Consider the following 116,898-nt stretch of genomic DNA (forward strand, 5'->3'; position numbering starts at 1 on the left):
GGTTATGTTAACCGGGAATTCCCAGTAATATACTGTTTTTTCTACACAATGACTGAAAATCTGAAGGCAGTCAGTCATCTTTTAATGTAATTAAGTAATTTTTAATGTAGAAACTGATTATAACAACATTTTCTATGACTGTCAAAATGACCGATTACAAAAAAAGTCTAGTGCAACCTCTGGTTTAGACACCTTTTTTTAAGGTGAAAGAAATTGACCATCCCCCTGAATTTTTTTTACAACTCGATTACTGAGTATCACGTTTAAACCACTAAACTTTATCTTTATGTCACACTGACAGATCTGTAATTTAAACATTTACTTACCACATATCAGCCAGTATAATACTGTAAATCCCCTTTGTAGTAAATTACTGTGATTTTCACTGCATCATGGGAAGTTTTAGTTTTAACATCCACTGTACTGTACCTACTGTATGTATTGTACTACATTTTTCAAAAAGGATGTATGATACTGTATTTATATTTAGATGTCGCTTTTGGCGCCTTTTACCAGACCCAGTCAGACTTTGGGCTGATGGTGTTGTGGAACCAGCAGGTTTTACAGAGAGGGAGGATTTCAGTGACGGACACTGTTTGTTTAACCTTTTTCCCGTTTGTTTAACGTTACAAGTTTTTTTCTCTTTATCACTTTGACGGATTAACTCTAGCTGACAGGATTTAATCCATTAGGGACCAACATCGGTTTAAACATCACCACCCCATGGATTTCTGAAGAAGAGATTTTGTTGTCATAGAGACCACCAAGAAGACAAGCAAGGTAAGAAGGAGAAGCACAAAAGGGAGAAAAGGTTAGCGTTATCATGTGATATTTAATTATAAGTATTTGCATTAGCTGAGAAAATAATAGCCTCAGTCATCAGCAGTAGATAGTGGTTGTTGCTATCGTTGAAACTAACACTAACAACATTAGCTAACTTAAATTTAACGTTACTACTGCTGTGATTAATACTCAGTTAACGGTATTGTTAATATTTCCAAGCAGTAGTTCACTTAAGTTGTGAATTTAAATAACACATTTTTGGCTGTAACGTTAGTTATCATTGCCCGTTAAAAGTCAGTTCACATTAATAAACGTTAGCACAGTTATTTTTCCTGAGGTCCTACAGACACACATACAATCATATGACATATGGTGGAAAAACGTGGTGACCTCAAATGCAACATTAAGTGTTGTGATTATGTGGCTGATAATTTTTCCTTGCCGTGTGTTCATTTAAGATACAGAACATAAAGCCTGCTTGTGCAATAAGTTCCATCACTGAAAAAATTAAAGAAGGAGGGTTGTTCAATTTACAAATTTGCATTTTGTATATGCTACATAATTGATTTGTATTTCTCTCCAAAACATGTTACAATCTTAAAAAAGCATTTCAATATTGAGGAATTTAAAACCTACATGTCTCCATCATTTGAAGAAGAAAGGAAAAAGTTATGTTTTATCAGGCGGAAGTTGAAAAGGACAGAAAACGGTTGCTGAAGACCTTCAATCTCCACCATTTTCTCCCTCGCTACGATATATGGTTTTGGGCTGCTCAGGACACATAAAGGTAATAAAAACTTGTGTTTAAGCGTTTATAATCAAGATTTGACAAGGTTTGGCTTTTTATTTGCTGGTAATATCGACTAAATCCAAGTCAGTCTTCATGCTAACGTTTTCATTCATTCACCGCTGGTTGCTAATGCTAGCAGCCATACCTGCCGTCCCTAAATATCTTTGCATTAGTTTTTATGTCTGGTAACTTAATGTCTGCACGGCAAAGTTTGTTTGGGGAAATTCGTAGATCATAGGCCTAGGTATATTCTCTTTAAAAATTGTCGTGAAAAAACTTTTCTGTGACTTTTCACGAACCATACTTTTCATAAATGTATGTCTTTGATTTGGGAAGCCTACAACTTAGTTAAACGAAACACACTCGATTTTTGAGTATTTATTCTTTTATTTTGGTAGGACATGCATGTTCTTTCGGACCTGCATCTCTCGCAGCAACATGCTACCCGACTCTCACTCTTCTTTCCGATTTTGGGACGTTGCCTCCGAGATGCAGAATGTGTATTATAGATGAGAAACAAGACATTTTAGGATCACTGACTTGCATCAGAGCAGAGTTGGCTTGTGATTTTTTTTTTTTTTTTACAAGGAAGGCAATACCAATAATACTCTCAGCTGTCGTTGTTGCTAGGCTTTCAGTGTTTTCCCATTAATTAACTCGTATGGGTCCACCATAGTCTGTAACAAAAAAATATATTATTGCGTGTGTTTTTATTTCTTTTTATTGCGCACAGACACACCCACCGCACTTACGCACAAACATGGGCATGTGGACAGGTAACGCTGTAATGGTGATAAATGTAAAATACATCGGGGGCCAGTATTTGATATAACATATATCTCTGGGTGCTGTGTTAAAGGCTCTGTAGTAGTGGTGAGTATTACTATTCAGTTGCTTTTGTTGGTTTACTGGATGTGTTTAAACAAGAATGAATAAATGGATTTCTCAGCATGATGATGTTATTATTTTCAAAAATATTGTGATGATAATTGCTACAAATCCTACTGTCTTTAAGGTTTTAATGATCAAATTTTGTTGAAACTATTTTGTGTTTCTAATCAGTCTCTCAGGATAACACAAAATAATTTAATGGCACCACAAACTACACCTTCTTAAATGGCTGTGATTATAATTTTTTGTATTTTTTTCAAAAATAAGTTAAGGTAATAAGGTAAGTATTACTTAGGTTTAGTATGTTGAGATGTTATCTTTCATATTTTGTATAAGCTTTAAAACATCTACCCATTGTCATTACTTTACAGTCAGATAACTTGTAAGATAATATGGTAGTGATCTTAATAAATTACTCAATACAGATATGCAGTATTCCCTATATGGACGTTGCATGTAGTGTAATCACACTTTGACTCTTTTCGTGCATTGTACAGGCAGCAGATGAATCCCTCCTCCAGGAATCCATTGAAGATACCACTATGGGTATATATGTCTGGACACACAGAGATGCCAATGAAAAACCAGAGGACATTGGCATTGTCATCGAGTCCCACATTGTGATGCAGGATTTGGACAGTGTTCCCCAACCTGCTGCCATGTTGTTTGGCCTGATATATTCTTTGAACTTAAACTACCCTGCTGAACTGAAGTATACCTTTGAAGTGCTGCAGAAGGTGGTCATGGAACTTGAAGACAATGCACTGTCCAAAAAAGCCCAAGTCCTGAAGAACAGACTTTATGAATGAATTGGCTATCCAGGCTCTCGAGCTTCATTTCCTGTTAATTCCAGTTGTTGGACTTTTCTTTTGAACGGGTGGGAGCCTTTTTTTGTGTGCTGTGAACCTCTTTAATCACTTGCATTGTAAATTGAAGCAGTACACCAAAAAGTGTCACATAGAAGCTTAAAGAGATGCCTCACATTTAGTTTTTTTCTGTTTAATATTATGGACAGATTTTTCATTTCCTCAGACACAAACACTCTGGATGTGTGTGTGGATGTGTCTGTGCAAAACATAAGTTAGGGATAAAGTGCTGTAGATTGTTTTTTCCCCAGTTCCTTTGGTGGTTTTGGCGCTTTAGATGTATTCCTTAGTTTTTCTTACCACTGCAGCACATGTTACTCCTGAAATCCCTACAATGTTCCTCTGTTGCAGTAGTTACGCACGTCCTTCTATTATTTACTGTGGGACATCATTTCAAGAGTAGTAGCTGTGTTCAGCTTCAGATTAAAAACATTTACGTTTTTTTTTTTTTTTTTTAATGGCATTATAACCACCCCCCACAGCCCATTTTTGAGTTTGGGGTGATTTTTCTTTACTATAAACACTGTGCATACTCACACCCACAAACAATATTTTCTACACTGCAATTTTTTTGAACTGCCATACCTCCTTGAAGCTTGAAACCATGTTCTAATAAATATGAATGGAAATCTTCAATTAAATAGTGTTTACTTTGTTTTTCCACTTAATTGTCAATATAATGTGTTTTACAGATTAGATGACCCAGGTAGTACACAGCAAGTTGTATTTTTAGTCATAACGGATGTTTATTATGCACTGTCTGGAGTTAATAATTGAATTTATGTCGGTCTATTGCCACATGGCTTTTTTTATTTTCTGTAAAAAGATTTGGCTCGATTAAGTGAGGGTGTAAAATTGAATTGATTAAATTAACAATCATCTTAAAAAAGTAATTTAAATATTTAAAATAAACCAAACTTAATAGTGTCTAATTTAAAAAAATAAAAAATTATGTTGGTCCAACTGATGATAATTATATATCATACACATTAAAGAATAGCGTTCATTTAACATAAAAAAAATCAGTCAGATAATCAGTCAGAAGATAATCTAATATACTTAACATCAAAGAAATATTTTAAATTTATGTAATAAAGTCATGTTGGTTTAACAAATAATAATTTAATGTACAGAACATGAAAATATCAATTTGAGTAAGCATAACTTTAATATGTGCAACCGATGTCCATGTAAATCCAAAAGACTTTTTTTTCAGTGATTATACCATTGTCTGAATGAATTACTGATGTGTGGGATCAATAAAGTTATTGTACTAAACTAAGAAGTTTTAATACATTGTTTTTGGTACCCGTTTGCCATTAACTTTAGTGTGTGTGTGCGAATTAAATAAGATGAGAGATTAACGTAAAATTCACCGTTAAAATGTGCTTTAAATGGTATTTGTATGACTTCAACGCGCAGCTTTGACTCCTCCAATATGGCGGACACGCAGTCACGTCACATCAGCGGCCAACCCAGTCAAAGAGGCGTCTATGTATTAATGTCTACGAGGTAGACTACTGGTAGGTAGTTAGCCTGTTAGCCACAGAGCTAGCATTAGCATGGATGACGACGGTGAGTGCTAACACTTTTTTTTCAGATAATCAACTCGTCTTACCGACTCGTCAACCTTTGTTTAATCACTCGGCTCCGGACTTCCAGTGGGTAAGTTTAAGTTTTTTGTTGTCGTTCGTCTTCTTTTTTCCACAGGTTTATTCGTATTGCTCTCTTTTTCTTTCTCTATCTGCTAAACTGATAACTGCCCTCACTCAGTGGCTGAGACTAAAGAAAGACCGGGAAAACGATGCACGTCACAGCACGAGCTGGACGGGCCCTGCGTTACGCCTGATTGGCTGGGCAGAAGGGCTCCCCCACGTGGGGTTCAAAAGCGGTGCATTCAATTGCAATTAGAATTTTTTAAATTTTGGCTTGACTTATGGTGTTTTACACCTGGGTTACATATGCGTTTCCATTAAGGATCATGTAACAACACATTTGATTTGTTTGATTGAAAAAACGACTCACAACGTTTAGCTCCGCGGCTGAGAATCAACTAACCCATTTAATATGCAGTAACGGAAACGGCATTATAAAGATGGAAATAGTAATTAGTTAGATTACCCCATTACTGAAAAAAGTAACGCCGTTTATTTTAACGCCGTTATTCCCATCACCGGGTACTTTAAGGTACTCAGTTGTAATGGAAACAGACCCGAACCGTACCGTGCCGTAATGCGCCATAACACTTCCTGGCTTTGACAACACATCAACTTTGACAGCTACACTGCTACTACTCTCGATGACATTTTGCAGCTGTTTCACGCCTCTGTCCAGTCGACCAAGGACGGAGGAGAAAACAGCGTTGCCAGGTTTACGAGTCTGAGAGCCGCCATTAATCGCCACTTACGAGGCGTAAACATCACTGGCAACGGCTGCCGATGGGAGATGTTAAATAGTCCGCTCAGCCGCTTCTTGTGAAAAACGTATGATTTAAACGGTAAAAAACAACATTAAGGTATTAATAATTAACCTAATATATTTATTTCGTAAGTGACCATGGTGTTAGCGGGATAATGCCCTTCGAGGTGTCCATTATCAGAAATGAATGGACGACGCGGAGGCGTGAACCGCCTAACGCGCAGCGGAGGACGATTGCTTCCGCGAAGATAATGGACACCTCGTCGGGCATTGTCCCTTACTCATACAATTTTCATTAATACACAGGACGAGATGTTATAATCCCAAATGCCCTTATCTAAGGCAAAACTCCTTTACAAGCCAGGTCCAACTGGACAACCAACCAGCAGACCAGTGGTCAGCTACTAACTAACCTGGCCAGCAGCGGTAGGTAGCAATAGTAAGTGCTGTTTCTCTTTTTTGCCACGTTGCTGTTAATTCAAAGTTGATCTTTCACCTTCTCTGTTGGTGTCAAATCATTGGATTTTCAAAAAAAGAGTGGTTATTTGATTTTCATTTTAAAATTCGAAATTTCTTGAAATTCAATTCAAATTGAATTTCAAGAAATTCTTTTTTCTTTATCAGGGTCGAGAATGGATAAACTTGAAAAGCCGCTCAATTTTAATTTTCTTTTTCTAAAAACAAAAAATCGCTAGAAGACAGAAATATATTTTTTAATGTCCTATTCTGAACAGAAAATACAATGATCAAAACATATACGTACGGATGAAGAACACCAAGGTCTTTGAAATGACAAATTATCAAATTATTATCTTCCTTAATCTTCTCATGAAGCACACTGTCACTAATATCAAATTTAACTATTAATCATTTCAGCTAACAGGCAATCCTACCCAAGTCACAAGTCTCATTTTTTGTCGGTTAAACCACACTAAAAAATATAGTTGGCATCAAATGTGTTCACTTTTTGCATTTTTTGACATTTTTGAAATAATCCATTAGATAACGTGAAACATCAAGGAAAGATGCTGCTTCAGTTTATTATTCAACTAAATTACACCCATTCCATACTGGGACCAACACAAAATGGAAAAACAAAAAGTTCATTTGAATCAGCTCATCATATGATTCTCATCAATTGTATTTTTGCCAGAGAGGATATTTGTATTAAAATGCCCAAAGCAGAGCTGGAAAACACGATTTTTAAAATGTTTTTTTTTTTTTTTTTAATCAAATCTGAACAGCACAGTACACTTTTTATTTGCTGTGTCCAAGTGACCTCTGTAAAAAAACATTACAGTAAAACACCTTCTTCGCCAGCTGGTGTCTAGCTCATATCCATGCTCTCCATGGGTCCTACACCCCCCCCATCCCCTCCTTGGACGCTCTGGTAGATGGAGGCCATGTCAGCGTTGGATCTGATCTGGTTGGCGAAGTCGGCCATGCTGGGGCTCCTCTCCACCTCGGGCACCGCCAACAGGGCGGCAACAGCGCGCATGGCCGAGCGCCGCAGCTCTTCCTGCTTCTCGAACTCCTGCTTCACGGAGCCCGCCTTCACCTACAGGTGGTGATGAAGAGTTTGGAACACAACTGACTGTCATAATAAAATTATATATACTGTAGTCCCAACACAGAGATAGAAAGAAAAACCTGGAAATTTTAAACAATTCAAGAGTTTTAAGATGAAGAAAGAGGTGAATAAGAATCTGGTGTACAAATCATTATTTTCTTTCCCTCAGAAGCAAACAAAGGGAAATCCAGTTTTTCGATAAGTGATTATGGTGAAGAATTTTTGAAACAAGCTGTGGTTAGAGCAAAGTTACATCTGTGCTGGAAGTCACTCTGTAGCTGCCTTCTATTAAATTAAATTCTGTGTACTGTTTCTAGGAGCAAGCTTGTAAAACTTTCCTGTAATGTGGCTTCTCTGAACATCCTGCTCCTCAGCCTGAACGAATGTGGTTGTCAGTGTTGAGTCAGATGATGTTGTGTTTTCGTACCTTGGTTGTGCAGGTAGCTTTAAGCGGCTCCACCAGTCTGTCCAGCCTCTGGAGGACAGCAGCAGGACACAGAGAGGCCAGTCTGGCCAGCATCAGGAAGGTCAACATCTATAGCACACAAAGAAAACAAGAAACCTGAGACAAGAGTTGATTCATAAAACACCAACTATAGAAATTATTGTTGTAATATTTTCTGCTCACTCTTATATCATAGTGGTCTTTGAGTCCTTCCTCTACGTGATCCAGGAACTGCAGGACGTCCAGTCCCTCCAAACAGCTGTCCAGCAGCGTGTACATACACTCAAATGCTGCCTTACGCACATCCAAACCATCATCCACTGTGTGTTTGAAAGGCCCCATCTCCACCTGCAGGACACATACAGAAACGCTCATCAGACCATAAACAATCACCTGCAGCTTCTCAACCAGCGAACCCACCTCTCTGATGAGGTCCTTCCTGATCTGGGTCTCCTTGTAGAGGTGAGGCAGCACAGCTCCCAGGAGACCACGGATCAGAGATGGTTTGTTATGAGCTGCTGAGTTGAACATCACCAAGGCAACGCGGCGCACATTGATGTCCTTGTCCTGGAGAGTCTTCAGGAAGTCACCTGTCAAGCAGAGATGACATCACGTAGAGAAGACGTCAAAATGTAGAGGTTTACTGCCAGTTCAGAGAGGTGGACTAGTTTGGATTAGATTTTAAGTGTTTTTAACAAGGGTGGTCCGATCGACATCTTCAGATAAGATAAGACGAGATAAGATAAGATAGTACTTTATTGATCCCCATTGGGTATGGCAGGTTGAGGGATGGGATTTCAGCCAATAACAATGACAGTACAGAATGTAGTTCCAATAAGAAGTAAATAAAGGTTACTCAGTAATACTGAGCCTGGATAGGTAATAGAAATAGAAAGACACATAAAGACATAAAAGCAGAACAAATACAACTCTTCTTTACTGTGGAATAAAATAAATAATTTTTACAAATTAAAATCTAAGTTGTGCAGAAGTGAACAGAAAACAGAAAATTAAATCAAATAATACTGAAGCTATAAAAATAAGTTCCAGTAACTGATAGGATAAATTTAAACCAGTCTTCCTGTCGTGTCCAATCAGAGCTGCAGAACTGAAAAGTCTATCTCCACTTGGTGCTCAGACACAGACTCATGCTGCTTCTGATCAAAAACAACAACAACCTCTGATGGGTAGATGTTCATCTGAGATGATGCTTGGCTGCTGATGCCAGCTTACACATCATTCAAGGAGCCAATTGTTGGGGCTTGCACTTGGAAATGCAGCAGAAAACTCTGGCTTTGAACCTGCCCTCTGTGGTGACGGTTATTGCTTCGGTTTATCCACAGAACGCAACTTTTAACCAAAACGGGCACTCCTCAACTCCTTTGAAATTTAGTAGATCACACACACAGCTTCATTAGTGAGACATATCTTTTAGAATTGGGAACAGGTTCAGGTTAGTCCTATTTTTGGTTCTTACCTATACAGTCTTTCAGCAGTGAGTCTATGGGAGCAGGATGATCGACGATAGTGAACTTAATAGCTGTCACCACTGTGCTGCGAGCCAGAGGAGAACCTGTACGAGTGGCAGAAGAAGGATTTTGGAAAATTGTGAATAATTTCAAAATGCATAGAATGGTCCATCCTCACACATCGTACCAGCTTTAAGTTGCTGCTTAAGTCTGGGCAGAAGCTGTGCAGGGTTGACCAAGGTCAGTTTTCCCAAACATTCAGCCACTAGATTCCTGGTTCCCTCCTCCTGACATTCGCAGTTCTGAAACAGTAAGGCCCAGATAGACTCCACGTGGGGCGAGAGACTAGAGGCCGGACAGGCACTGAACAGGGAGAGAGAGAAGATAAACAACAAAAAGAAAAGGAAAGAAAAATGGGTTAAACTGCACCTGACAAAGGTTTAATTTACCAAATACATTTTTTTTTATTAGCATACATATTAAAATGCAGCTGAAATAAACTGAATCATATATTCACTAAATAAGATGTAGTTAATTCACTCATTTTGCTTCTTGATTCATCAATAAAACAACTCTTCTTCGCTCTTTCCTCTCTACACACCTGATGACTTCTTTTAGCGAGTGTAGGAGCAGGTACTGTCTCCGTGGCTGAGCTGAGATCTCTTTCAGTAGGAAGGGCAGGTAGTCGCTCAGGCTGCCCACCGCCATGCTGCCTAACGCACAGGAGGCTGCTGTCTTCACCTGAAACCACAACCGAGATACAAAACCAACTTCCTCACTTTCCGTCAAAATCATTTTGTTCTAAAACTCAAAAAGCAAGTATTATAAAAAATCAATCATCTGAATGAGTTTAAGTTTAGATTACTTACCTCAAATCAACATGAATCAACATGAAATTATCAGATTTTCTCTTATAAAACAACAGATGAGACGAAATTTAACAGCGTCTTACCTCCTCACTGGTGGAGGAGAAGGCCTCCAAGATGACTCCCTGCACCTCTTTGCTTCCTCCCAGACTGCCGCTCCTCCCCACCTCCCCCAGACACAACAGAGCCAGGACACGAGCCGACTCTGAAGACCCGGGATTCTTTACCTGAGGACAGGAGAGGAGAGGAGATGAGAGGAGAGAGGCAGAAATAAACTGTTCTTGCAAATAAAGTAGTGTTCAGACCTGGTTATGTGATAGCAGTAGTATTATTAAATATAGTTGAGTTATCAAATGTCAAGTGGAAGAGGAGTTTAACTCATTCATTATTATAAATGATCACCTGAAAAGTAAAATGATGTTTGTTTGTTTGCCATGAAAAACCTTTAAAAACAATCTGCCCTTGTAGCTGTGAACTAACTAAAGAATAAATCAATCTAAACAAGACTTAACTACTGAAATAATTTAATATGAGTACACTGTGTGTAGTTCTGCCATGAAAAAAGTATTGTCATGTGGTTATTTGTTAATGTGGTGACAGCTCAGCTGTTTGAGTATAGATACTTTCAGGATTCAGTTATAATCTGAGCTTTTGCAGATCAAAAAATAGAGGACATGTGCTTCGCAGCTTGTTCCAAGATAAATCGCGTGTGTAATTCCCCGTGTTTATAGCACAGAGCAAACAGCTGTTCATGGGTCCTGATCCAGTGATACATAGAGATCTATCAGCAGCAGCTGTTATAATATTCTACTGAAATTTATTTTCATACAGAGTGTGAAGCTACGATGGGATCTGAAGAAAATGTCAGGTCATATCAGTCAACCAGTTCATGATAAATCCGACAGGATCCAAGTTGCTTCTTTAGTTTTAAAAGAATGGTGGAGTTGGGGTGTTAATAAGAACGTCTGTGGGTGTTGCCCATCAGAAACTCGCATGACTAGGGTTAAGTATTTAGTTGGAGAATAATGCATTGGAGAACACATTGAAATAATAATGAATGAATGGCCCATCAGTGGAATAGTCTGGTTTTTATACCGCGCTTTTCTATCTATTAGTACCCAAAGGACTTTACAGTGACAGACATATCTCATATCTACCCATTCGCTCACACAAGCACACATCAGAGCTGTGCACGTGGGACAACGGGGGGTTCAGTGTCATGCTCAAGGACACTTTGGTATGTGGCATGTCCCCAGTAATCAGCCCACTAAGGACAAACCGCTCTATCTACTGAGCCACATCCACCGTATATGGGTTCACATTTTCACATGCTCTGCCCCTACACACCTCCTGTATGAGGCTGGCCACGGTGCCCGGTGTCTCTTTGGGAGAAGCGGATGACAGAGCAGCCACACAGCGAGCGACAGAGTGGTAGGACTGTCTATGGACGATGCTGCTGTCTGCAGACGGCCCAGAGCTGTGAAACGGCTCTGTGAGCGACTTCAGCAACTGACTGGAGAGGAGAGGAGGATATTACATCATGTTACATTAAAGAAATGCAGTTAAAGACAGGGCTTGAAAATGTGTTCATCACTTTTGAGGAAATCACATCAAAATATGTAATGAAAAAGAGCAAAATAAATCTGTAAAATGATCTTCTTCCTGACAACAGTAAGATGGATTTCACAATCACTCATAGATAAATTTGAATCTGTTTAATCGTCTTGATCATTCAAGTTTTTGGTTTTTCAGATAGACCTGGTTCACTGCCTTGTAGACACTGAAATCACACTTTTGTTTGCACACAACACATTTATGGTATCATAAATCTACTACTGTGTTTTAAACTGTTCTCACCAGCTTTACGTCACTGAAAACGTTCTGTGAATTATTTCTTGAACAGGTCGGCTTCACCGTCACCATATAAGGCCAAGAATGTTTGGTTTAAATATATGATAAGCTCAGGTTGTGTCATCAAGCTGGTTGGATTTGGTTTAGTTCCCCATAAGTCATGATAAAACAGTCTGAGTCAGGGTTATTTTCTGAGACTTGACAAAGCTTTTCCAGAACCACAGCAGACATTACACGGTTCTGCCAGACTGAGTATTACTCCTTGCGATTAGCGCTACTTATCTGTGGAGTTCCCCTGAGTTCTGACTCAGAACAACGTCCACACTCAGACGTGACTTAATCTCAATTTGAGGGGATCTCTGCTTAAGTTTGTGTACAGTGTGTACTGTATAATTGCACTTGTAATACGATATAATGGCTTTAATCGCCTCAAGGAATTTTAACAGTGTGGGTTTTGGAAGGTTTTCAAGTCACTTGTTAAGATAACAGCTGTTTACAAGCCTGAGGGAAACACAGAATTTTTGCACTCCTGTTTTTTTTAATGTTGGTTCTTTACGACGTCGATTGAAAACTACTTGATTAATATCAGCAATTAAAAGAAAATGGGTCAACAAACGCGTCACAAACAAGTCACTAGCAATCATCCTCATCCCTAAACAGCTTTCCCACCACAAATCTGTGCACCGCTTCACTTTTATATTGTAGTGGGGACACAAACTCACCATGACACTCCATCCTACCTGTAGCCCAGGTTACTGGTTTTGGACATCATCAGAGCCTGCAGGAAGTCCACTATGGCTGCCAGCACACCGCCCTGCAGCAGTGGGGAATGGACTAGCCTGAAGACGCCTGGTAGAACAGAGGAGCTGATCTTAGCCAGAGACGAGGGGCAGGCTTTGGCCATGCAGGTCAGCAAGGCCACGGACACCTAAACACAGATGTACAGTCCACCAGAACAGGCATTAAGTAACGATTTCTACATTCACCACTTAGGTTATGAGGAAAAACATAACATCCTATATAATGCCTTCTTTTAGAGGGGTTTGTTTCTATTTTCCTCATAAAAGATAACAATCCTGCTAAAGACCAAATACTTTTGGTTATCAGGTGAATAATTAACCAAACACCAGTTACACTGAAATTAACCAGTAATCAATTTCAACTGGTTTCTGGGATAAAGTTGTTTTTAACATGAAATACTAGTTACATGAAGATACATTCATCACATTTTAATTATTCTGTGCTCTGGATATCTTATTTTATATATCATTTTCTTATAGATTAGCAGATTTTGCCATTTAATAGGTTGTTTAACAGGTTGTTGTGGACCTCAAATCTTTTTTCTTGTCATTGCCTGCTACCTGCATTATACACAGTGCGATTCAACTGCCTCTAACTTCGCCTGCAGGATACAGAGGTCTGGTCAGTTCACTTTTTTTCCAAACTCAGTCTTCTTTTACGCAAGCAAAAGTCATTCAAGTGACATCTATCAGACTTACACAGATCACACAGATCTAGCAGGAGACTATAATAACCTGTCATTGCATAAGCAGTACTATTCCTTTTATGCTTGTAGATTAAATTAAACTTTTAGTTTATTGAGCTACATATGAATCTACACAGCTTCTCACTCCTTAAAGACATTCCAGGAAGGAAGACAGCACAAAAACATAATTCCTGGAAGTGTTACATTAAAAAAAAGAAAAGAAAAAAAGAAAAATTAATCACAGGACCTGGCCTCTTGTGCCTGAACTGTTTGTTCACTATTTTCACCACATTTTCTACATGGCTACTGTGTTTGGATAAGCCCTGAAGTGTATTTTCCTGACCTGTTTAGTGTTAGGATAGAATGAACTATTTGGCATAAACTTTGTATATTTGAAAAACAATTGAGGCAAGATCAACATTTTTGACCCCATAGATATTTCATCACTAGTCAGTCAAGGTTTATAGTTTTTACTCCCTGTTAAAACACAATTCTTTTTATCTGTTTATTTATCTGCCCTGTTTATCTGTTTATTCTGCAAAAATCACCATAGTCGTACAATATCTTCTACAAGACATTGAGACAACTGTCTGACATATGAGAAGTTCATCAGGAACGTGACTAATGACTGTCTGCGAGTACCTGGGACACATGCATGTCGCTCTCATCCACCAGGGCCGGAAGTTCACTCAGGACGGGCTCCAGGGCTGCAGGTTTGATGCTGGCGGCGTGATGTGTGACGAGTGAGGTGAGGCATGCCAGTGTTGCGAGCTTCAGAGCCCGTTGGTTCTTCCGTAAGAAAGACCCCAACACAGACAAAGCTTCGGGCAGGATGGGTGACAGGTCAACCTGGAGAAGGAAGTCAACTTTCAAAACAAAAGTAAAATAAATGAATGTGTTCTTTCCAGAAATAAAGTGTCATAATGAACCTTTAATGGAGAAGCACAGACGAGGGTAATCGTCCTGACCGCTGTCAGTCTTGTTATCTCATTTTTTAATCTCTCCAGAAAGATCGTCAAGACTCCCTGCAGCTCTGCCGCCAGGTGGTCGCCAAGGTGACACAACATGTGACCCATACAGGAAATAGCCCGCTCTTTCACTTCCTGGTCGATGTCTGTAGCTTTGAGTCTTTTCATGGTTACTGAAAACACCTTGAGGGAAAAAATGATCGGGTGATTTAACACGTCTCAGCACAAAGAGCTGCTAGTCCAAGTAAAATGAGTTAAAGAAAAAAAAAATGAGCAGAGACTATGAAAAAAATGGAAATAAAAGAACAAGAATCCTTTAATGTTTCTATTTACATTAAAAATTGAGAACAAACTTTAGAAAATCTTGCTTGGTAATTAATTAAATAAAGTTTGACATAAGTAATACCAGGCATAGAGGCGGCTTGTTGATATTTTTTAGTCCTTTAGAAAATCCTATGTGAATTTTGACAGGGTAACAAATAAGCTTAATTATGAATGTGTTATGAAGAAATAAGGCAAATTGTAGAAGTAGAACAAATGCACCAGCAAACTTTTATCGTTCAACATTATTTCATATTAGTGCTTCTCATCCACACTCAAACATTAGTACACACTGTACGATACACTATGTTATGTTATATCAATAAACAGACAGAAAAATGTAGAGCACAATTCAATACAACACATATCCCACAAATCAGAGGAGGAACCCTCTCTAAGTCTCATCGTACCTCCTTGATGAACGGTTTGGGGTTGAATCCTCCAGCTGAGGCGGTCGCTCCCTGTGGCCTCATCACTTTGACCAGCTGCTGGGTGACCATCAGAGCCTCCGAGGTGATCTTATAGAAAGTGTCTTCAACACACGCCACCACCGGAGGCACCAGCACCTGCAGGGAACACAGCAGGAAGTCTTCACTGCATCAGCGAAAGCTGTTTGACTCACAGTTCAAATATATCTCTCAGGGCAAATCATGTGAAGTATCAGAGATACAGAGAGTAGGTGAGACTTCTGACAATGTTCTCAGTCTCTTTCTGACAAAACGTTGCTACTTGATCATTTAAATTACCCCTGTGATGAATGTCCACATGTAAAAGCAGGATTGGGATTGATCACATGTGTGCAACAGTTGTTTTTGTTTACTTCACTGAGCAGAATGATGTGTGTTCAGACGTGGATGCTGTTCTGCTGAAAGTTTATCGTTAGAAATATACTGAGAAGGATTTCCAGCAATGTTCCAGACTGGATTTGGAACCATATAGAAAATAAAATCAACTTGACCTTCAAAGGGAGATATTGTGCCCCCTTGTACAATGGTAGGGATGACAATGCATGTACATAATATATCATAATGTTCCTATTGGTCCTATTTTTATTTTTGTTTACATACTTTAAATCTGTATTTGTTTGTCATATGTGTGTATTGAAAGTTTTTTATCTTAATTAAACTATTATTGAACTGAATTTCCCCATATAGGGATCACTCTCATCTTAACTTAGCACTGGAAGGCAAAGCTTTAAAATGAGTCTGAGGAACCTGCATGTGTGGCTGAAAGGCTTTAGGAGGGTGGGAGAGGAGGAGGACGTGGAAGAAGGATAGAGCATCGATCCTCATGGTGGAGGAGGTGGACTTGTCTGTCAGGGAGAAGACGATGCCTGGAGGAGGGAGGGGTGAGAAAGAGGAAAAGAAAGGACGGATGGAGGAGGTGGGGAAAGAATATTTTCAGCTGAGAGGAACAGACAAATGGACGTTGGGAAGTTTTTAATGTGAGGGGTTGTCTATCTTTGTGAGGACAAATTTTGGACCAAGGAATTACGGACATTGTTATGAGATAAAATGCCCAAAAAAATCATTTATAAAATTAATATTTATGTTAAAGGTTGCTTCTATCTATCTAATTTTATAGACTTGGTTTTAGAGTAAAGGCTACAATTAGGCTATGGTTATGGTCAGGGTTGTTGGCTGAGATAGTTAGGATAGAGTAAGGGGCTAGGGAAGGCATTATGTCAATGGCAGGTCCTCACAAAGATAGAAAGAGAAGCCTGTATGTGTGTGTGTACCAGGTATTAGTGCAGGTATATGCTCTTCCAGAGCTCCAGGTACAGTGTGAGCCAGCTCAGTGAGGAGACAGAAGCAGCCCTGTCGAGATTTAATGCTCTTCTCCTTCAGTTGTCTGTGGAGAGCCTTCACGATCACCGGCACCTGGACACACGGACACCAGTACATTTTCAAGATTTACCATGAAAATAATGTTTCCCAACTCGCTGGAGAGACACACCATGCCACACCTTTGCTTCAGGCTTATTTTTAAGGAAACCTTACTCAGTGCTTTCAAATTATTCATATTCATAACCTGTTTCTTCAGTAAAGCAACTGCCGGCTCGTCCTCCCTGCTCGTCCCCGGGTCGGATGTGGTTGTGATGAGGCTGTGGTGACCCGATCCCACCCTAGTTTGTCTCAGCAGCGTTGAAAAAGCCGTGAATACGTCCGCCCTCACGTTCTCCTCACGCTCCTTGAACCGGGCGAGCAGCGCGGGGCAGATTGAGGAGTAGAAGGAAAGGAGGAGGTCACGTCGAGAGCTGATAAGCGCCTCCAAACACTTGATGGACGAGCGCCGCACCTTCCAGCTCATGTCGTCATCGTCGCTGTACTCTTCATCCGATTCTGGGTGGAGTTACAACATGAGATGAGAGAATATCACACTGGAAACATGCACAGCACAGACATTCGCACGGATGCAAACCTTCAAGTCCTTCCTCTATGTCCATGCTGTTCTCCTCCTCTTCCTCATTGTCGTCATAGTTGTAGTTAGGGTCGAACGTCATGAACTTAAGACAAAGCTGAGTCACTGTGGCTACGTGAGGTGACATCTCTTTTGGACACCTGTCAATCATAGGTCACGAGTGTTAAATGGGCAACAAACTGAGGACAGTGTGTGCGTGTGTACTGATATTACTCACGTAGCCCGGGCGTAAATCTGTTTACACACAGCCAGTGGTCATAATGTGAAACACTTTACTGTGAAATTCCCCGCCCACAATTTTGCTTTGCTCTGATCTCTGCACAATCCTGTTTCCTATTTTGAATGACAAATACAGTCTACTGCTCCCTACTGGTATGAAGAATTATTTCCTCTGGTACAGAACTTGTGTACCAGCTGGACATAGTCTTTGTGGTGTGTTCAAGAGCAACTTTCTGGTCCAGACACAGCTGATATGAGGAGACGTCACTTTCAGCCTTTGTGGCAGTATTCGGTAGTTGGTTTAGTGTGTGTTTAATTTACAGGAAAATAATGTATTCTGAATAGATGGAAATGGTGTGTGTGTGTGTACCTGCGTATAAAGGCTTCAAAGGCCTGAAAACAATATTCTCTGAGCTCGTCATCCTCCACACTAGTCAACTTCACCACCATGGGGATCAGCTTCTCTAAATGCTCACCTACAAAACACAAAACAACAACAAATTCAATTTAAGCTTTGGCGTAAATTGCACAAAATCTCACCAAAAAATAATACTCCCATAACAGCTCAGTGAGAATAACATCTGGCACGGAATCACCTGAATGCTAACATTATCATGCTAACATGACATTCACAGTGATAACACACTGATGTAAAAGTATAGAAGAGGATGACGGAAAATCAACATTTTTGCAGGAATTAGAGTATCAAAAGAATCCAAAACTTCTAAATGTGACAAAGACTACATTTTAGCTTGTGAATGACTTTTTTCCATTTAGCTTTGAACGCAGTGTACATTAGCTACAGATCTCACCGACTCGATGGCCGCCCTGGCGACTAATGGTTGCCAAGCACTGGATGTACGTCCTTGTCATTGATGTGGGCGGGCCCTTGGCCAGCTCCGTCAACAGGTGTTCGGTCAGCTGGGAGAAGAGGGCGGGGCTACAGCAGGGCACCAGGTGACCGAGAGCCAAGATGGAGCGCTTCCTGACCGCCATTCTGGGGCTAGTTAGCTGGCAGAGAATACGAATGAAGAATGACTGAATTCATATATAAATTAATGAATAGATGAGTGACAGTGATGCTGGCTGAGTGTTTGGTACCTGGGGCAGGAGGCTGGAGAGTAGAGAGCTGTGAAAACCGATCAGTGTGCCACTTAGCCTGCAGGAGAAACGCAAACACAACAATCACAGAAAACGTCACCATCTTATCTAAGCACAGCTAATCATCAGTAAGAAGGACCCAAACTCAAACTTAAGGTATGTGAACACAACAGCCAAGACCCAACAGTTTGGGTCTGACCTATAATTACCTTCCCAACATGTCTGACAGGATGTCCAAGGCCTCTAACTGAACTGACACGTCTTCTTGTTTCCCCATAGCACCGATCAGCTGGGAGGTGATCTTCTTACACACACTGGCTGTCAGAGTTAGCCCTGCCAACACATGGAAATACAAGAACCACCAACTTATCAAACAAGCAACTTTAAAGTTGCTCTCACTGCTCTTTGTTGTTCTGAGTTTGGAGTAGACAGTAGATTTGGATAGTTAATAGAAAATAGTGTGTACACATTTACAATGCATAATAGTAGAACAACAATAGACCTGCTTTTATGTGGAATAAAACACTATATTAAAAAACAGAACAGAAGATGAGAACACAATACATGATATGAGTGAAAGTAAATAAAACCTGCCGTTGAAAGCCGATTATCAGGTCCTCGTAAGGTCATAAGAAGACGTCTGATGAGACGACAGTGAGTCCTTACCTGATGAAGACAGCGGGAGCTCAGCAATCACAGTCTTCAGTCCCATACTGGAAATGTCTCTCAGCTGCTCCTTGTCCGACGTCATGTTTGAGCACAGCGTGTCCACCATCGTCTCCACCTGAGGCTCTTTCACTTTACTAACCAGAGGGGCCAGGCTGAAAATCAAACAATCAAACCCTAAGTAAAACTCAGCCAAACATTTTCCTTATTGATTGTTTAATTTATTAAACATTTAATTTATTTTCATTTAAGACAAAGCTTCCTACTTTTCCAACGCATTTGTGAGAAATCGAAACCAGTAACGTTTTGTCATTTTTATTTTGAAAAACAAGGAGCTATTTCATGAATAATTGACCACAGTCAGAGATACAGAGATACAGTACATACACATAAATATTTATCTCTGTGGTAGATGTGCATGAAACCCATCAGGAACATCCAAACTGTGAGTATAAGTTGTAAGTTTACCATTTGACAGCCAGGTTCTGCACCTCTCCATTCTTGTCCTCCAGTAGTTTGAGCAGCATGGTCACCACTTTCCTCTCACTGTCCTCGTCCAGCTTGATACTGTCCTTCTGCAGCTCCAGCATTAGGTCATTCGTGGCCATGAACCTAGAAGCACAAATACAAATGAGGATTCAGGGATAGGCTGACTTTGCACAAACAGGGTAATAATGCATTTTATAAATCGTCAGTTATTTAAAATCGACCCCAGCAGACGGTTTGTGATGTAGTTTCTCACTGAAAACACACGAGGCAGAGAACAAACAGAAAAAAAGACAGAAACAGAACTCGGTCATGATCACATTTGATGTTTTTGTAAGTCAAACATGGATCAGCCATAATATTATGACCGAAGTGAATAACACATGATCTGGTTATCATGGCTCCTGTCAGTGAGTCGGATACATCAGGCAGCAAATTGAACATTTGAGTAAGAACACACAGTGGATTGTTTTGTTTGGGCCTGTGTAGCTGCAGACCAGTCAGTGTATCCATGCTGACCCCTGCTAACCCATCAAAGCTCCTACAATAGACATGTTGCAACCACAATTGGACCAGTGAGACGTGGAAGAAGAAGGTCTCTGATCTGGTGGAGCAGGTAAACTTTACATCTGAAAGTAACAGTGGTTTAATGGTGGTTTTAATGTGGTGAATTGAACGTGTTTGTGGTATAAACTGCTTGTCACAGATGACCTCATTCTCTGTGGGAAACCAAAGCCCTTTTTTTCACTGTTTTACAGAATCACTGGGAAAAATAATCAATGATAATTTAAATCAAATTCACGTAATACATACTTCACACTTGCTCTTAACAAAATATACACACATTTTAACATCATAAATTAATAGAGCTACAGCAAACCGTCTTTTGATAATCACTGACATGTCATTTTGTTTCACAACTTTTTAAACTGAGGACAGATGTTTTGCTTTGCTTCATGTGACATGTAAATAAAACACAGTCATGTTGGACTCGAGGGAACGTTTTCACAGTTTTCAAGCATTTTACAGACAAAACCTATACAATATTATTCTATTCATTAACACTGAATGTAACTGCATATTTACAAAACTGATTATTGGAGCTACAGTATTTGTACAATTTTTGTATTACTTTATTTTTTTAGATTATTATTTGTTGTTTTAAACGTTTCAAATTGAGGATATTGTGTGTGTTTTTTTCTTCATGTCCTGATTACTAACTCAATATATTGGTGTTGTCTGCTGTTTTTATCTGTGGGGAACCAACATGACAAATATTTTTTTTTTTACTTTTTCTTTCAGGGAGAAAACTATGAACCAAAAATTAATGTAATGGCTGTTGTTTGACCCGCAGGTAATAGCAGACTTCCAATGTGTTTAAAATTAACTTTAAATAGTAAATAAAGATTCCTGTTGTTTAAAATGGCCCAGTCACTGCTACTGTTATCTCTGGTTCTGGACTGGTTCTTACCTGAAGTCTTTGTCAGTTGATGTCATTTTCTCCAACAAGTTGGAGATGTGGTAGGACACACTCGACATTTTGGTTCTTTAACAGGTAAATAAAGTTAACTTTACTGTAAATGCAGGACACGGGAGCAACAGATTTAACCCGACAACATGGCGAGGCAACGGGCGGAGAGGAGAGCGGACTGTCCTGTCAGGGAACCTGACACTCGGTGTGTCCAGATAAAAATAGACCAGAGGAGAACGAGTTTTAGGTTAATGGCGCCGCTGTGTGGAAACGCGTAGTCTAACACTAGAGTCTTAGTCAGAAATCTGTAATTAATCTGACATTAAAGCGTTTTTTTTTATCTTTCATTTTACCGTGTCAATGTAGCTACATTAGCCGTTAGCTCTACGTTAAAAAGGATGTAACGGTTTGAATTAACGGTCTTGAAAAAAAAAAAACTTTATTGAACAAACTTTCTTTTTTCCTAATGTGAAGCTTTATCTGTACCTTGGTGCTGTACCCAACAGACATTAATAGTAATAATAACAATAATAGCAGTTTTGGAAAAAATATTGAGAAAAACAAAAAATATATATTATTTTCACAAAAGAATACACTAAGAAATGGCGCCTTTGTAAATCAATAACGTTATAAATATTGTTTTTTGTGTGTATCTGAAAATTCTCCGATTAAATAAAAAAAATACATTTGGAAAGTACAACTAAAACATGACCAAAGTTTGGTTAAAAATATATATTTTAAAATGTACTTTCCCTCACTCAAGATACAACATACATGATTACCTACGAGTTTTACTCTGATGAATATATTCTGTAAACTTTATTAAGTATGTGTAATTAATTAAAGTATTTCTCTTAGATTAAAATATGCATGGCATTGTTTGGTTATTTTATTATTCAACCAAACGTGCTTAATCAAACGGGAAGACGCTCATTTAAGAATATGGAGGAACCTTTGTCGGTGCTTTATTGTTTCCGCCGGTAGGAAATGAGGGGGGACTCCGTGGGAAGCGGCTCCTGAAGTTGTTGCCACGTCGGAATAGTTGTTGAATGTGGCTAATTCATTCTGAAGATAACACGGAATACATTTCAGGAGGGCATCTGGTTTAACAGCAGTCATGGTGAGTCCGACCACTTTTAATTTGAACTGTAGTCGACGCTGCTCTCTGTAGTTTATTTTAGTTTTTAGCGTGTCCCGTTAGCTGCTGACGTCCCCCTGTAACTAGCTCGTTAGCAGATTGGCTAACGTCAGGAGGTTGATGGCTTAAACTGGGTGAATCTGTGTGCAAGTGTAACGATTATTTGTTTGTTTGTGTATTTCAGGTTTCTGTTATTAACACTGTGGACACCTCCCACGAGGACATGATCGTAAGTTTTCCATTTGTACCTCTATTCCCTAACTAAAGCTAACGGATGCTAACGTTAGCATCCGGTAATAAGGCTTAAATTATTTTAAATAAACTGTATTATCACACATTTTTACTACTTCTTACAAGCCAGTATGAATAATATATGTCTGTATTTCATTTTCTTGTGTTTCTACGTGTTTGCCAGTCAGTTTTCCGCATTTAAGGTGTAATTACCTTTAGACACAAGCTAGCTGGTAGCTAACGCTGGATGTCACGTCAGAGCTGATAACTGGTCGATAGGTTTAATCTCTCCACTGCTCTGAAAGCTGTGTATTGTTCTGTGGTTCTGCAATGCACGGTTTGCTACTGTCATTTCTCTGTAATTGTGATTTAGTTGGATTAAACTAGTTATGTTAATAGGAAACTGTTGTAGATTTATGATCATAGCTGTTTAAAAAAAATAGCAATGAATTCAATTCAAAATGGACAACCTTTGTTCCTTCTTAAGATCTTAATAATAATAATACTTGTGCAAGACCCTAAACTCAGATGCTGTGCAAACAGAGCCTAGTCAATGCGTTTGTGGAGGAACACAAATACACACAAGCATAGCATAATTTGTGAGGACAGGTTGTTCTATCTACAGCAGTTGCTCAAGAAGGAGTAAATGCACTTTGGTTTCAAATGCCAAAGGGACCCCAAATTAGTGTATTATGTTAACAACAACAATAAAATTGAAAACCAATCATTTGAGCTGAGCAGGCAATACTGATCCTGATTTCAGCTTCCAGCATTGATGTGAATTTGTGCTAGGTCCTTTGAGTACTACTAAGAGATAAAAGTATTACATATGTGTAGGACTCGTTACAAAGCAGGTGAGCTGATCAGTAATCATGGTCTCCTCTGTGCAACTAACATTTAACATAATGACAGGTTTTAAAATGATACTAAGCCACTTCCAGCATAAATCTTCTGGTTTTTAAATGAGATGTTTGGCGAGATGAGTCATTGAAATCAACAACAGACTTACATGTCTTCTGGACAGAAATGCAAAATTAAACCTCCCCATTGCTGACTTGTTTCAATTGTAACAGCACGATGCCCAGATGGACTACTACGGGACTCGACTGGCCACCTGTTCCTCTGATCGCACCGTCAAGATCTTTGACGTCAGGAACGGAGGGCAGATTCTGGTGGCAGACCTAAGAGGGTAAGAGAACAAACCAGAGATCAGAAAAAAGGAACACACTACTCAGATGAATAGAAAACATCTTAAGTAAAGCTGAGTTTCCTTTGTTTTGTTTTTTGGATAAACCATGATCAAAACAGACATACACTAGAAGTCATTTTATTTATATATTTGAGTGTTGGTAAATTCTGTTCCTAGGTAGTAGCACAATTAAAAATATATTTATATATCTGTGTTGTATAGCCATGAGGGCCCTGTGTGGCAGGTAGCGTGGGCTCACCCAATGTTTGGCAACATCCTGGCTTCGTGTTCCTATGACCGCAAGGTCATCATCTGGAAGGAGGAAAACGGAGCCTGGGACAAGATGTACGAGTACACCGGGCACGAGTCGTCAGGTTAGTAGCTCACTGTGCAATTATCTGATGTCTCCGTGGCTCTCTAGAGCAGGGATATCCAACTCATTCTAGTTCGGGGCCACATAGAGCCCAGTTTGGTCTCAAGTGAGCTGCACCAGTAACACAATAGCATAATGACGAGTTATTATTAATAAGTTATTACAATTTTCCGCTTGTTATTTTGCAAAGAAGTACATCATAAAATGTTTACATTTAATGAACTATTTTCTCACAAAACATTTTACAATAGCCTGAAACGTCTTGAGAAAAATAAGTTCAGTGTTGTGTCTACAATCTGACTAAAACAGTGTGAGCCCTAGTAGACAGACATTTAGGAATAGTTAACTTTTATTAAAAATTGCAGTTAAAGTCTTTTATCTAATTTTCACACTTTGCAAATTCACCCTATTGGCCGGATTGGACCTTCGAGTGGGCCAGTGTTGGTCCTTTTAGTCCTAGACCAATGATGTTTCACAGTGATGTTTCACATCATTGCTGTAGAGGAAAGTTCCATTGATGGTAGGGGTATATCAATACATGCTGCTCTTTCTCCTAAAGTCAGCATTAAACTGAGTGTGCGCTACTTTAGAAAAATAGTTTTGAACTAATAATGAATTACCTTTTCTTTTACACTGTTGTTCTTATCCCGACTGCCCTGTGTTTACAGTGAACTCTGTCTGCTGGGGTCCATATGACTTTGGTCTAATTCTGGCCTGTGGCAGCTCGGACGGAGCAATTTCCCTCCTCACATTTACTGGAGATCAGCAGTGGGATGTCAAGAAAATCAGCAATGCACACACTGTGAGTTTGATCCTCAGATCTCTTCAGTCTTAATCATGTCTTAAATGTCTGCAACACTCAATCACTGAGGAGTCAGTTAACTGGATGTGATACAGTGAGCTGTCATTTTGCTGCAGATTGGATGTAACGCGGTGAGTTGGGCTCCTGCTGTAGTTCCAGGAAGCCTGATTGATCAGCCGTCGGGACAGAAACCAAACTACGTCAAACGCTTCGTCTCCGGAGGCTGTGACAACCTGGTCAAACTCTGGAAGTGAGTTTAGTTTGACGAGGACTTCTATTGCTCTTTTTCAGTGTAATGTTTAGTGACTAAAGTTGAGTAAAAATGACATGGTTTGAAAAGCAGAGTGTGACTGAGACACAAAGGAAGACCGAAGAAGTTCAAGATGTTTACCAGCAGTTAAAATTCATCCAGGCTGTTGTACCAAAGACCACAAAATCTTCCAGTAATTAGCAGCTGACACATTGAGTTTCAACCTTGTTGTCACCTTGTTTTTAGAAACGCCAGATGTATAATAAAGCAAACTTAACCAGGTCCCCCAGCCCTTCAGAAAATACTGCCCACGAGCAACAACATTGAACCACCTCAGTTAAACTGAGCTTTGACTCAGACCCTGTTCAGACGTTTTAGGATTAAGACCAGCTTTAAGTACCCATGTTCACACCTAGTATTAAAACGTGTCCCAAGTTAGTACTTGACGTCTGATCTCAGTTTCTCTGTAATAAACAGCGTCATCTTGTGGCCAGTAGAATATTATAACAGCTGATGTTTCTAGTAGATCTCTACCTATTGAGAGATCAGAACCATGCACAGCTGTTTGCTGCGCCTTATGATTTGAGGAGATGATACTTATTTTGGAACAAGTTGTAAAGTTTCTCACTGAATGCAAATATGTTAAGTTTTTCTTTATTTATTGATCTCTGCCTTGATCTTAGTTATTTTAGTTGCTCAGCTTAGAATTGAACCCCGGAAGCTTCTGTCTTCAGAGTGAAGTCACTGCTGAGCTGTTTGAAGCAGAGAAAGAAAAGTCTCTCGTAATAAATGTAAATAAAGATGCTGGTCCCAGGTGTCTTCAAACCTCTATCTGAAGCTAGACACTATTGATTGAATTGGTCGTGACCAGATGTTAATGCAAGGTCATTAACATGTGGTCAGAAACCAACCTGAAGTTCTCAGCTGGTGCCTTGTGGCGCTGCTCTCTCTAATTGTCCCTTCCCTCCTGCAGGGAGGAAGACGGTCAGTGGAAGGAGGACCAGAAGCTGGAGGCTCACAGCGACTGGGTGAGAGACGTCGGCTGGGCTCCTTCCATTGGTCTTCCTACCAGCACCATTGCCAGCTGCTCTCAGGTAAGACTTAACAGAGCAATCACCTATATGCTCAACTGGCAAAACATTAGGTACACCAGTGAATTCCTTTTAAAATCACGTTGAAACAGGATCAAAAAGGTGGTGAATTAGATGATCAATTTTTAGGATGGAGTTTGTAATGCTGTTAAACTGGATTCAATTAAACACTAAAGTGATTTAGCTTAGCCCACTGACTAACATGTAAAAATAATATGTACATGTGTCAGTTCAATACTACAAACCACAAACCAACCTCCACAGTGAAATGTTATTCAAAGCTAATGCTCCTTCATGGAGAGCAGATTTACAGCAGGACTGTTGCATTAGAAAGTTTTCACTTGCAAGTGAGTGTATATGACATAAAAGGGACGACACTCAACCAGCAGTGTCCTAAAAGACTGTAAACAACGTCAGCAATCTCCTGTTAACCATTGACTGTATGGTGTTAACCCAAATACAGGTTCATGAAATTACTCACCAATAACACTAGATGGAGCCAGAGGCAGCGCTCACTTTCATCATCATGATTGGAGTAGCCAGACTTAAGCCTGTGTTTTTCGTTACATGCAACCTGCATTAAGATTTGGAGCATAAAGGTAACCTTGTGTTTTCCTTGCACCCTCCTCCAGGACGGTCGCGTGTTCATCTGGACGTGTGATGACCCTGCAGGAAACACCTGGACGGCCAAACTGCTCCACAAGTTCAACGACGTGGTTTGGCACGTCAGCTGGTCTATCACTGGGAATATACTGGCTGTTTCTGGAGGAGACAACAAGGTAGAAAATTTAAAATCACTCAGCCACTTTCCACCCGAGGTATTAATTAATATATATATGTAATTTGATTTAAATATTAAACAGTGACTAGTGCGTTTACTTGGAGTCGTTAACAGCGATTCTGATCAGAGATTAACTTTGTACATGGACGCTAAATAAAATGACTGGATCAGATATGTGTTTGCTTAAAAAAAGAAGATCAGGGAGAAGGAAGATAAGTAGAATAAGTTAGAGGAGGAGAAGAAGAAAGGAGAAACAAGAAGGGGAAGGAATGGCAGGAGACATAAAGATGGGAAGAAAGGAGGAGTAGGAGAAATGGAAAAGGGGGAGGATGATGAAAAAGAGTGAGGCAAAGAGAATGGGTCAATGGAGGAGGAGGAGGAACAGAACAAGGTGGAACAGAAGGAGAAGGTTTTGCTCCCTCATTGTTACTGTCCCTCCTTAGAAACTCACCACGTGGAACAAGCGTTCTCAGAAGATTTATTACAGTGGTTGGTAAAAGATTTACAGCATTACTACATCTCACCAAGGTTTATTTCTGACACTCTGCAGGTGACGCTGTGGAAGGAGTCGATGGACGGTCAGTGGGCGTGTATCAGTGACGTCAGTAAAGGCCAGGGCGCCGTCTCCACCATCACAGACACGCAGCAGAACGAGCAGTGACGCACACGGCACACTGACCCTCGACCCCACCTCGATTAATTAATGCAGCATGCTGGACATTTGGACAACAGGACACCGTCCACAGTGATGGAAGGTGGTCTGTACTCAGGCCTGTAACACACCAGGATTAATATTTCTAAATTTCATCCGAGGGCAGAGAAACTTTCCCAGTTCAAAGACGGAGGTTCAGCTTTTGCTTGTTTTTTCTCTTTTTTGTTGTTGATTGAAAAAACACGACTGATAATTAGTGTTATCAGAAGCACTCCACCATTACTGTCTTAGTTTCCTCCCAGTTCACAATATTGATGAATGCTGCTCCAGGTGAATCTGCTACGCTCACATGCCAAAACATTAAGTACACTAGTGAATCCATTTTACTGTAACAGCCCTGCACTAAATCTTAGCTTCATGACTTTTCTAATGTTCAGTTCAGGCTGAAACAGTGTCAAAATATTAGGAACATGTCAATTCAGCAGTTAAAAAAACATGCTGAATCAACAGCTCTCTCATTTATTTTAAACTAACACTGAACATCATAAACTTCGGGACTGTTGAATGCATTCACTAGTGTACCTGAAACATTCCTCCTCCACCTGGACGACCACAATGATCTCCTAAAGCCCTTCAACTTTAAACTTGTGTTTGATTAAAACTTGTGTTTTAATCAGCGAATTTCTTCACATCGGCCTATTAATGAACCGTCACGGTCCCAGACCGAAAAAATGACGGCCCGGCTTTAAATTTAAACTTAATAAATGGTTTATTCAGTGAGCTATTGACAAGTACACTCAGATCCTCCCCTAAAGGTCCTATGGCAACCAGGCGTGAATAAGTCCTCTTGTTGTCTAGACAACCATACATGCAGATGATGATTTTAAGTTTTTGATGGTCTTTGTTTCCTCCCGATGCAAAATCAAAAACCATGGATGTGTTTTTCATATTTGATGTAATAAAATAATTAATGTTAAAACAGTTCTGTGTCGTTTTTATTAACTTTAATTTTTTTATTATTATTTTTTTAATTTCATGTTAACCATCCCGGAACTAATTAGGGGCTACGGGGCTTCACCTGAGGCCTAGTCCCTACAGCAGCTCCTATTGTTGTTGTTATCCCGCGTGTTCTTTTTATTTATACGTATATACCGTATTTTCCGCACTATAAGGCGCACCTTCAATGAATGGCCTATTTTAAAACTTTGTTCATATATAAGGCGCATCGCATTATAAGGCGCACTGTCAGATTTTGAGAAAATTGGAGGTTTTTAGGTGCGCCTTATAGTGCGGAAAATACGGTAGTTTATCGGTTACGAGAGGAAGGGCAGCGGAGCGGTGTTATTTATCGCAGGAGAAAAAGCTCTTTGGCATCATCGCGGTGAAGAGATGAATGACCGTGGCCATCTCGCTTTGTTCCCTCGGAAACTCTGTTTAGTCTTCTTTACTTGGCGCAGGTCATCTTGTTGCTTCCTCCACTTCCGCACCATTAATTCGTTAATGTTAAATTCTCTCGTTGCTGCTCTATTCCCGTGTTCTACTGCGTGACTGATCGACTTGAGTTTAAACTCTGCGTCGTAAGCGTGTCTCTTAATAGGAGCCATTTTGGGGTCTTTACATAAACACACAAATGGAAATGAAACGGCCCGCCTCGCGCAGTCGTATATCCCAGCATGCACCGCGCACTTCTTCTTCTACGGGGGGAAATGAAGTCGGCGGCTGCTTACCGTAGTTGCGAGACCTGTTGTGGCTCAATATTGGTCCATATATAAGGCGCACCGTCAGCTTTTGAGAAAATTGGAGGTTTTTAGGTGCGCCTTATAGAGCGGAAAATACGGCATACATATATATATATATATATATATATATATATATTATCAAAATGTGCGGCTTGATCGGGATCGGTGTGCTATTACTTTTCTTTATGAAAAACGGAAAAATTTCCCATAGAAAATGAATGGAACGGCCGGAATAAAGACAGTTTTTCAAAGGTCTACTGCTCCGGCTTACTTTCACCTACAGACTTCATTTAACTTCAACTTGAACATGTCGACACAAGCCTTGTGTATTGGTGTAATATTTCCTCATTTTGATAAGTCTTGTCGTTGTTGCTAACCGTGAGCTAACTGTGCTAAATGTGAGTTAAGTATGCTAATTGCAGGCTAACTGTGCTAGCCATAAGCTAATTGTGCTAAATGTAGGCAAAGTGTGCTTATTCCCATGTTGATGGTAGAGAGACGGCATTAGCTCCCGTAGCCCCTTCAAAATTTCCCAGAGGGAATTTTCTAGTATTTAATCGCACAGTTTATGAAATCCTTTGTCAAAGTAAATATCCAGTTAACCTGAACGAGAGTAGATCTGCAACCAAACTGATATTTGATTTTAGATCTGGTATCAAATAAAAGTGTTGAGCCAAAAAACTTTACTTCAAAATAAAAAGTTTCTTTCGTTTTTATTGACAGAGCTCTGTAGAGCTTGTGAGAAACGCTTCGCACAGACAGGAAACTGCTGATAATAGAGGCAACTGGGCGGGCAGTTCACATGTCAGTGTCAAATGTGGGTGAATATCACTTCCTGGAGTGTTGCGGCTTTGTTGTGCATCTGTCAGTCTGCTTGCTGAAAGGTTCACAGCTGCTCCTCGTTCATTTTATATTATCCTAACCGGTGAGTTTCTCTTTTGTTTCTGTTATCGTTAGTCGTAAAGTAATTAAGTAAACTTCCTCAAGTTTCTCCTACATCATCCTACACATCAATATATGTGATAATAGAGATGTTTTAATTTGAATCTACTTCCTACTGGTTGCACCTCTCTCTGGAAAATACAAAGAACTTTTTACTCAACTACATTTATCAGAAGTCTCTGTACAGCACATTAACTGAAATTAATAAAATATAAACAGAACATGGATAGAGACCATTTGGATGTGAAACTAACACTTTACATTACATTTAACATGAGTACTCTTTCAAAACAGGACTTTGATATTTCTGTTATTTATGTTTGCCTCTCGCACAAAACCACTACTTCATTTTAAAGAATGAAAACTGAAACTAGAAAACTGCTGTTGCAGTTTTGATGAATTAGTAAGAAGTAACTGTCCTGCACACTAAACACTGTTTTCATGTAGGTTCTGATATTCAGCATTAGTTTCAGTTTTGTTTAGTTAATATTTTGCCATTGAAGTCAGATGGCTTGGCATAATTAACACTTGCAGTTTAACTGCATCACAATCTACTTACTCTAAAATGACCATCCAATTGATCAGATTAAACAGCATCTTTCTTTATTTCTTTATTTTTATTTTATTATTATTATTTATTTATTTATTTATTTTGTATTTTCCCCCATTTTTTGTAATTCTATAAATAAATTAGATTAACTGTGCATCTTCAGTGTCAGACATTTTATTTTAAAGTTTGCGTGTTCACCGAGAACCGGTTCCAAATAGGACATCCGGTTCCGGGAACCGTTAAAAAGACGTTTGAATTGCGGTTTATTTATGTTTTTTACGGTTCCTAAATGCCCGCACTAGTTTGTTTCCAGAGTTTGTATTACTCCGCCCGGCGTCCTCTCCTAGTAAGAAGAGCATCACTCCTCTGAACATGGACTGCAAAAAACACAGCTCGGGAGTCTGGCTTCCTTTTAATTTGAAAAAGGACGGATTGGGACAGTGCAACACCTGTGAAAAACGTAATACTGCCAACGGAGGATGCACAACATATATGATAAAACACCTTTGTCTGCGTGGTATAATAATCAACCGGTCCATTCTTCGGGTTATCAACAAACTGCAACTTTATCTGCAATGTACGCGATGGCGTATAAGGGAAGATAAAAAAAAAAAAAAAAAAAAAACAGGCACGTAGCTCTCACATCGGCAAAAGTCCGACCTCGGACTTTTGCCGATGTGAAAGCACGAAAGGCGAATCGAGCCGGGTCTGAAAATGCCGTGTCGACCCGCCGTGACAGCTGTTCACCTGTGCGGTTTCCATTAACCATCCTGTAACATGTGATCTGCCTTTGAGTCAGAATGTAACAGATACGTCAACATCAGAGAGAAAAAACGATAAAAATACGGTAAAATCCCGGGTCGATTGCCAAGTCGTTGACCTGGGTTTGACCGGATGGAGCGAAAAACCCGGGTCGTCACGGGTCGATGTGAAAGGGGCTGTATTCACCCACCTGGGCTGCAGCTCTTTGTTTTTTAGGCTGCTGCCAACTTGTAGTGTTATTTCAGCAAGTGTCAGTTTTACACTTACAGTTAGGGATCCTCCCTTGTAACTGAATACCCTAGTTACAGTACAGCAACCAAATGAAACTGTGTTAAGTGAACTTGTAATGTGAATAAATAAAAAAGGCCCGTGTAAAGGCTTTTTCAAATGAAAGAAATTCTCTTGTGAAATATTTGTGACCCGTTGACCTACACTTCAAAGAATCGTCCAGAACAGGAATCCAGACTGAGAATCAGAATCGTTAAAATCCAAACAATTCCCAACCCTATTCACTGATCCTCTGTGACCAACACTAACAGAGACTCCAGGAGTGAAGTCTGGGCTTCATTTCGTTCTCTGAATCTGATTGTAACGCTTTCCTGTAAAACTCTGACATTTTCATTTTCAACCTCAGTTTCTTCTTTTTTCAGCTTCTGTTCTCCATTTTCTTTTTCCTTTTTTTATTCTCCGCATATTGTTTAAGCTTGTACATATGCTCTCGTATTCCTCTAAAACACTGTGAATTATCTTCCATTTGAATTAAAGTCATAATGAAGATAGCAGCCTTCAATGTCAAGAACCTGGGACAGAAGAAAGTCAAAGACCCGACTGTCATCCAACCACTCACCAAGGTAATGATCACTTCACTAGCACTTCATTTAAACCAAGTGGAAGGTGAATAAAAGATGAATTGTGTTTGTTTACAGATCATGTCTCAGTACAGCGTGGTGGTGCTTCTGGAGGTGATGGATCAGAGCGGCAAAGCCATGAACACGTTACTTCAAAACCTCAACAGCACACAGTGAGTTCTCTGCTAAAGCATTTTAAAGAAAGAAGAAAAAGCTCTTTATTTTGCACTTGAAGAATTTATTTGAATTTAAGAAAAAATGTAGCATGATGTGGATTAGCTTCAGACTTGAAGAAATTATGTGAATGTGGTCGACATTACACTGGTTACAGTGTAATACAGAGGCCGCCACCATTAGTCTCAGCCCTGTTTTATAACCTGGAGACCCAGCCACTCCCCCAAACCTTCAGGGGAAACGTTCTTTCTCTGTCCCCGCAAGGTCTGTACCGTTGTCTCATCTCAGGACAGATACTTGACCTGTGAATGAATCTCCTAATCGCATTTATACATGAATATGTGTTAAATGAATGGGCAACTTCTGTGTGAATAGCTGTAGCACACAGGTGTCAAACATCTGTACGTGGGCCAAAAGCGGCCTGTCTGAGGGTCTAATCTGGCCTGCACCAGTGGCGTTGCTAGGATCTCTTGGGCCTCCACGCAAGTAATCCCTGGGGGCCCCCAGCCCATCCGTGCACGACGCAAAATGTGTTTTTTTTGCACACATAAATTCACAATTTCTGGAACACTTGATAAAAGTACTAAAATTAGTGGTTCTCATGGTGAAGTCCGGGGACCAACAAAGGTCAACAAAATAAAATAAATAAATAAATAAATAGTGGCATGGCAGTAGACTGAAATTCCCAGGGTACCCACAGGTCTGCTAATTCTAAATATGGTGCTTATGGGCCTTGGCTTAAGTCACTTCAAAATAAGTTCACATTATAATATAATATACTTTTCATACAAGGTGCAATTTGCTATTATCATTATTAGGCTATTATTATCATTTTTATTTCTTATTTGACTGTCAGTCTGCCTGTTGATGTAGACACTTTGTTGTTGTTTTTGCTGGTGGAGAGTGAAGGAACTCTACTGGGACTAACAGCATCAGGTTGTTGCTAGCTGGCCTGCTAATTTTGTTGTGTCCTGTTTTCATTAGCATTCATCGTGGCTTAATTGTTAGCTTGGCCACTATGGAGTCCGTGACAACACAGTCAACCAGTAGGCAACAATACACTGACCATTGACTGAATACTGCTATGTTTCACTGAAAATAACTACTGTTCCTAATTTTTCCACTGGATAAGACCATAAGATCTTACTCCGGGTGTGGGCGTTATCAGGAACCAAAAGATCTTCTGTCATTCTGTGCTAACCAGGCTTTGCTGATATCTTTCTGCAACTAACCCTAACTGCATTTTACTGAGTCTCCTTGTGGAATTCAAATCTCTCTGTTAGTTTGGACAGTGTATAATTCCTTCCACCATGTGTGTGCGTCAACAAAATGCACATCAAGATATTTTTTAGTGTTGATACTTGATACTTTTACAAGTGCGTGCGTGTGACGCGTGTATGCTGACAGGTAAGGCAAGAACAAGCCATTTCATGCAGAATCACAGGGTTGGTCAATATTATTTAACCTTCGGTTAAAAGAAAAAACGCGTGCCTGCGTCTAACAGGGAGGGAGCCGTGAGGTGCAGATATGCGTGTGTGTACACATACGTGTGACACGTGTAGGAGCGTGTGCATGTGACGGCGCCACTGGGTGCAACCCACTGACTGTATATGCTAGGTGCAACCATTCTCCAGCTTTCAAGACGGCATCCAGCACGTTAGGACTGAGCTTTACAACGTGACTGTTCCTTTTAGCTGGTCATCTTTCTTAGAATTAGTTTCTTCCTTAAAATTAGTCTGGCAGTAAAGCTGTGGTATTGACTTTGATGACTTCCGCTTCCCCTATTGCAACATATTCAGCAGTAAACAGACGTCCTCTGTCTGATCACTGCTTTGTGACAAATGCAACTATGTTCACACAGTGTCTGAAGAAGATGCTTAAAACTTCAACATCCAGGACACTGTCTCTTTCAAACAAAGTGATTCTGACAAATACGCTTGTTCAGCACATCCTCATGCAGAGGCGTAGCAGTCACATTTAGTGCTCTTTTAACTTCATCATCTTTCCCTTATTTCGTTAATGTCTGATGAAAATGGAGGAGGTGCAGAACGGGGGCTCTTGGGCTTCACTAGGAAGCAGAGTAAAGACTCTTAGAATCAAAGTAAAGAATGTAATCAGTTCCCTCCTGACCAATTTTCTTCATACACATTAGCTCAAGAAAGTTTCTGCTGCATCACTTCCTTACTATCAAAGCAAGGCAAAAAAAAAAAAAGCTCATAAATCCGAGGCCCACACAAACTTCCTCACAACGTCATCTTTTCACACCAACAGGAGGCATCCCTACTCCATGATCTCCAGTGACCAGCTGGGACGAGACACCTACAAGGAGAAGTTTGTCTATTTCTACAGGTGAGAGTCCAGGTTCACTGTGCATCAAGTTCACTCCAACAATAAAACCATTATCAGGTCGTAACTAATGATGCAAATAATGTGTTAGTCAGATGTGTCTCTACTGTGCATGGTTATCCCACTAACACAATGACATGTGTGTCTCAGAAAGAAGGAGGTAACGGTGACCAACACTTACCAGTATGAAGACAATCAGGTTGGAGATGAAGACGCTTTCGCCAGGGAGCCTTTCGTCCTGCGCCTCAGCTGCCCCTCTACAGGTCTCTGCAAGGTTTTGCATGCTAATATAGTTCATAGGAGGAACATAGAGCTGCTTAAGTGTTTTAGCACACCTGAGAATGAATTTTCACAGTCCTGAAAGTGAACAAGAGAACTCCAGCATCAGAACACCATCCGATTAGTGAGACATGGGTGTGGTAATGTTCCAGTTTGGGCCTGTTTTGCTGCAAAGAAATATAAGGAAAATAGAAAAAAATAAAAACAATATTAATGTTTTGGAACAACCAAGTCAAAGTTCTGACCTTAATCCAATAGAAATGTTTTTGGAGGAACCTAAAGCAGTTGGTTCATGTGAAGAAACCCAGCAACATCTCAGAACTGAAGTGGGTCTGTTCTGAGGAATGAGATGAAGTTCCTCCAAGCTGCCGTAGATGACTGATCAGAAATTATGGAAACATCTAATTACTGCTGTTGCTCCACTAGGGGTTCCTCACCAGATTCTCAAAACAAGGGTTTACTTACTTTTGTACCTCACAGATATGTACCAATGATTAATTTTCCTGAATAAGTAAATGCACAAGTACAACAGTTCTGTTTCATTAGTTTGATTGGGCTCTCTTCGTTTACTCTCAGGAAAATCTGCTGATGTTTTGAGTTATTTTTATATAGAAATAAAAGAAAAAAATCTGAGGAGCACAAAAAAATTTATGCATAGATGTTTCCTAAACTTAATTCCAGCCGTGAAGGACCTGGTCCTGATCCCGGTCCACACCAAACCTGAAGACGCAGAGAAGGAGCTGGACGAGCTGTACGACGTGGTGGATGCTGTTCGCAAAAGATGGAAGACTAAAGTAAGTTTGACTTTTGTAAGATGATGCTGATAAATTTGTTGACTTAACATTTTTCTGTCTGTGAATAGTCAATATGTATATAAAAAACTAAGCTAAAACTAAGACAAATGGACTCTCAAGGTTCCTCGAAGATTTTTCAAAAGTTCTAAAAGACTAGTGTTGACTTTAAGTTTCTTCATTTTCATGATGATGAAGTTGAAACCAAGTAGAAAACAGTTTCACTGAGAATATAATACTTAAGATTTTGATCCTATGTGTGATGAAGCTTTATCTGGTGCTGAATTAACCATTAAAACAGAGACAGAGCTTTTATCAGTTTGACTGTTTTTACATTTTAATTAATCCATGCTGTTAGTGTGGTCACCAGACTTTACTCACATTGTCTTTATTACATGTAACTCTGAGCTGTGAGTAAATAAAAGTAAACTTTGAATTCCATGGGTCCCAGATCTTACTCACACAGAATAGTGTCCTTCCCTTCATCTACTTTATTTAAGGAAACAATTTTCTGTGATGTTTGATGTGTAATTCTAACCTACACATTTTTGCAACTCGTCTTTTATGGAGGGTTATGGATAATTCTCCCTGAAGTCAGACCCCGTGTGACACTGTAAACAATCAAAAAGCGAGCTGATCTTTTCTTTCTATCTTGGCCTGAGAATATGTTGTGGGAGAGACAATAATCTCTCACCAAAGTCCTGTTAAGATCTTGCATTAACATCTGTCTTGGATGATCTGAGCTCAGATGATCAGGTTTAAGTACCTGTGGTCACGCCTGGTATGAAAATATGATGGCGAAGAAAAAGAGATTCACCTCCACTAATGCCTCCGCTGTCAAAACTGACGGAGCCACTTGAATGATGAACCATCTTCCAGAAGCTCTACAAGTCCAGTTGCTCTTGTGTTTTGGTTCTTTTTCAGGGTTTCATTTGACTTTTACCAGTGAAATGATGCACAGTGAAAAGTATAATTCTTCCCAGCTGTGCACACGCTCATTTTACACCTATAATAAATACGTATGTCAACTGTGCTGAAGTCTTAGTGCTGTTATCTCCGCTAACACCATCAAATGTTGCAGCTGGGTTGTTAGAGGCTCACTGTTGACAAAATTGTTGTTCTTTCTCCTGCAGAACATCATGATTTTAGGAGATTTTAACGCAGATGGACGATATCTCTCCAAGAAGAAGAGGGAAAAGATCCGTATCTACTCTGCTCCTTACCATTGGCTGATAAGCGACGACGTCGACACTACGAGTAGTAACTGTAACGACAACACCTACGACAGGTGAGGCACATCTTAGTGCTGACCATCACCACATAAAGCCCTGTCCAAACGATTTGATTGGCCCAAAAGATCCTTAACAGAGCATAATTAGCTCCCAACCTAGAGACCCCACCATCTTTCCCCCAGAAAACATTTCATGGGCGGGAGGAAGTTTGGCCTGCAGAACTTCTCCAGCATCTTGTGTGTTTTTTTTTTGTGTTGATTGGGCCTTATAATATATACCCCCTAGGGCACAGGTGTCAAACATGTGGCCCGCGGGCCAAAAGCGGCCCGCCAGAGGGTCCGATCTGGCCCTCGGGATGAATTTGCAAAGTGCAAAAATTACATTGAAGACATTAACTGCAAATTTTCCAATAAACATAACTACTTTTCCTACGTTTCACACAATTTTAGTAAGAGCTGTGGACATAACACAATATTGAGACATACAGAAATTGCACTACTTTTTTTAAGAAACATCTGGTTGTTCATAAAAGGTTTTGTAATAGTGCAGTTCATTAAATGTGAACACTTTCATAATGTACTTCTTTGTGCTAAAACAAAGGGAAACATTTGAAGTTGTCATTATTTGAAGGTCTGGCCCCTTGAGATCATATTGTTCTGTACGTGGCCCCTGAACTAACAAGAGTTTGACACCCCTGCCCTAGGGGCTCCGCAACCTCTTTGGCAAAATCTTTGGTTTATTAGGCATTTTTTTTAATATATTTTGTTAATTTCCCCCCTACAAATCTTTAAATGCACTTTAACATGAATCCAACTTATTTTAGTAAAGGATAGAGCAGAGGTCTTCAACGTTTTTCAGGTCAAGTACCCTCAAACTGATGGAGAGATTAAATAGGGACTCCCTACTGACTATATGTGTTCTACTGTATATTACACTCAGCACAGTGCTATTTATAAATAGACATTATTATTATCATTTTGTATTAAGTATTAAACTATTCAAATAATACACAGGTTCAAATTTTACTTTTTTTATTTCAAACACGTGCAACAGTACGGTAGCGAAAATAAAAGAAAAAAAACATTGAAGACCCCTGATTTAATCCGTTGAAATTTTTCTTGAATTTTTCTTGGCCAAACAGAATCGTGGTGTATGGAGACACCATGCTCAACGCTGTTGTCCCCAACTCAGCCAAGGCTTTCAACTTCCAGAGAGTGTTCGGTCTGAGTGATAAGGACGTAAGATGTTTGTGTTCATTGTGTGCAAACCTCAGAGACAACTGAACCACTGTTGTTATTCAGTGACCTTCTTTTTCTCTGCAAGGCTCTCATGATCAGTGACCATTACCCAGTGGAGGTGACGCTGAAGACCGACTCAGAGTACAAAAAACCGAAACCAAGAAAGATAGCTGTGCCCCGGACGACAAAGACACCATCCGCCAAAGGAGCAAGTCAGAAAAGAGGTACCTATTAATTTGATATTTTTATATTTATATAATCCAATGAAACTCATGTAGTCTGATGTGTCAGTTGTGTTTTATTGTGGGTCAAGTGCATGTTATGGTTTTTGTCTTCCCAGTGAAATCAACAGGACCACCGAAGAAGAGGGTGGCTGCCAAGAGGAAGCGAGGACAACTGTCCAACTAGTCCAAGTAGAAAAGACGTGTTAAATAAACAAAGCATTAAATGGAAATGTGTTTCTTTTCCATTGACTGAATGTGACGTTGAATCAATTGCTTGTTTGATTAATTAATACCGTTTTAAATGCTGTTAGGAAAGAAAGAAATTAGTTCTTATCAAAATGATAAATAAAGACACCGATGATTAAATGCTTTCAGGATTCATGATTTTGACGAGGATTAACATTTTCAGTGTTTAGTGGCTTAAGTTGGAGTAAAAAATACACGGTGTGAAAAGCGGAGTGAGTGAGACAAAAAGGAAGATTCAAGAAGTTCATGATGTTTACCAGCAGTTAAAATTCATCCAGGATAATTAGCAGCTGACACATCGAGCCACAACCTTACTGTCGGCTCGTCAAATTTAAAAAATCGTTTTGCACCGTCCTGGTTTCTGCACGTTTTTAGAAATGCCACATGTGTAATAAAGCAAACTTAACCAAATCAGACCCTGATCAGACGTTGTAGGATTAAGACCAGCTTTAAGTACCCATGTTCACACCTCGTATTAAAACGTGTCCCCAGTTAGTACTTGATGTCTGATCTCAGTTTCTCTGTAATAAATAGCGCCATCTTGTGGCCAGTATTGCAGGATCAGAACCATGTGCAGCTGTTTGTCGAGGAGATGATATTTGTTTTGGTACAAGTTGTAAAGTCTCACTGAATGCCGTCAAGTGAGCTGAGATCTCGGTTGACCAACAGCCTAAAGCCTGGTACTAAGTGGACTTGAATTAACAGATTTTTAAAGAATGATTTTAAGTAATTTTGATTCTCAGTGAAAACATATTACACACAGAATGTAAAATGAATAATGACCAAAGAAATGTAACTAATGATTGGAAAATCAGGAGCCGAATAAGAAAAAAATATATATATATATAGCTGTCAAACATCGGGGCAAAAAGGGGAACCGAAAGGTCAGCAGGCCTGGGGACAGGTCAGGACATGTCCAAACACACAGTTAGTGGAAAAGTAAATGATCTAATGTTCCAGTATTAATTAATAAGTCATGAGTGTAACACCCTCATTGGAGAAAAGTGATGGTGTGATGGTTAATCATGGTGATGTGTTGGAAATGGGATGTTTCCCAAAATTAAGAGCATAAGAGATGTAATGCAGAAGTCAGAAGACTTTGTTGACAATTATTACCCCTTTTTACTGGTGCACAAATAACCTCATGACAGTAAAACTATAGGCAGCTTGAGTGGTAGCTCTGACACCTAGCTCTTATTGGTCACACTAGTCTGGTCCACTTAAAACTCTTTTATGTTTTCAGCCTAGCCTTTAAATTATAACCTGGCACGTACTAAGTGCACAGATCCATTAGGGGTAAACCACCACAACTGATGGGACTCAACTTCAGACCCAGCTGCATGAAGCCTCCCTGACCGGCGGCTCCGGGGGACGTGAGGAAGCGGGGCAGACGTCAGGATTAAAGGTGGTTAGAAGCCAGGCGAGCTTAATTTAATTATAATTTATTTATTGATCTCTGCCTTAATCTTGAATTGAACCCTGGAAGCTTCTGTCTTCAGAGTGAAGTCACTGCTGATCTGTTTGAAGCGGCAGATCTGTGATGATAAATATAAATTAAGATGCTGGTCAGTATTGAGGACATAGGTATCACCAAATGTGTCCTGAGCTGGACACTCGTGGTCGAACTAATCATGTTTGACTGCGAAGGATTTGCAACCAAGTATTAAAAAGTGAAAGTTGGATTTATGATCGCTAATTTGTCCCATTACTTTTGGTCCCTTAGAAAGTGGGAGGCACTTACACAAACTGTTGTAATTCCTACACCGCTCACCTGATGTGGATGTAAATACACTCAAATTACAGCTGAAACTCTGCAGTTAAAGCTCATCTAGGTCATGTCGTTTCATGGTGTATTTGAAAATTAAATACATGCGTGATTAATAAATGTCTTCATCTCAGTGCATTCAATCAGACAGTGTTTGTTCCGAGTTCCAAAGAACAAGATTATTTCAAACTTGCAGGAAAATGATTAAGGGAGTTAGGGAGTATGTTATTTGGTTTAGTTTGCGACAATTTAGACGTTATGTCATAATATCATGACTTTAACTTTCACATGGCAAAAGTTATAGCGTGTTTTTTGGACTTTGGAGCATGGACAGCCACTGGTTTATTTGGTAACATGTCTACACGACTGTGCAGGCGCAAATGCGTATTGTGCTCAGTAATTACAATCCACCTCTTTAGCTGCAGAGTCGTCATCTTATAAGAACAGAGTCTAAATCGACAATGTCGCCCGATGGTCATGCTGGCAATGCACTTGATTGCAACCGAGAGGCAACAGCCATTTAGATGTAATAAAACTCATACTTCAGCACATTTTTTTCAAATATTTTCTAGTTTATTCGACACCAGAATTTATTCAGTTAACTTATCAAAGTGTCAAAAGTAAGTAAACAAGTATACAATCAAACATGAGAAACCATTTTCAAAACACCATTTGTCAAAAGCCCAGAAACTGATTTCTGTGAGCGATTATTTCTAATTTTTAGAATAACTTATCATGGGGTAACTAATTTATCTATGATTTATCTTATACCAGACAGAGATCATTGACTCAATAACAGTATTTAAAAGGCAAAATATTGATATTAACAATATTGATACTAACATTTGTAGTAACAAGCAGTAACCATTTCGTAACACTAACAAATGAAACATTAACTTCGCAGACAAACTGATTATTTTAATGTTTGCCTATTTACAATTCCACATCAGACCACAGTTGTGGCAAACGTTGATGGAGCCACCATCATGAGCCCATGCCTTGCACTGCCAGCACTGCAGTCACACCTCTCTTGGTCTGGAGTAACTTTCCAAACAAACAATGCAGAAATCCTCTTCTTTCTCAGAGTCACTGTCCTTCTCTGCACGTCTTATCTTCTCAGTTTTCTTCTTCTTTGCTTTTTGATTCGTTTCCAGCGTGATGTTTCTCCTGACTTCTGTTGGCTTTCTCGTCACTTTTGATTTCTCCGGCTTCTAAGCCTCCTTTTCAGGGGTGTCCGTCAAGATGGCCGATCTACTTGTTAAGCACTCCTAGAAGATATTGGTACAGTTCAGATGAGCATTTTCACTTAATAACATATTAATTAATGCCCCTATATCAAAAGACAGTATATTTAAACCTCCCATCATAGACGGATCCTCTGAAATCTGGACCAGGAATGGATTAGCTACTTTAAAAGACTTCTAAATTAAAATATGAAATCCCCAACACACACTTCTTCAAGTACCTGCAACTTCTCAACTTTGTTTCCTCAGAATCAGCTCAATTTCCATCTATACCGCCCAGCTCTCTCATAGATTCTCTTTTACAGCTTAGCTCCGACCGTAAAGGGCTTATCGGACAAACCTACATGTCACTCAATTCTTACAACTCAGAACCCTTGACACGTTTAAAAAAAAACAATGGGAAGAAGAGTTAGGCATAGAAATTACTGAGGATATATGGGGTTCTACATTAGATAGGATACACTCATCTTCAATTTGCTTAAGACAAAGTAATACAGTTCAAGACTGTCCATAGATTACACTGGTCTAGAGCAAAACTGGCAAAGTCGACACCAAATATTGACCCTAACTGATATTTATTTATTTTTATTTTTTTTTTAATTATGTACAACAGAATATAACATGTAGGATACACTGCAGCCTAGTTTGACTTTTTAAAAACAACTTTGCTGAAATACAAAGAGGAGACACCTGGCTATTGAAATCATCAATCCACTGAATTGCCTTTTATATCTATTTTATCTGATTTTCATTAATGCTGTCATGAGGGACAGTTGCAACAATGCTCGCGACAGCCATCATAAAACTTACTATGCTAACCTTACATATTAGTGTTAGCACGTGATACTTATTTCTGTTAAGAGCTAAGAAACTAAACATTCAGGCTACACAACTTTAAAGACCTATATTTAAACAATTTATGCAATGATGCAATGTACCTGTCAGCTTCCAGAAACAAGGAGGAGCGTACTGAGAAAGTACAGTAGGAGTGTCATGACTCCAGCTCATTCCTGATTGGACAAATCAAAAACATCGCACTTGTCCGCACTCTTCTCTACAGGGCATATTAGCGACCAGAGGTAATTCTCGTAACACACAGGTCCATTGACACGAATCCAGTGCGAATCGACTTCTGTGATTCTGGGGTGAGTTTTTACTTTAGACTTAAAGTCAGGATGTCGCTGAACTATTGACCCGTTTAGACGGGAGGAACCATTAAGTCAATTTATTCATCGCCAAAGGAGGAGCTGATTTTAATAGCGCCCCGGGATAAATACTATCAAAAATATGTTTTTTAATATCCATAATAGAAGAGGAGGCTGTGGTTTGTAATACGATTCAATTGACACGCGTTCCTAATATTTTGACATCGCAGTCAGTGGGCTTGGCGTAATGACAAAAACACATTCCTGTTTAATTCAGTCCACTTTAACCGCACCACAAACCGGAATCGCTAAAAGAATAACCACCTTTCTCTTGCTTTTTCAACCCGAAATGAACATTAGATCAGTTGTGAACATTACATTAGAATAGTTTCACTACTGTACCTGATAAAGTGACAAGGGAGTGTTATGTTACATGTTATTCTTAGACAACTTCAGAGCTGATAAAAAATGTGTTTGGCTTCTGCGTCCTCAGCTGTAACCTGCTGAACGACTTCTGGACTGGCAAAGTAGAAATAACACATTAGTAGAAACATAAAACCATATCTTCAACTAGTTATGCAACCTGAGTTCAGTTAATTCCTATTGAGGCAAGAGGTGTTTGTCATTAATAAAATCTGTTCAGTTCGAGATTAAACAGCATCTTTATTTTATTTTTTGTAAATGTATAAATACATTAGGTTAACTGTGCTTCTTCAGTGTCAGACATTTTATTTTAAAGTTTGATTGTCCATCGTTCCTCTGTGACCAAAATTAACTAACACTAACAGTGCATTCACCGGGGTACCTAATGAACTGGCAAGTCAGTGCTTGTATATTCACAGATACTTAAGTACAGATTTGAGGTATACAAAACACATCATCACAATAAAACTGTCACGTGCTTCAGTCAAAATCAAAACATGAACCTGTTAGTGCATCATTAATAACATCTGGAACATCTGCTTCATTTCGTTCTCTGAATCTGATTGTAACGCTTTCCTGTAATACTCTGACATTTTCATTTTCAACCTCAGTTTCCTTTTTTTTCAGCTTCTGTTCTCCATTTTTCTTTTCCTTTTTTATTCTCCACATATTGTTTAAGCTTGTACATATTCTCTCGTATTCCTCTAAAACACTGAATTATCTTCCATTTGAATTAAAGTCATAATGAAGATAGCAGCCTTCAATGTCAAGAACCTGGGACAGAAGAAAGTCAAAGACCCGAAAGTCATCCACTCACTCACCAAGGTAATGATCACTTCATTAGCACATTTAAACCAAGTGGAAGGTGAGTTAAAGATGAAATGTGTTTGTTCCAGATCATGTCTCAGTACAGCGTGGTGGTGCTTCTGGAGGTGATGGATCAGAGCGGCAAAGCCATGAACACATTACTTCAAAACCTCAAAGACACACAGTGAGTTCTCTGCTAAAGGATTAAGACATATTATTTGAATATTATAATATGTAGCATATGTAGCATGATGTGGATCAGCTTCAGATTTGAGGAAACTGAACGTGAACTGAACGTGGTCGACATTACACTGGTTTAGCATCAGCGCTGTCACTGTGGACGTTAATGTTTTATTTAGCTCAAAGCAGGGGATTGCAAAAAAAAAGTCCATTGTCCAGGCAAAAAAAATCACATTTGGTTTGGATTATTTCCATTGTCAGAGAGCAAACAAACAGCAATGTAATTAAAATAAACACAAATGCTAATGTATTAATTAAATTATTGTCCTTGTCTAAACTTGAACCTAAATAAAGAAAAACAACTAATAAAACTACTATTTAAACAAGATTACAAAAGAATAAAAAAGATCTCTGTCAGTTGTTTGATTGCCAGATCATTTTCTTCATCTGTTTTAGTTTGGCCAAGAGTCTAATCACAGGACATGCAATAAATTAGTGACACACACAAACTTCTCAGAACCTCACAATGTCATCTTTTCACACTAACAGGGACCATCAATACTCCATGATCTCCAGTGACCAGCTGGGACGAGACACCTACAAGGAGAAGTTTGTCTATTTCTACAGGTGAGAGTCCAGGTTCACTGTGCATCAAGTTCATTCCAACAATAAAACCATTATTAGGTCATAACTAATGATGCAAATAATGTGTTAGTCAGATGTATCTTTACTGTGCATGGTTATCCCGCTAACATAATGACATGTGTGTCTCAGAAACGACGAGGTAACGGTGACCGAAACTTACCAGTATGAAGACAATCAGGTTGGAGATGAAGACGCTTTCGCTAGGGAGCCTTTCGTCCTGCGCCTCAGCTGCCCCTCTGCAGGTCTCTGCAAGGTTTTGCATATTAATATAGTTCATAGGAGGAACATAGAGCTGCTTAAGTGTTTTAGCACAACTCAGAATGAATTTTCACAGTCCTGAAAGTGAACAAGAGAACTCCAGCATCAGAACGCCATCCGATCAGTGAGACATGGGTGTGGTAATGTTCCAGTTTGGGCCTGTTTTGCTGCAAAAAAATAGAAGAAAAATAGAAAAAAATAAAAACAACATTAATGTTTTGGAACAGCTAAGTCAAAGTTCTGACCTTAATCCAATAGAAATGTTGGGCAGGGACCTAAAACAAATGGTTCATGTGAAGAAACCCAGAAATGTAAAAAAATCCTGAGGGGCGCAAAAACTTTTAAGCCATAAGGGACAAACAACCTCCGTATTTAAACCTAATAGATGTTTTCTAACTTCTGGATAACTGTTCTATTTTGTTTATGTACATAGAAACATTTCTGCAGCACTTGAGAAATGTGCACCCTTCTTTTACTACAAATCAATGAAGTAACACAGAATAATATGTAAAAATGAATGATGATCACTGCCCCGTGTTTCCTAAACTTAATTCCAGCCGTGAAGGACCTGATCCTGATCCCGGTCCACACCAAACCTGAAGACGCAGAGAAGGAGCTGGACGAGCTGCATGACGTGGTGGATGCTGTCCGCAAAAGATGGAAGACTGAAGTAAGTTTGACTTTTAATAATGTCATGTTCCATGTTCCAGGAACCTGGACAAAAAGTGGAGAGCACACATAGCATTGAGGTTAACAAAAAAGAGTTTATTAATAAACTCAGAAAAAGATGCGATCAGTACTCATATGTAGTGCGGCATGGATGCGGGTGTGTGTTATGAGCGAGAGTGTGTGTGCAAAAACCTAAACCCAAACCAACCCAAACAACTAAACAAAGAACCAAAGACCCCAACAACCCTCACAGGTTGTGCTGGAGGTCCAGAGAGAGAGTCTCCTCCCAGAGCTGAGCCTTTCTGCTCTGACCCAGTGGCCACACCCGGCCAGGAGCCAGCCATCAACCCTAACGAGATGGCTGCAGGCCCTGGAGACTCCTCCTTTTTGCATTTCTGCATGGGCTTCATTGCTCAAAAAGTGAATCGATCTTTTCTTTCTATCCTGAGATCGTGTTGTAGAAGACCATGTTCTAACCAAGGTCCCGTTAAGATCCTGCCTCCTGCAACATCTGTCTCAGGTGATCTGAGCTCAGATGATCAGGTTAAAGTACCTGCAGTCACACCTGGTATGAAAATATGATGGCAAGTGATTGTCAGAGAAAAGAGAAAGAGATTTACCAATAGATGCCTCCACTGAGCTGTTAGAACTGAAGAAGCTACTTGGATCAAACATCTTCCTCTTAGTGCTGTTATCTCCACTAACACCAACAAATGTTGTAGCTGGGTTGTTAGAGGCTCACTGTTGACAATATTGTTGTTCTTTCTCCTGCAGAACATCATGATTTTAGGAGATTTTAACGCAGATGGACGATATCTCTCCAAGAAGAAGAAGAAAAAGATCCGTATCTATTCTGCTCCTTACCATTGGCTGATAAGCGACGACGTCGACACCACGAGTAGTAACTGTAACGACAACACCTACGACAGGTGAGGCACATCTTAGCGCTGTTATCTGAACAGAGACTTTTTGTGTTAAACTAATTTTCTCGAGTCTGGTTGTACCATCGCCTGTAGTCCTGGTTGAAGACTGTGATGCTTCTTGCCCAAACAGGATCGTGGTGTATGGAGACACCATGCTGAACGCTGTTGTCCCCGACTCAGCCAAGGCTTTCAACTTCCAGAAAGGGTTCCGTCTGAGTGATAAGAACGTAAGATGACTCATGTTTGTGTTCATTGTGTGCAAACCTCAGAGACAACTGAACCACTGTTGTTATTCAGTGACCTTCTTTTTCTCTGCAAGGCTCTCAAGGTCAGTGACCATTACCCAGTGGAGGTGACGCTGAAGACCGGCACAAAAAAAAGAGGTACCTTTTAATTTGATATTTATTTTTATATTTATGTAACCCAATGAAACTCATGTGATGTGTCAGTTGTGTTTTATTCTGGGTCAAGTGCATGTTATAGTTTTCATCTTCCTAAAAAAAAAATCAACAGGACCACCGAAGCCGGTGGCGACCGCCACGAAGAAGCGAGGACAACCGTCCAACCAGTCAACGAAGAAAAGGCGTGTTAGATAAACAAACATTCTTGATCTCATCTCAGCAAATAATTATTTTATTTTATTAGAATTACACTTAAATTTTTATCGGCCACATACATTGACTGAATGTGATGTTGAATCAATTGTTTGTTTGATTTTCAATTAATGCAGACTTTTTTTTTTAAACACTGAAAGAACTGAATATCCCTAAAATCTCAAATAATAAGCTAATTTTCTCAAAGTGATTGTGAACGTTTGTCTGTTTTAACTCTAAATGACTAAATTCCCGATGTACTGTTTATGCTTTATTCATGAAGTTTTTTTAGCATATAATTCCCAGCATGTAAAATTCTCATATTCAAAGTCTCACATGAAGCAACAAAATGTTAAGAAAAAAAAAAACTGTGTCATTTATTCACTCTCCTTAACAGTAGCTGATTGGTGACATCAGCCATTTTACACCATGGAAGAAGATCCACAAAGTTTGTTTACATCTGCTAGTTTAACAACGAACTGCAGGCCACACCACAGACTATATGAGATATGGATTTTCTTCCTTGTAGATCATTTGATTAACTTTTTTGTTTACTATGAGCCACCTGTAGCTGTGGTAGCCAGTGCTCCAGTAATAGGGAAGTGTGCACAGTGTGCCCAGTTTAACCGGTTCAGTGTATTTATTAAAGTCAGTTTGATCGTTGGCACACATAAAGAAATGGACACGTTCCTACATTGAGGACAAATGCCTCATCGTTTTGTGCAGCGAGGTGTTGGCGCTTCTAAGCACGACATTTTTCAGTATTTACCTACTGATAATGTAATCGGAAGAAAAGTTAACTGAATCCTTTTGAATTGCACTTTTTGTTTAATATATTTTGTGTTTGTGAAAAACTGAAAAAGTGATGGGCTACTGAAGAAACCTAATGATCAGGGAGAACATGCAAACTCCACACAGAGTTTCTAAATTTATCTCAGGGGATTTATTCTCATCAAAAATACAACAACACAAACTATGATGAATCTTTGTAACAATATCACCATGGGCGTTAACCTGGAACCGGCTATTTGACTAACTGTAAGTTGGAGAAACAGGTTAACTTCATATTTGTGCAATGAAAATTGTCAGGTAGGGAGGGTGTTGACGTGGGGACCCAGGTGCAGGACAATTGATGAGGCAGGGAGTTCCAAGAAAAAGTATTTAATGAAATCAAACAGGCATGGCAGGAATATCCAAAATCCAAAATTCAAAAAGAATCATGAACATGGCATGAAAACAGGGAATGTGGCATGAGGACAAAGAACGTGGACAAGGTAACATTCGGTAGGTAACACAAAACAAGACATGGAAACATGGTGTGGACCCAGATACAGAACTAATGAGGCAGGCAGGAAATCCCCAAACTTGACAAAATAAAACAGGAAGCACAAAACGTGGCACAAAATAAAAGACAGAACCATGACAAAAATCTTTCCGGAGCTGTAATATAAAATTTTTCAGTGAAGCAGGTTGTTTGTCTTAGCCATCACTTAGAGAAAAGATCCATATTTCGGAACAAACTCACAGAACATGGATGCAAATAAACACCAATGTCATGCAGAATATTGTAACAATACTGTGAGAACAGTTTGTTGTTTGTGTCATGACTTGGGGAGATGAAACACGTGTTGAAACAAGCTGTTGTTTGAAGCAGTGACAGGAAAATCAGTGGTAATAAAGGTAAATAAAGACACAGATGATTAAATCCTTTCATGACTGAGCTCTTGTTTAGAATAACAAAAAGGTGGGTTGTTGTACAGCTGGATGGAGTAGAGTATAATAGAAGCAGAGCTGAATCCGTCTGCTGGAGAATGAGCTCCTCTGTCCCTCTAGTGGTTGATGTAGTGGATGGGATGGATTGTCCATGAGTGACAGCAGTTTATTCCCGTCCCTCACTGAGACAACCTTGTCCTACTCCCCACCAGTCACATGTTGTCAAGGTTTTGGGTCTGTCTTTCATTCTGTGAATCATGTTTTGTGTTTCCTGTTTTATTTTGCCAGGTTTCCTAGTTTCCTGTCTATCGTGTTTCCTTGTGGTTTTCTCATGTCTGTCCGTGTCATGTTGTGTTTCCTGTTTTATTTTGTTAAGTTGTGGATTTCCTGTCTTGTGCCACCTTGTCTCTTGACTGTTCATTGGTTTCACCTGGGTTGGTTGTCCTCATGCGTCTCACCTGTGTCTTGTCATCCCTCAGCCCTCTTGTGTATATATAGCCCTGCCTTCCCTTTGTTCCTTGTCGGGTCGTTTTAATGTCTTCGTGCCATGTTTCCATGTTTCCATGTTTCCATGTTGCCATGTTTTCATGTTCCATGTTGATGATTTATTTTGATTTTTGTATTTCCTTGCCTCGCACAGTGCCTTATGTTAATTATTAAAAACCTTTTTGTTTGGAGTTCCTGCCTCATCTATTGTCCTGTGGTTGGGTCCTTACTTCTACAACCTCCAACAACCTTGTCATATGTCCAGCCTTTCTGATGTCTTTTTTTTTTTTCTGGTACTATGCCCACCTAACCACAGCATAGTACAGGGCACTCGCTACAACAGTGCAGTAGTTTGATATTTAACAGCTGCAAGGACAAAGTATTTGAATAGACTCTTAAAAATAATGATCAGGTGTCGCTTATTATTCATTATTCATTACTTATTTATCCTTCCATGTGATCATTTATAACAGCAGTTGTGTGTTTTTGTTTCCTGAATGAATGAGGTTAACTCCTCTTCCACAGATCACCCCTGTTGAGTAGGTAGGTGGTCTTTAATCACAACTGTGTGATCTCAGACCACATGTGTCCTGGGTGTGTACCTATAATTAAAGCTGGACACTTGTGATCAGAGTGACCAGGACGAATGTTAATGTGAAGTCTGAACGAGGCCTCGGGTTGTCGAGGCAGCTTTGTTTAACCAGTCTGAAGCCTTGAAAACACAGATAAATGAAGAGACGGTGTTTTTATTTTGGCACATGACATAGTCGACATCCAACACCGTGGCTCTCTTTAGCTCCAGGTTCTCCCCTCCTCTCCTGACTCCACCCTGTAGAGGTTTAAAAGACACCTGAGATGCCCCACCGTGTTCAGTATCATCTGCTCACCTGTTTCGCTTCTTCCCTGCTCAGCTGGTCTGTTTCTTTCAGTGCTTTATTCACTCTTGTATCTCCTTCACCTCCCCTCCTCACATTCAGACCTCCACCTTCTAAGTCTTTTCTCTTCCACCATGAGTCTGAGTCGTACCAAGCGAATCAGCTCCAGCAACTCCGTCCGGAGCAGCAGCGGCTCCAGGAGGCTGAGCGGTTACGGTCCAGGTCAGGGGGGTTTCAGCGGCATCTCCCTCAGCAGCAGCTCTCTGTACGCGGGCACCAATGGGCATCACCATGGCCTCGGGGCCCCGCTGGCGTCCCTGTCGGTCAACAAGAGCCTGCTGGCCCCCCTCAACCTGGAGATCGACCCCAGCCTGTCCATGAGCCGAGCCCACGAGAAGGAGCAGATCAAAAGCCTCAACAACCGCTTTGCGAGCTTCATAGATAAGGTAACGGACTCGAGCCAATTCATTAGGTACACTAGTGTTTTCATTGTGGAAGTGTGGTTTGTAGAACTACTGAATTGACACATGTTCCTGTTATTTCAGACAGTGGGTTAGGCCGAATAACAGAAACACTTTAGTGCTTAATTCAGTGCAGTTTAACAGCACTGACACGTGAAGACTAGTTTATTGCAGGACTGTTAGATTACAAAGGATTTGTCTTCAGTTACGTGCCCAATTTTTGGCAAGTGAGTTTATTTCTGACAATACAAGTAAGTTTCTGTTCACATTTTTAAACCCACAATAGGCAGCAGCAAACATAAATCCAAAAAGTATCCAAATATCAAAAATCAAATGATGGTGAATCCTTCTGACGCTGTTTCTCACTGAACATTAGAGCAGTAATAAGGCAGGACTGATACATTAAAATGGATTCACTAGTGTCCCTAATTATCTGGCAAAACAGTATAGGTTGTTTAACTTTCATTCTCAGGCCACTTCAGAGCTGATAAAAAATGATCCTATATGATTTTTGCATCTATAGCTGTAACGTCTTCCTGCTGAATGAAGAACTGATAAAATGTAGACTGACGTTTAGTCTTAAAGGCCCAAAACAAGCTCCTCAAACAAAGCAAAGGTCTAATTGGAAAAAAAGAAGAAAAAGAAAAAAGAAGAATTGGATTGTGACGGTCAATGTGGAAGCCATTTTTAAAGTCCCCATTTTTGACTAATTCAGAACTGTTCTTATATAGTTAAATATAAACCAAATTAAATATCAAAGTCAGCACTTTCCACACATCATCACTCCTTTATTTAATATCTGTCCCAGGAAACAGAATCAATTTAATGTGGTAAGAAAGCTGTCCTGGCTAAGGGTGGTTATCCCAGTCAACGCTGATTAACAACAACTAACAACAACTTTTATAACGCATGTTATCCTAAAATCTCACAGCTTATCTTATATTATGTTATGAAACAGTAAAAAGGGAAGTGAAAGTGAGACGTAGCAAGGCTGAGGTTCCTGAAGAGAGCATTTCCCACAGAAGGAGCGACCGGCTCCGTGATAACGCTGGACATCGATACCCTACTTAGGGACCATCTCTGCTTTCTCACGGAGTGGGTAACATTCTCACAATAGAGGCTTTGTTGGTCTTCTCACATCAGTGGAGATACACTTCAGGCGTACGGAGACAGAGAGCCGCACTGGATGGACATCCGCTTGTCTAAATGTCCAAAATTAATTTTTCTATGTTTTTGTTTGTTTGTTTTTGGGAGATTACAATGAAATACATTATAAAAATATGTATCTGAATGGTTGTTTAGAGTCTTTGGTATTACCTGTGATGACTGCAGTGGTGTCAAGAATAATAAGAGCAGAATCCACAACATTATTTTAAGATACAAATACATTACAATACCTCATTGATAAAAAAAAGAATGCTGTTATTCAAATATAAGATATGCAAATTTATGCTATGCAAATATACGCACAGTCTGAGTACAAGTTTGATGTTACACACTAATAATACTGTTCTATAAACATACACAATAGAAATGGAAGTGATTAAATGATATAAAAAATAGCACTATAAATAAATCACTATAGTGCTCGAAATAATAGAGTATAATAAATAAAAACAAGAATTTCAGTGGCTTCCAAATAAATTTTGAAGCAGCAAGAAATCCTCAGGTTTCGGCTAAACTGCTGAATTTTTAATTTAAATTACTTATTGTCTATTTAAAATGTAAGACCCTGCAGGTATTAGCTGCACAACACAAAATGCTGCGAAACCTATTCAGAACACGTATTTAGACTTCCCAGATAAATATGTGAGACACTGAAGAGTTCCTCTGTTCGTCGTTGGAGGTTTTAGATGCAGGGAGGTCAAAATGCCAACCAGACATTTGTGTTTCTTATTTGTTCACATGAACTCAAACGAGTTACTCTTGCTGCTAACGCTGCAGCCATGTGTAAAGAAAGTGAACTGATCAGCTATTACTGGTGTAAACCAATCCCACCTCGCTCCCAGCTCTTTAAATGAAACTTTAAAGAGCTGCTCCCCTCATGCAGAGAAGTAATTAGTCCGATGCAGCGGGCAGACAAAGTTTGACTTGTTGCAACATAGTGAGCCAGTTTAAATGTAAATGACATTCATTGCACTTGAAATGTAAGAAAATAGCCAAAGAAAATACCTCCTGTTAGATCTAAACTCAAATTTAAATCCCCAGATTCGTAGCACAGAGAATGCACCTGGGATTTGACCTGATTCAGTCTGACTCCGTGGTAATGGGCTGCTGGATATCTAAGCTATCTGCCCCATTTCCGTCCCTTTGACTTGGAGTGTAACCCGATAAATCAGGTCGGACACGGTGTGGCCGTGTCTCAGAGAAAGATTATTCTGCTCTGAACAGAACGCTGGCTTTGTGTTGGGAGGGATAATAGGCGCCGGATAAACCCGGCTGCTGGGCAAGAAACACGAGCTGTGCAGATACAGTCCTGGAGTACAGTTGGGTGTTGACACTGAGCTCGAGAAGGTTATCTGGTGGAACGACGGCGTTCCTTCGACCTCTGGTTATCAATGGACAACACTGTTCTACAGCTGCAACCACCAATTATTCCCATTATTTCTTAATCTGCAGTTTATGGTCCGAATGAACCAATTAAAATACTAATTTAGCTGAGCTGAAAGCTTTTAAAATTTATTTTACCACTCTGTTTTTAAGTTTGAATACCTTTGAAGAACTGTCAAGTCAACTTTGCTTATCTCTGTGATGGTTCTCAGTCATCCAGGTCATGGTAAATCCAACAAACAAGCTGAAACAAGTAGAGTAGAGTTTCCTGAAAATACTTCAACCATGTCTGCTGTTATATAAGACTGTTGGGGAGTTGGGGATTGAATAGATGTTGCTATTTGTCATTTGCCAATGCCAAATCCTCCCCTGTCTTTCAGAGCTGAACACCCAGATGAAACGTCTTACCCATCAACTCCAGTTTCTCTTGATTCAGCTTGTTTATCGGATGCAACGTTGCTGCTATTTCGCCAGCAGAACTTCATCTAAAATCTATAATGTGATCTTTCACCTGAACAGCTGAATGTAGAATCTGTTTTGTTTTGTTTTCTTCTCCTTCCCTCAGGTTCGTTTCCTGGAGCAGCAGAACAAGATGCTTGAAACAAAACTGGAACTGCTGCAGGGTCAGGGCGTGGGCCGGTCCAACGTGGAGCCTCTGTTTGAGGTCTACATGGCGGGTCTGCGGCGCCAGATGGACCTGGTCAACAACGACAAGACCAAGCTGGATGGGGAACTGAGGAACATGCAGAGCTTGGTGGAGGACTACAAACACAAGTAAATCGTAGCCGCGGTATCCCACTCTAAGTTATTTGAGTCATCAAATGCACCGCCTCGTTACACTGTCCTGCTTCTGCTACAGATACGAGGACGAGATTAACAAGAGAAACAACCTGGAGAATGACTTTGTTATCCTAAAGAAGGTGCGTTCACTCATGCTCATTCATGTAGGTGTGGCGAGTAAGATGAACCTTTCCATTATCCTTTCTCATTGTCCTGTTTGTATGGGTTGCATTCACATGTGCATCAAAATATTTGGCAGCTTACACTGTCAGTGGGACCTGGGAAGAGCAGCTGGAGGCAGTTTTACATGTATTTTATCCAAATTTGGCTCCAATTTTGGATCTAAAACTCGCTGTGACCCCAGATCCTTAAAGTATCTCCACCAAAACATGGGGAAGTTGATATATCTCAGCAACCGTACTCATCCTCTAAAGTTAGTCTTTGAATTCATATTCTCTCTTTTTAATGAATCTTCACATTGGTCATCATGATGATTCAACTCAGGGTTTCAAAAACTCTGGAAAAGTCAGTTACAACTCTGTGGGATAAAACAAAAGGATTTTACAGTGTTTACAAATCCAGATACACAAAATATTGCAAATTTTGTGGGAGTAAATTGGCCTCTCTTTCCCGCAATAAGGAACTAGAGAAATACTGTAATATCCATTTCTATCAAGTTAGCTAGCTTCTGAGTTTTGGTTTCAGCTAATCAAAGCTAGGTAGTAGTAGTAGTTTAGTATTTGACATAAACCCGACAACATCCATTTCTGTTTTATTTCTGTTTCCACTTACTTACCAACTTAAAAGTTGCACTTTCTTATTGTTCATTGTTCTATCTTTGTGTAATGACTCATCTGGGATTCGACTTCCTACATGAGCTGCCTCTGGAATGTTTTTTTTGATATCAGCCAGTGGAAACCTTTGTTGTTGTCGCAATTCTCAGGCTACTTGGAGACCTTAATTTCAAAGCATTTCAGCACCACTGAAACATGCCTGGACATGCAGGTGTTAAGACATGGTTTGTTTGGACAGTAACTGTAAAATCAATTACTAATAAGCGCTCCCTATTAGAAACTGTTGTTAACTTTGGGGAAATGTTGTGCATAGATGAATATCATAGAAAACATGCTAAAGGCAGCTAGCATAAGTTACAAGCTAACGAAACTAAAAATAAATCTCTGATGATGACCACATTTCTTTTTCACAAAACAGCAATTTTTCAAGATTCAAGACTTTTTAATTTGTTAGTCCTCACAATTAAATTACACAGCAGCTAATCAAGAAAAAATAAACAGCAAAACTGCTAAATGTAGCTACCAGACACTAAAAGACTAGCCTTAGCAAAGACAAAAAAAAATCAAGTTGCTGATTACTTTCTTCTAGTGGTTTTCTATCAGTAAAAAACATCACTTTCAGAAGCTTAAACATTCTGTTTGTTTCGGGGAAATGCTTAAATAATAATAGGGTTTTCCACATAATTAAATAAGACAGCATGGAAACACAACATCCCAAACTCCTGGTAAATGTATCTAGTCAAGTCATTAATGATTTCCTCCTGGCTGTTTCTCATAAATGTACATTTATTTAGTTCTGACATTTTTGTTTAGTGTTCTCAACCTAAACGTCATAAATAAAACAATAAAATAAATGTTTCAATAAAAATAAATAAATAAATAAAATTAAAAATAGAATTGTATACCCGAGTAAAAAGTTGCTTCCTGCAGTTTTTATTTTAGTCATGACAGCAGGTTAATAATGATCACAACACAAATGCCCAAAGTTTGCAGTGCTGTTATGGTGTTTGTTTCTCTCTGTGTCTCTTCCAGGACGTGGACTCAGCCTACTTGGTCAAGGCCGATCTTGAGGATAAGGTCGGAGCTCTGACCGATGAAATTAACTTCCTGCGGAACATCTATGAGGAGGTATGCAAGTCTCCGAGTCTCGTCAAAACACTTGAAGTATTTATGTCTTTGAAAATTCCCCCTACTGGTTTCCAGCGGTTTCCTCATTAATGCTGCACTTTCCTTTAGTTCATTGTTCTATGTTTGTGGCATGACTCTCTAATGAGTCAGCTCCACCTCTGGGATTTTTCTTGGTATCAGCCAGCCGAAATATTTCCTGTTCTTGTTGTTGTTAGACTATTTGGAGATGATCAGCGGTTAAAGTAATAAAAAATGTTGATTTTCAAACCGCCAAACATGAAACTGAAACATGCCTGACCATGAAAGTGGTGATACATTATTAATTTAATAACTAATTAGTTGGAAAATTATAGTTAATATTCCAAATATAATATGCTTTTTTTTTCATCCATCATGCAGTTGCAGGTTCATATAGTGTATTTTCTTAAAATCATCTTTAAAGGCACCATCAGTTCAGTGGTGAAAAGGTTAATGAGTCAAAAAATCACCTCAGGTGCAGACAAAATAAAAAATATATTCAAACACTTCCTGTTAAAGAAATCTTGCAATTTCATTATAAGTATGTAATTATATAAAAAGATAAAACATCACACAATACTGCAAAAACAATGATAAATGTTATGTATTAAATCATTCTTTTCAGTCTTTCTTTTCAAATCACTACAGAATATCTTCACCAACCACTGCTGTTTTATTTTGTGCACTTTAACCAGGAGCTGCGTGAACTGCAGGCCAGCATCAAAGACACCTCAGTGGTGGTGCAGATGGACAACAGCCGCAGCCTGAACATGGAGCAGATTGTAGCTGAGGTCAAAGCCCAGTACGAGGAGATTGCTGCCCGCAGCCGAGAGGAGGCAGAGGCCTGGTACAAGAGCAAGGTGAGGAGAGGGGAGAGAACCCAGAGACAAGCTGAAGGTGCTCGAGAAGAGCTCCATTATGCACTGTAATCCATTATTTACATTTTTTGTTTTAGTTTAGTCGCTCTGGCACAAAAATTGCAATCATATTTTCACACTTCCATGTATACTTGCAGTTCGACCAAATGTCAGTGCAGGCCACCCAGTTTGGAGACGAGCTCCGCATGGTGAAGGGAGAGGTGGCTGAGGTCAACCGACTGATCAGCCGGCTGCAGAGTGAGATAGAGGCCGTCAAAGCTCAGGTACAGTCAGATGTATTGAAGCATGTCTTTAGATACTTTAGATCCAGCACGGATGGCTTCTTAACCCTGTCCGTCCTCAGCGTGGCAGTCTGGAGAACCAGCTGGCTGAGGCAGAGGAGCGTGGAGAGCTGACCGTGAAGGAAGCCAAAGCCCGGACCAGAGACCTGGAGGACGCTCTGCAGAGAGCCAAGCAGGACATGGCCAGACAGCTGCGGGAGTACCAGGTAAACGAGGCAGAAAGAATGTAACACGCACAGTGAGAGAAAATCAACAGAAAACCAGCAAAAAATAAAAGTCCTGTTAAGTAAAAGCGTCTTCACATACAGGATCTGATGAACCTGAAACTGGCTCTGGACATCGAGATCGCCACCTACAGGAAGCTGCTGGAAGGAGAGGAGGACAGGTTAAAATATTTTCATCTGGATTTAAAACTAATAATTCTACTTTGCGCTCATCTGTCAACAAAATTTTTGTTTTGAATATTTTTTTTTTTGCAGAAATGTAGAGAGTGCAAATGATTTTAAACAACAGTCTATGTTTTCATTCACATATTATAGAAGTGACAAGAAACATAACTTGAATCTTGGACATGTTGAAATAGAGCGGGAATTATTCAGCTCTACTCAGCTCTTGTTTTTTCTTCTGCAGACTTGGACAACAGTCCATCCTCAACATCCAGTCCATCTCCAACTACAGTAAGAAACAGACCAGACTTGTCCTCTCTCCACCTTCTGACTCACTGATCTAGAGGTCATACTTTAAGAAATGAAACTTATATCTAACCGCTTGAATCCCTGTGTTTCTGTCCAGGTACTAAAAGTACTAATGGCTACCACAGTAACAGCAGCTCTCCTGCTCCAAAGCTGCTGATAAAGACGACCGAGACCAAAGACAGCAGCAGGTACAGCACTTACTGAGAGAGCTGGAGTGATGAGAGGCTGCATGTTGGGCATTTCATCACCAACTTTCCTGAAAATCATGGAACAATTTAATCATCTAAATATGGAAAATAAAGTGGAAATTAATCTGGGAATGGTTGCTTCTAATATGCATATTAAGCTTTTTAGTTTAGTCACTCTAACTACAGTCACATGTCACACTAAGATAAACTGCTATATTATTGTTGTCAATATAATATGTGATTGGATAGTGAGAATATTGTAGCTTTGCAAAATCATGAATCAAATCATCATTTTAGAGAACTTATTAGACCTTGGTTTCACCAATGATAAGCTGTTTGCATTCAGACATTGTTTTATGCTGTTATTGAATAGTTTCCTCCTATTGTTGTGATCATTGGGTCTAAGTTACTTTATTACTTTTCTGTTGGTGTCGCAAATAAAATGAACTTGAACAAAAAGACGCCTGTGTATTTTTATTTTCTATTTTTATTTTCTGTGAAAAAAATCATGGGAGCTACTTACAACAACAAGTAATGACTTTCATGGTAGTAGTTTGGTTTCCATGACTTAACTGTTGAGGAGAAATGTAAAAATCTTGACTATTGATTTCTTTGAAGTATTTTATTTTATTTATTTATTTTTTTGGCATATATATGATTTATTTATTTCAATTTCTGGATAATATTCGTAATTAAATATTTTGCAAATGTGTGTTTGGAAAACACACACACACACACACACACACACACACACACACACACACACACACACACAATGACAACCATTTCAGACTCGAGACAAATAAAATATAAAATAAAAAAAAACGCGATTCTTCCTTTCAGTTTTCACTTAACTGAAAAGAAAAAATGTTACCACCGTTATATTACATGTTCAATAATCAAATGACATCAATTCCAGTGGTACCTGCAGCAAAAAAATTAACAAATACATAAATAAATAGATAAAATATATATATTGTTCGATATTAATAACTCAATATGGTGGAGGGGGTGGGGCGGTTGTCAGGGTAACGGCTCTTCCCCCTCACCTCTGATTGGCCAGAACCGTGAAGTTTTCGCGCCAACGCGTTGCATTGTGGGGATTGTTAGCGGAAGTCAGCAGGTCGAGGGGAAGCTTGGTGGTCGTGGTGTTGTTTGGATACAACCAGGGCTCCGTGTCTTGGTGTTTAGTTGTTTTGTTTTTTTTTAGTCCGGAGAGTAATTTTAAACTAGAAACCATAACCACCACTTTGTGCGAATGAGGGGCGAAGAGTCGTCGGATTCCGAGTCGGGGAGGATGGAGGAGAGTTCAGTCCGGAGGAGTTTGGAGGCGTTGTGTCAGGAATTAAACATGGACGAGGAGACTGCCACTGAAGCCATGGACAACTTCACAGCCATATGGAATACCTACACACTGGAGGTGGATAATGTCCTCTGAATAACCTGTGTCCGTTTAATAATCCAGGCTTCATTTAAACTCAGTACTGTTGTTCAACTTTTGTTTAACTCGGCGCACGGACAGCGGGACACGCACAGTGCGGTTAAAGGGCTTCAGCTAATGTTTTCATTCTGCTGTCTTGAGCCGCAACCATCGATAGATTTAATCGTGTATTAGTTTAAAACAAACAGTCATCGTGACAAGCATAAATGCATGTTTATTCAGTGTTACAGCAGCCTCTAAACATAGACAGCGAGGTGGTTTAAGATTAAATGTAAAATATACAGAATGGAGTAAATCAGGAAATATGGATATTTCATAACAATACTCTGCTGAATATACACTGTACACTGAAATTATTATGTTATATAAAGTATTGAATAGATAAACTAGATCTACACTACTACAATACACGACACAATGTATGAAGAAATTATAATCATTGCCACTTAATTAGGTACACCACTGAAACCAAATCCATATTAATATAACTTCTCTGAACGACATCTTCTTTGATGGTTGATCTGATGTTCAGCTGACATTGAAACAGTGTCAGAAAGGTGGTAATTCAACTAGATGATCATTTTGGAGGATGTAGTTGTGGTCCTTTTAAACTGGATTGGACTATTGAGCCTGACTCACCAACTGCAAATAATAGGAACATGTGATAGTTCAACAGTATTACATGGCACAGCCTCCATTTGAAACAGAACGATACTTAAGTGCAGCTTTGAGCTTTTGTACAATCATTTTATAAAACATGGTACCAGTAAAAAAAAAAATCAAAAAACAAATACCTCAACCAGCTGCAAAGTCAAAACACTTTGAACATGTTAATGCATTAGTAATAATAAAATATTCGCCCACTTCCAACACAGTCTGAACACATGTGCCCCAAAAGTTTCACAATTTTAAATCACTGGACCTTAACGAGTTGTCTCACTAGTGTCCCTAATGAACTAGCAATTAAATGATTGTCAGACATTTGCAGAAAGAGCAGATTTTCATTTCATGCATTTTTCACCCTGTAGTTTTAAGACATGTATTACTGTGTTGCACCATGTTCTTGGTGAACTGACAGTCCGTCTAGTTTCCCTTCCCCCTGTTAGATGGGTGCAGTCCTGGCCTGTGATTACATTATCACCATCCTCAATGTCACTGAATTCAGGGATCAAAGTGGTTTTACAGCCTCATCATTAATGACATTGCTCCGGGGTGACAGATAAGAGAGGAACGGAGCAGCTGCCACATGCTGGTTAAATGCCACTCAAGGCAACTGTTGACTAATTTATCCAGCCTGCTAACAGCTGCTTGGGTCCTGAGTGACATTTAGCATTTGACACTGTGGTGGCTCAACGACAAAAACCTTTTCAGAAGAGTATATACACACTTTTGTAATGCAGCAGAAGCCTGTGTTACAGTAGCCAGCACTAATGTTTCTCATTCATTATTCTTGATGTAAAATGTCATAAAATCCTGAAGACGTGTTGAATTATTACACAGTATATTGGATTTAAGTTGAGAGCTATAAATTTAAAAAATAATATTAAAGAAAATGTTAAATATAAAGCTTAAAATAAAAAAATGCAAATGTGAATATTAAATAGGAGATAGAAACGTTATGAACAAGCAGCAAAAGAAGCAGCTTTCTTATACTCTGACATAAACCAGACAAAATTAGAAAATACTCACAGTTATGAAGCTTATTACTGCAAAATGTTGCCACTTCATTTTGAACAGGGATTAACTCACATTTGTTTTCAAAGCTCATATCATGAAAAAAAAAAAACAAAGAATTTTCTGGTGATTTTCTGTCTTGGTTCAGATTATTGTCTATAAAACGTCTGTTCTGTTTTTATCACTTTAAAATGATCTCAACATTTATTTATGTCTAATGTTTGCTGCCTGTTTCTGCAGCCGTTGATGCAGGAGTTATTATTATTATTGTCATCATCATAAAGCGTTCTGCCTTTTAAAATGGGTGAAATGTTTTTTATGTTTTTGTGCCTGTGCAGGGAGAGGTGGTTCACTGGTTGGCCTGTTCGCTGTATGCAGCCTGCAGGAAGGGCTCCACTCCCACAGTGGGTAAAGGCCTGATGGAGGGAAACTGTGTCTCACTCACCAGGATCCTTCGCTCGTCCAAACTCAGGTCAGACTCCAGACTCCCAACTCCCAACTATCTGTAATGTTCAGTTTATGTTGAAACGGCGTCAGAAAGTCGGTAATTAAACTGGATGATCATTTTGGAAGGTGCAGTTGGTGGTGCTGTTAAACTGGATTAAATTAAACTAAAGTTGTGTCAGTTCAGTATTACTAGAAACCACAACCACCACAATTATTTGAGACCAATGCTGAAAACTAGCACCTTTATATTTCAGTTCACATTTAAAACATTTTAAACCCATGATAATACATTTTTTGGCTACTTCGCTGAAACATAAACAACTTGCTCTGTTATTGTAAAGTGGAGCGTTGTGTTTGCGCTTGTTTTTACCTTGTTTTTCCAGTATTCAGTCACTGAATTTTCCACAAAATGATGCCAGAAAAATAAGATGACTAATCATTTTGTAGTTAATAATAATTTATTCGTATCACATACTTCTGACAAACGTTTAATCAAAAATGTAAAATTGGTCGTACAGCAAGATTTATTGCAGGATTGTTACACAAAAATGTGTTTACGAGTGTACGTAATCAAGTGAGTGCAGATTAATCGTGTATTTATAATAGAAATATAACAGAAAGATACTTCGGTACAACTCAAACAAAAGATGTATATATATAGTAGTTTAGTTTAGACCTCTCCTTCCCAAACGTCTGGATGCGTTTTGTTCTTTCCTTCTGATTCCTTGTCTGCGTCCTTGTTGCTCTTATGAACTCCTCTTGACACTTCTGTCCTTTTCTTCCAGTTTAATCCAGTTCTTCTCTAAGATGAGCAAGTGGGCCGACATGTCCAACCTGCCGCAGGACTTCAGGCTGCGCATGGAGCGGCTGGAGCGCAACTTTGAAGTCTCCACCGTGATCTTCCGCAAGTTTGAGCCCATCTTCATGGACATGTTTCAGAATCCGCAGGGAGGCGAGCCGCCGAGGCAGCCACGCAGCCGGAAACACAGGCACGACACACACACTCAGATCAGCGTCTTCACCACAGACTAACCACAACTACGACGTACTCTCACCTCAGTCCAAAACTGTTACGACCAACGTTGTGGGGAGTTTTTGTTTCCTAAAATATAAATCTGTAGAAAGTGCACATTAGAGTCTAAATCATAAATTCCTGTTTGGAAAACTGCAACTGTTTTTCTTTTACCTGTCTCAGTTGTTGTTTAGTTTTCCAACCACACACATAACTAGTCAGTCCTGAAGTTGAAAACACACAAACTCAGTGTCACGTTTAGTCATCACACACACACACTGTTAGTTATGTTTCTATAACCACAAACACTGTTTATTTGGTTCTGTCTAACAATGTGTTCTCTGTCCTTCTCTGCAGGAGGCTGCCCTGTCACATCAGCGATGTGTTCAAGTTTTGCTGGACTCTGTTCGTCTACACCAAAGGTACCAACACACAAAACATCTTTAACTTTCTGCTGTTGCATTGACTTTGATGTTGTGTTGTCATGAAGTTTCTGGTATTCTGTGTGTGGAGTCTGTGGTGTGTAGAGCTACTTTAGTGCCACATGTTCCTATTATTATTATTATTATTATTATTTTGACGTCAGTGGCCAAGGCTAAATAACACTTTAGTTTTTACAAAAACTTTATTCTGTAAAATGATCCTCTAGTTAAATCGACACCTTTCTGACACTGTTATAGAAGCCCTGAAGGAGGATTTAGTGCAGGACTGTTAGATTAGAATGAATTCACTAGTGTACCTAATGAACTGGCAAGTGAGGGCATGATGCTAAATAGGACATTCAGTATCACTGTTCTTGGTCCTTCTTGTATTATTTTGTAATTTTCCAGCTAGCATCTTAACTTGCATTAAAAAAAAATAAAATGTCAAAGTTACCAAACTTGTGTGAAACTGTAATAATAAAATATGAAATAAGTAAAAGTAATAATTCTGTAGCAACAGTCCTGATTATACTTATGCTGATGTATATCATGTTTCTGTGTAAAGAAACATGCACAGAGAAGAGAAACATGTAAAACATGTTTTCACAATTTTACTTAAAAACTGGCAAGTGAGTTTATATTATTTCCAGATTTCTGTTACAGTTTCCCAAATGCCACAGTGATCTATGAAGAGAGTTTGTTTTATTTCATTTACAGACTGAAAGCAGAGACATAAAGTCAAACATGTCACAAATAAATTAATCCTAATTTGCATCATAAAACATCTATTTTTTTTTTTTTTTGTTGTTCCTGAAAAATTACCAAGTCACCAAATTTGTATCGACAAGCTTCACAAATGATTGACTTTCCTCTCTGAAGGACGGCCTTCGGCCTCGGCCTCATGATGTAACTGTGTTTCTGTGTTTGTGAAGGGAACTTCCGTATGATCGGAGATGACCTAGTGAACTCTTACCACCTGCTGCTCTGCTGTCTGGACCTGGTGTTTGGCAACGCGCTGCTCTGTGCCAACAGGAAGGATCTCATCAACCCCACGTTCAGAGGTGAATCCAGACTGAAAATCTAATCAGACTTGTGTTCAGTCACCTGACATTCGCTGTGGTGGCACTTTACTTAATGACGTGCGTTTTCAGGCCTGCCGGCTCTGTACCGCGTCGACGGCCATGTCTCCCCAGACGAGCCTCCCCCCTGTGTGTTGGACAGACTCTGTGAGCTGCACGACGGTTTGGTGGTGGAGGCGAAAGGCATCAAACAGCACTACTTCAAACCCTACATACAGAAACTGTTCCATAAACATGTAAGCTCTCTTTATCAACATTCATGGCTGCCATAAACTAAAACCAAATGAAATGTCGCAAAGCACTTATCTTTATCTCACGGGTCTGTTCCTGTTTATCATGTTTGTCCTGATCTAATTTCAACAAATCAGATCCTAAAAGGCAACGAGGAGTTTCTGACGGAGATGTTGGATCCTCAGAACTTCATCGACAACAAGTAAGTCCTTCACCACCTCCCTCTTCCTTTCCTCATCTACAACTATAACGAGACGGTTCTGTGCTGTATTGTGTGACTGTGTTTCTGTGTGCGTGTTGTGAACAGTAAAGCCATAAACAGGGAGTACGAGGAGTACGTGTTGACGGTGGGAGACTTCGATGAGCGCGTGTTTCTGGGAGCCGACGCCGATGAGGAAATCGGGACCCCCAGGAAGGTGGTTCAGGAGCCGTCGGCCAGTCAGACGAGCGCTCGCAACCAGCTGCAGCAGCACGTGGAGAAGGTGAACACACGAGGGACCCGGGGTGGGAGTGGAAATCCAGTTCAAACCTACAACATGTTCCAGTTCTCAGTCTGAATTGTATCATCCAAGCCATCATCCTCTGTTGTGGTGGGAGTGAAACTTATCTTTAGGGGTTTTTAGTTGTGTCTGACTTGGACATGTTTACATCGGTGCTGCTACCACATCCAGTACAACATCTGTCTGTCTAATATAGTATTGAGTTTTAAGAACGGCTTGTTTTCAACTACTTGTAAATAGCATTGTCCAAACCAGCTGCCCCATCACCTCCACTGATGAGGGTAATGTTAAAAAGTACTAAGGGGGCTCTGATCAATTTGCCAATATTCCTCCTGAATACTTTGATCCTCCACCTCTATAATAAATGATCTGATCAGATGATGCAACAAAGGCAAAATAATTTCCCAAACTGTCCACCTGCCCGAGATATTTGGCTTTTTTATATGTTACGTCCTGACCACTGGACCGGACCACGATATTATTTGTATATTGAGGTCAGGTAGAGTGTCAGATTGTGCTGTGACAGGTAATAAAACGACTGGTTTGGTGCAGGACAAAGTTTTTCCGCGCAGAAAAAGAAAAATGATCTGGAAGTGAATCAGTAAAGATTTAAACATTGAGCAAAATTGACGGTGGCAATAATATTGATAAACTCTAAGACGTAGGTCTTCAACAGGGGGAGGTACTGCTGGGGGGTCGCACAATCTTTGATTAATTAGACATTTTTCATATATATTTATTACACAATGACTCTGTCATGTTCCCATAATGACAAAACATTTAGCTATGTGTAGAGTTAGAACTGTCAATTATTTTCTTTACCTCTCAGTTTTATATATATAATTATTTTCTTGACAGTTCTAACTTTAAACGTAGCTAAATGTTTTGTCATTAGGGGAACGTGACAGAGTCAGTGTGTAATATGCAGCGTTGTGATTGGCACCGTAGCCACAGAGGGCAGGGCCTGCTGTGTACAGGAGGCTTATATTGAAATAAATTTAAAAAATATATATACTTGAACCTGTGTTTTATGTGAATAGCTTACTACTTTAATAATAATGCATATTCATAAATAGCAGTATACAGTAGGTGGGGGGTCCCTACTTGATCTCTCCATCAGTTTTGGGGTCCTTGGCCTGAAAAAACGTTGAAGACCGGTGCTGTAAGATGTGTAACCCCTCTCTCTGTCTGCAGTCGGGCTCTCTGGCCCCGTCCACCCCCCTGACAGGACGAGTCTACCTGAAGGAGAAGGACCTGCTCGTCACACCCGTCTCCTCGGCAACGCAGAGTGTCAGCCGGCTGCAGAGCATGGTGGCCGGTTTGAGGACGGCCCCCAGCGACCACCTGATGCAGATCTTCAAGTCAGTGCTTCTTTTTTTTTTCTTCTTTTTATTTAATCCTTTGTGATTTAGATGAGTGTAAATAGTTTTCTTGGAAAATGATGCTTTTAAATTATAGAAAACTAGAACCACAACTGGTCCAGTGAACATCTTTTAATGAATGTAGGTACCGTGTAGATCAGGTATCAGTTTGGTTCTGTGCTGGTCCTGTTACAGGTCCTGCTCCAGAGATCCCACAGACGCCATCTTGGCCCGAGTAAAGACATTGGGACAAACCTTCAAAGAACATTACACGAAGGATTCTGAGGACACGCCCGGCTCTCACATAGGTACAAAAAGACAAAACGGCGTCTTTTCATAGCTCCACAGATGTTGGGATGTGAGGTATGTGACCGCGTCTGTTGTCTTCTGATCCAGACTTTGCAGAGAACCGTCTGAAGTTGGCCGAGATCCTCTACTACAAGATCCTGGAGAACGTCATGGTTCAGGAGACCAAACGACTGCACGGCAAAGACATGAGCGTAAGAAGCATTTTATCCTTGGATTAACCAAAACAAGACGTCTGAGATGAGATAACAAATATCACTTTACTTGATTACTTTTTAATAAGCTCTTATCAAGCGAGGAGGAGGAGGAGGAGGCTAAACCCTGAGATAAAGAGTGTGAATACCAGACAAAGCATAGATAGAATAAAACACTTAAGACTAAAATGTCAGAATAATAGGAACATGTGTCAGTTTAATAGTACGATCAACCACAGCCTCCAGCCAGAGTCATTGAAAACTAACAGAGAATCCCTGAATTATTCTGCTCATCATTTTCTCCGCATGTCTTTAATTATCTCAGCTATAAAAGAAGAAAAAAAGCTATAAGCTGAGTCACACTGTAACTTAGATCAAGAACGGACTCATGTCTGGTGTGTTTATATCTGCTGCAGTGTAATTAGTGGATAATCATTCATCCACATCTTTATCAGCCTCAGGAAAGAAGTCTGAGACATGTGGTTATTTATTCATTTTTTTTCTATCAGACGTCTGCAGATTTAGCCTCTGAGTGAATTTAAATGTGTGTGTGTGCTGCTTTCAGGTTTTGCTGGAGCAGGACATCTTCCATTGCTCCCTGATGGCGTGTTGTTTGGAGGTGGTGTTGTTCTCCTACAGCTCCCAGAGGACTTTCCCCTGGATCATCAACGTCTTCAAACTGGCCCCATTCTACTTCTTTAAGGTATCGCACTCTGTTTTACTCTCATCACCAGCTGAGTTTCCATAATAAAAGTAATATTTCTGAAATTTCAATAAAGTACAATTGCGCTGTTTCCATTGAGAGGTGTTTTGCAAATGAGATGCAACTCTTGTAAAGTCTCGTCTTACAAGACTTCACTTTGAGAACGAAGGACTTCAAATGAACTGGTCACATGATCCCTGTGTCATCTCCAGTGACAGCGGTGATGGGGAAATGCAAAAAACGTGTTTGCATTGCACTTTTACGTTAAACTTTGAGAGATTTTTCAAAATGTAGGTGTTTTCATTACCTTCTTTTATTGAGATATTGGGGTTTTGTTCATTTCTAGGGGACATGAAAACACAGCAACTGTCTGAATCAGACATTTAAGTCTGATCACATTCTTCAGTAATGGCTCTATTACACATAACGAGGTCTCTCACAACAGGAAGTGTTACTGGTTGTTCAACAGCTAAGTGGATTTTAATAACCTTCTAGAGGATACTCATTTATGTCAAGAACCACTTCAGTTAATTTCATTTTCTGAGTCTTGCTATGCCAGGTAAGGTCTTTACAGGTTGTGTAAATTGTGTTGTTGAGCTGGTTCCAGGTTTAGCGCTGGAGTTAAGCTATTGTCAGACCTTTGATTTTCATCTTTCCTGGGCACAAATGACCAGCTGGAAGAACAGCTGTGAACACACCCAGGGCTCATTGGAGTCATCTGATCTCAGACCACATGTGGAGGTGGTCTGGGTCATTTTTACCTAATAATAAATAAATCTATACATGAATTAACTGACAGGATTATTGTTCATGGTGCATATGGAAGATCCCAGCATTCAGTTATGATCTAGTATGATTTCATGATCTCATAATTGAGAGAGACTCTTTACAGCATATTTATCATCGCCCCAAGTCATGTGATCAGTCAGACCAGGTCAGATGTTCTGAACATGGCCTAATATTACAGAAGTATGTGAGCATCGCGATATTTTTGTTTGGAGAAATTCCCCTTTTTCCAAACCCTCAAGTCTTGCTCCTTCATAATGTGCCTTCATAACGTTGTTTGTGTGCAGGTGATCGAGGTGTTTATCCGCTCGGAGGAAGGTCTGTCCAGAGACATGGTGAAGCACCTGAACTCTATCGAGGAGCAGGTTCTTGAGAGCAGAGCGTGGACGTCAAACTCTGCCCTGTGGACGGCCCTGCAGGCTGCTGAGAACAAGGTCCCCACGGTGGAGGAGGTCAGAGGAACACACACAATAATAATGATAATAATAATGATAATGAACCTGTTTAAGTGTGTTGAGAGCAGGGTGTGGTTTGCCCTAAAAATGTAATAGTGTAAAATGCCTTAAAATATTAAGATTTTACATTTTGAGTTGACGACTAAACTGATTTCAAGTTGAACCTATAAAAAGAGAAGAAATTGAACCTTGTTGTCGTACACTTAAAAAGTCTTAAAGCATTAAATTTAATTTTAAAAAAAGTGTTTGGATAGTAGTTGAAGAGTAAATTAGATAAAAACAGCACAGTGTTCATGCTTTAGTCTAGAACCTGTTGTAAATGGTCTTTTATTTAAATGAGGGACGTCCTGATTGGTATTTTTTTGCTTCACAGTCACATTCAGTGATAATCAGGGGCTGGGGTTTCCTGTTTGACCTAACGTCACTTCATCTCTCTACAGGTGAATTTTTCCTCCAGTCTTGATTCGGGTTCAGGTTCAGGTTCTGGTTCTGGTGGCACCACTGGAGTTCAGCCTCATCTGCCTCTGTTGACCCTTTCCCCCATCATCCACCCCCGTATCAGGGAGTTCAGGTCAGGCCTGGGCAGCGCCCGTAAAGGTGGGTGTCACCGTCTAGTGTGTCTGTGTTTGTACTTACTGTCAGACTACACTTACACTTACATATCAGATTTTCACTTCACGATTATCATGGGCAAAAAAAGGCACAATAACGATGTCATCACAATATCAACAAAAAATGGAAATAATAACAGGGACAGGTGTAAAACACACTGTTCAAGTGGCACTGGATCGTTTACATGATATCACAGCCCTAATACTTACAGTGTGAAACCGACTTATTTGTTTTCTTCCACCTCTTCCAGATGTGCCTCCCTCTCCGCTGACGGTCCACGACAGATACAGCTCTCCTGCGGCCGGCAGCGCCAAACGTCGTCTCTTTGGTGACGATCCCCCGGCTCCGGTGACGAGCCTGACCCTCAGTGGGAGCCCGATGTCGTCTCCAGCCAAGAGGCTAACGTTTGGCTCGGGCACCACCCTGAAGATCGGAGGCCAGGGAACTCAGACCGCCGTCCTGAGTATCCCACTAGGTCACTACACATTTCCACAGACGTTTTAGAACCTTTCACACGGGACTAGTTTTAACTGGGGACCTGTTGAACTTTCTAATAATTACAGAGGATTTTAATTTCATCTGAATCGGCAGCGTCTGTGATTGATGAAGCAACAAACACACAGCAAGTTACCTACCATGTTTGTATTTAAATATTTAAATACACAAAGGATAAATACAGTCTCATCATATCATGTTTTATTTAAAAAAAATGCATTTTTTATTATTAATTCAAATCTTTGAGGTGTGTGAAGCTGTCAAAAAGTGTGCAGGTATGACATGTAGTGGAAGCAGAAAGTAAGAGTCGTCGTAACCAGGAGAAAAGTCAGTAAAACACAGAGTTTACGTGTCCAGTGTGATTGAACCAAATGACGTCCCCAGATAAAACTATTTCTGTATGAATGGGGTTTAAGACTCTTTACCTGAACCTGTAGTTTTTTCTTTTTCTTGCACATAGATGTTTGAGCTGCAGTGTCAGATAATTGAGAGCAAACAGTCAGTCAGACAGGTTCTGATCTTTACCAGTTGCATCTTTGTGTGAATACTGTTCTCACTGACTGTTACATGTGATCCCTCTGTTACAGTCACTGCTCAGATCCTGCTGACCACCTCCCCCAGCCGTCCCACCATCGCCCCGACCGCCGAACCCCAGACAGGAAACGCGCGGCCGCGGCGCACCGGCTCACTGGCCCTGTTCTTCAGGAAGGTAGGAGAATGGATTTAACGTTCACTGTTCAGTCAGTATTTATTTTTTTCATGTCACTGGACCCTTTGCTTCACTGTCTCTGTCCAAGAAACAAACAAATGTTCACATCAGTCGATCCCATGATGAGTGGAGTCTTTTCCATTCATTTTTGTTTTTAAACCTTTATTAGTGAAAAAATGAGAGTGAGACAAAAGGGAGATATAAAAAACATAGGAACAATACAAAATAATTATATAAAACAAAACAGAAGCGTAGTAGCGACAAAACATATTGGGGCATTGGGAAGGTTGGGAGTAGGCATGTATGTGTGTGTACATGTGTGTGTATCTTGACTGGATGATGTGCATATTAGGATGTAGTGAATGAGGCGACAGTCTTATGGTATTTATGATGTAGTACGATATAAGGGTAAGTCTCAGCAATGAGGTGCGGGGCCAGACCAGGACCCAGAGAGACAAGCAACATTAATTAATTGTGGCTTTAAAAGTGACTGAAACAATGAGCAGATTTTAAAAACAGTTGCTTATAAATTTGACATTACAAAGTTGACATGATTCACCTCTAGTTAATCTGTGTTTTTACCAAGAAAACTAGTCAAGACTTTTCTTTACCTGCCTCTGACCGTGGTTTAGTCTCACATGTGTTTTATTATTATTTATTTGTGTTATTTTTGTGGATTGTGTGGATTTCCAGGTGATAGCTGTCCATCTTCTCCAGTGTCCTTTATCTTAACACCTCTCGGCTGCATCTGTGTCTTGTTTTTGTTTTTTTTCCTGCTGTTTGATATTTTTTTTCTTTCTTGACCGGCTCGTTCTCTCCGTCTGTTTTCAGGTTTATCACCTGGCCAGCGTCCGTCTGAGGGATTTGTGCGTGAAGTTGGACATCTCGTCGGAGCTGCGAGGGAAAATTTGGACGTGCTTCGAGCACTCTCTGGTCCACTGCACCAGTCTGATGAAAGACAGACACCTGGACCAGCTGCTGCTGTGCAGCATCTACATCATATCTAAAGTGAGGAGATGTCTCTGAAGGTTCTCAGTCATCCAGGACATGGTTTATACACAGGAAAACTAACATGGAACAAGGGAGACTGTACCTGTTGGGTTACTTGAGGAGGTTTCCCCACTTTGCTTCTGTAGTCATGTGAGTTTCAGGTGGACAACTCCCACAGATGTTCCTGATAAACATCTCCCCACCCAGCGATTAGAAAAGAAGACTTAGATGAAACCTCATCTAGAAACCTGACAAGTCCAGTTTCCCTTGTTTTTTTTTTTTTTTTATGACTTTGTGAAAAGGGATCTTACCTCTGAATTATTTGTAGATTGTGTGGTGTAAGTGACACATTTATTTATTTATATATAAACATTTGTGTTTATTTCTGAACAATTTCTCAGTCTTTAGTCATTGTTGAAGCAGAGAATTGCTCAGACTAATAGTACAGACACTACTGCTTTGTGTCAGAAGGGGCCAGTTGAGTTGTGAGTATCTATTGAGCATGTTTCCTGGTTTACTGGCATCTACCACCTTTACTGTCGACTGTAACTGCTGTGATCTTTTTTTTGTCCACTTCAGATCACCAAAGAGACACACACCTTCCAGGACATCATGAAGTGTTACCGCAGTCAGCCACAGGCCAGCAGCCATGTGAGAAACAAACACAAACTACTTTAACTTCCAGATGAGAGAAGTCGTATTTGTGGAGACTTACTCTGTTTGTGTTGGTGTTTGTTTGCAGGTTTACCGCAGCGTCTTGATCCGTCACACACCCAGAGAGTTGGTGGCTGATGAAAACATGGAGGTGGATTCTGTTTCAGGTGGAGAATGTAAGTTCAGGCATGAATAACTCGATGTAATGGACTTGATACATGGATAATGTAGCTGGATTTTTTTTTCTTCATTTATTTTTAAAGTAATTCACTCTCACACACTCACTGATGATGTCGTGTTGTTTGACGTGTTGCTGTTACTCTTATGGCTTTAGCCACATAAAGTCGAGCTCAGACGATGTAATCGGCAAATCTTTGCTTGAGTGTAATAATTTCACAGTGCAGAGACACTAAACCACCTGACTTCCTGACCAGTAACTTACAGCAGCACTACGCTGCCTTTTATAACCAGACTGAGACTCTTTATTATCTACATCTCAGCCTTTTCGTTTGGCCAATTTTTGGCTTTTGAATATTTTGACATTTTGAGATATATTTTGAGATAAAGGTCTGAGGAGTTTTTGGTCTAATGCACCTTTTTCATATATAAGACTTTCTCGACTCGTCTAAGACTATCTATAGATGAAATAAAAAAAGAGAAAGAATCACATTCTAACCTCACTGCATCTTCTGACCCATCAGTCATCTTCTCTAAAGTTTTCTCTAAAGGATCCTGAACTTCTAAAGTCAGATTTATGGTCCACATCCCTCCTACACCACAGCCACTTCTATGATACTCTAGTCTGAAAGTGTAACTGCTCTGTTTAAAGCACACAGAGAAAGTAATTAACGAAACGATGCAGAAACACCAGTACACAAGTATAATATATTTACACTGTTGTAGCCCCTAAATCAGTCTTTAGTCTGATTCTTGGTCACACATGACGACCACATTCCAGTTAAATTAAATAAATCTGGACATGACCAGTGGGATCTCAGTGGTCATGTGATTAGTATTTAATTTATTTATTTATTTCCATGCTTGGCTTTCTTTGGATTCAGTTTGCGATTATTTGACACCGATGAAACTGTAAATCTTGACATTTGAAAAGCTGGTTTCACATTTATATCGATTAATTTCTCGGCCGATCTGTGTGTTTCTGTAGCTGCGGAGAAAACCAATCATCTCCCTGGAGACTCGACCTCCGACCAATCAGGAGAGGAGGAACGCGGCGACCTCATCCAGTTCTACAACTCGTTGTTTGTCCTGAAGATGAAGAGCTTCGTGCTGCGATACGCTACCCACGATAACCGGGTACGACACTCTCTCTGCGTGCTTCTGTCGTAGCGAGTTTAGAGAACGATGTTTAATGACGATCGTTCGATCCTCCAGGCCGACGCTCCTCCTCTGTCTCCGTTCCCGTCGGTCCGGGCTCAGCCTCTGTCTCCTCGCCGGGTCTCACAGAGACACTCGCTGTACGTCTCCCCTCACAAGAACTCGGCGGGCTGCCTCACCCCGAACTCCTACACCTACAGGATCAACAGCAGCCCGTCCAAGGCAAGGACGCACACTTTAACACACTGTCACACTCTTCTGGTGTCTGTGTGTTTTGAGCTTGAAATCTGCATTTTTATTTTATTTTTTATTTTTTTTCATTGTTGTGATGTGATTAAAAAGGAGACAGGTGATGATGGTGATGACAATAATCAGCCCGCAGCCCTGGGCTGGAAGGTTAAACTCACCTAAAAAAGAAAATAAATCAAGTTTATCTTAGGTCCATTCAGCTGAACATGGTGTCTATGAATAGGAAGGACTTTGGACTTCAAACATTTTACATTTTCATTCTCGCCTAACTTTGTTTTAGATTAGATCGCAGGAAACAACCTGATAATATTAACAATAGCAATAATATCAAGCCACTGAACTCATAAAGCAACCCTTTGACTATAACTGTACCAAGAGTTTATATAAATGCCACAAAGCACAAACATATAGTACAAAGGCTTTAGTAAAACAGTTGATACCAGGCGGACTCTCCCTCTGACCATTTGGATAAACAAACCCAAACTGTGCCACATTAGATTTTTACCTCAGGAAAAGGAATCTATGTACAAAATACTACAGGAGGCAGTGTATACATGATTCAAGGTTTAACTGTGTGCTTTCTCTGTTAGCTGAAGCTAACTGGTTAGCTCCAGCTATGTTAGGCTTGCTGCCAGTCGATCGAGCAGCTTCTTTAGTTTCAAATGATACCCAGCAAAGCAGAGTGGATTGTGTGTGCTGTGACATCAACACGTTTTCAATAATATATACTCATGATGAACAGATAGATGGATGGATATATATATTCATCCTGTGAGAAATTTGGTATCTTGAGGGATCATTACACAGAGGTAGGAGGAATTACAGCCAGCAAAAGGGTAGAAAAATAAAAAAAATATAGCGAGGTAGAATTTATAAAAAGTCTGTTTAACATATGCCAAGATGTTTAGTATATAAATGTATAGAAAAAAAATGCACTCCTGGTTAAACATTAAAAAGAAATGCTCCCTTTCTGCCTGCAGGAGTTATCAGACATCAACCGGATGATCCGACAAGGCTGCGTGAGCAGGAAGAGGGCCTTCACCATGGAGGGAGATGTGATGATGTCATCAGCGTGCGACTCCCCCAGCAAGAGGGCGTGTCCAGAGAACGGCAGCAGTCCAGATGTGCTGCTGAAGCGTCTGCAGGACGTCGTGTCCGAGCGTCAGAGTCACTGATCGTTACCAAACCAAACAGTCTAAACAGCTGACGGTTTGCGTTTTGCCTTTTTTTTTTCTTCTGCTGGTTCTGGTTAATCTTCGCATTTTCAGCTTAGGATCAGAGAAACCAGCGTGATTCATTCATTTTTATTTTATCCAGACACTTCCAGCGTCACACCCCAACACTTTCTGACCCTTCCCTTTAGTGGCAGGGACTCTCTCTGCTCAGTTTACCTGTTACAGTTTGAGGAAACTGTTGAACCTCCAGACGTGAATAATACAGAACGGTAGAACAGTTCCTCTTGTTGTCTCAACCCAAAGAAAAACCTCCTAAGTGCTCTTGCTAGCAAGCTAGCTAGGAAAGCTAATTGAGAAGTAATTAAATGCTGCCAACTCCTTTTTCACATCAGGGAAAAACCCAACAGCGTGACTGCCAACATACTAATATAGTATGTTTTGATGATTTATGCCTAATAGTGCAACAAAATCATGGCTTCAGCCAATTCAATATGGCAACAAAAGGTACCGGTTAAACCGGTCTGCTGTTTGGAAGCACAGGGTTGTGTCATTAAGTTTTGGATTTATTAAAAGAGGAGAAGCTTTTTCTTGGTTAATTAAATTTTAAAACCAGACACCAACGAAGCCTCTGAAATGAGTTGTGTTTAACATTCACTCTGTGTAAAGCTGTCGTGTATTGGGAGCCACTCGACCAGCAGTTATCAATCTTTGTTCGTTCTGGGCATCATGACAGCAGATGACGTAGCAGATAATTCAGTGTCTGTGCAGTGAATACGTTTCACTCTGCAGGAATTAATTTCCTCTAACAGACTCCATCTTTAACCATCTCTGACCGACTTAAAGTTCAACATTTATCTTTCAGAAAGAACATCCTCCTGACCTCAAATAAAATAATATTCCACCAATTTCCAGAAAAAAAAAACAGTTTATTTGAGTCAAAAGAGTTTATATTTTGTTACAGTCTGACAGTGAATTTGAAAACACTCGACGCTGTTTTCAGTCAGGCAACCTTCAGACTTTCATTTTCAATGTTTCTTGTCATTTCAGTGAAGTGGAATCAAAGAAGTGTTTTCATGGTTTGATCTGCCGACCTGTCAGAGTTGGTACCTTGTTTTATGTGTCTACAAAATAAATTACCGTATTTAAATTTTAAGTAGTGAAAAGAAGAAAGTGTGTTCAGTGTTTAAAAGAGTTGAAGCTGCTTGTTCATTGTTTCCTCTAACACGTCTTCCACTAGTGTCTTTGTTTGGTTACTTTCTGTGGATGCATTCAGATCAGTTTTACTTTGTTTTAATATTGTCTTTTGGGTTGTATATTGTTGTAATAATGGGCTTCATGCTAACACAATGCAGCAGCATTTGTATCTGTGTGTGTAGTATCTACACAACCTTTTATTGACCTTAACATTTTACTGAAACTGTCATTACTTTTTGTTTTAAAATTACATTTTTTTCTTTATTTGTAAAGAATTGAGAGTCAGAAACAAGTAGTTGTAAAATATTTCTGTGAGAACCTGAAAACATAATAATGAAAGGGTCTTTACTTTTCTGAACTCTCCAGTTGACGTCATGTTTGTGTTTTCTACAAGTTTTGTACAATAAACAATAACTTGTTTCACAAACTGTCCAGTTTCACTCTCCCTCATATTTTATTTTCCTAGAGGTTTAAAGTTAATTCTAGTTTAAACGTTTAAAATTACATTACACATGGTTTCCATAAACTCTATTGTGCTTCATTACATTCACATAACACATATGGTGATATCAGGTGTAATGATGAATATGTATGATGAAGCTAATGGACACATAATATCCACCCAATCAAAGCTAATTTACATTTTTGTTAACACAAACGGGTAAAATCCTTACATCGGCATTGCTAACATGTTGGAAAAGCTATGAATTAGCTAATAATGTTAGCATGCTATCATTTGCTAAGTAGCATTAAAGAGAAGCTAAACAGTTGAGGTTGATGGAAATGTCACTTGGTCACAAACTTAACCCTCCTGTCTCTTTCAGATTTATTAAGAGTCAGAGTCATTAACCTTTGAATGGGTCAAATTGACCCCAAAGATAGTAGGAGGGTTAAGGTAAATTGGAAAACTTGTTATTATCTTTTTGGGACGATGAACATTTCACAGTAGAACAGTTCTGAGTAGTTTAAGTTGAGTTATTAATAGTTATAGTTGTGTGTATGAACTATTTCACTGTGGAACAAAATGGTGGATTTATTAATATATTAGTAGCCTGCTGTGAACAGGATGGGACACAATGTTTGACTGTTGGATTCGGAGTTTATATCCACTTCCACAGGGAAACAGACCTCTGCTGTTTAGTCTGGGGAACGAGGAGCTGGCAATGAATGAAAAAGAGAGCAGAGGTGAAATCAGCTCCTGGAGAAAAAAGCATCGGACCCATGAAATATTAAATAATCTCATGTCACAGCGATTGAGATGAATTGCTTCACATCCCCGGTGGATGGTCACCGCTCACCTTGTGGAGATGTAAGGTCAGAGTGTCTTGTCAGAGGAACCACTGAGGCTAATTCAGTGGAGGTAGCCTGACTATTAAGCTAATTTTAGATCATTAGATTCAGTTTAACAGGATGAGAATGGATTGTCTTCATGGCGATAGGGAGCGTTATTGGTTTTCGTTCCTCATACTGTTAAACAAAAAAAAACTCTGAATCAACATCTAACAACTTAAAACCAACTTAAACCAGAAAAGTGAAAAGTACTCCAATAGAGGACACCAAGACATTTATGACTACTCTGAAGAAGTTCAAAGCTTCAGCAGATGTAACAGGGGAGAGACTGGATCCAACAACTGTTGCGTGGGTTCTTCACTAGTCAAACCTTCATGGGAGAAAAAGAGAGTTTACCCAAAGACATGTGGAAAACTCCTGAAATCTATTTAAAGACGGTTCTTTTGTCCCATGAGACCAAAGTGGAGCTTTTGTTTGACACCAACCTATGCACATCACCTGTGAAGCACGGTGGTGGCAGCATCATGCTGAGGCGAGGTTTCTCTGCAGGAAGCCATCAAAGACTAGTAAAGGTGGAAGGTAAAAAAAAAATCTGTATATCGAATTTATACCTTAACTTGTTGCATCAGCTGACCAGCAGAATAAAAACAAGACAGCAGGTGGAACAGTTTCCTAATAATCACATCAGGTTCCTCTCTACTGCCTGTGTTTTTGCAGAGATAAAAAACTACCAGAGTGTTTACGAGCAGACAATATGTAGAGATCAGAGCAGACACACACTTATTAACTGATGTTTTCATGACTGCTGCTTTTATTACAGTTCATGTCTGCACTGGATATGCGTTGCTATGGTAACAGCTATGGAGATTATGGTCTTTGCAAATCAAGACGAGGCAGTTTTTTTTTCCACCAGTGATTCCTCTTTGATGGAGGGAGGTTCAGATAAATTAAACAATTACTAAAGACTTAAATTATTTGTATTTTATTAACAGCCTTTCTGGGGGGTTTTAGTAAAAAAAAAATAATTAATTAATTAAAAAAAATGTAAACATGAAAACATTTTATGATAAAGTGTTGAATCTGTTGACGGAATTAATTGGCTTCACTAATTTTGGTATATGATGTTCTCTCTCATTTTCTATCATATTATTAAATGAGCCTGTAAAATTGAAGGCTATTTGTTAAAGATAAATATATATATATAGGCCTAATAGTAAATATATTGTGTTATCTGTTTATTGAGACTTTACAGACTTTCTCTCAGATTTCATGAACGTCGTTGTATTTGGGGGCGCTGCAGCTTCACCAGATTAAATATGTTAAAGTGATGTAGGTCAAAAGGCAGAGGGACTCCTGTGACTCCGCCGGCACAGAAAACCACGGGCTGGTTGTGCGCATGATCAGTCTGGTCCTCTCTCCTCTCCATCCTCCTCACTCAGCATCCAGCGTCCGTGTGTCTCTGGACGTCCACGGCCGCCTGATCACGGCATCATCAGCACCAGGTAAGACCCCCCCGCCCGGCTGTCATACCGGTCTCTCTCCGCTTCCTCTTCCTCTCGTCGATGCGTTTAAAAGGAGACGTTCGCTCGGATGCAGCAGCGCGGGGTGGATGCTCCATCCATCCATCCATCCATCCATCCATCCATCCAGGATGGTATCGGTACTTGTGTCGCCTTTTTTGCATAATTTCTCCCCCCCGCCCTCCCCTCCTCCCACACGTTGGACCCGGACTCTCCTCCCTCTGTTAGTCCGTGATCTGAGCCGTGTGGTCGGGGTGGTGGTGGTGACTGAGTGGTCGCATCAGCACCAGCTCGTCCTCACATTACATCCCGACACACCGCAGGAGTGTGGGGGTCCAGGTTTGGGCAGTTTGGCGCATCACAAGGTCACGGCGATGGTGATGGTGATGGTGATAGTGATGGCGATGGGGATGGGGATGGTGACCGCCTGACATGACAGCTTGCTCATGGGCACTCGGGCTCCCTGTGGGCTTCGTGTCTAATGATAAATGGGAAGTGTGTCAGTGGGCTAAGTCTCCCAGATAAAGAAACAAAACAATGAGAGGTGGGGTTTTTTTCTGTAGGATAAAGGGAGACTCAGAGAGTAGTTTTACTGTATAATTCAAACGATTGCAATGTTATATTGTGGAGTTATAACCCTGTGCCTGTGCTGCTGCTGATGAGGATCACACCCAGGAATCTGAGGTGTTAATCAGCAGGAAGGAGTTATTTATTAGGCCTCCGTTTGTTTTCACAATCCTATTTAAGGACCATTCTGCAAAGGTTCAGGTTTACACTTCTGAATGAACTGCCAGTTCATTAGGTACACTATTGAATTCATTCAGATATAAGAGTCCTTCTCTAAATCCTCCTTCATGACTGACCTAATGTTTAATTGATGTTGAAACAGCCTCAGAAATGTGGTGATTTAACTGGGTGATCATTTGGAAGTATTTAGTTTGTAGTACTGTTGAATTATAGTTGTCAGTGAGGGAGACTAAATCACAGAAACTCTTCAGCTGAATTACTATCGTTCTGACACCGTTTCAACATCATCAGTTGAACATAAGACTAGTCATGAAGACAGGATTTGGTGCACAACTGTTATATTAGAACGCATTCACAAGTATACTTAATGAAATGCCAATTAAGGGTCCTCAGAAAGACACAACTACAGTCACCTCTCTGTCTGGTATCTGTTAAGGATTTATTTGAACTCTCCACTGGGCTCAACGGGAAGCAACAGGGCTAACAGTGATAAGAGGAGGAAAACGTAGATCCAAATAACCACCGAGGTGAGGCGACTAGTCTACATGACCCCTAATGGCCAGATAGTAACCCTTGGGAGCTGGTGGAGACCAAATATGGAGCTAAAAAAAGAGATACTACCCTGGCTTACAGGTTATACGACTTTACATCTGTGTGGTTAAAAAAATGGACATTTCATGCACAAAATAGAGCTACAACTAAAATAACTACTGAAATACCGTGATATGCTGTTCTCAGGTCTACCGTATCTGCATGTTGCTGCTGTTTCTTGTGCGTTCGGCTGTTATTTTTTGTCATTAAGTGTGGTTGAAGCAGAGACGAGGTCCGGTGAAGACATGAGCACACGCTGATAGAGTCTTCTTACAACGACTGTGATTCAGTGTGAAACTGTGTGCCTGCTGCTTCTTTAGATACAACATACCAGCTGGATGCAACAAAAGTGGACAATTTTCACTCAGAAACGAAACATGGAAGTTTTTTAATCGTCCAGGTCACGGTATAACCAAAACAAAAAGAGAAAAATAAAGGAGCAACTGGAGCGGCTGCGTTTCTTGAAGACATTGTCTCCAGGTCTTTAGTTTCTAAAAGACTGGTGGAGTTTAGGTTATTATCAGGGACATCTGTGCTTGTTGTCCACCTCAGACTCAACATGACTAGTCTGAAATGACCAGATACTCACCTGTGACTGGAGGAATTTATGCTCAATGAAAAGTCCTTGCTTTCGAAACTACTGTTAAAAAGTATTCTCATTCTCAGTGATCCACCTGTCACATGTTATTGGATTTGTGACTGACCAGTTAACATGCAAGCAGCATTTTAATGTTCGTAACATCAACTAGTGCATGAACTGTTGAGTTCATCTGTGGTTACCACTCGGGGTTCCAGCTACACAAGATAAATCTGAGACTACACAACACAAATAAAGGGTTTAATTATGATGAAACAAAAATTGGCATCAAACAGGATATCATTATTATGGTCTTCATCTTTAGTGAAGTAATTCCACACGCTTGATGAACCGCTGCTAGTTTGTTGCAATGACTCACTGAACTCCTCGCCTGTCTTTTTGGAGGCGTCCGTGTTGTTATGGTCATGTGCTCAATGACCAGTCGACATGATGCCTAAAACTTCATAGCACAGCAGTGAAGTTGGCAAACTGACTAATCAGCTGGTCTGCATGACCTCTGATGGCCAGATAGTAACCCTTGGGAGCTGGTGGAGACCAAATATGGAGCTAAAAAAAGGGATTACTACGCTGTAGTCCATCTGGTTATACAGCTTTACATCTGTTTGGTCAATAAATGGGCATCAAATCGACTCGTGATCACAGTGGTATGTTGTTCTCAGGTCTCTCAGACCGTATCTGCATGTTGCTGCTGTTTCTTGCGCCTTCAGTCTTTATTCCTTGTCATTAAGTGTGGTTGAAGCAGAGACGTGGTCCGGTGAAGACATGAGCACACGCCGATGGAGCCTTCTTTCAACGCCGTAGAGCTTCGGGAGCTTGGGAGCGGAGCAGGACGGCAGGGTCCGTCTCTGACCCACAAACTGGGTAGCACGACCCGGGGCTTTGAGAATGCATCCTACCAGCAGGATGAGGACCAGAACCAGAACCAGAACCAGCAGCAGGAGCAGCAGCAGGTCAGTGGGGTTCGGTTTGATGGTCACTGCTTTATTTGACGCTCTGTGCAAACCTGTTTTCCTTTCCTTTCCTCTCCTCCAGCAACACCAGGAGGCATCTGACCAGTCCTACGATGAGGAGGAAGGAGGGGCAGGTGGAGCTGGAGGACAGGAGGACGGTCGGGATTTCCCGGAGTTCAGTTCTGCTGACGACCGCTCTGCAGACTATGGCTTCGTCTTGGCGCTGGTCTTCCTGGTGAGTGGGATCGTCCTGGTGGTCATCGCCTACACCATACCCCGGGAGGCTAAGGTGGACCCAGACTCTGTGTCGGCGCGGCAGATGGAGAAGCTGGAGATGTACTACGCTCAGCTTGGCTCCCACCTGGACAAGTGCATCATCGCGGGCCTGGGCCTGCTGACACTGGGGGGGATGTTCCTGTCGGTGCTGCTCATGGTGTCCATCTGCCGGGGCGAGATGTACCGACGCAGGGCAGCATTTGTTCGGCCTAAGAGGACTTACGGCTCCATCAACCTGAGGATGAAGCAGCTGGCGACGGGGGAGGCGGGAGGAGGCGACGGTGGGGACGGAGGTGAGGAGTTTTTGGTGGAACGTGCAGAGACGAGGAACAACACACAGGGAGAGACGAGCCGGGACTCCAAATCAGAACCAGGACCAAGCAGACATCCTCCTCCTCCTCCTGGAGTCAATTAGCTCTGCTGAACCTTCTCTCTGCAGCTGATGCCTTCCTCTGAGCGAGCGCCCAGATGCATTATGGGGATGCAGGTTCTTCATGAAGCACATCCAGAGCACAAGGCTTCCCGCTGGAGCGCCCCAGTGTTGACCAGGCAGTTTAAGGGACATTTGACTTTAGATGAAGGGAGGTAAGCATGCGATGGTGTGGATAAGAGCACATCCGGAGATGATGCGGTTAGAGTATCAATATTGAATCCTCGTGTGTTAATCAGAGATTGAGTTTAAAATAAAAAGCACAGTTTAATGAAGATGCACTGCAGAAAGCAAAAGGTTAAAACTTTACTGTGACAGTCTGGTGTTCGGCCATGTTTTCAACACTAATCATAAGTTAACCTCAACACAGGGCGTTAGATATTTGTCCTGCTGCTGCTGTGAACATATGTTTATCATCTAAACAAAGTGTGATGGACCGAAGTGATGCTGACGCTCGCACAAATAAACTGAGGCAACATTTTCAAAGTCTAGTGTGAAGTTTGCACTCATAAGTGAATGAAGAGAAGATTAACGGCCCGAAAGCTTCAGGAAATTAAATAAAAATGTCCTAATATTGTGACTTTAATGTCAGAAATACAGCTCTGCTTTCACATCTTTCACATGACGGATGTTTTTGTTATGATATATTATTTCCAGATCTTTAAAGTTGCCCTGAAGAGGTCACAGGAAAACAGTTCCACAGCGTTATTAGAGGTCAAAAAGCTCTACAATGAACCTTCAACCTTCAAAGACTAATTCTCATGTTGGCCTCAGATATAATATTTCATAGCCTGGAAGGCAGACTAACTTCCCCAGCTAATGATTTTTTTTTTTTTTTTTTGTCTCCAGCTCCAGCAAAGATCTGCCCAGCCAGTCACATCATTTGATGAACAGGGCTTTATGCTACTAAAATGTCTTTTGGTTGGATGACTTTACAATTAATGGAGATTTATTTATTCTCTGTATCAGTTGAAACATGCCCCATAATGAAGTCCAGATGGTGTGTTACACCAGGCTAGCTGATTCATGTTTCTGTGTTGACCGAACAAGCAGCTGCTTCCTCACACTGTCAGTCCAGAAATTACAAAATACCTCTCCCCACGGTAACTGAGCAGTCGGCATATTTGCTGTTGCTTACTAACGACGTCTTAAAAGCATCTTTAAACATCCCTGAGGTCAAAAATGGCAGAATGTAGCTTTAACATTTGTATTTGAAGGTCCTTAAGAGTTGGAGAGAGGTAACAATTCATTTGTTTTACTTCAGAGGAAAGTAGAGGAAGGGAAACCGTGGACCAGAAGCCAGAACAACTAGCGCCATCCAAAAGCCTTTTCAGGTGGAAAGTTAGTCTGGAGTCCGTCCTTTGGGAACTTATTCTGCTCCAGTAAAGATCTACTGTGCCAATCCGATTATTTGGGCGAGGCTTTAAATTTTGAGCTCCGAACACTGGCTCTGATTGGTTGCTTGACTAAACAATGGTGCAGATGTATTTGTTTTTCTCATAATGAACTCCAAATGTTACCAGTTAGACGGCCAGGTTTGCTACTTATTTAACATGTTCAAAAACTGTTGCCTCACGTTTACTTATCAGCGTCTTCAGCGAGCATCACTTTCCATCGATCTTTGTATCAGAGGGGAAGTCGATGTCCTCTACCAGCAGCTGTGTCTGTTGAACTGGAGTTTGAATGATTATATTTATCTGACATATAAAACCGTCCTCTGCTGCTGCTGTTATAAAAATAAACATCAACTCCAGCTGTATAGTATTTATGGTCTCATGTAATCAAAAGTATGAATTAACTTTTACAGATGGAGCAGAGATTATTATCAGTGGTGGCGAAGTATTAAATAAAAATACTCATCAAGTCCTCCAGTGAAAAGTGTATAAGAAATTACTTTTATGTTTGAGTTTGGTTTGGAGAAAAAAAAAATCACAAAGAAGTTCAAACTATTTCAAGTGCAGTGTGAAAAACTCCAATGAAGAATATTTGGGAAATTTTGAGCAATCAAACTTTATATTTCCTAATCTCCTTCTTCTTACGTCAAAGCTGTACTGTAGTAAATGTATTTAATAACTCACCATCACTGATTCTAATCTGTAAAATAGCTGGGCCTAACAAACAAACAAACAAACAAAAGATAATTTATTGAAAAAAAGGACACATTAAGATGTGTTTTTTCCAGCTCTCAGTCTGGACAAAGAGCTGTTACTGAGTGTAATGAACCTTTAAGGATGCAGCGCCTACTAATTTGTATTATATGTAAACTGTAACATGTTATTTATGTCATGTAAGGATACGATATGCCTTAATGAGCAAACACACACATTGTAATTTGTGTATACACTCGTATTATTATGCTAATGTATTAAGGTATGTATATGTGAGCCAGTTAGCCAAGGATAATGTAGCCCACACACACATACACACACACAATACTAACCCCTAGCTGTTTGTTGAAGAAGTTTTATTTCACAGTACAAATATACTGTAAATACTACATGAGGACATGTTGGCAGATAATATGCAATACGAACAAAACACAGCTTTATTCAGAGGTTTGGTTCAACATTTAGCACTTTGGTTAATTATATAATCTAACAAAAGATGAATTCATTTCAAGATTTTCCCGACAAATGGGCTGCTTGGTTGGATTGTTATAGAATGGGCCTCCTTTCATATTTGTGTAATCAGTTTATGAAGTTTTCAGATTTTTTTTGTTTTGCTTAAACAATGATAGGAACAACAACAAAACAACAACCCATTGTGAAAATACTTGACTGGTCATTTTAACTTCTTGATGAACTTGAAAATTGTGAAAAGGCACAAAGAGATGGAACAGATCAATGGTTTCTATTGTTTATTTATTTATGAATGGTTAAAACCTGAAATCAATTATCATATTAATGTTGTTCATCAGCTAGTCTGTGCTAAACCCGCACATGATAAAATAGAAACTGTTGATAATAAAACTGATGAGTAAAAAGGAAAAGCACATAAAGCTTTCTCAAGTTGAGAATTAAGAAACTTCACATAAATAACTTGCCTGATATTATTGTAATATTTTAAAAAAAAAAAAAAGAAAGAAAAAAAGCATACCTACTATAGTTTCTGCTCTAATAGCAGACAGTTGCGTATTTGATCCTGCTACAATCCAACTCTGCTGAAGTGTCCTTGAGTAAGAACAGACTCTGATCTCGCAATGCACCTACGATGCACCCTCATGGTTAATGTCGGGCTAATGAGATGTGGGGCAGACGAGGAGATAACCTTGTGACAAATTCTCACGTCTCCAGTGACTAGACTGTTTGTGAAGCTGCTTCTCCATTATCACTGGTCCAGTCGAACCGTCTTAACCAATAAAGAGAGACATTAGAAGGAAATGTTTTCAGGGACGTCTCCTACTGCCATTAAAAACTTAGCACATTTACCACTGGTGTAGTTTCAAGTCTGCTGTATCAGGTGGGGGCCCCTCCTACTGTTACTGATGTCCTGTACAGGACTGTAGTGTAGGGTTGCAGCTAATGACTATTTCGGTTTCATTAGTGGTACTGTTCTGAAGATAGTGGCACCAAATCTGAAAACTCTTTCAAAGGACCGCACACACCAAACCAACATAAAAACAAACAAAAAAACAAAAACAAACTAGGAGGCTCGGATGTTAGGAAGCACTACTATTAGCTGGGAGGCTACAAAGCTAGGAAGGGATAGACTAATGTCAGCTGGGAGGCACGGAAGTAGGAAGCGTTACTATTAGCTGGGAGGCTACAAAGTAGGAAGAGCTCCTTTTAACTGGGAGACTACAAATAGGCTCATGTAAGCTGGGAAGCTAGGAAGTAGGAAGCGCTATTATTAGTTGGGAGGCTACGAATAGGCTCATGTCAGCTGAGAGGCTAGGAAGTAGAAGCGGGGAGGCTACAAAGGCTACAAAGCTATGTAGGAACAGGCTAATGTGGCTGGGAGGCTAGGAAGTAGGAAGCACTACTATTAGCTGGGAGGCTACAAAACTATGTAGGAATAGGCTAATGTAGCTGGGAGGCTAGGAAGTAGAAGCGGGGAGGCTACAAAGGCTACAAAGCTATGTAGGAACAGGCTAATGTGGCTGGGAGGCTAGGAAGTAGGAAGCACTACTATTAGCTGGGAGGCTACAAAACCATGTAGGAATAGGCTAATGTAGCTGGGAGGCTAGGAAGTAGAAGCGGGGAGGCTAAAAAGGCTACAAAGCTATGTAGGAACAGGCTAATGTGACTGGGAGGCTAGGAAGTAGGAAGCACTACTATTAGCTGGGAGGCTACAAAACTATGTAGGAACAGGCTAATGTAGCTGGGAGGCTAGGAAGTAGGAAGCACTACTATTAGCTGGGAGGCTAGGAGGAGCTGCATCCAGTCATAATGATGTGGCCCCTCCTGATTTGTGAACTCGTATATTGAGATGAAGAATGAGAAGAGAACTTCTCTGTGTCCTTTGCTGTGTTGTTTACTTTCGTCACTTCCTGAATCTCTGAGCTGATGAGTCAATCAAACTGATCTTTCTGGCCGACTCAGCTAAAAAGCTGGTGTGAATGGAGGTGAACACAAAAATGGGGGTCACGACACTAAAACAGCGTGCACTGTCTTGTCGCGGCCCCACTGATCCACCTTCACATTAGGAATTCTGTGATCTTTTATCTATCAGAGAATGTCGTCGCCTTTTTAAGATGCAACATTTGTTGTTGGATCTCTTTTAAACCTTGTGCAGCAGAGTTTCATCTGGTCATCAAAGGTTGCTTCCTTCCCACCTCCACAGCTTTAAGTGTGATCACTCTGACTTAGTGTTCATAAGACGCTTCTCTGCCAGATGAGTCATTTTGGCTCTGATGCACTGACGATTCAACACAACCAACAAACTCTGGTGTTTATATACCTGAAGTCTTGTATTGTGGACTTGTGCAGTTTTATATCAACTCGTGACAAACTGTAGGTTCATTTTCACGTGTTTAAATGGTACATTTGTGCATTAATATTCTAACCATTAATATTCACTGTTAATTGAGCTGCTGCCAACAAATCTGGTGTGAACACAACCTTAGACACATTCTAAGCATTAAATCACTGCTAACACCTCAAAACACGGATTTAGAACGAGCTCTTACACTACACCCAAGTTCGCACCACTCTGAACAGAATTAGATTTTCTGACTCAGATAATTGACAGTGAGTGGTAAATGACCCAAACAAAGTCCTAATCACAGAGTAGAGCAGATCTTGGAGTCGTTGACGCCACAGGCTAAAATATCCACACTAGACATGGGACAGCAGAGCAGGACGTAACGGTTATCCAGCTAAGTTGGCTAATGCTAACATTGAAAGAAAGAAAAGAATGAAAGAATGTGATGCTAATGGAAGTTATTGTATTTGATCGTCTAATGGACAATATTCAGCAGCATGTATTCTGTAGCTTGATGGATGATGTTTTAGTTGGTTTGTGCGTTTTAACGTTGGTTTGTTGCATAAAACGATATGAACGAAGACCTGAATCTGAATTATTCCTCTAACACAGCTGTAATGTCGTGTTGACAATGAGAAGCACCAACGTGTGGGTGTAACATGATAATAGCTGATACTAGAGCGACGCATACTGAGCACTGATGCAGCAGCATTAATCCAGATTAAAGGTTAAGGTGTGATTTCAGTGTGATGTGCAGGTGGAAGCTTTGCAAAAACAAAAAGAGGCAGAAGAGAGATTTTCCATGAGGTTGAAAGTAAAGTGAGTGCAGGAGGAGGAAGATGGCGCAGTGGAGTCGTGGCCGGGTGACGTGAGGTGATTCTTGAAGAGGTGATTTTCAGCTCGCCGGAAGAAAAAGACGAGGACGAACACACAGAGACCCGACTCAGTTTTAATAAGCATGAATGCCGGTGCTCATTAGAGGGCGAAACAACACAGCAGCGGGAACACAACACGATAGAGGGAACGATTGTTGCTGCCAGTTCACGTCTCACAGGTCGGACGCACAGAGCTGGAAGGAAGAGGTCTGAAAGCGTTTTTAGTTTTTTGTCACGGACGGATGAATGCAGCCAGGTGAGGAGGAAGCAGAAAGACTGTAGATTGTTGTTGTGGGGAAAAAAAAAAAACTGTGGACGGATGGAGGACGTGACTTTCTGAAAAGCAGAACTATGTTTCAGTTCCTGTGTGACAATGTCAATGTCAAGACTGAACACCTTGACCAAAGACACAAGGGAAAATCAATCTTCATTGTGTCTGCAGCGTGGTGACTCTGTTACCATAGAAATGGTCTATTTATATCGAGGAGCGTTCTCAGGTGTCATGGAAAGTCCTTGTTAGGACTCGACAGAGGAGACACTCTCTCAAAGAATGTCCCTTCACAGTCCACAAATATAAATAACATGTTCGAGTATGAATCATTTCTAGGTGGATGTTTTCTAAGAAGCAGAAGATTAGTTCAGTCTGGACCAAAATTTTGCTGAGTTGTCAGAGCAGTGCGGGACAGGACAAACCGGGCTTCGCTACTGAATAAAACATTAGCTGTTAGAGTCTCTTACATTTAATTTTGTTTCCACATAAGGAGACATATTAATTAGTCTGTCTATGTCTCAGCTACACCTCTGATTATACCTCAAGAAATAAGTAAGTGGTTCTGCATCAAAACAGAATCAAACATGGCAGCATTAGCTCTTAGCAGCTACCGCTTGTGGGCATAGAGACGGTCGTCGTTGGGTTAATGTGACGCTGAGGAAAACTTAAGAACACTGGCATTTTGATTAATGATATTTTGGTGGGTGTGGGTGGAGTTAGAGTGTCAGTCAGTGCTCAGTGTCGCCATCTATGGGGACGTTTGGAAAGGACTCAGCTGTGTGATTGGTTGACTTTTCTGCTGTGTCTTCCACCGTCCTGCATGTTGTCGCCCAATGTATTTGCAGGAAATGTTTCAGTCTTACAAACAGAAAGAGTTAAAGAACCAGAGTACGAGAGGAGAAACAGGAAGTGATGGAAGGAAACACAACAACAAAGGTCACACAGAAGGCTCTTGACGTTTTTTTTTTAATTCTCATCTCATCTGAACATTAAAATCCACAAATGTTACATGATGACCAACTGGTCATTAACAATTATACACATATTAAACAAATGCTGTTTTCATAATTAAATTATTGGTCATTCAGTGCACCATCACATCATCTAGGACGAGGCGACAACTTCAAATGTTCATCTAGGGACAAATTAATACTTCAAATTAATACTTTCACAAAAATCCATTTACGCAAAGAGGTTGCGCTTCAACAATAAAACACTTCGGTGGAACACTAGACCAGAAATAAGTGTAGGCACATCTCAAATTTATAAATTTGGTACAAAACAAATTATTTGGCTCCTATTATGAAACACACCACTAAGTTTTGGCCCAGTGGTGCTCAAGTTCAATTCAGTTAAATATGTGTAAGGAAAGTAAACACACAGCTGAAGACCAATTGCCTTCTTTATTCATGTTATTGACTTGGTATTGGTATAAATTTACAGAAATGCAAGAAACAAAAGTAAATAAAAATAAAATAGCAGCTACTGCAACTATTGCTCAGCCAAACTACAGGGAACTACTGTTTTTACAGTGTAACACCTGTCCTTCTCACCTCTGTAAAGAAATGCAGTTAAGTAGGATACACACAGCCTTTTACCTTCTGATGACCTTTTATCATTGCAAAGATATATACCCGCCTACCCCCCACTTTCTCCACACTGAGGTCAGAGGTCAGCAACAGCACAGCATTGGTGCAGCTGTTTTGGATTCAAAACGTTACTCAAGGACACTTTGGCAGCGCTGCAGGGTTTCGACCCCGAGGTTCAGTCTCATTAATCACGACACGTCCCGCTGCCTCACAACAAATCCAGCAAAGGTCGACGCTGATACGAGCTGCTAGAAAATAAAAGCTCAGAAACCGCCCGATGAAAGCCCCCCATCTTCCCTTTATGTACAGTAAACAATATGCATCACACACAGCCGTAGCATTTTACTCAGAGACTCGTGAATGTACAAATAATAAAGCAGGAGGTGGCACATCGCAGCGGTGTAACATCACATCGTCCACACATGAGTCGTCTTGGACAAATGTTCCTGCTCTTCTTGCAGAGTTAATAAATGTGTATTTTATGGCTTGAGGCGAAATTTCACACCGGGTTAATGTAGACGTGTCCAGTGAACAGTTAACCTCCGCTGATTGTTTAAGAAGGACAATAATCTGAAACCTCCACCCTAGTTATTCAGAAAATCTTCGTCTAAAATCTGGCCGTTTATAATCACTTTATGGTTGAACTTTGGAAAAAGTTTCAATTTTTTTCAGTGATCTTTACCTTGTTGTGTCCGTAATAACTTTAAGTCCCTTTTAAACTAATGACCACGTAGAACAGGGCAGCTGCCCGTTCATGAATCTAAACGTAAATTGTAAAGTAAAGAAATAAAGAAATGATTCTGTCCAAGTGAAATGTCGCAGAAGACAAAATGAACTCATGCATTTTTAATAAAGTCTAGGAAATGTACAAAAAGAATGAAAAATATTATGTGGCCTGAGAAAGGAGTTTGTGTGTGTCCGTTGTTTTGCAATCAATATATGACAATGAAAGTAATGTTTAGCACAATATATGATACAAATGGAGATTAATGGGATATTTCAAGGTATTATAATGAAAGTAAAACCATATAAATATATGTAGATATATGATTTACCTGAGAAAAGTGACATAATCCTGTAATTTTGAGAGACAACTCTGAACTCCAAGCAGACAGTGGTTAATAACTTTTATAGGTTTAAACAGACTACATTTATTCATAGATCTTGTTTTATTAATTGCTTTAAACTGATATAATGAACATTTCAAGGGAGAAGTCTTTGTAAAAGTGAATGTTAAAATGCTGCTCTTGTTAGGGCGTCTGTCGTTGAAGCCTGTTACGTGATTGACAAGGAGCACAGACGGTACATAGGGATGAATGACACGACAGCTCCGACAGCAGAAGAAAGTCAGAATATCTCAGAAATGGGCAGATGTTTCTTCTTTGACAGCTATATGACATGTAAGAGTATCATTTAACCAGCTCAAGACAGAAAAGATGGCGCTGCTGGGCTCTGGTTGCGATGGTTGCGCCCATTTCTGCCATATTTAGTCTACTCTTCTGTGCAGCCCGAGGAAGTGGTGACCATTGGTATAAAGATGGATGAAACTCATGTGTTTCTGAGAAGTGGTTTTTTGTGTGGTGCCTCAGGCCATCTCCATCTTTAAATCCCACATTTCACTCAAAGTAGCCTTTTTTTCTGCAAAACTTTAAGCCTCGATCTATTTAAAACAGGCTTGAGAAGAAAAAAATCTTCCCGCATTATTAGAGACAAGACCAGGTATTTCTACTGTGAAGTTGGTCATTTTAATATGGAGGTCTATGAGGACTGACTCACTTTTGTAGCCAGCCTCTGGTGGCCATTTGAGGAACTGCATTGCAGCTACTACTGCATCCATCTTTATACACATATTCATAGTGTTGATTTTATTTTATTTATTTTTACTTTTAATTTCATCTGTTATTTTGTTGCCCCTAATATAACAACTATCTGATTTGGCATCAGATCTTAGGCTCTCAACAACTATTTAAATTTGTCAGGTGGTGGTTTTAAGGATGACTTTACCAGTGACTTATAATTTTTGTGTTTCAAACTAAATGCTTCTTGCTTGCCCAAATTGTTTCACCTGCACAGACACCTGGTTTTATCCATGGTGTATTGGATGAAGAGCACAGTGACTTGTGTACAGTATAGTTGAATTACATTATCACACATAAGTAGTGTTTATGAGTAAGAATTATTCATCGTCATTTTTAAAACCCCGCTCACAAGCCTTTATTAACTAAATGAACGCTGTGAGAATTCCTCCTTAAAAACACCTCATTTGAAATAGATGAATGTAAGAGTTTTAAACGTCACATCTCCTGTTTTTGGTTGTCACTCATAGTTTTAAAAGACGCTGCTTTGTGGTGCTTCGGGAGGTCGGTGGGTCTGCATGTTATTAGTGTGATGCTGTAAAAGTCCGATGCCTTGTTCCTGTACATAACGAGGAGCTGATTTTTGAATATGATTTTGTTAATGTGACAAATAAAGTTTCTGTTTTGCTGTTGTTTTTAATCTAGTGTCCTGCTTTGTGTGTTTGTTTTCAATGGTAGGCAAAATGGTACAATCCACTTTGCAACTCATAAGTATATGCAAATAACCACATAAAAAAATAGCAATCAGCTCTCCAGCCACTGTGTAAACAACAGTAAACAACAAACCCCTTCATGGCCTACGTCACAGTGACATCACGGCAGTAGCTGGAGGCAAAACAGAGGGAAGCTTGAGGCAACACTGTCACTGTAAACCTTGGAAATGTCATCTTTCTGTATTTTTTGGTGTTAAAACCAAAAAAGCGAAAACCCTAACTTGAAGTTTTATCGCATACCAGCCACTGAGAGCTGTAGATGACTTTGGTTGAACGATAAAAGAAAGGATTGGAATCAATCATCAACAGCATCAGGTAAGATTAATATCTAGTACATCATCATTTTCAACCTGGATGACATGATGGGTTAGGCTAAATTGTGACTGAAATTACGTTAAGTTAATCATTATAGCAATACATGCTATTGCTAATGCTAATCGCGAGCTAACGCCATAGATAATATACACTAGATGCCGCCTCCGCGTCTCTTTTCATTGGAACGATGCGTCAACGCGGCTGCCATCTTGGGCAGGGGGAAGCCGTGTTTACTGACTGTATTAGTGAAGGAGGCAGAAGTCTATCAACGATTAAACTCATCATAACTCACTGAATTTTCAATCCGTTTGGATTCTGACCAATGCTGGGGTCTGTTTATGTAGCTACAGTTCAGTCTCGGTCTATAGCAACTCAGCAATTGCATTAAAAAAAAAAAAAAAAAACTAGCAATCACACAACAACTGGATGAAAAGACTCTTGAAACCACATAGCAAACCTTGGCAGCAATACAGCAATCACATAACAAGACCCCAGTAACATAGCAATGTATGAAAAGAACCATGAAGCAACTGCATAAAAAAACAAGCAAATACAAAGCAACTGTGTGAAAAAAACTTCAGCAACCATACAACTATTACAGGACAAGAGTCACATAGCAACAGCATAAAAAAGCCTTGACAACCATATAGAAAAACTCAATCATCTCATAACAGGAGGACCCTGAGGTGGACAGACTGTCCAATAAAGAACTTCCTGCTATTGCTCAGACATTGTCTTTACAGTCTTTATTTGATAAGTGTGGCAGTACCGATTGTCACAGAACTTCTACTTGACAAATCCTGGATCCTAATTTAACTTTGCAGTATTTCAAAATGTCCTAGAATAAAGACAATATATCCATGAAAAACATAGACTTAGCAGAGGAAGCTGAGTTTTGAACTCCTGATAGAGAAGAACGAACTCAATAAAGAGTCAGGGTTAGCTTTGTCTCACAACAGGCTCTACTTCTTGCTCCTGCCACATCTCTGAGCCTCAGGATCATTCATCCTCTTTATTTCAGTCACTACCTAAACTTTGTGACCACAGATGAAGGTTCGAAGGAGTCCAGATCGGGTGAAAACTGTCACTGTGTGCATACCACTAACAGTGTGTATGTTCGGTGAGGTGGTAATAGGAGTTTGTCATTCAAAAAAGACCAAATAAAAAAGGCAAAGGGTGCGCATAAACGACAACAAACACTGAATGTTTCCTGGCGTCGGATGACCAGAACATTTCTGGAGTAGAGGACACAGGTTTTCTGGAGCCAAGGTGCGAGCTACCCTCTCCACACTACATTAAGTTTGACAGAACTATTTACTGGACTGAATTCATTTGCATCCAGGAGAATAGAAGGAAGAGAAGAAAAACCTTTGAGTATCTCCAGGTACATTTAGTTTATTTAAGATCAGATCAGGACTCAGATTGTCTGATACATAATAGTAAACAATTGGGATCAGATCTTGATCATGACGTCCCTCGACACCTCAGATCGACTGATCAATCTGTCAACATCGTCTGGGCAATTAATTGGCTAAGAAATGATTAAACATCTGGAAACTGCTAACAAACTACAATGGTGAACATGATAAGTAGAGAACCTGGTGGGATTTGGTTCATTTGTGCAGCCAGATGGTGCAGCTAGCATGGTTACAGACAAAACTGATTTATACTTCAATAAGGCCCTTGTTATAACTTCCGGTTGTCTCAACATTTCTGGTTCACACTGTGCGCCATTTCTTTCCTCCTTTAACAAGCCCCTGAGACGGAGCACCGCTTTGACCAGACCATCAACTACCTGTGGTGTCCGCTGCTATATTTACCTCCCCTCACGCCCTCGACACATAAAGAGAATTGATGAGATGTCTGTTTGTGTCCTGCCAGCAAAATGACCAGCAGCTGGTTGAACCGAACGTAACGAGACAGAAACTAAAAATAAAAAGTAAGGGATGTTTGGGGACAAAGTTTTTGTACTAATGAATGGTTAGAGGGGAAAGTGAAAATGTCACACGGATCACTGGCTTTATTCAACTCCACTTTCGAGAGATACACAACAACAAAAATAACACACGACACAAATGTAAAGTCAGGTTTTTATTTTGGCATGAACTAATTAATCAGCTGTGTTGTTTCAACCAACAACAATCCAAACAAAAACAGGTTTAAAGAATCATATGTTAAGCTTTTTAATACACTCACAACAGAATTACAAAAAAGAAATCAATGGATGAATAAATCTTGACTTTCCGATGCAGTTTAATGGCGATGGTGAGAATCTGAACATATGACTCACTCTTTATTTAGTCAGAGAGAAGATGGGTTTTCACTTTTATATTTGGTTTGTTGCACAGCAACCTGCCAGCCCTGCAGCGAGTCCTGACTTCACCTCACCACTTCAGTGTTTGAGAAATAACAAAACTCACAAATATTCAGGTATTATTAGCACATCATCTTTTCTTCTTAAATCTGATGGATGAAATTAACAATCCCAAGAGAAACCCTTCTCTTCATGTGAACAGTGAAGAAAATCAAAACTTGAGGGCCACTAAACTGGGTGAAACCAAACCCTCAGGTAGGTGAAGACGGCGACTATTGTCAGGAAGCAATCAGGAAATAGAAAAGCAGGAAACACTCCTGGACCCTACATGAACATGTCGTCATAGCCGGGGGGAGGCATGTGGTCCGGATCAGGCCTAAAAAACACGAAACACAAAATACTGTCATCAGGTTTTTCATTGTACATTTTTTCTTAATGTAGATAAACGCCTTCAGTTGCTTATTGGTCACTTTGGGTTAATTTGTGACCTGGTTTTGGAGTGATCTTCTACCACTCCTGTGGAGGGTAACAGTCGTCTTAAATCTCCTCCATTTGTTCACAATCTGTCTGACTGTGGATTTGTAGGTTCCAAACTCTTAAGAAATGATTTTGAAACCCTTTCAAATAATTGCCTGCGTTCCTCAGAAATTTCCTTCGTCTGTGCCATCATAGGCTTCCACAAGCGTGTGGTCAGACTGTAACAAATCCCTATTTGGTTTTGTTTTAACCATGAGGAGACACTGAACATTACATTGATTGGAAACACTTCTAAACAGATGGACTCTAATTAGGCCTCGAAATGAACTTGAACATACTTTTGCAAACAGATATGGCTCATTTTCCTGAATTAACAAATACTGAAGGGTAATGGTAAATTTCATCACAGAAGATCTCGTTCATTCTGTGTATTGGTCTCATGGAAATGTATGCTGCTTAGTTTTACAGGTCTATATTGGAGAAATTCCTTGTACGTAAACTGTGAAGGAGTATGGAGTCGTGCTAGTTGTTAGCATCCCCATTAGCATCTGCTCTGGAGTTACTGCCGAGTTCTTTCCTTAAAAACAATTGATAAAGACACAACAACGTATCCCAGGCTCTGACACTTACTAACCAGTTGGGAATAGTTTCAGTTTTAATAAGTGTGTGTAGGAGGTGACAAAATATGTGTCTCTGCAATGTCTGAAATTGTATTTTCTGTTTGCGTCAACCCCATCTAGTGCCTGTTATGGGAGATAAATAGGGGTGATGCCGCCAGAGCAGAAGGAGACAATCTTTGACCTCAGATCCTCACGTCCTTTACGTCCTTTATCTCTGCAATGTTTATTCACATTAAAATATGAATTGAAATATGAAGTGTTGTATCTTCCTCTTCTTTTGAGTCATATAGTAATCTGGTCATATTACTGCACCATGGGCCCTGTTACATAAATTTCCTCGCCCTTGATGTTGTGGTTTGTTCGTTTTCAGTAAATGTGCACTGGCATTTTCCACACTCATGCATGTATCCAGAGATGTTTCAGCCCTAATTGGAGATAGTAACATTTTCCTCAGACTTCTTCAGAAAACCATGGCAATGGTAGAAAACACATCACATCTTATGAACTTATCACAAACTTCCACTTAATAGTATGTGAATACCAAAAAGGACTTTTTCATGAACGTGGTAAATACGACACCATATTAAATGAAGGCCGTGTGATATTAAAATCCTGTCAGACTGAGTAGAACAGAGTTGAAAACACAGCTTAAATAACATGAGTGTCACTGACTCTTTTTATTTAACTCTCTATATACTAGAAGCAGAAGTAGAAACCTTAGAAGAGTAGAAAAGTCAAATGATAATTTCACAATATTTCAGTGGTATTCTCTTGGCCTCACGATGGAGATGTAAATAGCTTTATTCATACGGAGTGGGAGAGGTTCAGTGACTCACCCTGGTCTGTGGCGTCCGACGGGCCCAAACGGGTCGAAGCGAGCTCCCGGGGGGACGGCTCCAGGAGGCAGGATGTCTGGTATACCGCTAGACGGGTCAAAGCCAGAGCGAGGATACCCCTGCCTCAACGGGTCGACTATCATCCCACCACCACCACGAGTTCTGAGGGGGTGGGGGAGAAGAAGAGGGATTTAAGAAAAGGCAATATCTATTTTTTTCCCAACATTTAGACAATTAGTTTCATTTGATAACTGCTAAAAAAAAAATGCTACGCTATGATGTTGATGTTTCTGTAAATTTTCAACAAAGTTTCATGATTAAAACGAAATACTCTCAAGATGAGACCCACTCAGTTTGGACATTCAAAGTAAAACGTAAGTAAGTTTATAGAGCGACTTTAAAGAGCAAATGTCTCCAAGTGCTTCTCAATCAGTTTAGGTTTTGTTTAGTGCTTTAACCTGATTATATTTAATGCATCAGTTTCTGAGGCTTATGCATCCCCACAAAATCAATACTTGGAAAAAAAAACAAAGAAAACTAGGAAGTATATAAAGGAATTTAAAAAAAAACTTTAAAAATGTATTTCATGATACAGTCTGTATTATGACTGATACTCTGCCATTTTTTCCTGAACGTTTTGCATATTTTTTAAATTTAATTAAATACATTTATTCCATATTAGTGGAAGTTCTAGATATTTAACTGTGATTTTTCCTAATTCCTGACCTCATGTTGCAGAGGTTCACCTCTTTTGTCGCTTGACTGTCTGCCTGACTCGTGAGAGCTCCTGGTTCACCAGGGGGGTAATTAAAGAAAACAAGCTTTGATGCATATTCAGTTCATCTTAGAAGGAGTAAATACACTTTGGTGTGGATTCAAATTAACCCTGTTCTCCATAATGACAAAAATGTAAACAAGAGCGTAAAACAAGATATTTAAAATAAGAGAATCTAGTGCTGCTTTTTAAATGTGGCTGCAATAACTGTGAAAATAACACAATTTCAAGGAAATCTGCAAGATACAGGTAAAGTAAACTACCACTATGGAGGATATTTCAATACAAAACCTGCCTCTGATTAAAGTTCGACATTCAGTTGACAGGAGTCCACATAAGCGCCATTAATCCACTGCTGTCTGTCTGTCATTACGTGAACCGACCTTTACTCCACAAATCCCAGATTAGAACAAAACTAGAGCGATGCTAAAATGCATGCCAAAAAAATATGTGAAGGATTTGTTGTGGGTGAGGAGAAGGACTCACCCGAAGGGATCCAGATCTGCTCCTCCAGCTGCGAACGGAGGAACCATGGGACCCGGCCTGAAACACAAACACATACATGTAAAATTCAAATGACTGATTAAATAACATTTAAAATGTTTTACTAACATCAGTTTAGTTTCCTGGTATGTAGATTCACAAAGCAGTGAAACAATAAGGCCTACGAATATCTATTAAATACTTTATTTCATTACTCTTTACTCTTTTCAGAATCAGTCTTTTTTTTTTTTTAACCCAAATCATCTGCAGCAATTAGATCGTCTTCCCGCCAGTGAGAACCATTTAATCGTAAAGACATTCAACTCCACTGCGCTCAGATGACGTGTATGACTCCATTGTTGTTGCTCTTCTGCCCATCACCACATAAAACCACAAGATGTGACTGGCCTCAGAGATCTTAATGAGAGCCTCCATGCTCGGTCTACCATGGTCTAGGAACTGAAACACTCCTGTAACAGTTTATAACGACACTATTAACACACTGTCATCTACCTTTATCTCGTCATTTTGAAGTTTTGGTCTATTGCATAGACAAAACAAGGACTTCATTGTTCAGAAATGTCTCTCTTCTCGTGTCTTTAACAAATACTGAGACACTTTAAAATGTCTATGTATCTCATGTCTGTGATTGTAGATGGGACTGTTTATTTTCAGTATATTTACCTCATTCTTACACTATTTTTAAAATGATTTTATTCTATTTTTTCTCCTTGACTTGTATTCTTATGTCTATGTCTGGTCACATTTATGTCCTCTGTTATCTTGAGACTCTTGGACAAAAAAAATCCCCGCGGGCATCGATAAAGTGATCTTGAATCTTGAATTGAATCAACCCTAACCCTTATTTATTTCTGTCGGCCGGGAGAGAAAGTCAGGATCAACGCGGTAGTTAGATGCTGGTGACAACTGACCACTTCCTCCCAGAACTGATCGATTAAAGGGATGTGTTCAGATGTAGGGATTACTGAAAGGACATGCAGCACACAGGCCCAGAGGTCCAACAAATCATGAGACAGAGTCTCTGTATAAAACGTCTCCCACGAGTTCAGCGAAAAGACATAAAGGAAAATAATCAAAGAGAGACACATGGACGTAGACTGAGCTAAAACAAAGGTAACTGGAGTTATTTGAAGTTTAAGACGATTCAACACATCACCAATTATATTATTAGTAATTCTAATTATACACAATGAATTACAGGGACATGCTTTGAAAAATACTGCAGGTAAATCTCTTCTGTGACTTCATTTGTCTCCATTGTGTTTTTCTGGATCATCCCTGTCTGATCTCATCTTTCCTGATTCCCGCAATTTCAGTTTTTGCATTCTCATCCATTATTTCTTGTATCTTCCGCTGCCTCATTCTCTCTTTTCTTATTTTCTCTCTCTGTCTTATCTTGGTCATTTCTCCCAACCCTGCTCCTCCACATTATTTGGTTTACTGTCTCCCCATCTGTCAGTGGTTTCTCGTCCTCGTCTCCTCCCCCCGTTTCCTCGTCCCTCTGGGGACAAGGAGGCGACAGCAGCGAGGTTGATAAAGTGCTGACATCACCTCGCATCTCATCTGATTGGGTCACGGCTGGGAGGGTGGGGGGGTGGGGGGGATGAGGAGTGAAAGCAGAATGATTTCATCCTGCAGCTCCCTCTTTTGTGAACGAAAGACGCATGACTGGGTTTTTTTTTGTAATTATAAAAAAAACATATTTTGCATTTTATACCCTGAAATATTAGTAATCAACAAGTAGCTGAGTTCATCATATCAAACAAATAATGCAGCTTCAATTTTGTTGTGCTAAAAGCCAAACTGTATCATTCACCAGGTTCAAAATCATAATAATTGGTAGTAACCCATGAAAAATCAGGCCTCGCAACATAATAAAAGACACACACACACACCTCTGGATGTGCTGAGTTTTGCCTTGTGAAAGTCTAGACAGAGCAGATGTTGGCCGACTGCAGCAGTAGAGAGTAAATGAGGCCAGAGCTCAGGCAGCATCAGAGTGTGTGTGTAGTAAATACCAAAATGACATAAATATTGATAATAACAAGGTTTCCGTAAAATATCAGGCAGATACATTCACTGGTTTATCGTTACGGTTCCATTTCAAATTGACCTTTCTATGAAAGACCCGATATCGATCCATTAAGCCACTGATCAATTGTTCAAATACACGGCGTTTCCTGCATCCGCTCTAGAAAATTTGCCTGACAAATCCTGAAAAACCAGGCGATGACATTAGTCCACGCATGAGCGAGATCCAAAACCTGAGCAAACTCCAACTGAAATTTAGAAAGTATGAAGACAGAGAAGAGCTGGACAAAAGCAAAGTCACGTGAAAGATGTGAAACTAAAGCTGAAAAACTGTGGAAAACCAACAAATCTCCGAAGCCAATGACACTAGTCCAGTGAAATCTCTTTTATAATTAAGACAAATTGCTTTGAAACTTAAAAACCACAAAATTAATTAATATTGAATCAGAGACAAACAGATTCAGGAAACCAGCATCGATACAGTAATGATACTACGCTATATGCCAAGAGTCAATAACTTAAAGTGTTATCTGGCAGCATTAGTTCTCATACTTAAAACTGTTTCTGAATATAATAACTTCAGGCCTTGGATTTATTCCAGCAGTTTAAAGGCCTCCTAAAACTTAAAAGCCTGCAGTTAACCCTCATCCTGTCTGCGTCTCTCTATTGATGGGGGACAACAGACGTGTCCTGGTTTTCATTTCTGTCCTGCATTGCAGTTTCCTAAAAGCAGACAAAGCAGTGAGTGTACTGCCGCATGGTGGACTGTATGAATAAATAATGTTTTTTTATTTTTTTTATTTTAGACCCGCACTATTTCTTTTTTCAGTTTTTAACTTCAAGTTTGTAACTTTTAATGTATTTAACTTTCTCTCCCAAAACTAAATTAAGTTTGTTTTCTCCCTAAAGTTCATCCTGGTGCCATGATGTAAAAGAAAACATGAGTCATCAGAGCAGATCACCTTCTTCTTTCATGTCTCCCTGGTCCAGTTCTGATGTGTCCCTGACTGGTCTGCAGCTACACAGTCCAGAAACAATCAGACTCCTTTCAGTCACAAGCAGCAACAGCTTCTTCAGCAGTTTGAGCTACAGTAACTCGTCTGTTACATCAGAACTCACAGGCATCAATAATCTTCTGCTTGGACCACTTTTTTTTGCTACTGATTAAAGATGGGATTTGAAAAAACACAGATCCAAAACATGAGTGAAGCTCCAACTCTGATCATCATTAGACCTGAAATTTAGAAAGTATGACGACAGAGAAGAGCTGGACCAAAGCAAAGACACACGAAAGATCCAAAACTAAAGCTAAAATACTGTGTAATTACCACAAATCACTGGAACCAATGACAACATTAGTGAAAATTCTTTTGAAACTTAAATATCTTCATGAATTGATCTTGAATTGAATCAAATCAAGTCGGGACATAAGTAGCCAGCTCTGGTACTGACAACTACAGACCAGAAACACTTCACAAGAGCTGCAGCTCTGATCCAGTCAAACATCCATCACCCACCAGCAGCCACCATAACCAGATTAATTAATTAAAAAGTGCTGTTCTCTTCACCTGATAAAGGTTTTGCTATTTTTGGTGGGAAGTGCTGTGTCATTACCAACCAGTGAGGCTGTGTCCCGTGGTGAGGATGTCTGCTGGGCATGCGGAGGGGGTCGCTGTCCTCCCCTCTTCTTCTCTGCTCCTCCTCTTCCTCCTCCCTCCGACTCTTCCTCTCTCCCCTCTGTCCCGTTGGTCTGTCCTGGGAGGGCAGAAGCTGAGTCCTCACCTTCTCTGACAAACTGTCCTTGTCTTTGAAGACGCTGCAGAAAAGAGACGATGCTTAAACCTCACTTTACACCTTTAGTTCGTTCTAAAAGCTGGTGGAGAAGTAACATGTTCAACTAACTACTGGTGGTCATCAGGACTTTTATTTGCTATTTGCTAAGAGATCATTTTATTTAAATATTTGGTTCTGACCTGAGCTCTGTGTTACCCATAAATGGTTGCTGTTGTTTTTCATTTTTCAGGTCATAAGAATTAGCTCCATTATGAAGAAATCACACACCAACCTGTCGAATGTGTTCAGCTGGTCGGCATCAACGTGATCACTAATGTTCACCGTCAAGTCCGTCACCTGCTGAGTGCTGGAGTTCTTCACACACATATTCAGTAAATTAAAAAGACAGAGACAGACACACATACACAACGTCAACATCTGATCACTTTATCAAAATTCAAACAGAAACGGCAGATTTTTACTGAAGCTCTGTAGGGTCATGTGAAATCTGATCAAATATTACAGTGAAACCAGATTAATTCCTGACGTTCTTGATTTTGCTGACCTCTAGTGGTCCAGGCGAGCTCTCACCCTGCTGCGATGATTAAGTAAGTCAAGCTAAGCTTAGCTACATTACGATAAGATGAAATAAGATATGTTCAAATGTTCTGTGAAAAGTTAAAATTCCTCAGAAACAGATAAATATATATAGTCCAGAGGATGAAGGTAAAACCCATTTTCTTTCACCACCAAAAAAAAACTGTCATAACAAAATAGTAACAAACACACTGGATCTGTTCGCAGGACGTGTGTAGTCATCTGCAATGATTGAATATATTTGCTGTCTCCCACAAAGATACTGCCAATAATTAGGATTTCTTTTCTTACATGTCACAATATTCAGCAATTCACACAGGGCACATTAGCAGCAAGCGATTTCTTCTGATTTTTATAGCTTTGTCTACCCCAAACCCTGGCAAAAAAAACGGGCAATTGGACTTGTTGAGTTTTCTTGAAGAAGTCTAATCCAATTCTGATACTTAGCTGTCACTGGAGGAATTTATTATTATCCTAATTTTTCACCCTGATGAATGGCACTCGAACAATTACTCCCATTCATGTGCAGAGACATCATTTACAGGTGGACAGCATCCACAGTTCTTACTGTTTAAACCCCAACTCCCCACCAGAACTGAAGACTTGGATCTTGCTTTTGGATCTACTGTGCCCTGGGTGACTGAGGACCTTCCCAAACATATTCACTGTGCCCACCATCAGGTTGAAGATCAAGGTGGAGTCAACAGCGATGGCTTTGAGCAGCATCTGTGTCTCAGAGTCGCCGGCTTTGTAACGCAGACTGTATAACTCCTTACTGCTGTTCCAGTCAGCGGGTAGTAGCTCTGACTTCTTATCACTGCTGCGAGGCTGCAACCACAAACAAGAGAAACAGAAACAGAGATGAGACGCAAGGACAATTTGAGTGCATCATGATGCAACAGTCTCAGTGGGTTTGAGTCTTTAATTTAAAACGGCTGCAGGTTCAGACACGACACATCATGTCAGTGTCAGTAACATCGACTACATGCAGAAGCGAGTGCTCATTTATGAAGCTAATGCTAATCTAAGTGTTAGCCTAGCCAATTCAGAAATCCATTAGACAAAATGTTAGTTTAACTCTTACGTAAATAACAAAGGCTTATAAAACAATAACAACAGGAACGAAAGTTACCATGACTACTTTAGATTTGTCACTTTAATTCGGGGTATAAATCATTCACAAAAACATCTGCTGTATCCGTGTATTATTTGTTTAATAAGCATTAGTTACAGCGTTGATGTAACGTCAGGTTCAGCTAACGTTAGCTAGAATAATTTACCTCGTCTCCGGAGCCGATACAGCGGTACCCACTTTTTATCATCTCCCAGTGAACGAAACACACCACGGCGTCCTGTGGGCAGCTGATGCTACCTGCGACACAGGTATATAACACCTCTAAACCCGCCATGTTTCTTTATACTAGTGGCATAGGCCGAGAAATGAAAACGAAAATTTTGACAGAAGCTTTACGGCATCAAGTTCCCTAGCAACAGCAGGAACTTTGTGTGTCCGGATTTCAAAGTAAAAGCTTCTCGAGGTTAAAAACAAAAACTAACGCCAACAAATAGCAAATTTGAACAACTACAACGCTACCCTTTAAACGTTAACATACAAAAAACACAAATTAAATACAGTTAACAAATGAAAATGATACATTCACCAATAGGAAGTTAAAAAAAATCACCCTACGTTTGTAAAATAATAAATAAAAAAAATAATATCACAACTAGCAACAATATTAATAATGATGATAATAATAATGAACACAAATGTAAGCTAAGTTTTAAGGAAAGGGAATAAAAATATACATCTATATACATCTTTTGCTTTAAAGCCATCATGGAAACTATTAAATTATGATAATTAAACTCACTCGTTTTATCTAAGATAAGGATAATAACGAAAAAGACAACACATTATTATTATTATTTTTTTACATTAATTAATTAATTAATTAAATTTATTTTAATTCGGAGCACATTTAGTTTTAATAAAGGGAAAGTATCTGGAGTCGGAAACTGGTAGTTTACTATTTCTAACTTTACATAGGTCTGTCGGTTTTGTTTTGATCCAACGCAAAGGAGTTTCCGGTGAGAAACATGAACGATATAACTTGTTCCGCTCTTCAAGACGTGTTCTCTCGCAGTACAATAAAGATTTCAGTGTAAAATCAGTAAAACACTGAAGACATTTGGGAAACAGAAGAAGCACACTGTGCTTATCTGTCATATTTCAAATACACTTCATTACCCTCAATGGTTTATAACATTCAAAATGCTGCAGGTCTTGACTGCCCAAAGTTTACTTCTGAGTCTGAGAAACAATTTCCTATTTATAAAACAATATTAAAATATTTTACCATCTCGTACATTTCAAAGCAAAAAATCTTTTCTTATGTCGTTACAGACTGAGTAAAACTCTTCCTCTTTGAAAAATGTGTCCTTCCAAAATCTATTAAAAATAAAAATAAACACCCTACTTTACTTGTTACACAATATTCAACATCGCATGTAGAAATTATTTATCATCAAAAATCTTCCAAAATAACCACGTGTAATATTTCTGACACACGGATTTGGGGCAACCATATTTCACCATATAGACATAAAGTTTCAGATACTGTTAAAATATTTTGTGCCACTAAGCAGATGAGTCCCTCTATATGAGATGCGGATTTTGCCTTGGACAATTTGTATTATTACTGGCGAGATATAAATAAAATTGAATTGAATTGAATTATTATTTTCCGTAATAACTTTTAGTTAATAAAATCATGTATTAATTTATTTATGTTTGTGTTGATATTTTTAGTAATACTGGTATTAATACATGTACTGATATTGCTGCTACTACCATTGATAAAATTATTAACTTGTGTTTATTATTATTGTTGTTATTATTATTATTATGTTTATATGTTTATTTGTGCTTCCGTTTTGTGGTTTCCTGCAACAACATTTCCCGTCATGCCCCGCGCAGGGCGGTAGGAAAGAGAAGCTTCCTTGTCAAGATGGCGGCTCCCTTGACTCTACTTTTAATTCTAGCCGTAACAATCCGTGCGGTTCTCTTCAGGTCCAGTTTAGCGGACCTGATCGCGGAGCGGGTGGAGGTGGTGTCTCCGATCACCGCCTGGAAGCGAGGTAAGTCCGGGGTCCGGCAGCTGCTCCGCTTCCCCCTACTCCTGCTCCTTCACCTCGGATGTCAGTCCAGAGTGAAGTCGGTAGCGACAAACCGGTGTTGCAAGAAAAATCTGAGCCTCTGATCCAGAGGTTTTCTGGTTCATTAAACAATAAGCTTTACCAACAAGCTTTACCCCCAGTGACATATTACTACATGCACTGTCAGGTCTGCACGAATAACTAAATCACTCGTGGTTCAACCGTTTTAAATGATTTTTTTTAAAAAATTAGTATTACATTATGCAAATATATACATTTGCATAATAGCTGCTGTGTTAATTGCGCTTTAGATTATTTTTTGTATGTCATAGTTTTTTTTTTAAACTCTGCCTTAATAGCGTCTGGGCGTAACGTTGCTGTAATTTCCTGTAAAAAGCCGTCCCTTACAATTCGTCATTCATTCAATCGACATTCATATCCATGAAATGAGTCCATTTAGTCCGCTCAGACATGAATTACCGCCTGTCACTGGATCTGATTGATCTAACTTTTCTAAACTGAAGCTGTTGATTCATTAGGACAGATGTGCTCAGGTGTTTGAGATCTTTTTCAAACTGAAGAAACAAGGCTTTGCAAATGTAAGGTCTTACGTTGCAAAAAAGTGGTGTTTTAGAAAAAAAAAATTATGCTAAATTTGTGTATAAAGGCTCACAGAACACTTTATTAGGAACAGTAAACAGGAACACACTGCTTGAGTCTGGTGTCCTGGATTTAATAAGACTTTACGGTGGATCTTTGTTCTTTTGTCAGTCCTCATAAACAGTCAAAGGATGCAATGAAAGAGAATTTAATTGCAGTGCAGTATGCACACCCGTCATTGTCCTACTGGGACTGAAAACTTCTGGCTTCTAAGAGTAAACAGGGAGAAGATGAGTGATGACTCCAGAGGAGATAAAGTGAGAGAACTGGTGTACTGGTGTAATGGGGTGAATTAACAGGGGAAACCAAGAAGGATTAAACAGCCTCTGTTTCAGTTGCTGCACCTTTTCCTCTCAAACTAAACCTCCTGGATTCAGATCTTCTCACTGAGGAGGTCTCTGAAGTCCATCCTCTGTCGTGGAGCATCATCCTGCTGGGAGATTGTAATGTGTGACCAGCAGTGAGATTGTAGCGCTCAGTCCTGTTTCTGACCCACCCTCTGCAGCCTCAGCAGGAATTCATTAGACGAGGCTACGTTTGTACATCTAATTTATTACATTTTTAAAGGGGAAGCATTGACAAGATTTCTTGTTCCATTTTTCAAGATACATGTCTGTTCTCAAACAGTGCGTATCTACCAATATTCAACAGTTAGATAGATAGATAGATAGATAGATAGATAGATAGATAGATAGATAGATAGATAGATAGATAGATTGACATGTCTTGTCAGTGTTTGCAACATAAAAAAAAAGAAAACATTGGAACAAATAAAAAAAATACCAAATAAGGTATGTACCATTATATATATAGTATATACTGTCAGAATGAAGTATGAACACAGTAATTATATGCGAGTATGTAAATAGACAGTATGTTGTGCAAATAGTGCAAAATCACAGAGTGAGCTAACAGTAGTTCAGAAGCCACCCCCTTTTATTTAGACTAAAATGAATTTAATGTTTAAACGTAATACTGCTAAAAGCCTTTGCATGAAGCCCAGATGCCGTTCGTTGAATCGCTGAGGATTTTCTATGTAGCACAACACATGAACAAGAGACTAACATTAGAACACTAAGCAGTAACAGGAAGTTGGTTAATGATCAGAAATGTGGACAATGACGCGTCTTTGTGCTGTTTGTTTGCAGTGGTTGAAGGTTTGGCTCTGCTTGATCTCGGTGTATCGCCGTACTCCGGAGATGTTTTCCATGAGGTGAGACACGATAAACACACACACACACACACAGTAGAGTAGGGTTCATTCATCCTTTAATTTGACCAGAGTGTGTTTTTACTGACTCTGTTCATGTGTGAGTGCGTGTTTCTCCCTCCTCTGATGTTCCTCTTCCTTTTTTTCCTCAGACTCCTCTCATCATTTACCTCTTTCACTTTGTGGTGGACTTCGCAGAGATCACGTTTATGGTGAGTAGGAAACACCAAACGGACAAAAAGTTTCATTCATGTATTTCGTCTAAACCTTTTCTGTCTGTTCAGTTGGCGGACGTGATCACTGCTGTGGCTCTCTACATGGCTGTGAAGGACTACAATAAACAAGTGGTAAGAAAATGCCAAAATGTACTGAGAAAATACTGAACTCACTCTTATAATAATAATAAAATGTGTTGTTCAGTGCCACTGAAAAGCTTTTGCACTCTTCAGAGTTTTCTCAATTTCTGCATGAAAAGGATTAAGCGGATTTTCACACGAGTCCTGAAACTAGACAAGAGAAACACAATCAAACAAATGAAACAGAAATATAAAACTGGTGTTTTGTTTATTCAGAAAAGTGGGGCCAGTCCGACATAACATATCTGTGAGGTGGAAAAGTAAGTGCACATCTAGGATTATAAGTAGTTTTCAAGGCCAAATGAGAGTTCATCCGTTCAGAAGTGTTGAGATTTTATCTTGGTCTGATCTACACAAGTACAAGTATGTGTTGACATAGACGGAGGAGCTTTCTGAGCAGCTTAGAAAAAGAGTTGTTGTTGCTCATCAGATTGGAAAAGGACACGCAATCAATCTCTAAAGAGTTTGGAGTCAACAAATTAAGAAGGTTTGAAACAACATTTAATTTCAGCATCAGAACATCCATGAAACATGGGGGTGGTAATGTACCTGTTTGGGCCTGTTGTTCTGCATCTGGACCAGGACGACTTGTCCTCATCGATGGACCAATGAATTCTGAATTATTCTAGTAAATCATAAAAGAAAACGACAGGACATCAGTCCATGAGCTGAACCTTAAGAGAAATGGGCCATGCAGCAAGACAACAAACTCAAAAACACAACAAAAGAATGGTTAAAGAAGAACAAAGTGAATGTGACGGAACGACCAAGTCAAACTCTTGACCATAAAACAACAGACATGTTGTCAAAGGACTAGTGAGGAATGGACTAAAATAAAAGCTGCTGTAGACGACTGATCAGAAGTTACAGTAAATGCTTAGGTTCTGTTGTTGCTGCACAAGAGGGTTCACTTACTTTTGCAACTCACAGATATGAAAAATGAATTAATAAAATCATAAGTACAATATGTCTTCTTCATTAGTTTGGGTTCTGTTTGTCTACTTCCAGGACGTTTGTGAAAATCTGCTGATGCTTTGCGTGAAATGACCCTAAACGTCACTGTGTGTGCTCTGTTAGGGTCTTTGTAGTAACGGTGCTGTGATGCCTTCGATGTTGTTTTCAGTTCAGGAAGCAGAAGTTTGCCTTGGAGGCAGAACGCTACCCTCTGGACTGCCTGGAGCTCGTCAGAAGCCCCGAAGAAATGTATTACATCCCCCTGAAAGTAGCCATGTTGTAAGTGTCATCAGTCAGAGAGTGTTAAGTCGTAGTGAGCTGGTTTGTGCTGGAGCCACTTTAAGCCCAGATCTCTTAACTGAACCGTTCTCCTCTCACAGTTACCTGTTGAACCCGTTCACTATCTTGTCCTGCGTCGCCAAATCGACCTGCGGCCTGAACAACGCCGTCATCAGCCTCTTTATCCTCGCCACCATTAAAGGTAGACTGCTGCCTCTTATTTCTGTCTTAGCAAGACTAGACTGCCGTCTGCTGTTCTGCTAAATCTGGAATCAGGTTTTATTTAAAAAAAATAAATTAACTCAAGGTATTACTGCAACCTTACACTCGGTAATCGCTTCAGTTGCACATATGCACAAGTAAATGTAGTTTTCAGGCAGTTTCTTTATTGGTGGTGTTTTCCAAGAGTAACTCTTTGTTTGTGTTTCAGGAAATGTTTTGCTGAGTGCCATATTCCTGTGCTTGGCCACCTATCAGTCCATCTATCCCCTCACTCTGTGCGCTCCAGCAATGCTGTACCTGATGCAGGTATGTTGTGCACAGATAGTTTCACTGGCTACGTTTACATGGACAGTGTTTCTCCAGTCAGATCAATCGTTCTGATTAGAGACGGACGACTTGACAGTGTACTTAGACCACAGGGGTCAAACATGCGGCCCCGTCTGAGGGTCCGATCTGGCCCACAGCATGAATTTGCACAAATTACATTTACAATGAAGTGGACAGAACACAACACCGAGACCCAGAACTAAACCGCAGACAGCAATGAGCTCAAATTGCACTTGTTTTTCTTAAGTTCATTAAACGTAAAAAGTTCTTCTTCTTCTATGCACTAAAACAAATGGGAATCTGCAGTTGTCATGGCTTATAGGTTATTATTTTAGATTTTTACCCCGGTTTCATTTTTTTCTTTTGCACGTTTTCTCTGTCTCCTCTAGCGTCAGTACATCCCGGTGAATTTTCGACGGACCAGCTTCTGGTGGTTTGTCGCGCAGTACCTCTTCATGTACCTCGGCAGCCTGTTCGTCCTCGTCGGCCTCTCCTTTTTCCTGCTCAGCTCCTGGGACTACCTCCCTTCTGTCTACGGCTTCATGTGAGTGGAGGGGCCTTAAGGGCGTCCTGCGTCTTGGCCGCACATACAAAGCGAGATGTCGCTTCTTGTCCTTCTCAGCGTCTGCATTAGCAGCTTTAGCCACAAACTAAATTCCGAGTGAGAGAAACCACAGGTGGAGAGAGTATGTGAGATGAAACTCTGAAGTGTGAGAACTGCAGCTGCTCAGTGGGTAAGAGGATGAAGACGCCCTGCAGGACAGAAAGGGAACCAGGTTATAGCAGTTATAATATATCTTTTTTTGACCGCACATATAACGATCTTCTTTTGGAAAACATTACTTTGATATTTGCCACCACTGTCAGACCAGGTCACCTTTTACCACATCTCTGTGGTTCAGTTCTTATGCGTCCATTGTAGGAGCTTTCATGCTGCCACAAACAAGTCATCGCAGTTTGCTCTTTAATCCTTCCACTTGTCCATTTATCCGGGTTCCAACATCAACTTTGAGTGTTCAACGTGCTGCCTGATATATCCCACCCACTGACAGGAGCCATGAGAACCAGATAGTCTGTGCAGTTAGACGCTCACAGTGCTACTCTTGCTCATCACAAAAGAAACAACTTGTACGTCTCACCACCAGAGGGCACTGTAAAATTTTTTTTTTTTTTTTTTACTGTTGAAGTCACTCTTAGCCCAAATCATGATCTCACTTCCCTGAAACTCAAATTTATTTGTGTTTATGCTTAAGAAAACTGAATAAAGTGACACCTGAACGTGTTTCTGTCTCTCCCCTCCAGTCTCTCAGTTCCTGACCTCACCCCAAACATCGGCCTCTTCTGGTATTTCTTCGCCGAGATGTTCGAGCACTTCCGCCTCTTCTTCCTCTGCGTCTTCCAGATCAACGTCTTCTTCTACACCATCCCCCTGTCCATCAAGCTCAAGCAAGTCCCCCCTCTTAACGAATCCGTTCTCTGTTCTCTCCCAACGTCTTAATTTAATCTCGGTTAACCTCGTGGTGTTTGTGCCGCAGGGAGCATCCTGTGTTTCTGATGTTCATGCAGCTGGCGGTGATCTCCATCTTCAAGTCTTATCCCACGGTGGGAGACATCGCTCTCTACCTGGCCTTCCTCCCCGTCTGGAGCCACCTGCACAGATGTGAGTGTAAACGTCAAGAAATGGATACTGGCCGACTGGCCACATTATTAGGAACACTGTTCTTTTCTTTTCACTTCTTTTCACAATTTCTACTCCTATGACGTTCTAGAGAGCGGAGTTTAGGTTACTGTTGACGGGCTCTTAATATTTTGGACAACTCTTCCAACTACACATATTGGAAAATGTGGTAAGTTGGGATGCGTTCCGGTTTAATAAAGTTTTTACGTCTCGTCCAGTCTTGAGGAACATCTTCCTGGTGTCCTGCGTCCTGCTGGCCTGCTCGGCTCTGTTCCCCGTCCTCTGGCACCTCTGGATCTACGCCGGCAGCGCCAACTCCAACTTCTACTACGCCATAACTCTGCTGTTCAACGTGGCGCAGGTAGGACGCTCATAAAGTCAACGGAATGTGGTTGATTTGATCAGGAACAAACCGCGTGATTGAAGGTGTGATTTCTCTATGCTCAGATCCTGCTGGTGTCGGATTATTTCTACGCCTTCCTGAGGCGAGAACACCACCTCGCCTACGGACTGTATCTGAAGAGGAAGGACGGCTCGGAGGCCACGCTGGTGCTTAAATAAGACACGCCTTGGCGGGGAGGGGGGAGAGGAAGGGACGGCTCCTTTGTCCTCAGAAGGATCAAACACAAACTGAGGAGGACAAGAGACTCTCTGGTCCTCGGACAGATCAAAAACACACAATGCAGGAAGTGTGCTCGGTCATATGGAAACCATACTACATGACAGACGTGGGGCGTGGACACGTGGCTCCTTCTCGTCTGGAGTGCTCTCATTTTGAAGCCTCCACCTGGAACTTGCACCTGTACAGGTGACTTTTATTTTGAAGATTTTTCACCCTTCTTTTTGTCCCCCAGCTTGAACCAAGTCTTGCGCAGAAGGAAAAATCCTTCTTTGCTCTTATTTGCTATCGAAATGTGAGATACTACTGGTTTGATAGTTTCTGGTACACAGTCCCCCCACACACACACGCTGTTCTGGGCCATTTCAAGTTTACATGATTACGTTTATAGTAAAACTCTCTTTTGTGGTGAGAAATGCAACAAAATAACCTTCTGTTTCTCACGACTTTCTAGCCGTTTCCTTTTTCACGCACATGTTTAATTAACTGATTCACAGAATTACAAACAGTGGAGTTTTTAGTTACATAAACCATAAAACTGCAATAGTGAACTGCCTGATATTTGGCAAAAGAAAGGTTTATTTACTCAGATCAGTAAACTCCTAATGATTAATTACCGATTAATATCATGGACCAAGTTGAAGTCTCCAAATTAATCAGTCCTCTATTTCTGCATGTAATCAAAGCTGTTTCATGAAGCCATTGTTCAAATGAGATTCGACAGTGAAAGTGAATCTCTCCCCTATGCATGCAGGGCGTTATGGTTTGACATTTAGCAAAATACGCCCTTCTGGTGGAATGAAACGTATGAAGCTAGGATGTGGTTAACTTGGCTCAAAGACGCTGTGGTCGAGAAATAGTCAGACACACGCGACTACAACCAGAAAACGGTCTTTATGCTAAGCTAAGCTAACTATCTTCTTTATATTCAACATACAGACACAGACGTAGTTCCAATATTAACGTTCAACTCAACTTAAACCCTTCACTAGACTTTGAGCATGTTTCAAATCCAGACTAGACACTAACTCTGTGCAGTGTTTACTACATACTCATCATCGTCAAACTGTAACGATTTAACACAACACAGCTGATCAGCTGATTTATACTAACAGGGGGTGAAATTGTTTGGTCCACGTGGTGGTTAAATGGACCTTTACATACTCAAACCCTGCACAGAAATGGTGCGTATCGTGGAAGTGGGACCTAAACCACTGTTCAATTTTTTTTTTAGTTTAATTCACTTTCCTCCTTAATCAGAAATCATTGTGACATCTCTGCCTTCACAGCCTTCATTTAGAGCCTTTAAAAGAAGCCTTAAACAGCATTAGAAGTGTTTAAAAGAAAGATCACTCTTAAATGATTTGCTTTCTATTGTATTAACAAGTTTTAGTTTGTTAATTGGTTTATGTAGGCACCAACAGAATCCCCCAAAATCCAACATTAGAGTTTTATGTGTAACTGCAAACTGGTTTATGTGTGAAATAAAACCATAAAGTCAAACAACCTATAAACAACCCTAACCTGTTTGGGCAGAGGGTCGACGGCGGCCATTTTGATACCAATGAAAAATTATTTATTTATTTTCTGCACTGAAAACATTGCGAAGAGATTTAATTCTTACTATTGTTATTATTTGAGAGAAGGGAGGAGCTTTTTTTTTTTCCCCCCTTTTGCTTTTCTGTTGTTTTGATACTGCTCTGTGTATTTCAGTGTGTTTAGTTTGAATACATTAAAGTTCAGGGTTTGAGAGGGTTTTATTTGAAGAATGACTGATGTTGATTATTAAACGTGAAGTCTCGACTTTTGTTTGTCTTGTGGTTTTAATAGTTAAGACCAGCGACGGTCCATAAATTACAAATGAACTATGGCTACAGTCCTGTCCAGCTGGTTGGTCATGTGACATGAAGCCAACCAATCACATACATCCACATATTTACCAACTAACACTTGGTCATATTGTGAACACATACTTCTGATCAGCTCATTTTATTCACCATCCATGTAACAATTGATCAGATTAAGAAGAAATAAGAAATAATGTCCAGGGCCGTTTCTTCTCTTCAAACAGAAGCAAGTTCATCATGTTCATCTCGTACCCTTTTTTTTTTTCTCGAGAAAGTCTGAGTTCACTTGCGGTGAACATGACTTCCCATGTGGTAACCACAAGCTCACAAGTTTCATTTCAAGGCAGCAAAGTACACGAACATCTGCAGACACACTCACACTACGAAGCAGAAGAATTATTTAAGCCTTCAACACAAATCATTAATCAGAGTTTGTCGGCGTTAACTAGATCATGAATGCACCAAAGAAATTTTCGAAGGAAGTGTTTTTCAGAGTATTTACGGTATTGCTAACACTAACATAAATAGTCTGGCCTTTGTGGAAATGAAAAATTCCACCCAGGTAGCTGTCTCCAAATTGAGTGCTCTGAGACCTCATGAGGGTTGTTTCAGGATAGAAACGCATAACACTGTGGTAATATGCACTGCTCCCAATGAAGGAGACTTTGGAATAAACAAAGTAGTATCCCTCCTTCTGGACTTCAAGTCTCCCGTCGCCGTATCTCATGTCATGAAGAAGAGAGCGGTTCAAGCTCCAGTGCATGACCTGACTTTCATGAACTACGCCTGACACATCTGTAGGGACAAGAAGACAAAAGACAGGCGTAGTAACCTTAGTTTGGAGTTTGAGTAAAAGTAACCAGAGGTTCACAGCCTCAGATTTAAACGCAGGAAAACGCAGTACCGTAAAATTATTTTTCTTGCAGAATAGAAAGTGACTAAATGCCTTACTAATATCAATAAAAATGCCAGTGTGAGTTATCTCACCATACAGATGTGCCATCGGTTTTGAATTCAGAACACGGCTGCGTCCATCTCGTCCTGTGACAGGAACTGAAAAGTTGTCACCAGAAATCAGCTCTGAAACAGCCTGTAACAGAGGTTTAAGAACAAACAAAAAAAAATAAAATAGAAAATCCTCCATGCTACACACCACTGTGATCAAACTAGACGGGCAATGAATACATATATACTATATTATTTTTTTGTAACCTATTCTTCTCTTTCACTGAATTTATTTGTTAAGTCACCAGGTATTTAGACTAGTAACACGTTCCCCCTTTCCCCTTTTGTTTTCCATTTAGTAGCTTTAAGGTGGTTTAAATCATCTTACGACCAAAGTGACACTCACAGGTGCAGAATGGAAGAAGCAGCTGATGAAATAGGTCTCTATGGCGATGCCACACAGCACCACACTCAGCATCACACACAGCAGTGTTTGTGCAGCGTTTGTGGCGGCTTCGCCTGGCAGCTTGGTGCCACCCTGCTGCTCATCTGGACTCTGAGGCAATGGGGAGAAGACAACAGTGCTGTCCAGTTTGTTCCTGTTTCGCTGCATTCCTGCTAAAGTCCTGCAGTAATTGTCGAGAACTGTATTTCCAATAAATGGATATGGAGTTCCGCAGAGAAAGAAACACCTATTGACAAATATATGATGAAGATGTCAGTGCAGCACACTTCCGCACTTCAGTCTCACATCTCACTGCTTCAAGCTGATACAGTGTCAGGTTTTAAATGTCACTTCATAATTAACCACATCCTCATGTCTTAGATGAAACCTCCGTATAGTCAAGATTTAACTTTGTGTAAATCAATTCATACTATATACTAATACTTCACCAGAGTTACTGAATGTCCCAAACTTAAGACAAAACACTAATACTTTGCACAATATGTACTTCATTTTCATCATCATACTAAACTTTTCCCCCTAAATATTTCATTTAAAACACAATAAAAACGCCACAACACTGAATCAAATGCCAAAGAGTAAAAATGAGTTTTAAGAATGGATTTAAAAACAATCTAATAATATGGAGAGGTAAACAGTTCCAGAGTTTGGAGTTGTTTTATTCTCGTTTTAGTCTGAACTCTAGGGACCAACAGAAGACAGTAGTCAGCAGACCTGAGTGACCTTAATGAGATCTCAGAGATACGTAGGAGGCAGACCTTGTCTTTATATCATTCATTAAATAATTTTAATTTCGGCTAAGGATAAAAAGGTCTC

General features: G+C 40.0%; 10 protein-coding genes across 11 annotated transcripts; 7 read left to right on the forward strand and 3 right to left on the reverse strand.

Moving 5' to 3' along the window:
- Positions 1 to 6,440: 6,440 nt before the first annotated feature.
- Positions 6,441 to 21,468, reverse strand: cand2 (cullin-associated and neddylation-dissociated 2 (putative)). The gene is made up of 24 exons (XM_047584113.1): positions 21,089 to 21,468; positions 19,600 to 19,743; positions 19,132 to 19,286; positions 18,675 to 18,798; positions 18,466 to 18,523; positions 18,177 to 18,375; positions 17,735 to 17,840; positions 17,146 to 17,285; positions 16,756 to 17,066; positions 16,463 to 16,604; positions 15,939 to 16,057; positions 15,135 to 15,290; positions 14,365 to 14,586; positions 14,078 to 14,284; positions 12,690 to 12,877; positions 11,446 to 11,611; positions 10,185 to 10,325; positions 9,834 to 9,973; positions 9,420 to 9,595; positions 9,241 to 9,336; positions 8,184 to 8,353; positions 7,947 to 8,111; positions 7,746 to 7,853; positions 6,441 to 7,306 (listed from the first exon to the last, which is right to left on the reverse strand). Exons 1-24 carry the CDS (start codon positions 21,154 to 21,156, stop codon positions 7,076 to 7,078), a joined length of 3,732 nt encoding a protein of 1,243 aa, XP_047440069.1. The 5' UTR covers positions 21,157 to 21,468; the 3' UTR covers positions 6,441 to 7,075.
- A 600-nt stretch (positions 21,469 to 22,068) lies between these two features.
- On the forward strand, positions 22,069 to 28,576 carry sec13 (SEC13 homolog, nuclear pore and COPII coat complex component). The gene is made up of 9 exons (XM_047583818.1): positions 22,069 to 22,208; positions 22,411 to 22,455; positions 23,531 to 23,646; positions 23,869 to 24,020; positions 24,688 to 24,821; positions 24,938 to 25,071; positions 26,045 to 26,165; positions 26,795 to 26,941; positions 27,494 to 28,576. The coding sequence occupies exons 1-9, from the start codon at positions 22,206 to 22,208 to the stop codon at positions 27,602 to 27,604; spliced, it is 963 nt and encodes a 320-aa protein (XP_047439774.1). The 5' UTR covers positions 22,069 to 22,205; the 3' UTR covers positions 27,605 to 28,576.
- A 1,585-nt stretch (positions 28,577 to 30,161) lies between these two features.
- Positions 30,162 to 39,080, forward strand: LOC125006702 (deoxyribonuclease-1-like). Its single transcript, XM_047582985.1, has 10 exons — positions 30,162 to 30,259; positions 32,354 to 32,439; positions 32,515 to 32,609; positions 34,882 to 34,959; positions 35,107 to 35,219; positions 35,917 to 36,029; positions 37,160 to 37,314; positions 38,400 to 38,496; positions 38,582 to 38,720; positions 38,837 to 39,080. Exons 2-10 carry the CDS (start codon positions 32,359 to 32,361, stop codon positions 38,902 to 38,904), a joined length of 939 nt encoding a protein of 312 aa, XP_047438941.1. The 5' UTR covers positions 30,162 to 30,259; positions 32,354 to 32,358; the 3' UTR covers positions 38,905 to 39,080.
- A 3,918-nt stretch (positions 39,081 to 42,998) lies between these two features.
- LOC125006703 (deoxyribonuclease-1-like) lies at positions 42,999 to 47,883 on the forward strand. The gene is made up of 10 exons (XM_047582986.1): positions 42,999 to 43,120; positions 44,283 to 44,368; positions 44,440 to 44,534; positions 45,080 to 45,157; positions 45,305 to 45,417; positions 45,991 to 46,103; positions 46,877 to 47,031; positions 47,156 to 47,252; positions 47,345 to 47,408; positions 47,539 to 47,883. Exons 2-10 carry the CDS (start codon positions 44,288 to 44,290, stop codon positions 47,619 to 47,621), a joined length of 879 nt encoding a protein of 292 aa, XP_047438942.1. The 5' UTR covers positions 42,999 to 43,120; positions 44,283 to 44,287; the 3' UTR covers positions 47,622 to 47,883.
- Positions 47,884 to 50,680: 2,797 nt separating this feature from the next.
- si:dkey-222f2.1 (intermediate filament protein ON3) lies at positions 50,681 to 58,917 on the forward strand. Its single transcript, XM_047582984.1, has 10 exons — positions 50,681 to 51,138; positions 54,269 to 54,477; positions 54,563 to 54,623; positions 56,310 to 56,405; positions 57,119 to 57,283; positions 57,439 to 57,564; positions 57,645 to 57,788; positions 57,891 to 57,967; positions 58,213 to 58,259; positions 58,375 to 58,917. The coding sequence occupies exons 1-10, from the start codon at positions 50,827 to 50,829 to the stop codon at positions 58,479 to 58,481; spliced, it is 1,344 nt and encodes a 447-aa protein (XP_047438940.1). The 5' UTR covers positions 50,681 to 50,826; the 3' UTR covers positions 58,482 to 58,917.
- A 663-nt stretch (positions 58,918 to 59,580) lies between these two features.
- Positions 59,581 to 76,916, forward strand: rbl1 (retinoblastoma-like 1 (p107)). Its single transcript, XM_047582983.1, has 22 exons — positions 59,581 to 59,885; positions 61,919 to 62,052; positions 62,813 to 63,016; positions 63,397 to 63,461; positions 64,394 to 64,522; positions 64,613 to 64,776; positions 64,909 to 64,973; positions 65,079 to 65,253; positions 66,466 to 66,632; positions 66,828 to 66,940; positions 67,029 to 67,132; positions 67,698 to 67,835; positions 68,909 to 69,073; positions 69,517 to 69,673; positions 69,939 to 70,163; positions 70,771 to 70,892; positions 71,724 to 71,900; positions 72,462 to 72,533; positions 72,625 to 72,712; positions 73,702 to 73,850; positions 73,929 to 74,093; positions 75,101 to 76,916. The coding sequence occupies exons 1-22, from the start codon at positions 59,724 to 59,726 to the stop codon at positions 75,293 to 75,295; spliced, it is 3,135 nt and encodes a 1,044-aa protein (XP_047438939.1). The 5' UTR covers positions 59,581 to 59,723; the 3' UTR covers positions 75,296 to 76,916.
- Positions 76,917 to 79,190: 2,274 nt separating this feature from the next.
- tmem74b (transmembrane protein 74B) lies at positions 79,191 to 93,045 on the forward strand. Of its 2 annotated transcripts, XR_007112676.1 has the most exons (4): positions 79,191 to 79,281; positions 81,964 to 82,185; positions 82,268 to 92,329; positions 92,371 to 93,045. XR_007112676.1 is itself a non-coding variant. In XM_047584101.1 (3 exons), exons 2-3 carry the CDS (start codon positions 82,012 to 82,014, stop codon positions 82,874 to 82,876), a joined length of 783 nt encoding a protein of 260 aa, XP_047440057.1. In that variant the 5' UTR covers positions 79,191 to 79,281; positions 81,964 to 82,011; the 3' UTR covers positions 82,877 to 93,045. The 2 variants fall into 2 exon arrangements, 1 of the variants encoding a protein (XP_047440057.1); XM_047584101.1 differs by having other exon boundaries at positions 82,268 to 93,045.
- A 2,466-nt stretch (positions 93,046 to 95,511) lies between these two features.
- On the reverse strand, positions 95,512 to 104,850 carry psmf1 (proteasome inhibitor subunit 1). The gene is made up of 7 exons (XM_047583240.1): positions 104,641 to 104,850; positions 104,036 to 104,188; positions 103,056 to 103,138; positions 102,609 to 102,806; positions 98,942 to 98,998; positions 97,681 to 97,842; positions 95,512 to 96,123 (listed from the first exon to the last, which is right to left on the reverse strand). Exons 1-7 carry the CDS (start codon positions 104,767 to 104,769, stop codon positions 96,072 to 96,074), a joined length of 834 nt encoding a protein of 277 aa, XP_047439196.1. The 5' UTR covers positions 104,770 to 104,850; the 3' UTR covers positions 95,512 to 96,071.
- A 1,489-nt stretch (positions 104,851 to 106,339) lies between these two features.
- On the forward strand, positions 106,340 to 114,627 carry pigu (phosphatidylinositol glycan anchor biosynthesis, class U). The gene is made up of 12 exons (XM_047583239.1): positions 106,340 to 106,501; positions 108,328 to 108,392; positions 108,542 to 108,601; positions 108,674 to 108,736; positions 109,869 to 109,978; positions 110,080 to 110,180; positions 110,409 to 110,506; positions 110,917 to 111,071; positions 111,830 to 111,973; positions 112,063 to 112,187; positions 112,424 to 112,566; positions 112,653 to 114,627. Exons 1-12 carry the CDS (start codon positions 106,372 to 106,374, stop codon positions 112,764 to 112,766), a joined length of 1,308 nt encoding a protein of 435 aa, XP_047439195.1. The 5' UTR covers positions 106,340 to 106,371; the 3' UTR covers positions 112,767 to 114,627.
- LOC125006825 (tumor necrosis factor ligand superfamily member 14-like) lies at positions 114,491 to 116,338 on the reverse strand. Its single transcript, XM_047583241.1, has 3 exons — positions 116,023 to 116,338; positions 115,659 to 115,761; positions 114,491 to 115,466 (listed from the first exon to the last, which is right to left on the reverse strand). The coding sequence occupies exons 1-3, from the start codon at positions 116,227 to 116,229 to the stop codon at positions 115,117 to 115,119; spliced, it is 660 nt and encodes a 219-aa protein (XP_047439197.1). The 5' UTR covers positions 116,230 to 116,338; the 3' UTR covers positions 114,491 to 115,116.
- Positions 116,339 to 116,898: the final 560 nt, after the last annotated feature.

The sequence above is a fragment of the Mugil cephalus genome, chromosome 4 (assembly GCF_022458985.1).
Source record: "Mugil cephalus isolate CIBA_MC_2020 chromosome 4, CIBA_Mcephalus_1.1, whole genome shotgun sequence".
Classification (NCBI taxonomy): Eukaryota; Metazoa; Chordata; class Actinopteri; order Mugiliformes; family Mugilidae; genus Mugil; species Mugil cephalus.

Bases quoted from the DNA above. Each gene is read 5' to 3' on its own strand.
- cand2 (XM_047584113.1), bottom strand. From the start codon at position 21,156: ATGTCGAGTGTGTCCTACCACATCTCCAACTTGTTGGAGAAAATGACA. The intron at 14,587-15,134 runs GTACGATGAGAC...TTTTCCCTCAAG, and splicing joins CCAAACCGTTCATCAAGGAG to GTGTTTTCAGTAACCATGAA. The intron at 8,112-8,183 runs GTGGGTTCGCTG...TGTGTCCTGCAG, and splicing joins GGAAGGACCTCATCAGAGAG to GTGGAGATGGGGCCTTTCAA.
- sec13 (XM_047583818.1), top strand. The intron at 24,822-24,937 runs GTGAGTTTGATC...ATTTTGCTGCAG, and splicing joins AAATCAGCAATGCACACACT to ATTGGATGTAACGCGGTGAG. The intron at 25,072-26,044 runs GTGAGTTTAGTT...TCCCTCCTGCAG, and splicing joins AACCTGGTCAAACTCTGGAA to GGAGGAAGACGGTCAGTGGA.
- LOC125006702 (XM_047582985.1), top strand. From the start codon at position 32,359: ATGAAGATAGCAGCCTTCAATGTCAAGAACCTGGGACAGAAGAAAGTC. The intron at 32,440-32,514 runs GTAATGATCACT...GTTTGTTTACAG, and splicing joins TCATCCAACCACTCACCAAG to ATCATGTCTCAGTACAGCGT. The intron at 38,497-38,581 runs GTAAGATGTTTG...TTTCTCTGCAAG, and splicing joins TCGGTCTGAGTGATAAGGAC to GCTCTCATGATCAGTGACCA.
- LOC125006703 (XM_047582986.1), top strand. From the start codon at position 44,288: ATGAAGATAGCAGCCTTCAATGTCAAGAACCTGGGACAGAAGAAAGTC. The intron at 44,369-44,439 runs GTAATGATCACT...TGTTTGTTCCAG, and splicing joins TCATCCACTCACTCACCAAG to ATCATGTCTCAGTACAGCGT. The intron at 47,253-47,344 runs GTAAGATGACTC...TTTCTCTGCAAG, and splicing joins TCCGTCTGAGTGATAAGAAC to GCTCTCAAGGTCAGTGACCA.
- si:dkey-222f2.1 (XM_047582984.1), top strand. From the start codon at position 50,827: ATGAGTCTGAGTCGTACCAAGCGAATCAGCTCCAGCAACTCCGTCCGG. The intron at 54,478-54,562 runs GTAAATCGTAGC...CTTCTGCTACAG, and splicing joins GTGGAGGACTACAAACACAA to ATACGAGGACGAGATTAACA. The intron at 54,624-56,309 runs GTGCGTTCACTC...TGTCTCTTCCAG, and splicing joins ACTTTGTTATCCTAAAGAAG to GACGTGGACTCAGCCTACTT.
- rbl1 (XM_047582983.1), top strand. From the start codon at position 59,724: ATGAGGGGCGAAGAGTCGTCGGATTCCGAGTCGGGGAGGATGGAGGAG. The intron at 63,017-63,396 runs GCACGACACACA...CCTTCTCTGCAG, and splicing joins CCACGCAGCCGGAAACACAG to GAGGCTGCCCTGTCACATCA. The intron at 71,901-72,461 runs GTGAGGAGATGT...TGTCCACTTCAG, and splicing joins GCATCTACATCATATCTAAA to ATCACCAAAGAGACACACAC.
- tmem74b (XM_047584101.1), top strand. From the start codon at position 82,012: ATGGAGCCTTCTTTCAACGCCGTAGAGCTTCGGGAGCTTGGGAGCGGA. The intron at 82,186-82,267 runs GTCAGTGGGGTT...CCTCTCCTCCAG, and splicing joins AGCAGCAGGAGCAGCAGCAG to CAACACCAGGAGGCATCTGA.
- psmf1 (XM_047583240.1), bottom strand. From the start codon at position 104,769: ATGGCGGGTTTAGAGGTGTTATATACCTGTGTCGCAGGTAGCATCAGC. The intron at 98,999-102,608 runs GTTGGTAATGAC...TTTGTGTTTCAG, and splicing joins CACGGGACACAGCCTCACTG to GCCGGGTCCCATGGTTCCTC. The intron at 96,124-97,680 runs GTGAGTCACTGA...CGTGTTTTTTAG, and splicing joins GTCGGACGCCACAGACCAGG to GCCTGATCCGGACCACATGC.
- pigu (XM_047583239.1), top strand. From the start codon at position 106,372: ATGGCGGCTCCCTTGACTCTACTTTTAATTCTAGCCGTAACAATCCGT. The intron at 108,602-108,673 runs GTGAGTAGGAAA...CTGTCTGTTCAG, and splicing joins TCGCAGAGATCACGTTTATG to TTGGCGGACGTGATCACTGC. The intron at 111,072-111,829 runs GTGAGTGGAGGG...TCTCCCCTCCAG, and splicing joins CCTTCTGTCTACGGCTTCAT to TCTCTCAGTTCCTGACCTCA.
- LOC125006825 (XM_047583241.1), bottom strand. From the start codon at position 116,229: ATGCAGCGAAACAGGAACAAACTGGACAGCACTGTTGTCTTCTCCCCA. The intron at 115,762-116,022 runs GTGAGTGTCACT...CCTCTGTTACAG, and splicing joins GCTTCTTCCATTCTGCACCT to GCTGTTTCAGAGCTGATTTC. The intron at 115,467-115,658 runs GTGAGATAACTC...TTGTCCCTACAG, and splicing joins ACCGATGGCACATCTGTATG to ATGTGTCAGGCGTAGTTCAT.